We start from the raw sequence: 142670 nt of genomic DNA, 5'->3' as shown, positions 1-142670 counted from the left end.
CCAAATTATGTCCCCCAGCCTCCAATACCATCTTCCTTGTCCTCTGCTGGATTCTCTCCAATTTGTCCACATCCTTTCTGTAGTGGGGGGCCCAAAACTGGACACAGGACTGAAGATGTGGCTTCACCAGTGCTGAGTAGAAAGGAAGAATCACTTCGCTTTATCTGCTGACAACGCTCCTACCAATGCAGCCCGGGATGCCATTAGCCTTCTTGGCACCAAGGGCACACTCTTGGCTCCTAGCCAGCTTATTGTCCACTGTCACCCCCAGATCCTTTTCTGCAGAGCTGCTGCTTAGCCAGTTGGTCCCCGGCCTGTAGCGTTGCATGGGATTGCTCCCTCCTAAGTGCAGGAATTTGCATAACAGCATCAGTGTCTTTGAAAGAGCAAAACCTGTAAAGGAAAAAAAGATCTACTGGCTTCTCTAGGGGAGGCCCACACCCTGGCAGGAGATCTCTGAGCCCATCCCCACCACGTCTGCTCCCACAGACAGGCTCCAAGCCCAGAAACGTGGTGGTGAAGCCAGTCCTGTGGCTATGAGGGAAACAGCTGGAGCCCTCTAGGATATGGGGCTGGTGAAGGACACAGTGGAAGGCTCTCCATCACATGGCTTATGGACAGGGTATGTGGGATCGCCTGCTGGGGTTACTTCTCCTATGCAGAGGACATCCCACTTCAGCTCAGCACCTCTGGAAATCAGGCCAGTGATTTAGCAGCCTGCATAATTCATTCAAGAGAAAGTCTGAGGCAGCACCCAGCTCTCCCGACAAAAATCCAGGAGTTCACCAGGTTTCTCAGCCCTGGAGCATTTTCCTGGCTTGTGGAGGAACTCTCTACCACCATCAGAGGAGGACTTCCTCCCCCCCCAGGACTGTCACAGATCGTAGCCAGAGTGTAACAAGGGGTTAAAAGAAAAAGAAAAGAGGTCCTTGAAAGCACTGCAAATAAAAAGGCTAAGAATAGAAAATGAGGAAATTCCTGAAGCAAAGGCAAAATGTGATTGTCCCAAGACAGCCTGTGTGCTGGCTCCAGCCACGGGTGACTCAGGCACACAAAATGCTGTCCTCCACCTTATCAGAGTTATTCTAGCTGCAAAGAGATAGGAGCAACTGAAGGGCTGGGAAGGCAGACTCTGCAAAGGGCCCAGGTGCCGCTGTCTTGCGGGGAGTGTCCATGCAACCGGGCACATTTGGGTCGGGCTGGTTTGTCAGGATGATGTTTTTAGTAGCCCTGATGATTGTCAAGACTGAACGTCCAAGGGCACCCATACACAATGTTGCCTTTTGCAGGCTGGCTTTATTTCACTCTTGCAGTGTACCACGATTTTCGGTGCCGTTTTGTAACGTGGATCTCAACAACGCTCACTGTGTACAAGCGTCCCAAGAAACTCAACTCTGCTCTTTACTCAGCAGCAGCTTCTGCACTGGGACCAGGGGTGTCAGCTGCAACACGCTGCCTTGCCAGGGTAACTCAGCCTCGTGCTAGAAGGGACAGCCTGTAACCTGCAAAGGCTTCAAGGGACCTTGTCCTCTGCAGATGACTTTTAAGGACACGCATGATCAATGCAGCAATTTGATACTCCAAGTGCTTGACCCTCAACTGAGAGCTAACAAATTCATTGTACATAGGGCAACTTCCCTGCAGTCTCCCCAGCAGAAAGGCTTCGGGTTGGATGAGCATGGAGAAATGAATTCCCTTCCCTGCTTCCATCCCTGGAGGTTGAGGCCAAAAGCCATCATTAGATCATGTAGCTTGACTTCCCGCGTGTCAGAGGCTGTTACATTTCACCAGCCTGCCCTCGCATTGAGCCTAAGAGCATGTTAGCAGGGAGCCTTTCCATGCTACGCATTTGGTTGTGCTACTAAATCCAGCCCTCTGCCCCTGATGGGCCCCAGCCAGCCTGCCATGTTCCTTAATCAGACACAGCAGGGTCTGTTCAAGGGTGACAGCACTGAGCAGGGGCGGTGAGGAAGGGAAAGGCTCCTCTCACGAGCCGGGAAGCAGGGACACGCACAAAGTACAAGGGTGCAGCACAGAAGTTTTTGTTTGCCTTGATAAAGGGCCTGCAAGAGATGGTGATGGCAGGTTTCTGCAGCGAGCAACCTCTGACCTCCTGAGATTTCAAAATGCACTTTAGCGTCAGGGTGCGAGGGGCTCCGAGCCATATATCAGACAGTCGCCCCATCAGGGTTTTGTAGTCCCTTGCAATAAATACATAGCAGCACGGAAGGAAGCACCAGGAGACGCAGAAGGGTAGAGATGCAACGGGACAGGGGCTCCAAGACCACATCACTTAGCGGATACAACAAAACCACTTCCAGCTCCTCGCGTATTGCTTCACTTGCGAGCATAGGTTGCAGGATGGGGACATCTGGACATAATCAACCCTAAAGAGAGTGGAATGCTTCTAACGAGGAGTTTCCAAATGCCTTTATCCCCCCACCCCCTCGCTCTGCTCTCTAGACAGGCATGCACACACTGGCTTCCTCAACAGCCTTCTGGTTTCTCTGGTTACTTGCTCCATTTTAACATTGGTTTTAGTCGGGTGGCATTCGGGTGCAGAAATGGCCTGGATCTGTAGCTGGCATTGGACAAGACAGCCATTAAACAAGAGCATTTAGGTGAAGGCCACATGGCCAACTCTGAGAGGATCCAGCTGCATGATCAAATAAATGTGGGCTCCTAACCGGACCCCACGAGCCACAGCAAACGCATGGCTGGCACGTGAGTGTCTGGCCCTTACTGGGAGCAAAGCTGCCACTCCAGTACAAGAGCTATTACTCGGAGTAACTGGAGGGCATCTCCAGCTATTCATAGCACCATGGATTTACAACAACTGAACACATGGACTACAGCTGTTTAACTCTTCCGCATCCGTGCAGCTTTTCGGCCATTTCTCTCCTCCAAGAATAGATTCATTCATTTCACGTTGGTTCCCACTCACTTTCCCTTTCTGCCTCCTGCCCGTTGCTTGGGTTGTAAACACAGCAGGATAATATTTACGTCTGAACACCCATCCCCCAGCCTTCAGTAGCATTTTTTTTAATTGAGGACTTAGAGATGGGTAACCGTAGGTGCCCCGTGGCCTAACGGAATCCATTGGCTTGAGCTGAGCACTTCAGATATATCTACCCTGGTTCTCCAATAACCTTTAAAATAGCCACCGGGAATGGACGACCTTGGATTGGCCTCATCAGGTTATTTTGGGGTTTGGAAGGTGCACATGGGTACAGATAGATAGGGTATTCTTAGGAATGTCTCAGCGAGGCTAAGGCATTGCTACGGTGCATGCATACCTCTAGCCATCCTATACAGCTCCCATGGGGGGAGGCCAGAACCTATAAATAGGATGCACAGAAGCTGACCCGCTGAACCCCTTCGCCAGCCAGTGGGAAATGTTGATATCATTAACTATTCACTGAGCTAGAGAACAAGAGTGACTTCAGGACTTGGTGGGTAAGGCACTTACTGGGAAGGTTGGACACCCGGTTCCACTCGCTGCCCAATGAACATGCAAGTCTTTTATGCAAACTGAAACAGCTTCATTACAAGAGACTGAGGAAGCCCTGCCCCCACCTCCATGAAATAGCCCATAACCTGATGATTAGGGAACCTGCCTGGGAGGTGGATGCTGTGGGTTCGAGTCCTCCCAAGCAGAGGAAGGAACTGGACTTTGGTCTCCCTTGCCTCGGGTGAATGCTCTAGCCACTAGCTGGAAGCAGGCCGTCACCTCCTCTGTTTGGTGGGGGACCCCATCCAGAAAGTGGACCCAGAGCTATGCCTACTGGATTGGACCCTGCAGATGGGATGTCTTTGTCTGAACCCAGAAAAGACTCGGCTATGACCTAACTGCAAAATGGCTCTGCACCGTCCTTCTTGCCCACCAGAAGACATTATGCCACATCTATACCACTTCCCTGTCAAGCCCAGGAACCTCTAAACTGTACATACCACTCAACAGCTGTGCTTGGGGTATATAGAGGGGAAGGGGCTTATTTCCTGGACAGTGGTCCTAGATGTGACCAGGAGGCAGCATGAACGTGGCCTTAGGGACCAAGAAACTTTGCCGGCCGACCCGTTAACCTCCAGCTAGTTTAGGTCCCAAAAGAGTTAGCCAGCAGCTGGACTAGGGGAAGCGACAGGGAGCTGAGTTTCTTTGTGGTGTCTCAATTTTGAACTCAAGTGCCCCCTTGTCTCCCACATCTGTTTTGGCAGCAGAAGATATTAGGATAGGTCAAGAGACAAAATGGGCAGAGAAAAGGTGGTATTTTGCAGTCCCGGCTCATGAGTCGCACCCGCCGTCTCAGCAGCCCTCTGGACCCTGGAGCACACCAAGTCCCAAATCACTTGTTTGGTAATGGGCCAAGATGTAGCTGGGGCAGATCCAGTCCCAGGCCCCAGCTGGAGGGAATCAGGTGAGTCGACCCCAGGAAGATAGATAGGGTATTCTTAACTGCAGCGGCTATATAAGTTTGGAGCAGAGACTCTCTGGGCGACAGACTGCCGTGCCATAACTCTGCCCTGCCCTGAGCTCCTAAATCTGACTCCATGTGCTGAACCTCTGGCTTGGACCTTCCCGCCTGTCCCTGCTTGCTGCTGTCTTGGACCTCGTGGCCTGGATCAACTGCTTGCCTTGACCACAACCTTTTTTTGACCCTCAGCTATCCTGGACTAGGACTGACACCCAGCCTTGAACTTGGCTTCCATTGTGGTAAAACCCACCTTAGCGGGATCTACTTAGACTGCCTACATCCTGGGCAACTGAAACACATTCCTCCCTTACTTAGATAAGCTCCTACTGATTTTACTTCTTCCCTTCCTGGTAAGGACAGAGGACAAAGTACGTGACAACCTGGAGCTTTGGCCCTTGCTGATTCAAGGGATAGACATTCACCTTGCAACAGCTGGTATCTCAACTGGAAGGGAATGGAGCTTCCTGTCTGAGTCAACAGGAGGTGGGAGATACGGGCTCTGAGCTGTAACCCTGATAATCGGGGCTTACTCCGATCTCCAGAACGTCAGGGGAAAACCAAGTGAGGGTAAACCGTCTGGCTGTTGCTGTTGTCCTTCCCTCCTCATCGGGCCCTATCTGGTTAGGAAACCTACACAAAACCCTGCGATGTGTGGACTTGCTCTGCATGGCATTCATGGGTGTCATATTCATGGATCATGTTCTACCCTTGCTTGGTGTAAAATATCCTGACCCCTGTAATTCAGTAAGCTCATCGCCTACAGAGAATGTCTCTCCTTGCCAGTGCCCCAGCCTGCTCCTATGGCCCTCAGCATACATGCCGTGATCCCTCCCACCACCATGATACACCACCCCCTCCCTTCTTGCATCATGCCATCACTAGGAATCGGATCCAACTTTGGATGGCATTGCTAGAAGTTGAGTCAAGTTCCAGATGCGCTTGCTAAACTAAAACTTCTTGGACCTCATTACTCTGGGGCTGATGCCTGGTATCATGTAGAGCCAGCGTACAAATGAAGCTAGGCCAAGACCAGGGGAAAATAGGATCAGTGTGAAATTCTTTACCATACATCTGTGCTGGATCAGTCTGCGGTTACTTTATCACACATGCCCATGTATGCAGAAAAGCTGCTTTCTCCTGTCACTAACAGAAGCTGTAGAGCAGCTGTGAATAACATGAGATTCCCCCCACTTTCTCCATGTACTAACCACTAGGAGACAACCTCCCTCACTCACACCATGTCAGTCTAAGACAGGGGTGGGCAAAAAACGGCCCGGGGGCCAGATCCGGCCTGCCAGGCCATTCTATCCAACCTGTGTGGTCCCTAAAAAATTTAGAAAATTAATATTTATTTGCTCCTGGCTGCCTGTCAAAGATGACAGGAGCCAGGGGCAGTAGTACCCAGGGGAAGCCAGCAGCAGAACCCAGCAGCAAGGCCCGCCCTGCCAACCAGATGCCTGTGCCCTGCAGAGGCTTCTGGCCTGTGATCATGGGGCTGTTCCTGCTTCCCTGCACTGAAGAGAGAAATGCAGCCCTCAACAGCTTACCACAACTCAGTAAGCGGCCCTCCGCCCAAAATAACTGCCCGCTCCTGGTCTAAGACCATGTGGTGACTTTGGCTCTCAGGTATGGAGCTCTCCTCTCTTCCCTTCTTTCCTAGCCTTCCCTTCTGTCATGTCCATTGCTCTGCCAGGGGCATCATAGTACCATCCCAGAGGTTTGGTCTATTCATCTGGCTCCCACGGCTGTGCAGCCAAGTACAGGAGAACATGCCGATGGCATTGCTTGATCCACCCCACCCTGTGCAATGGAAGCTGTTATAACAATCTTCCTCGGAGCAGAGGTGAAAGTAGGAGTGTTTGGAGAGCAGATGTGAGGAGGTGGTGATTGTTCATAAATATAGGCATGTTCCTGTGCCAACCTTGTGCCCCCAGGAACTGGCACAAGAAACAAGGGAGAGTTCCCACTTTTGTATAGAAAATCATAGGGGTTAGGGTCACAAGCCAATAGGCCAAAGGAAGGGAAGAGGGAAAAGATAAGGAAACATCAACACAGTGGTAACACATACTCAGCACCTTAATTTCCGCCTCACACTCGCACCTCTGGAGGTGTCCCCAAACCAGCCTTTAGTCCCCAGAGCGCTCAAGTAGCAGCCTGCAGCTGCGCCCAGGTCTGAGTCCAGCTCCTCCAGTCCGGTCCTGGCTCACCGAACAGTGAGATCTCCAGCTCCACCGTGTGCTCCTCCGTGTGTGGCTGACCCAGTGCCACGTGCAGGCTGCTCTCTCTTCCCCTTACTCCAGCCTCAAGCTTCATCTTCCTTTTCTCCAGCCTCTGCAGGTTTCTGGGAGCCACAGTCCAAATTAAGAGTCAGCACAGGTCTGCGGACTGTCCTCTGATTCCTCCTGCTGTTACACACATTATATTCACATTGCACTTCTTTTGAGAGTCCATGGACTGGGACCAGTACAATGACCAGGGAAGGATTGGTGTACACGTTGCAGAGGAGACAGCAGCATATGTCTCAGCCAGGCACCATGGCTAAAGACTGGAAGAACCAAGGACCAGCACTGCCCAGGCCCACCTGATCCCGCCTAGTGATCCCTGCTCAGAAGATGAAAAAATCCTCAAAGGGCCTTTCCTCCCATTTTGCAGGGAGGAAAACGCCTTTGGCAACCACATCCACCCTGTAGACCCTGTGAGTCCCACAAAAGTCAGTGAGAGCTGGAGTTGTTCAGCACCTTGCAAGAATATGTCCTTTGCCTGCCAGGATCCCTGTGGCCATGAATCTGCTACCAATTACTGTCTGATTATGTTTCTTTTCCCTTGAGTCCTTGGCAAACTTTGCAGTTCTCAGAGAGCTTGTGCCACTGCTAACAGCACACAGCCGGTCACTGGGGAAGGAAAGAGCTGCTGTGCTTTCGTTACCCACCCATTTCCAATACCTGTTCCACTTGTTAAGCCTGACATGACACTCACTACAAGATCACCCTGAAATTACTTGGCCCTGTGTTCATGCTATGATGAATCGGTTCAGAGCGTTCCTGCGTTTAAGATGTGCCCAGCCCGGCATGTCTGTAGGCACACATACAAGCACACATACAACACCCAATTTAAGAAAAAAAAACAAAAAACCCAGCCCTTTTCCCCCTTCTCTTTAAAAAAAAAAGGGGGGTAGCAAAGGGTGTTACCCAGACGCAAGCCCTCCTCAATCAAAGGCCAGAGAATAGGGTTCGTTGCAATGCTCATCTCCTAAAAAAGCATTCATTGGATTATCAGGCCAAGCCCACTGATCCCCGAAAAAGGAGGTTTCTCCCTGGAGCCACTACCAGCTCCCAGATGTTTAATTAGTGAGCAAATTGGCCTCAGCACACCAGCTAGTCTCAGTCTCTCCAGGAGCAGGTGGGAAGAGAGGTTATCTTTCTATCAGCCAGGTCTCTGCGGGTAAACTCAACACCTTGAGGGAGCATGGATGTGACAAGTACAGGTGCACAGGCTTGCTCCGACCTGGGGCTAGGAGAGCCTCTCTGGTAGCTGTGCCAATGTAGTGCCATCCAAGACAAGGGGGATTTATGCTGGTTTGACTATTGCCACTCTCCAAAAGACACAAGCCAGGCAGACAAAAGTGCTTTTCCGTCAGCAAAGCCAAGTCCAAGGGACTTTACCAACACAGGGGTTAGCTCCGGGGTTGTAATACCTCTCCTGGTGAAATGTAGTTGTGTAGACCCAGTGCTGGTGTAGCACTACAAGGGCCCCCGAGAAGAAGGCAGGTCGGGGGTGACAAACCTGAGGGTTATTGCCAGACCCGGAGGGGAAACACAGCGGCTGTTGGCCGCTGGGAATTTCTGGACCTAGGACAGGATGCACAGACAGAAACGCTCTCAAGACCCCCACAGATAGTGTCCCCTGGGGCCCGGCCCCTCCACTAGCTATGTCTCGAGCGTGTCTGGACGGAGCTGCAGCCAGCCAACTCTCCTCCAAATCCTAATCTCAGCCAAGCACTGAGACAGCCCCAGCTGGGCCGGATGAAAGCCTCACAGGGCAGCATGTCATCAGCACAATAACAGGGCAGCTCAAATAGCCTCATTATCTCCTCCGGGCGGATGAGCCATCACCCAAATCCGCTCCCAGAGACCCATCAGCGAGGCAAGACCAGAGTCGCCCAAGCAGTATCAGTATCGCCTTTGCCAGCAAGGGAGGGCAGGGAAGCCAGCAAATGCCTCCCAGTAAGCAGCTGCTGCTGACAGCTCGGTGTCAGCACGGACGCACGAATCTCCTCACCGGGAGGTGAACAGCCATCACAGTCAAAGAGCTCCCACTTCCGAATCCAGGCCTCAAGGCAGCCTGAAACCAAAAGCAGGAAACCCAAGGATGCCCACGTTCCCCCTCCACACCCACCTTAATGACCCTAACAAGGAGAGATTGCACCCCGGGCAGTGCCAGCTGTCAGAGTCTGGGCTCCTTAAGCAGATCAATGACCCTCTGATTAGGGCAGTACTTTTGGCATAGTGCTTTTTTCGGAGGTATTGGGGCACTGGCCACAGCTGCAACTGGGGGGTTTTGACAGGGAGGTGCTGGTGCTTCTGCTGGTACTTGGAAAACTCAGAAGTTCCTGACTACAGGGTCTTCCTCTTCCACTCAGGGTCACACCAATTGCCACATTTGAAGCCAGGAAGGAAATTTTTTCCTTCATCCGATTGGCGCAAGCTATGGGGTGGGATTTTGCCTTCCTTTGTTGCATGGGGCATGGTCCTCTTCCTAAAATCTGAGCATCTATTAAGCAAATACTTCCCTGCTGTTGCAATGGCAGCTCCCTTCTCTCTCCCGCTTTTATAGCCCATTGTACTATATACCGTGACTTTAGCCAGGCTTTAGATACAGTCTCCCACAACACTCTCACAGGCAAGCTAAGGAAGTACAGGTTGGATGAACGGACTGTAAGGTGGAGAGAAAACAGGTTGGATCATGGAGTTCGGATGGTACCAGTCAATGGCTTGATGTCTAGTTGGCAGCTGCTGTCAAGTGGGTGCCCCAGGGGTCGGTCCTGGGGATGGTTTTGTTCACTACCTTCACTAAAGATCTGGAAGATGGGATGGATTGCACCTTCAGCAAGTTCATAGATTACACCAAGCTGGGGGGTATAGTAGATATGCTGCAGAGTAAGGTTATGATTCAAAGAGACCTCAACAAATTGGACAATTGGACCAAAAGGACTCTCAGGATGTTCAACAAGGACAAGTGCAAGGTCCCATCCTTCAGATGGAGCAATCCCACACACCGGGACAGGCTGGGGACTGACTGGCTGAGCAGCAGCTCTGCAGAAAAGGACCTGGGGGTGACACTGGACAATCAGTTGGATATGAGCCAGCAGTGTGCCTTTGTTGCCAAGAAGGCTAATGGCATCCTGGGCTGCATTGGCAGGAGGACTGCCAGCAGATCAAGGGCAGTGATTCTTCCCCTCTATGCAGCACTGGTGAGGCCACATCTGGAGTCCTGTGTCCAGATGTGCCCCCCCCCTCCCTCCCTGCAGAAAGGATGTGGACAAATTGGAGAGAGTCCAACAGAGGGCAAAGACAGTGGTTGGGGGGCTGGGGGACATGACTGGTGAGGAGAGGCTGAGGGAACTGGGCTTATTTAGTCTGGAGAAGAGAAGACTGAGGGGGCATTGAATAGCAGCCTAAAGGGTGTTTCCAAAGAGGATGAAGCTGGACTGGTCTCAGCGGGGGCAGATGACAGAACAAGGAGCAATGCGCTCAAGCTGCAGCAAGGGACGTTGAGGTTAGATATTAGGAGGAATTTTCTCATTAGGAAGGTAGTAAAACTCTGGAACAGGTTACCCAGAGAGGTAGTGGGATCTCCATCCTTGGAGGTTTTTAAGACCTGGCTAGGTAAAGTTTTGGCTGGGATGATCTAGTTGGGGCTGGTCCTGCTTTGACCAGGGGTTGAATTAGATATGACCTCCTGAGGTCCCTTCAACCCTCATTTTCTATGTTTCTACGATAGGGTGTTATTGATGCTTCTGGCCTTGTATCTTGCGGTGGCATGTGAGGGTTGGAAGTGGAGATTTGGGGCAACCTTGCAGAAACAATTATCTGCAGAAACAGGGGACTGTAGTCAATGGTTCATGAAGCCCCTTCTGCTCCTGTCCTCCCCCATGCCTATGAGTGCAATTTCACAGCAGGTCTGCTTGATTTTGGATACAGCACGTTGTTCTGACAGCTTAGCAACCAGACAAGAGCTCAGCTTTCTAATGAGCTGAATATCATCCTACTCCCTCCCACCCCTGGATCTGAAGACCTCTGAAACGTGGAGCACCTGAAGTCCAGATGAGAAGAAGGTAAGATGTTCAGATCTCGAGTCACCAAAGGGGTAAGGTCTTGCAACCTGACCGATGAGCATGAAGACTGCTCAGAGATACAGCCCACTGAGAAGGCATCCATCACTCCTTCCCTTCTAGCCGGACAGTCAACAGGGTCATTTTATCTCCCTTCTCATGTTTGCATGCTTGCCGTCTTGTAAAGTTTGGGTAAGGGTAAGATGACCAATGTGATATGCTTGCACAGGAGATGCTGGCTGTTTGCTTTGCATGATTTATGTCCTTAGCTGGTTTAGGATATGTTTGTCAAGGGCAGGTGAAGTTTTATAAAAGTTCAAGCCCCATTTTACTGCTCACACTGCAATCCAGAGCGAATACTGCCAGGGAGACAGAATTTCCAACACTAACATGAACCAACAAGCAACAGAAGCTTGTTACAGGTTAAATCAGAAGAAAAGAGCCATGTTTCCCCTCCTTGACATGCACTATAGGCACAGGAATGGTATTATACGGGGTTTAGAGGAGTTTTGCATAAAGACAACATTTTCTTGTGGCTTAACCCAGACCAGAGGTCAGGAAGGCTGGGTTCAGTTCTTGGCCTTATGATAGAGTGACCCTGGGTGAGACAACAACCAGCCTGTCCACAGCTCCCTCTGATTAACAAGGGGCTAAATACTTTTCTCTTCAGGGTGTGGTGGGGCATAATTGCCTACCATTTATTCAAGATTTTGGGGTGGTAGAGGAGACACAGCCCTGCTCTGCTTTGAACAAGGACCCAGGGTAAGGAACCCAGAGATCTATTTTGGATCTGCTGACATACAGAGACCGCAAGAGTAGGGACCAACAGCTCTTGCCAATGAATAGCTCATCAGTGGCCCATTTAAGATGAACGAGGTTGGTCTCAGCCCAGTTTCCAGCTGACTGGTTGTGCTTTCGTCACCAAAACCTTTCAGCCACAGCTAACATCTTAGCGGGAAAGGCTACCAGCTGAATCCACCGCAGGACACTACAAGACTTGCTGTTTTGAAGGTCTTGTCTGGGAGATCCTGCATTAGGAAGCTGTGGAGAAGTCAATGTATCTTCCTCAGAGAGGCAAAGTGCTCAGTTATTCCTACCAAGATTTGAACCTGGGGTCTGAAGGTTAGGCAGATGAAACCCAGTGCGGCAGATCCACCCTATCGCGCAAGCCTATTCACCCAATTTGAGTAGAAAATGGAGTTTCTCCTTTTTAAAGCTAACTGCAGCTAACACCAGGGTGTTATTTTTTTTTAACTGCAATTCGTTGCTGTGCGTTTCCAGCCGCGGTGATGTTTTGCAGATAAACACTGCTGGGGTGAGGGAGTTCCTGGGGGAGTCAAGAGGCGATGTGAATGTATACAGTGGAGGCAGATGGAGCACAGAATAATGAAGGAATTCATATTTCGGAAGCCCTGGAAGCTCATATTTCATCCTAAGCCTGCCTTGCAGCTCCATTTATCAAGTAAGATAAACACGAGAGGCACAGGGATTCACTGTTAAACCAGAGAGAGAATGTATCTCACCAGCAATTCCCAAACAGCGCAAGACTCCCAAGGATATCGCATAACATCCCTTTTACGTCACCCAAAGGGGGCTCCTTGTTTGCCTTCTCCATCTGGCCAAAGCTGGGATAGACAGGGCCCGGGCTACTCTACCCACCAAGATGCCTTCGCACTGCTGTAGGGCTTTCTGTTGGGGACTATCAACACACTTTACAAGTGGCAGCGAGTTAATCATCACAGCTGCCCAGAGAGCCAGACAAGAATTCATAAAAAGAAAGGGAGAATCCTGTTGGACCATGCCGTCTGTCACCTACCAAGCGAGTTAGCCTGATAGCCAGTTTAAGCTCTTCCTCTCAAGCTTCTTGCATTTGCCCTAGAAATCTTTCACACAAATTCCTTCCCCTCCTTGGAGAATCATCCTCATCTTGGAGTAGGAAGCCAAGGATCAGCTATTAGCCAAACACTGCAGCAGTCTCCAGACTCCAAAGCTTTCTTTCACCTTAGCAACAAGATGGACCAACCCCTCTCTAATCTCCTGATCCATGTCTTTGCATGCATGCGTGTACTTGTTGCACACACGCAGCTGTGGACAACCTGGAGATCTCCATAGACAAAGCCAAGAGTCTTTATATATCTTGCACTTATAGTTTACAGCTTTCTCCAAAGGACCCCAGATTTTTGCCAGTTCAACATCCCAGAGCCACAGGGCAGGAGTGCAGCACATCTTTAACATCACACAGCCACGCTTCCCAGCAGTTTGGGATAGGAAATAGGCTGTGTCCATCTAAAGACCCAACAGTATTACAGGGATGGTAAGCACAACACAATTTCCACCATGAGATCTGGGCAGGACACATTGGTCTAGAGTAATGGCTTTCCCAAAAAGTCCCTGCAGCTCTTTAATAACCATGCGGCCAGGGGCCTTGGTTTGACAGCTCATCCAAAATAGAATCCCTCGCTTTCCAGTCCAATGCCGACATGTTAGAGTCACCGCTGGCTCAGAGGGAGTGAGTCAGAAATGCCACCTCCTGCAGCACTCCACGCATCCAATGCAATTACCGAGCAGACGCCGCTGTTTAGTTTCTCATGTGCCTCATCTCTCATGGGACAGACTGCCCCAAGGGAAAGCAGGAATGCAGCAAAGTTAGCCCTGGCTGGCAGTAGCAGCATCGCCAGTGGCTGGCTAGCCTATCCTATTCCAGCTCCTCCATACCACCACCCAGTGTCTCGCCTGCCATGCCTCAATGGGATAAATATCCACACAGGAGGCATCCAGAGCCTCAGAGTGGCATTTATACAATGCAGCCTTGCTGCATTTGTACAATGCAGGCTTACACTAGTAGAATGGCAAGTCCCACCAAGCTTACCAAGCTCCAGCTCCAAATGGACTGGTCCTACATGGCTTTGATAGAGGCTTTCTGCCATAGCTGCACCCAGGTCTCAGGTCTGCTGAGATTATTCCTTTGAGCCACCTGGCTCCACCCTTTGTGCCTGTCTAAACCTCGACCCTCTTGGTCTATGTACTCTGGCTGCTACCTTCAGCCCTAGGCTCCCGTATTCTGGCCTTGGCTTCTTGGCAGCAGCTGCTCTGGGGAGCTTTAAGGGCCACGGTCCATGTTCTGGATCCCCCTGGCCCTTTGACCTCCGGGGGTTCAAACTCTCTTTCTCTCACACTGTCTGGACCCCCAGGCCAAAAAGGGGTTAAAACTTGCAGAGCACTTCAAGGCACCTGCCATGCCGCCTCCAAGCCTCCCTGCACAGGGCCCAGCCATTCCTTGTCCTCTGGTTGTTACTGTCCTAATTATGACGAAACAACACAGCCTCTCTGGATACTCATGAAAGAACCATATGAATTCAAATATTCAGCCTTCTGGGTTGATTCAACCCTCAGACAGAGCTGTTGTGGCCTCTTCCCTGGGCCCAGTGTATTGGCTTCTGGCTTGGTTTCCTTGGGTTGGATTGTGTACAGGGAGAAGTTGTTTCTTCTCCTGGCAAGGTGGGCAGAGCTGCCCTGTTGTTAGCACCAATGGTGCTACGTGGAGGGATTCCCTCTATCCCCAAACCGAGATAAAGGGAGCTCATTTTGTCAGGCAGGGCCCTGGAATAAAGCAAGAGCACACATTTCTTTTCAAATGAATCACCTTATTGGAAAGCTAAACATAAGTTTAACTGGCATTCAGATCAGGCAATGGAAATGCAACAACGTACTCACACCTGGGAAGAGGGGTGTAGGCCGGACCTCAGGAGCTTTGAGCTCTTGTTCAGTTGTTCCAACAGTTCAGCTACACAATTCCCCACTTCCCCCAGGTTTACATGCATATGTATTGTAGTCATACATATTGCAATCATTATATATATATATAGTGTGTGTGTGTATGTGTGTGTGTGTGTGTGGAAAGAGAGAGAGAGAGAGAGAGAGAGAGAGAGAGAACTGTAAACCTGGGAAAAGCGAGAAATCGTATATGTATATGTACATGTCCACAGTTATTAATGGCATGCATTGACCTGCAAGCCAACTGGGTACATGTTAAAGAAAGGGGCTGATCGTGAAGACCCGCTCCTTAGCTAAGTGAAGAATTTATGACAAATGCTTAACTGTTTAACTAGGATGGCCTCAGATGTTATCAGTTAGCTTTTGACTCTTAACCTGGAGTGCTATTCCTTGTTTAATTGCTTTGTTTGTGTGACTATAGTCAAGCACCTAAGTCAGTGCTTTCTTCTTTACATCATCAAAAACATGGAATCCAGCCTTGCAAGCCGGTGCCTACAAGGTTACCCAAAGTTTGTTCCAACCTTTATATAAAGGAAAAAGTATACTGCTGAAACGTCCTTAGTCTGACGAAGGGTTTTTGAACCCAAAAGCTTGCTTAAAAATTGTTTTCCAGCTATTTAAGTTGGTCTAATAAAAGATATCAGATTCACCCAAAGAACCTTGTGTGCCTGTATACAAGATGGAGTTATCTATGTTTAATGGGTTCCTTACGCTGTGTAGATAACGCTTCACTTCTACAGCATCGAAGGAAATGCAAAAATCTGGAACTCTTGGTTCAGAAATGATACCGTATTTCTATTAGACCAACTAGGAAATTGCCAAACAGTTATCATCCCCCGACGCTGAGGCACAGAGGAGGTTAATTTGCTCCAGAACAAGCCACTGGCTCAGCTAAGAACAGATCCCAGGACTTGTGACTCACTGGCCTGACCACTAAAGCCCTTGGCATTTAACCCCTCCACCTCCGCAGCAAGAAAGCTTGTCAGCTGGGGACTGCAGCCAGACATTCTTGGACTGTCTGGTCTCCGGAGTGGTGCATTTGGAGATCCACATGTGCTTACAGCCCAAATAAAAACAGGCCGAGGGAGCGTGGACAAGGATGGAAGCAATTTCCTGGGCAGGAATATTTTTGGGTTTAAAAACCTAATAAAAACAAGCTAGAGAGCCACAGGCATGGGATTGTGGCAGCCCAAAGCACGCAGTCCTGGGAACAGGAGAGGAAAGGGCTGGGCTGGCATATTCGGGCCAAGATTTCCAAACATGTAGCTAAAGTTAGTCTGCAAGGTCCAAAAATGAAACAGTCAAGCAAGTGGCCAGATCTGCTGAAATCAAGGGGATAGCAACAGGCTCCAAAACCCCACCGCCGGGCACAAGCCCCTTGCTCGCTGGCTGCATAACAGCCGAGCTAGACACCAGCCAGGGATTTGAGCAGCCACAGATAAATGGTGGAGGGAAAGGAACACAATGGAAAATAACTGACTCAAAAATGCCAAGGGGCAGGGCTGCCATTGCAAACACGCGCTATCACGTTTTTGATAATCAATAAGTCAAAAAGCGTTCCTGCAACATTTTGTTGCTTGTTTCTACATTTCTTTTTCTTTCAAAGCCCTTCTGTTATTTTGGTGTCATCACGTTAAGTAACAAAGTAAAGGCCTGTTTGTGCAGCCCGCATTGTCCTTGGAATGCTGCGTAAGCAAACACATTCATCCTGCCTCTGTGTTTGGTATGAATACACGGCCCCGCCGACAATAAACACTGGCACCATGGGGGAATTCTCCTGCCTGGAGCTATACCACCCTGTGCTGCAACCCAGCGAGAGCTCACAGGCGGAGCAGGGCCTGGCCAACTCGGTATGTGAGCGGCAGCTCCTCTGGGAGCAGGAAGACACTGCGGGAAAATGGATTGGGGTGCAATGGGGAACCCCTTTTCCCATTGTTAGCAGTGATCCAGTTGGCACTGGAAGGCTGCGGAGTTTATCAAGCTCCTAGGGACTCCTTAGGATAAAAGGCACTCCTTCAACTCTCCTATGAAATACAGACTTTCATTTCTACCCAAGAGAACTTTTACAATCAACTTTTACTATGATACTATGAACCTTTTCTCCAATGCCTGGAGAAGGGTGCTTGTGCCCGAAAGCTTGCAATTAAAGAAACTTTTTCCCAATTTTTTTGCAAAAGTCTAATTGGTCTAATAAAAGATATCACTTCTATCATGAGTCCTGACTACTTTCTAAATGAAACACCCAAACATTAAATGCAGCAGTAGCGAGTGTGGGTGTCTCTGGTTTTCCAAACTTTCCGTTTGCATTACCTTAGTCTTTCATTCCTGGGCTTTGGAGGCTGGGAGGCAGCTGTGGAGGTGTTAGAGGGGTCCCTTCCTCAGTGTGAACCAGGTTTTGGGGTTTTTAACTTCCATGGGTTATTTTTTTGCCCTACATGATTGCTCAGCATCCCCACACACCAAGCCATTATCCTCTTTCCCATCCCCGAATGCAAGACAATGACTGCCCCATCACAGCGTGTACTGGCTCCATGTTACCCCCTGGGTACCCTGGTGCCATTGCCTCTCCCCCATCTCTCTGGCTCTCTGGCACAGCCCAGTTGTCCTTCTTCAGCCTGCGGAGAGATGGATATTGAAATGGGCCCTGCAGGACGAGAAGCAGGGCAGAGGGGCGATACAGCACCGGGACTAAAATACAGTCACTGGGGATACTTCTGGAAGAAGAAGACAGGCACAGGGTGGGTAGTTGTGGGAAGCAGAGCAGAAGCCCTTTTTGCACCCCTTGGGGTTTTTTGTTTGTTTGTTTGCTTTTTTAAAGGAAATTTTTTCATGTTTCAAGTCAAATCACCCAAATCCATTCCAAATCCGCAAGTTATTCAAGAACCAAATGTGGCCCCTGCTACCAGCAAACATCCTCCACCTCCGCCTGGTGTTTCAGATGCTTCCCAATCCTTTGGCAGGCATCCTATGTGCAGGTCCACACCTGAAAGCTTGGGCTTGCCCCAAGATGGCCACAAGAGCAAGTTAGGAAGGAATCTCCCATTTCCATACAGTTGGCGGGCAGCCGAGATCCTCCCACTGGAAGCTGGAGCTGAAGACTAGGGAATCCTGTCTGCAAGCAGACAAGGGTGCAACCCTCCACTACACAGTGCAATTTTAATTGTATTACCTTGGACAGGGTATCTCCCTTGCCACCGTCATGGTCACGGTACTTCCTCTGCACCCCTTGCTGCACAGCTCTGAGCCCTGCCCTTCGGCCCCAGGCTCCCCTGCCCTGTTCTGAGCACCCCTAAGAGCAGCAGCCTTGAGAGGAAAGGTGAACTAAAATCAAAATTTGAACGTGGATTTTTGAGCTCTTAGGCCAGGTACAGACATTACGTTCTTACAGGTTGTGCCATGTCTTTGCTGGAATAAACTTGTTAATCGGGAGGAAGATGGTATATCCTGCCTTTCCAGATCTTCAACAGAAGTTCAGCACACAAAGCCAATCTATACCTGTTACACAACAGACGTTCAGCACACATAACATAGCAGGTCCTGCTGCCTTGCCTGCTACCTGCTTCGGGCAATGGGTTTGATCCCGCCTTTCTCCTCACCTGCCACGACTTGATGATAGAATTTGCGTTGGTGGGATCACCCAGCTGGCCTGGAGGGAATCTCCAACCAGCCTCTTCAGTGTCCCCAAAGTTTCAGCTGGTCCTGTCTTGTGCACCACAGGCGCCTACAGGGTATCCAGAAGCCATGTGAGTGACACATGTTCCCCTGTGCATCAGGGACCCAAAACCCGGATGCCCCAGGCAGACGGGCAGCGTGCACACGCAGGGTCCCTGATCAGAGCTTCCCTTGCCAGAGGCCGTGGGAACGTTCCCTCTGTTCCTTGCTGGCTTGACACATGCGGCTCTTCTGATGCCGCAGATGCCAGCAGCAGCCCAGGCAGATCCCGGGTCTAGCTTGGGTAAGGCAGAGAGAGCGAGCAGGGCTGATCTCTTCCCTGACTTCTCTCTCTCCACTACACACAGACTGGTATAAAAATGGCAGAACCTGGTCTAAGATTTGTCCCCATCCGACCAAAGAAGGAAAGTGTGTTCTGCTCGCTACTGATCGAAACTACGCCACTTACAGAAAACCACATAACTTAGATCAGTTCCACCTCAGGCTCTTTGAATGTCTTAAACTAGAAATATTGGTCTCAGGGGAAAAGCTAGAGAGAAAAAAGGGGGAAAAAAGGTCATGAAAAAGCACCCCCAAAAAAGAATATTTTCTGAAAGCCTGAACTCAGTGCATTTGGCATAGGGCAGGTTCAAGGACCACGGCATGACTTCGTGAGCCACCCAGCTATTACGGCAACAGACTGCTAGGACATCATCTAATTACTAAGAAACTATTAGTCTCACTTCACACGCACATTTCATTCTCTTTCATTACAACTATGGAGAGACTGGTTGAAATGATTAGCTTGTCCCTGAATAACTTCTTCAACATAACCATCTGTTGCTCAAAGGCTTAATGAATTCCCCCTACTAGCTAGAATTAATCCAACGGTCTGAGATCAATTTGGAGAGAGTTAGAGCAACAGTTTTACCATAGATGTCATCAAAAAGGTAGAAGAACAAAGTTGTTCAACGTTTTTGCTGGAGCTGCATAACTTTGGACACCCCATGTTCAAATCCCCTCAGATGTGGTCTGCCGTCTCTAATCAGTCTATCTGTGCTCAATATAATCAAGTCAGTATGGAGATATTCGGGCACTGTGAGCAGTCGTCTTATTTAAAACAGTAAGCAGCTCTCAACCTTCACTACAGCAGAGCTACCGACTACTGCTCTGGTATAATGCATTAGCGTGAGGTTTCCTCCTCTCTCTAAATGCAACATCATCCCACATGATCTCCCAAGCAAGAGGGACTTCTGGAAGCGAAGCCACTTGGCTTCCAGTCTGTGATACCTCTGTTCTCCAAAAACTTACTGCTCCATTTCTGTCACCAGGGCATCCTAAGAGTGAGATGCTGAGCACATTGAAAGGTCAGTGGCATTTCCTGGGATCTGCACTTGAGATGCCAAAGAAATGGGTTCGTGGGCGAATCTAGGCTACCGCGTTTGCTCTCCACCCCGTGCACGAACACTTTGCACGTAGAGCATTAAACATGATGTCATTCGTTACAGCCTGGTGCTACAATCGACTCCATTTACTATGTTGTGAATAACCATTTATTAATAAAAGTCAAACCCACGCTCTCGCTCCGATGAATAACAGATAATCACTGTGCACACAAGGGCAGCGTGTGCCCCGGAAAGGCACCGCCTTTATGCACTGTCACAGCTGGGCTTATCCTACAGCTACCACAGCAACTCACTTGAGCTAGAAAATGCCCCCAGTCTGCAGATGCTTCCAGGACTGGGAAAGCTTTGTGTACTGTAAAGGAAGAACAACTTTCGTTCAAGGATGTGCCAAGAACAAATGCTCCATGTGTGGTCAATGGCTAAACGTGCGCAGGTCTAATCAGGGGGAATGTCTCCAGGCTTCATCAATAGTCCTTTGGGATCGGCCTGTACGTGAAGTTCAGCCTAACTAGTGGTCCATGAGCACTTATTAGCGAAGAGGAGATATATAATCCACCCAAACCCATTTTAGCAGCTTTTGGCAGCAGGCCCCTCCATCCTCACATGTTAATAGTCTTTACAGTGGTTTATTCAGCATAAGGATTCCCAGTAAAACCTATCTAAGGCATGTCTGGGCAGGTCCTTCTCATTCAAGCTGAGGATTCCCAAAACAGTCCTAAGATTTCATTAAATAAAAACCATCCGGCCTCTTGGATCTCCCTCACGCATCCTGAGGTTAGGAGCCAATATCATTTCAAATATGCTAGAGAGGCTTTGGACTAAGTCTCATTGCTGCTGTGTAAGCACTGCCTGCTCTAATGGGGATTAACGCCACCCTCCTCTGTCACTAGAGAGGAAGGAGAGATTGCTATTTTATGTTACCGCAATACTGACAGGCCCCAAATTCAGTTGTCTGACGCTGCTCTGGCATTAAGTGACAACCCCTGCCCCAAAGAGCCTGCAAAGAGAGGAAAGGAAAGTGGCCTGCTTCAGATCACATGCAGTATTCAGAGCAGAGCCCACACTCCCCTCCCCACGCGCTTTATATGAAGCCATGCTGCTGCCTGACAAAGGGGCAGAGGATGTCCATGCCAAAAGGTCCTTTGTATTTATTTAGGTCCCTCCTCTCTGCAAAGCAGCATCAGCAGCCTCCCCAGGCAGAGGACTTGTTCTGAACCCAGTGGATCTTTTCCTCGTCCCGTGATCTAGCTCCGAGAGCTACTTTCATGCGCCTTTCAAAGGTCACTGGCTGCGCTGCTAAGCGTCACATGTGGACATGCTAACCCAGTTCTTGTGAGCCCATCCCCGAACACTATAGACAACAAATGTGGCAGGTGCGTTTGTTGGCATCTGTGCCATTTCTGCTGAGTCCCTGTTGTCAGCCAGCCACTGTAGCATCTGTAAAACAGGCAGATACACCAAGAAATGGTTCTATATACCTACGCTGGTAAGAGGTGTACGTTTTTACCACCATTAGTATGCCAGCAAAAGTCCTCAGTGGAATCATAGTAATTGCAGCATAAGGTGCTTTGCATGTATGTCGTTCAGTTTGCTTCACAAAACTGGAACAACCTAGACCGGTATTAGGAGTTTGATTCTGGTATGGCTGCCTCTTCCACTGGGGTCACTCCATCTTTCAAGTGTTGACAAGGCCATAAGTTGAGAACAAAATAAATGGTAAACCCTCCTAAGCTCCTATTAGCTGCAACACGTTGGCACCGTGGTATGATGTTGCTTTTATGGGGTGTTGCTGTTATAAGGCATGTCATTTGAATACACGGTATGAAAAATGTTCCCAAGAGGATGGAAGGGGGTTGCTGGTAAGGGGCTGTTGCTCTTAGCAAGTGTTGCTGCAAACAAGAGCCAACTGTAGAAGGCTGCATGGTACAAATGACTAGAGCAGCATATTATTTCACAGACTTGTGAAGACAGCTGTTAGGAAGAAACCAGCTTTTTATTCCCGTCTCTCCCCACTGCCCTCCTAAACAACCATAAACACCGAACAGTGCTCATGTGAGCCTTCACCTGTTAAAAAAAAGAGAGGAGAAGGTTACACTGACCTGCCACAGTGCTGAGCATGTTTGGTTTCCCTCTTAAAGAACCTGAATGTCTCGAATTTTGTAGGAGGCCCCGATATCACGGAGACAAGTCACAAGCAAATAGCATAATAAATCATTAATGTCGACAAAGCCTTTTAAGATTGCCGCGTACAGGCTGTAGATACGCCAAGTGTTAATATATTGCTATCGTGCACATGTTTTGACATGACAAGGTATATGCATCTACCCCATAAAGTTAAGTACCTGTTAATATTTGGTGCCATGCAAAAATATCAATTAAGCATTATAACAAATTGGCCATGTCCAAAGCACGTGCATTCCCTCAGAACGACTTGATAGCGTCCTTGAGCCAAGCAGGTGTGTGCTAATCCTCCTGTGGGGTAGAAAGACACTGGGAGGAAAAGTGACCAACTTGTAAGCTTTGGCCAAAGGAGGATAGGAGTTTCAGCTTATAAGGCTTCTGCTCGATCACATGTAGGCAACTTATGAGAAGGCTACCTCCGATAGCTTATGCTCTTATTGGAGGGACTGAAAGCCTATTTGTAAGCCGTCTGTAGAGACAGGAAGCATTTATGAAGCATATCAGCAATTTTTTAAGAGTTTCTCTTTTTATAAAATGTGTTCCCCCTTTTGTATTAATCCTGCCCTGGCTTTTCCTCCATCTACCATTTATACTTAGCCCATAACTTTCTGCATTCAATATACAGCTGGTACTTCTCATTTGCATGTCCCTTATCTTGTGACACTTGCTGTCATGGTAAGGACCAACATCCAGTGAAGATCAACCGGTTCACCATAAAACACTGCTTGGAAGTATAGAGGGGCAGATAGCTGCCCCTTTCCCATGGTATGCCAGGACCAAGCAGGAGCTTGTTGGAGTTTTGTCTGCCTCTGCTTTTTAGACCACCACGGCTACAACTCATATCCCTGAAACATGGAAGATATCATAATTAACCGTTTGGAAATGTAAGCTACATTGCTAAACAGGAAAGAAGCAAAATTCAACTCCCTGCCTGATATCTGGCACCTTCAGGGAAGAAGCCCGATGGAGCCTTGTCTCAACCTCATCTGCATAGTCACAGAGCAACTTTTTCACAAATGGACTTTGAAACCCAGGGGAACGCTACCATCTGTTACCTCCCCTGTGCAAAATGACGTTTCTTTTCTACCTGGGAGAACTTTTACAATCTCCCAGTGGGGGTGGTGCAGGCACCTACCCTGGAGATCTTCAAATGGAGACTGGACGCACACCTTGCTGGGTGATTTGACCCCAGCAGTCTTTCCTGCCTCTTGGGTAAGGGGCTGGACCCAATGATCTCACAAGGTCCCTTCCAGCCCTAAACTTCTGTGAATCTGTGAATTCTCCTCTGCCTGACGAGGGGTTTTTGGCCCCAAAAGCTTGCAAAGAAATATTTTTTTTTTGCTACTATTTAGTTGGTCTAATAAAAGATATGGCTTCTAGCCCAAGAGTTTCGCCTGCCTTGGCTTCACAAAGACATTTCAATCACCCTCAAGCCATGCAATAAAGAGCTCCAATATCTTCCAATATATATAACACGAGAAACTTCCACTGTTGCGCTTCCTGAAAAGCTTTGTAGAGCCGGTTAGGCAAAGAAAGAGCTCTGCAAAGCTGCTAGAAACAGCATGTCTTTCAGGTGCAGTTGGCCAATGAGAGCTTGTTGGGATGATGTAATGTTTGCTACCATGTTTTATTGGTGGATTGTGGCATCCCTATTTGCAAAGGATATGATAGGGGTGGGATCTGGGGCAGGGCAGAGAACTTTCTTTCCCATCACACATTTCAGCAAGCCTATTTGTTTAACAATTAGCTGAGGGTTTTTGCCCCTTTCAGTTATTTTTTCAAACAATGAGGAGGTGAGTTGTTTATTTGAAAAGCGAAAGCGAAGCTCAGGGACAGGTTTCCAAAACATCAGGTGTGCAATTATGTTCTGCATTTCTGGGTACAGTTGCTCTGATCATTTTCCCGAAGTCTAGCATCGCAGGCGTTTCTGCATCTTCCCCCTCCCTTCCCCCCATCGCTGTAATTTTTATGCAAACAGCTGACTTTCATGTGCAAATCAGGCAAGCAACTGCACACACACACATTTTTGCAAACACACCCTGACTCCTGACCTTTTAGAAAAGAAGATCTTGTGGTTTTGAACGAGAAGGTAAGTAGCTAATTTTAGCAAGGGAGACTGACCTGCTCATGGGCAAAGCCATGAAGTGTTTTAAGTACCATTGAGGAAAGATTTCAAGCACTTCTAGGAGCAAGTGGCATAAGGAAAGGCAGAGGGAAAAATGCCACGCTGTTATCATTAGCAGAGTCAATGTGTTTCGTTCGGCCAAATGATCCGTGGCTGCAAGGAAAGCAGATGAAATTGAGTTTAATATTTCCATGATTGGGTTAAAGAGGCTTGTTTAATTCACTGGCAAAAGAGTATCATAGCTGGAAGATAATGGGGCCCCATTCATTTGTAGCAGCAGAAGGCAGACTGCAAACTCCCGGTGTTAAATGTCCCCGGGGTGTGGGGATCTGATCGCTGGGGGATCCAGAGCCAGCTGGCATGGCCTAAATACTGGGGCAGGTGGGAAGCCAGGCAGAGCCAGGATACCCAGATGACCGGACTCAATACCTCTCCTTGTACCCTTGGCTCTGCCTGCTAGGGGTGAATTTCCCTTTATATTCAACTTCCCCCGTGGCCACTTATAAGAATCAGTTTGGCCCCCATCCTAGGTATCCATGGGGGAGGACCAAGCCCATGGTTTCTGGCATTGCTGTGGTGAAAGGATGCCTGAACTGCAGGTCTGAAGGAAGCCACAGCCTGAAATACAGGAACTGCAGAGCTAAGACGGCACCTGCCAACGTGACTAAGCTGCAGTCTCTCCTGGCACTCACCCATGCATAGCTGCTCTCATTCAAACACCTGACAAACGCGGTATCTGCATGAGGACATGACACCATGAAACGCCGTCTCCACCTCCGGGGAAGGTGTGTTTGGAGGACTGGGCTTGGCAAGGTGGGGTGGAGTGATTTATAAACTAGAGCTTGTTTGGGAGCACTCGCTTACTGACTCTGCTCGAGTTAAATCCCGGGGGGGTCTCCAAGGAAAACCAGACAGATCCGACAGCACACTGCATCCCCTTACATCAAAGCACTTTAACCTTTAGAGGCCAGGAGGCTTCCCTGGCTGACCAGAGAAATCCAGGGCAGCCTAAGGGCCAAAAGGGGAGCACATAAAAAGTGGAAACAGGGTGAGATCACTAAAGATGAATATACCTCCTCTGCTCGTGCTTGTAGGGAGGCAGTTAGGAGGGCCAAAGCTACCATGGAGCTGAGGATGGCAACCCAAGTAAAGGACAACAAGAAATTGTTTTTTAGATATATTGGGAGTAAAAGGAAGGCCCAGGGAGGAATAGGACCCCTGCTAAATGGGCAGAAGCAACTGGTGACAGATAGGGGGGACAAGGCTGAACTCCTCAACGAGTTCTTTGCCTCAGTGTCCCTAAGCGAGGGGCACGACAAGTCTCTCATTGGGGTTGTAGAGAGGCAGCAGCAAGGTGCCAGACTGCCATGCGTAGACCCTGAGATGGTGCAGAGTCACTTGGAAGAACTGGATGCCTTTAAGTTGGCAGGCCCGGAGGCACTGGCCGACGTCATTGCAGAGCCACTGGCGGGAATATTCGAACGCTCGTGGCGCACGGGCCAAGTCCCGGAGGACTGGAAAAGGGCTAACGTGGTCCCCATTTTCAAGAAGGGGAGGAAGGAGGACCCGGGGAGCTATAGGCCAGTCAGTCTCACCTCCATCCTTGGTAAAGTCTTTGAAAAAATTATCAAGGCTCACATTTGTGAGAGCCCGGCAGGGCAAATTATGCTGAGGGGAAACCAGCACGGGTTTGTGGCGGGCAGATCGTGCCTGACCAACCTAGTCTCTTTCTATGACCAGGTTACGAAACACCTGGACACAGGAGGAGGGGTGGATGTCGTATACTTAGACTTCAGGAAGGCCTTCGATACGGTATCCCACCCCATACTGGTGAACAAGTTAAGAGGCTGTGACTTGGATGACTGCACAGTCCGGTGGGTGGCCAATTGGCTGGAGGGTCACACCCAAAGAGTCGTGGTGGATGGGTCGGTCTCGACCTGGAAGGGTGTGGGCAGTGGGGTCCCGTAGGGCTCGGTCCTTGGACCGATACTCTTTAATGTCTTCATCAGCAACTTGGACGAGGGAGTCAAATGTGCTCTGTCCAAGTTTGCAGATGACACAAAGCTATGGGGAGAAGTGGACACGCCGGAGGGCAGGGAACAGCTGCAAGCAGACCTAGATAGGTTGGACAAGTGGGCAGAAAACAACAGGATGCAGTTCAACAAGGAGAAATGCAAAGTGCTGCACCTAGGGAGGAAAAATGTCCAGCACACCTACAGCCTAGGGAATGACCTGCTGGGTGGCACAGAGGTGGAAAGGGATCTTGGAGTCCTAGTGGACTCCAAGATGAACATGAGCCGGCAGTGTGACGAAGCCATCAGAAAAGCCAATGGCACTTTATCGTGCATCAGCAGATGCATGACGAATAGGTCCAAGGAGGTGATACTTCCCCTCTATCGGGCACTGGTCAGACCGCAGTTGGAGTACTGCGTGCAATTCTGGGCGCCGCACTTCAAGAGGGATGCGGATAACCTGGAGAGGGTCCAGAGAAGGGCCACTCGTATGGTCAAGGGCCTGCAGACCAAGCCCTACAAGGAGAGACTAGAGAACCTGGACCTTTTCAGCCTCCGCAAGAGAAGGTTGAGAGGCGACCTTGTGGCTGCCTATAAGTTCATCACGGGGGCACAGAAGGGAATTGGTGAGTATTTATTCACCAAGGCGCCCCCGGGGGTTACAAGAAATAACGGCCACAAGCTAGCAGAGAGCAGATTTAGACGGGACATTAGGAAGAACTTCTTCACAGTTCGAGTGGCCAAGGTCTGGAACGGGCTCCCAAGGGAGGTGGTGCTCTCCTCTACCCTGGGGGTCTTCAAGAGGAGGTTAGATGAGTATCTAGCTGAGGTTATCTAGACCCAGCACTCTTTCCTGCCTATGCAGGGGGTCGGACTCGATGATCTATTGAGGTCCCTTCCGACCCTAACATCTATGAATCTATGAACCTTCCTGAATTAAGCTTTACAATATGCATGGGAGAAAGCATTCTCCCCATTATACAGACCAGGAAACTGAGGCACAGACAAGCTAATTTGGACAGAGCACTCTGTCCAATTTCGTGTCATCCACGAATCTAAGGGGTAAAGTAAACACACTAGTGGGAAGGGATCGAATCCAGGCGGACCTGCACCAGGTTGGAAAAGTGGGCAGAAATGAATAGGATGCCGTTCTACAAAGACAAGTGCAAAGTGCTGCACCCGGGGAGAAGGAATCACCAACACACCTATAGGCTGGGGGAGCACTTTCTCAGCAGCAGAAAGGGATCTCAGAGTCATAGTTGACTCCAAGATGAACATGAGCCGTCGATGTGACAAAGTGATCAGTAAAGATAACTGTGCTTTATCATGCATTAGCAGGTGCATCACGAACAGGTCCAGGGAGGTGATACTTCCCCTCTATGCGGCACTGGTGAAGCCGCTGTTGGGAGTACTGAGTCCAGTTTTGGGCGCCGCACTTCAAGAGGGATGTGGATAACCTTGAGAGAGTTCAGAGGAGGGCCACTCGTATGGTTAGGGGCCTGCAAGTGAGGTCTGAGGAGGAGGTATCGAGGGCCCTGGATCTCTTCAGCCTCCGCAAGAGAAGGCTGAGAGGTGATCTTGTGACCATTTACAAATTCATCAGGGGGGCAGCAAGAAATAGGAGATGCTCTGTTCACCAGGACACCCCTTGGAGTAACTAGAAACAACAGCCACAAACTGATGGAGAGCGGATTCAGATTAGACAGCAGGAACAACTTCTTTACGGTGAGAACGGGCTCCAAGGGAGGTGGTGCTCTCCCCTACCTTGGGGGTCTTTAAGAGGAGGCTGGACACACACCTGGCTGGGGTCGTCTGACCCCAGCGCTCCTTCCTGCCCAGGGCAGGTGGTCGGACTCGATGATCTACTGAGGTCCCTTCTGACCCTAACATCCATGAAATTATAATTAAGTTGCTCGGTGCCACGCAGCCCGTGTGCGGCAGAGCTGGGAACTGAACCAAAATGCCTCTGCCTTAGTCAAACAAAAAGCTCCAATTTCATTCATTCTTTTCTTCTCTCACCCAGCATCCTGGGGTGCCCTGAGATCTTTTCAGGCATGCCCCCAAATGTTAGCACTGCTGGGTTGGCAAATACAATTCACAAAATAAACCCAGAGATTTCAAACAGGAATTCATAGTTTTAAAAGTATTCTGGTCTTTCTGAGTTGTCTGCAACAGAAGAATCGCTCGGTTACTTTTCGGTAGCCAAGCAATAAGTCAAAACCAAGAGCTAACATTTTCTGAGAGGTGCCTTGAATCTAAAAGGATTGAGAAACACTGGCTTGGCGTGTGTGATATTTTCCTATTGCTGCCGATAGCTGGAAGCCACTATCAGGAATTGCGTTTAAACTTGCCCAAGTTGATCTCCGTCTTTAACTGAAACCAAGGCAGCCCTAGTGAACATGTTTTCTTGCAGCACAAAAGCAAACCCAATGGCAAACTCCTTCACTGCTTTCCGAAGGCGTGTGCCTACCTTCCTTGCACAGGAGACATCTTACCTATTTCCAAGGGGCACTCAAGTGTCCTTAGCTTTCCCCTGTTGTTGATTAAAAAAACCCCAAGGAGCAGGAAAGGTTTGCCCAGAGATCTATGACTGAAGAGCTCCGAGATTAAAAAAGGAAAGGATGTCTGCTTGGGCTTCATGCTGCCCTGGAGGCTGCTGCCAAAAACTGCTCACCTGCTGCTGTTCCTCATGCCCCAGCCCAACATGGCATGAGGATGCTCCGAGCAGGCCACCCTTCTCAAGGCCTCTGGAGACAGAGAACTCAAGAGCGGCACAAGCAACCACGGAGCCTGTATAGATATACTCTGAGTCCTACCATCAATCTGGCTGGACAGGGAACTGTTAAACCCAACAGAGTTAACCATGTGTATGCTACTAGTGTTCGCCCTTCACTGCATTACCAGGATTTTGCAGGGAGTTTCAACTTCTCTTTCAAGCCTGCTAAAAAGTTGGTTTTAAACAGCGCCTCTGCTGCAGCCACGTTGTCCGCATATGCAGTTAAACCATGTTTAGGCATCCAGACCGTCCATGATGCACTAAGGGCAATGCATTCTGGGAAAGCAATGGCAGAAAAGCAGTAACCCTGGGCAGGTGAGAATCACTGCTGGGACATCCTGCTGCACAGATGGGGTTGTCAACTCTGTTTGAATCTGCTCCGGGAGGTTTCACCACACAACATAATGCCATTAATGACTTTACGTCAGGAAGGCAAATGCACATCACTGTTACATTTTAAAAACCCACTGGACATCTGTATAAATCAGATTCAACATTTCATATTTATTTTAATGAATGCCCTATCATTTATCTCCCGGGTGACTCTCAGCAGGCTCCTGAAAATTTATGTGTAATTCCTGGAGGCTCCAGGGCAATCCTGGAGGTTTGGCAATCCTATGCAGAGAATGCAAAAGGAGAGGAAGACTGGTCAAACTGGTAGGCAAGACTGGGAAGCCCAGATGCACTGGCAAAAAACAGAGTGCAGAACTGGCTGCAGGAAAAAGGCAAAATGCCACTTAGGCCTTTGGGAAAGCCTCTCCATCCAAGCAATGATTTGAGGGTGAGCAGAGCCATCAGAGAAGGACAGTAACTATTAGTGGCTAAAAGGGAGGCAGTTTCCTTCCTTCCCACCCTGGTATTTGCTGTCCCACACACCCATGCGTAGTGACATCATGCTGATGCACTGCTCCGAAAGTCTCCGTGCCGTTGACTTCTCCCTCTCCCTCTGGAAATCTGTTGTGATGCAATAAAACATCAGCTGCCTTCAGAAAACACGTTTAGTTACATCCCGTGATTTAATGAGGCTGTCAAAGCATAACAATTGCGTGAGGCTCGGGGCACGTTTCCCATTGTTCCCTTTGTTGTTGGTATGAGGTCTAGGGTTACTGCCCATACGTGCACCGATGGGTTTGTGCCACCCTTTTTTATCTCATATAGGGTAAAGAATGTGGCTTCAACTTGTACTAGGTAGGGACTTGCCTAGAATCTCAGTCACACCGCCCATGAAATGCTACCAAACTACCATGTTTCGGGGGCTGTTGGTTGTAGCCACGTTGATCTAAGGACACAGGCAGACCAGGTTCTTTGGGTAAATGTGATATCTTTCATTAGACCAACTCAATAGCTGGAAAAAATTGTTATCAGCAAGCTTTTGGGCACAAACACCCTTCCTGAGGCTCTCCTTATGCCAAAAGAAAGGTGTTTGTGCCCAAAAGCTTGCAAAAAACATTTTTTTCAGCTATTGAGTTGGTCTAATAAAAGATATCACATTTACCCAAAGAACCTGGTCTAACCAAGTTACCATACACCGAACATCTGCCTGGTTGGGCTATGTGAAACAGCCCCGTTTCATTTCGACTTCCGTTTTGTCGTTTCGAAGGGACAGTGTTTCGTTTGGTCGTTTCGAAGGGACAGTGTTTCGTTTGGTCGTTTCGAAGGGACAGTGTTTCGTTTGGTCGTTTCGAAGGGACAGTGTTTCGTTTCGTCGTTTCGAAGCACTGTTCTGTTTTGTTTCACTGAAACTGTTTCAACATTTCGCCCATAGGCTATAACGGGCAATCATGAAAATGCCTAAAACTTTGCCTGATTCAGATAAAAATTGCAGGGACAGTAGCCCCTTCCAAGGGCATGAAGCCTGCCAAGTTTCAAGGAGATAGGTGCAGGGGTTTCTGGGAAACTGCACCTCAAACATTTGGAAACTTTCGAAACGTTTCGAGTGCCCTCGTTTCGTTTCGAAGCCGTTTCGAAGTTTTTTGTTTCGTTTCGGTTTCATTGCTTTGAGCTCAAAACGTGTCGAAACAGCTTTGACACGACACACCCGGCGAAATTTTTCACAGCCCTACTGCCTGGTATGTTAAAATAAAAACAGAGCCATGCCTTCAAGAGAAGACCCCAATCTATCATGAGGAAAAGACGAGCATTTCATTCAACGTACCCGTGGAGGAAAGTCTTCAATGATACAAAGGTCAGATTTACCAGCAGGTAGGTAGCATCCCCGTGCAGACGCTAGAGACCAGGATAAGCGAGGCAGCACGCACAGCTCAGCAGCAGCAGTAACCTCCAAGCACGGCACAGCCGGCGTCCAGCCACCGGGGACACGCAACCTCTCGAGCTCTCCAGACTCGAGGCCCCATCGCACGACTCAAGCCGCCCGTGGAAAATGCCGGCTCTTCATTACTGCTCGTTCCTTGACAAGCCCAGCGCGATTCTTCTGTTGCAAAGAACTCAGGCCGGGCGGGATGCGGAACCGCTGGGTGTGTCGTGTGAGTTGTGTTTGCACGCCGAACCGAGCTGACGCTGCATGGCACCTTGCACACCCGAAAGGATCCCTGGGCTCCCACCGCACCCTGGTGAGCGCTGCTGCCCTCAGTGCGTGCCCTAGACACGCTCACACTCATGCTGCCACGCTCTCACGCTCACTCACATACACTAATGCTCATACACAGTCATGCTCTCACACTCACACACATTCACACACTCATTACTTGCTCACGCTTGCATGCACTCATGCTCACAGGCTCATACAGTCACGCTCACTCACATGCTCTCTCACACACTCAGTTATGCTCCCTCACAAGCTCACACACATTCATGCACACGTGCTGTCACATGCTTGCACACACATGCATTACACACACTGACCCTCTCACACATGCACTCTCACCCTCACATCACACACACTCAGGGTCTCCCATACACTCACATGCTCGCACACACACACACATGCTCATGCACACACACTGACACTCACTCTCACATTCACACATGCTCAGCGTGTCATGCACACTCATGCTGTCACACACACACTCAGGGTCTCACACACACTGACATGCTCATGCACACGCACTGACTCTCACATTCACATGCACTCAGGGTCTCACATCCACACTCATGCTTTCACACACACACACACACTCAGGGTCTCACATGCACACTCATGCTCACACACAGATACACACACTCAGGGTCTCACACGCTGACATGCTCACGCACACGCAGACGCACTGACTCTTACATTCACACGCGCTCACGGTCTCACATGCACACTCACGCTCTCACACTCAGGGTCTGGCACGCACGCTCATGCTCTCACACACTCACATGTTCTCATGCACACTGTCACCCTCACATGTTGCCTCACACGCTCTCTCACGCTCCCGTGCTGTCGTACACACCCCCAGCACCCCCCATTCACAAGCCGCCGAGCTCCCGGCGCACTGCGCCCCCCCCGCCCCACTCCGAGCGGCGCATGCGCGGTGCTGCCGGCGAAGCGGCCCGGCTGCCCGGAGAGGGGCGGGGCGGGGCGGGGCGGGGCGTTCCATCCGGGTCCCTGCGCGGTGTGTGTGTATGTGTGTGTGTGTGCGCGCGCGGGAGGCGGCGGCGCGGTTCTGTTTGGTGCGGATCGACTCGGCTCGGCTCGGCTCGGCTCGGCGCGGCGCGGGCTGGTGGACGGACAGACGCCGCGTCCCGGTGAGCGCGGGGCGCGCGGGGAGGAGGGCATCACCCCGCCCGTGCACCGCACCGCTGCGGCGGGGGGAGCTCCGCGGGCGAGCGGGCACTGCTCGGGGGCTCCCGCGGCATCCTCGGAGGTGTCAAGGACGCGGCCACACAAAGCCGGCGCGGGGGTGACGGAGCCGGGGCCGGGGCCGGGTTTGCTCCCCCGGTCCTGGTCCTTTGTGCGGGCTGCAGGGACCGACCGAGCTGTCACGAGTGGGCTCTGCACGAGTCGTGTGGGGTCGATTTGGGGACAACCCCCCCCCCCCCCCCCCCCCATCGAGACAGGCAGGAAAGGAGGTCTGGTTTGGTGGCGAGCGGGTGCGTCCCCCGCACCCTGGGGTGCGCCCCAATGCGAGCGGCGCGGCGCGGATGGGACCCGTATCAGCACTTTGTCGCCGTAGCGATACGAGCGTGAAGAGCCAGCCAGGCGGCAAGGGAGGCTGCTTGCACACTTCCAGGGAATTGCCCGAAACTGTGCTTTATTGGCTCGACCGGGCGATGAGTCGGGGGCGCCCGCCCTGCAGAGCGGGGAGCGGGGGCGCGTGAAGTGAGGCAGCTGTGCCGCGGGCGGGAGAGGCGTTTGACCACCAAGCGCCCGTCCCCCGGCTGGGGAGGGAGCCGTGCAGCCCGCGCTACGTGCCACGGTCCACGGGTGTGCAGACGAGTGATCTCACGGAAATGGCACTTGGGCGGCGAGGAGAGCGGCTCGCGCGGAGTTGAAAGGCAGGCGTGTGGTTTGTTGGGTTGGTTTCAGCTTTCACAACGTTTAGGCTTGCGGGTAAAGGCAGAGCCGCCAAAAGGGTCTGCGCTCCGCAACGAGCTTCGTTTTGGGGTTGCTGCTCGGCCGCAAGGGCAGGTTTTGCTCTTTCTTTCGTCTTTGCACCCAGCCACTTCCTTCCCCCCGAGAGACGCGAGTCTGCAGGATCTTGATTCGGTCGCAACGCCGTCCGCGCCTCGAGCGTCTAGGGTCGGCACGTGGGAAAGCGATCCCTTTGTTTGTTTGTAAGCCATGCAGAGTCCACGTGCGATCGGCCCCACGGTACTACTGCCTGCAGAGTCACTCTTCGGAGCATGAGTCATGCCTGAACACTTCACATCCTCATTTCTTTCTGCTCCTGCATGCACAAAGCCACGGAGCCGGTGTGAAACCTGTCCCTCGACACGGGTATCTGGCGTGCTCGCTTTGGCAATACCTGCTTGTTCTGTCCCGTCCGTAATATTATTCCATCAAAACAATGAGCTGAACGCCCACGTTGTCGCTGCTTGGTGTGGCAGATGGCACGCCTCCGAGTAATTTCAGCTCGGATCCCATTGACCTTACGAAGTTATATCAAGGATAAATTTGACTCGCTTTGTCCAGGCGAGCAAATGGCTTGAAAACCCGAGTAAAATGAAACTGGCCCCCCGTCTTTGTGCTGGCGGTATGGTAGGATTCCCATTTTTGTTTTGGATCCCAGCAGGGATTACTAGAAAACGAAACCACCAAAACCTTATTAGCACGTTTTTTATAGAAAGTGTAAATAAGACAGCGTCTAAACCAATCAAATAATAAAACAGCACCAGTGATTCAGATTATTTATTCAATTACTCTATTCATAAAGCATCTCTCCTGCTTACCTCATTTAGAGCGCTGCATGATCTGTAACTAAAATTAAATACAGATTTGGCCTGGAGCCCAGGAAACCTAACCAGTCTTTCCCTCAAGAGCCGCAGAGGGCACAAGAGCATTGTCCCCAAAGGAAAACGGGGGGACCAGGGCGGGGAAGAGAGGAGGCCGAGATGAGTTGAAAAATGTCTTGCCCCAGGTGCTAGAAACGCCCGACGAGGCAGTGGGTTCTCGCTAGTTAAGCTGCGGGATTGGCAGCCGGGGGACCCGAAATCTAGCCCGGCCCCTTCCAGACTGCTCCAGCGGTCTCGAATTGACCCAAGGGGAGAAACTTTCAGCAAGACATCGTTCCCAGCCCTTGCCGCTGCGTCCTGGAGTAGATGGACGAGTGTCCTGCCTATGCCGTGCTCCTAGGTACTTAAGCCTGGAAAGGATTTTCTGAGTCCTTAAGCTTAGTCCGCCGCTGTTGCTGGCAGTTTGTCCTTCTCCAGCTTCGCATGGGTGGAAATATTAGAGGCAAAAACTAGTTCGAAAGCTATTCCACGACCTCCCTTTTCTGGAGGTTTGGACGCTTCTCCTCCTTTCCAGGCAAAACTCATCCGTGCCCAGTTTACGCCTGTTTTGTGTTTGGGTCAACATTGTCCTCTAGCTTCAACACTTCTCTTCGCTCCCAGCTGTTCGTCCCCTGATGTATTCGCGTGTAGGCCGGTCAGAAGCGACTCGGTTGTCTGCCCTGCATGCGAACGGTTTGAAGTGGAGAAAGAGGGACTTACAGAGAAATGATTTTAGCCGTTATAGGATATGGTTGCACTTGGGGCTACCAGGCCAAGAAAGCAAGTCAGTAGTGGCCCGTAAGCTATGAACAGACATTGCATTTGTCCCTGGAGAAACTGGTGTCTTGCCAGGAAAAATGCAGTTCAGGGATCCTGTTCTGCTGTCCTGGAGCAAAGCTCAAAACTGAAGAGAATAAAAAGGGCTAATTGTTTCTCCTGGGGCATCACGAAGTGCATTTGAATGGTTGTCCTGGGTTGGGGTCCTCCAGGCATCCCACAGTGCACTTCTTCCACTCCAGTCCCAGCCTCTCTTGCACTTGACGCTGCTGCTCTAGCCCCGGTGGCGCAACTTGACTGTCTGGAGGTGACGGGGTCCAGGTGGTTTCGCCCACCTATTAATTGCCCAGCACAAGGACTTAACACCTGCCCGAAGTCAGCCGTGGAGCCTGCTTCCGTGCGAACAGCTGCAGACGCATCCAGGCATTGGGGAAATCCGGGCATCGGGGACGTCCTTTGACCTGTCCGCCCCCACGGAGCCAGGATCAGACATCCCCCCCTGCCATCCACCCAACTGCCTCCACGTCTGCACTTCTCCCAGCAGCAAAGTCTGGCCCTCAACTAACGGGAGAAAGTGAACTTCCACACACCTTCTGGACGTTCCTCGCAGATTTTATTCTGACCGGAGAAAAGGAACCTGAGATCCCTCCCGTTTGAGCTTTAAACTGTCTCTCATCCAAGCAAAACTATTTGCTCTTTGGAAAGGACGCTTACCCATAATACGGTAGCTTGTGCTGCACCATCATAAACCATAGGCTGTAATTTTGTGGGAAAGCTGGCGCCCCGTTCTTTTCCAGTTATCCTACGTGCCTGGGACCGAGCAGCTTTGCTTTGTGCTGTGAAGGCCCTCAGGGTCTGGCTGATTTGGGCCGGGGGAAATAACTTTAAAGCCCTCTAGGCTGTTGGCTGTTCCTTTTTATACCAACTGGCCTTGAGCTCTCACACCTTTACTGGTCTCTACTGGGAGTTGGGGGGGGACAATCCGCAAGAGATCAGCACAGTGGTGGTGCCTTGGCCTCTGTTCCCATAAAGTAACCCATCACGGGCTCATATATCTCAAACTTCTGGACAAGGGGAAAAGGATGCACTTAGCTTCTCTGTGTAGAAATGGGCTCTGCTTCCCCCACCGAGGGGAAGATGCGGGAGCAGACCCACCAAAGCATTGCCAAAAGAGGATTACGTAGGTCTCCGCATCGCACCATTGTTTGGTTTTAGGCTCAACAGTGTCCAGCAATGCGGTTCAGACGGGCATAGTATTTCCTAGGCCATGTTCTTTAATAAGCAATGCTAAAAGGCTAGATTAGAAAATAAGCGGTGGGCTGACCAGATATGCAGGGAAAGCTTTCTGTGCATATGGGAAGCATAGGTTGGGTTCCCCGCCATCGTCATTCTTCTCTTCATCCACGTCCATTAATAGGAAGGCCAGTAATCCCCGCTTATTTCTGCTGCCCTTAACCAGCCAGGAAGGACGCGCGCGCCAATCTGCAGGGCGCTTGTCCGAACCTGCACTGCTGTCGTAACAGCTGCAAGGGCTGGCCTGCTAGGGATGGGGCTAATGAAAATCACAGCAAGTAGCTGCTGGCTTTGGCCCAGGGCACAGGTTTTACCAGGCTCCTGATACAAAACAGTTCCACTTGATAACTTTGCAGTGGTCAAGATCAATGAAGCTATTTTAAACCTATGCTGCGGAATGGCAGCAGAGCTGCCTTTTAAAGAGAGCACAAAATCCTCTTCTGAAGAGGTCGGCCTCGTTTGTCGTCCCAGCTAGTCTATTCTGTAGCCAGGCCATAACCCAGGTTAACCCTGAGGATGATGGAAGGGAGAGGATGCCTCGCCTTTGAAACCATAATTGCTGCACATAGCCTTTCATCACAAAAAAAAAAATCCCAAAGCAGTTTTACAAGCGGTGGTGCTGTGGGAATTATTCACCAGTGGACGGCAGCAGCAGCTGGTTGAAGGGGAGCTGTAGGACAAAATAGCTGTGCTGTGTAGGGGGGGTTATACATGGATATCAATAAATCCAATAATTAGTTTTTGTTTTCTGTTAAAGCACATGGCTGGGGCGCGTGGTGTATCCGAGACCAGCCTTGTTGACTCGGGAGACTTCACGTTTGTCATCATTTTCCTTCTAGGTTCGGTAGCTGCACTCTCCCGGCGGGGCTGCAGATACCTTGGGCTTATGATTGGAGAGGTTGTCTTGGCTAGATTGAGGCCCTTATCTTTTGGCAGCCATGTAATTTGGCAGGAGTGTGAGCCAATGGCGTGTTCGGGGAACTGGGATGATGTGGCTTGCTTAGTTCATGAGCTGGGCTGTCACGAGCTGTGCAACCTGGACCCCCTCGGTTATTCCCAGTTTCATGGCTTATCTCCAGTGTTGGAGGTGACCAGTTCTGCAAAGCACGGGTTTGTTGCTGAAGTCAGACAGGAAGTGAAACTACTGATTAAGGTAGCAACTAATGGCCATTTATTTAAGGAAAAGAGTTGCTGAATCACAAATCCAGCAATTAACTGCAGAGCCATCTCCTTGTGACGCTGCTCAGCGGGATTACTCTGCCTCTGGGAAGTGGGAAAACGAAACCTCCTCTGCAAAGCATGAAGATATTCTGCTCCACACAATCAGCTGGGCCCAGCAATTACAAAAGCCTGGTGGTTTAATTGAATATTTATGATAAGGTAGTTCCCAGAGATCTCTTATCTAGATGGGCACTCCTCTGTACACACATGGACAGAGCCAAGTTCCTGGTCCAAAGGGCTGACTAGGATGTGATATGCATGGGGAGAGGATACAGTATTTGTATGCGTTGTCCTTACTGTTTTACGCCTGGTAATTGCAGCATGCCACCCATGCATGTTTGAGAAGTTTGCATGCGACGAGCTGAAACGGGAGGAGGGGCGATTCCCAGAAGGGATGGTGTGCTCCGGCAAGACGCGCGAGCAAGGAAGGTGATCTTAGCGGCTGCGTTGTCAGATGAGGCTCAGGTGCCCAAATGCGGCACGTGGCATAGTTCGCATGGGGGACGGCGAGGGTCTGGGCTGCAGCATCAGCCGTCGGGGTAAGCAGAATAGGTCACGGCTTTAAAAATGGTACGGAGGAAGGAATGGCAGGATTTGGCGGCACCCGAATGCGTGCGGCAGGGGTGGAGCAACTGAGGATGACCGGGTGTGGGGCTTGGGTCACGGTGCGGTAACAGCAGGGACAGAAAATGAGGTCTGAGCTAACCTGGAGTGGATGGGCTGAGATGAGAAATGGCTAGAGAGGGAGACTGCTTGGGAGGAGAGGCGTAGCGCTGAGAGTCGGCCGTCTCGAGCAGTAGGAGCAATGCAAGCCATCCAGAGAAGGGGAGGAGGAGGATCGGGGCAGAGCCCTCGAGGGCTGTCGCAGCGAGACTGGAGCTCCCGGAGGACTCGTCCTTTCTTCAGGATTGTCCAGTTGGGCAAAGACAAAGATGAAAGGAAGACCTAGGGAAGAGGGTCCTGAAGGGAAGGAAGGATAGCATTGGTAGGATTGTTATTTACAGCACCAGAAGCTGGAGGATGAAGGGCAAGTACCCCAGAGTCTGGGCAGAAAGCCATCATTTGAAGCCTTGCAGATGTGGCGTAGACAGGGTTTGAGAGACCCCCCAAAGGAGGGACTCCAGACAGTGTTGTGAATGGCACGTCCCATGACTCGCTGGGAAGGCAATGCTGCCAGACCTGAAGTAGGAGAGAATGGAGAATAAACCAGGGAACTGGTGGGTTTTTTAGTCTGCAGAAGAGAAGACCGAGGGGATTGAATAGCAGCCTTCACCTCCCTGCAGGGGGGCTGCAAAGAGGATGGAGCTGGGCTATCCTCAGTGGGGGCAGATGGCAGCACAAGGAGCAATGGGCTCAGGCTGCAGCAAGGCAAGTTGAGGTTGGATATTAGGAAAAACTTTCTTACAAGGAGGGTGGTGCAACTGGAACAAGTTACCCAGAGAGGTGGTGCAGTCTCCATCCTTGGAGGTGTTGAAGACCCAGCTAGACAAAGACTTGGCTGGGATGATGGAGTTGGGGCTGGTCCTGCTTGGAGCAGGGGGTTGGACTGGATGTGACCCCCTGAGACCCCTCCCAGCCCTCATTGGCTGGGATCCTGTGAGAGGTGGGTTGGAAGGGAGCCAATGTGGCCATGAGATTCCCCCCCCCCCCCCCGGAGATATTCAGTGACATGGAGACAGCTGGGGACCAGTTTTAGGGGTTCAGTCGTCCCAAATCCTACATTTGCAACCTGCTTTAAAAGCCCACTGTCTAGGTATAAAGTATTTCTAGGCCCAAATTCAGATTTCTGTGGCTTTGGGGTTTACCAGCCTAATGGAATAGGCTCTTTTATTTTTTTTCACCACTGATCTGTCACCTGCCTTCATTGAGGCCCCAGGGTTGTGCTAATAGCAAAGACCCTGAACAGACACACAGACACGTACTCTGCTTTCTTTTCTTGACTTTGGCTGAAACACCAAGGGTGGATGGTAAACTTCATTGCACAAACCCCGCTCCTTACGCGGGAGTCGCTCTTCAGATACAGGTTGTAACGTGAGAGCGTCTCTTAGGAAGAAGCGTGCTTTGATTCTGGGGGGAAGCCGGGCGATGAAAGGGAAACTGAAAGTATTGAGCTGGAAGAAGGGCAGTTTTCTAATTTTAGTAATCCTCCAACTGTTCATCCCACTCGGTCGCCGGACCAGTTTCACTCTCACTGGAAATCTTTTCCTGGAATCGCAGCACATGCCCAAATTCCCAGCTGAATTTGGAAAGGAGCTCCTGTGTTGCAAATATCTTCCCAGTATTAACGTGTCTTGTCACTTTGATCTCATTTCTGCTAAGTGAACCAGAAGGCAGTGCTGGAGGTGCACGGCATCGATTCTTCCCATCCACACAACTGTCATCACGGGAAGGAAGCAGTATTTATTTTGTTGAGCTAATCTTGCATCAGCTCAGGGGGAGGGATTGCAAACTTGAACAGCGTGCTCAACAGGGCAAGGTGTAAAACAATCTGCCTGATATGAAATCAGCCTGTTAAAAACCATTGTTGGCCACTCGCCCCTACTCTGCCGTGCCAAAACACGTAGCCCGTCGACCTTTAATTTTCAGAGCAAAAGCATCTTCGAGAACGATTTTTGTCAGGATTTAAAAAGGGTGCGTTGAAAAGGAGATGTGCAACGTTAAGTTACCGGGGGACTGTAATCTCCAACTCTTTTTGAATTAATCAAATAATTGAAGGCTGCTTGTTTCCGCGTTATCCTTTGCTCAAAAGGAAAAGGCCGTTATTTTTAACTTCATTGTTGTTATAGAAGATCTGCTACTTGGAGCTGCAGCCTTATCTGCCGTTATCTCGTGCAGTCTTATAATTTTGTATTTTCTGTGGGCCTCTGGGTTGATGCAGATTAAAAAATAATAATAACAATACCCTGCTGCTGCTTTAAAACCCCATCCCTCTCTTTGTCTGCTGGCCGTGACTGACAGAGCATATGTCCGTCGGTTTAAAGTCCTCTGCTTCGTTGGGGTGCTTGGAGCTGTATTAAATTACAGCAACGTAAAAACAGCCCTAGGACCCAGGCAGGGCTCGGCGGTAGCAGAGCTTTTTGTTCGACAACTGGTGCTACATTGTGCACGCTTGGTTTTTGTCTGCTAATTTCTTTACCGATGTCCATCCCTGTTCAGATAGCCGGTTAGCTGCAAGTCATGCTTTGATCTGCGTGGGATTTAAATCCAGAGAGGGGTCTACTGAATAGCGGATTTAATCCCCAGCATCTCAGGCATCTATGGGACTAGCGGGGAAGGCCGGGTATCCAGGGCGCATGGTCTTTCTGTTCTCGTGCGTCGGAGCTTATACATCTGAACTCCTGTAAATCGGTGGCTTTAAGATGAACAGGCTCCCAACAGATTATTGAAATGCTAAGCCCTTGCCGTTAGATAAGCGGTGAGAAGAAACGATTTGGTACAGAGTATGCCGAGTCGATACGCCCCGGCCCGTCTTACAATGGAGGCTTACATCGATGGCGACGTGGAAATGGGAAAGAGGAGGGGTGGAGGGGAACGGTTTTCCGTCTAATCGGGAAGTGTTGAAAATGCAGCGATGGGAGCTAAATGGCTAAGCGTAAAGATTTAAGAGAAAAGGAGACGTGCACCTGCCAGCTCTTATCGCAGTGCCCTTCGCGGGGTTGTTGTCGCAATTGGTGTTGCTTCACCAGCTATAAGCACGCGTGGTACACACCATTTTTCTCGTGGTCCAAAGCAAAAGCAGTTTAAAGTCCATGTTGCCAAATATTGCAGTGTTTAATGTTTGTCGAATGATGACAAGCCCAAGGGCTTATGTCGGGGGGCTTGCGTTTCAACACGTGCGTGTGCTTGCATCATCTTGGAGTCTGATGTTGCTTTTGGCTTACCAATTCGGTCACTTCAGTGCTTACGTGTTAGGGCTTGCTTTGCAAATGCAATACTGTGATGTTGCTAGAATGCAAAAAAAACCTGTTCTGTCTGCAGAATTTTTGCATGAAAGAAAGTAACTCCTTCTACTCGCTATACAAGTCACCTGGGATTTCCCCTTTCCTGCCTTCTTGTCTTGTCGTGCAAAGGTTCAAGGTTTACTTCCATGGGAGACCTTCACCAACAAGGCTACAGTGAGCTATTTATGCGACTGTAGTCCCACGGAGACAAACTTTTTAAATGTTACGGACTTGCACCGTATTTTCAGAAAAGCCGAAGAAGAAATCTCATTGCAGTAGCAAACTGGGAAGACTGTCGTTTGTAACACCTAAACTTGTTTCGGAAATGTTGTCTTCATAACAGGACATATAATGAGGTGCAAGGAGGATGCTGATTGATTCAAATTTGTTTTAAAATCAAGAAGAAAGTTTCCTATGGAAGCAAAAAAAGAATATAAGGCTTTATATTGACAAACCTCAACTTTTTGTGGAATAAAAGGTAAGCTTGAAAGCTGGCCTAGCAGTGCCCCTTTCAATAAAATAGTGGACTATTGGTTATCCATTGTGTTATGCCCCTTTATACTTGCTTTTTTTTTTTTTTCCTGAAAGTGAGTTTTTCATGAGACCAAATATACTCACAGTACTATTTTGCTAATGAGGTTGACCTCGTGAACCAATGTGACTGTTTAAAAATTAAAAGTATTGTCACACCTTGTATTCTCTTGTCTCGGAAAGCGAAGCTGGGGCCTAGTGACCCTTACTTCAGCATGCCTATGCATACACTGTCTTTTATTTTTACAAGTAATTAAGCCTTCATAATATAAGTTCTGGCTACAGACCTCCACCATTAAATCTTGGCTGTGAAATGGGGCAAGACCTCCAGAGGTTTTCTGGGGGGCGGTTGTACTGGTTGGGCTGTCTGATGACCTTAGTTATGAAAAGCGAAGTTGTACTGATTTGGGGTTTTTTTTTAATTTTCCAAATCTAGTTAGCAAAACAAAGTAAATGTGTGTCCTTAGAGGTCTAGTATCTAATGTTATTTTTCTCCTGTGACCAATGAGACTAAAACTGGGCACAGAGAACATGTCGGTACCGCATTTTCTGCTGCTAAATAGTTGCAGCATTCCCAACATCCGTGCTGCTTTATCCCTTATAGAAATTCAGCGCGGAGATGAACTTAGACATTTCAGCAACCAGCCACGCTGACTCAAGCAGCAAAAATCGTTTTAAATTTGTTGTTGTTGCCTTCTGGACGTGATGGGCCAGGGTAGTTTTCTGTCCCGTCTGGCACTTCAGATGGAAAGGAGGAGATGGTCTTTAATGGTTCGGCAAGTGAAGATCCCTGCGCCGTGGCTTACTGTGCGGTAGCAGCCGCTGCAGGAAGTGAATTGTTCTTTGCTTTACATCTGGTTCAAAACTTCTTAAATTTACTGGTGAGAGAATAATTCTAATCCCTTTCAATGAGATCAAGGGATTAGTGGCTCAAATGCTTATAAAATTGCGGGGATTAGCTGAGTCTCCTTTTTTTTTTTCTTTCTATACGACATAACATCATTTGTGTACGCGCGCAGCATAGCTTTCAGAAGGCATTTCTGCGCTGTATTACTGAGATTATTTTTCAAAAGTACCTACTCAACTCATTTACAGAGTTCTTCGCAAGGCTAAAATTTGGTTGGATGCCTGACTTGCTCTCATTTGATATTTCTATTTTTGCATTTTGTGCCTACCGGGGTCCTTTCGGCGGGCCCTGCACCCATTCGGCTGCCCGCAGGGGTTTGCACGGAGAGCGTTCGCTCGAAACCGGTTGACATTACATAACCCTCGTTTCTTTGTTTCTGGTGAGGCTTTAAGCGGTAGGAAAAGGATTTCAAAATCAGTGGCTTCACCTCCTGAGAGCGGCTCACGCTTTTTGCTTTAGCCAGGGAGAAACGACTGTCCTCGCTCCCCCGCGTCTGCTGAGAAAGGAAAAAAGCCGACATGAAGTACTGAATTCTACATACTGGTGGAGGGGGTTTTCCCCTTAAATTTATTGCAACTAAAACCATAGGGGAAACCCCAAAACCAAAATGCTGTACTTCAGAGTGAAGAAGAAATAGAAAGAAATTAAACTTCTTTAAAGGGAAGGATCTCGTTCTACCCAGTTTGAATGCCCCCTCTCTCGCTCAGACTGCCACTTGCAATCTGTTTTAAACCGATGGTTTTCAACCTATTTTTCCTAAAATTTGGACTGGACGGTTGGAGCCATTTGAGTTGTAAGGGCAGGTATTCGCGGACCTAATTCTCTTTCGCGGACCCCTTCGACATAGCCCGTGGACCCCCCTGGGGTCTGCAGACCACGGGTTGAAAACCACTGTTTTAAAATAACTTTCTCCCTCGCTTGCTTTCTTCCTGGGCTGCACAGTGTTTACTTGACCTGCACAGGCCAGGCAATCCTGATTGTCAAATATTGCGAGCTACAAGCCAGAAAATCCTGGCGGCCGCCCAGCACACTTTCATAGGCATGCTTTTAAATATATACAAAGAAAGGCTCATAATTTCCACTACACTAATGAGGCCATGGTAGTCTCATTGAAATGTGCCAGTAGCTGCCACGGTGGTATTTTAGCAGCCTTGTTCTGTGAATTCAAATGTGATCTAACATGGCAGCCCCCATGGAGCGGAGGAAGACTGGCTTCTCTTGCAGAATTTCAATCGTGTTCCTCTCCAGCGCTTGCAAAAATCCTCGTCCCGGCAGCACAATCGAGCGCAGCCTCGATACGGGTTTCATTCCCATATCTAAATCTGAGCTTGCATTTCCCTCCGTCATCAATGCCCTGCATTTCATAAAGACCCAGAGGCAGAACGGAAAGGGCGCAGAAGGAGGACAGTGATAAGGGGCAGGGATAGGACTGGGGAAGACCCAGCGAGGCAGACCGGGGGCTTTTGACAAGTTGCGAGGGTGGTTTGATAAATGGACCCACTTAAAGTATCTTTAGCCTGTAGTAAGAGCTTATATTACTACTCGAATGCATCATATGCTCTCTTGACCTTTAAAGAGATGCTGAGCGAAGCCCACATGCTCGTTGCTAAGCTGTGTTGCTAGTGCCTGCAATATCTTTTGCCGGGCAGTACGAGACTCTGATTACACGAAGATGCAAAGACATGGGATTAAACTGCTCTGCCGCCGCACCGCTCCTCGGCGTTGGTAGCTCAGCTGTCCTGGGAAAACGCTGTACCTTTGCAGCAAACATCAAATATTCGTCTGGGTTTATTGCTTTAAAGCGGGGTTTACGGGGCGAGTTCATACAGGTGTCGTAAAGGCAAGCGTTGCAGGGTGCAGGTGTAAGAGCCGGAGCCTTCCGAGTGAAGGTTCAACTTCAAGGAAACCTAAATAAGAAGGTGAAATAACTAGGCTAGCCGGGATCCGGGTGCGCGTCCTGGAAGGGAACTGCTCGTCTCCATCCCTGCCCCCTGCCGCACACGCATCCGTGGCAGGAATGAGGCAATTGCCTGTGACTTCCTATTTCCAGAGAAGAGCTGTTGAAACGAGGCCTAAATGTGGCCAGTGCTGTTTTATTTTTAAACAGCTTAATGCCAGACAGCTGGCCTGATAAACCTGAGTGTTTGTCCACAAAATGCTGCTTTCTCCAAACACAAGCAGCTGAGCTGCATTTCCAGAAAGGAAAATATTTTTTTTGTTTGTTTTAAATTTGCATCCGAGGCCAAATTAGCCAAAACTAATTCCACATCCAAGAGTCCAGAGCCATAAGTGGCCGTACTACCGGCAAACATCCACCCGCACCTGGGGCTTCAGATGTTTCCAAATCCTTTGGTGGGCAGCCTGCTTGCAGGCCCAAGCCCGGAGGCGTGGGGTTCGGGTGCCCCCGAGGTTTGCTTGCCCTTAGCCATGGAGCAAGCAAGGGAGGAGACTCCAGAAAGGAAAAGATGTAGTCCTGAAAAGAGACGACCTAAAAACTTGCCCTTTTTTTAGCCAATAAAAAAAAAAGGGAGGCAGCAGTTGCCCATGCATGCTGGGGGGGGGGGCACCAGATCGCTGATGGGGGTGGGGGGCGTCCCCGCAGCTGCCGATCGCCAAGCCAGCAGCAAACCTAGCGAAACTGGAAGTGCACTTCCGGTTTCACGGCTGGCGCTTCCAGGGGGTGCACGGCCAATCTCCGGGGGTGCACGTGCACCCGCGGGCACCTCATCCGTGTCGTCAATAGATGCGTGCATCGCCAGCAGCTGGTCCATGCCCTTCTGATACAACGTGAGGTGGGGAAGGGGTAGTTGTATCGGTGCATTGAAATCAGACTTGGAGTCAAAAAGTTGCCCCCTGCAAGAGGGCCGAAACAGAAATGCAGGCTTTGTCCTGTTTCAGATTTACCCGTTAAAATGATTTTTTGGGGGATTTTTTTTTAAGCTGTGCATCTTGTTACCATGGAGTGCAGATGGTAGGCTAGGAAAAATTTTAAGGGGAGAAAAATATGTTGTGTTATGGCTCTCCTTGTTCATGCAAACCAGACGACACCCCGGCAAGGCTCCTGGACTCCTCGGCATCGACTGACCGGTTTTCCAACGCTCACAAGGTAGTCACGATGTGGCGTCGTCTTCGATGTCACTCCTGCAGCTCCCACCTATTGTAAAATCCTGCGTCTTTACGCACTTGCTTTTCACAGGATGCCTTTTACCCTCCTCACTAATGCTTGCAAGTGTAGCTAGCAGCTAATGGGTTGGGACATGCAGAGGGTAGGAGAACCAGAGGATGCCTTCTAGCACGTGGCAATCGCACACGCCACGCTAGGACTCTTTCCCACTGAAATTTCATAGATTTCATAGACATTAGGGCTGGAAGGGACCTCGGAAGATCATCGAGTCCAGCCCCCCTCCCAAAGGGCAGGACGTCCTGGGAAATAGGGAAACCATCGGAAAATCCTCACTCCTGCTCTATGAAGAATAGCTGGTATGTGAAATGCTGGGGAAAGAAAAAAGATCTACTTCAGGTGTTTTGATGTCAGCCTTTTACATGGGCATCAGGAAGACTATCAGACTGCAGTGACGAGGCACGGGCACAGTGCCAGCCCGGCTAGGGAAGGGAATGTTTCTTTTAAGGCTCTTAAATAATGTTGACGTCTTTAAAAACTCAGCACTGACCTCCAAAATATGCCCTGGTCTTGCAGGAGCAGAACAGGCCAGAGGAACAGCCTGTTAAATAGGAGACTCGTGAACTGTCACGCTTGCCGTATGAGACGCTAGCTGGTCCCTCGTCTGCTTGGTGCTGCTTTTTGTTTTTTACAACAAAAAAATAATTTTTTGTGTGAACTCGATGCAGGCCAAAGATATACCACCTTGGCCGTTGATGGAGACCAACATGAATAGGAGCAAGGGCAGCTGCAATCCCGTCCTTCAACCCATGCTACTTCTCCTGATGCTCAGATCCACGCAATCCCCTCGGAGACTTTTTTTCCGTGCAAACCTTAGCAAGAACTCTGGGACTTTATTTAATTTAAATGTGAGCAATATTCCTTCCTTCCCGGATCCTAAACCAAACTTGATTAATCCTTTATTTCATGCGCTTGGCAGGCCTCGTGTCCCACCTCCTCGTCTGCTGTCCCACCACTGATATAAGATGCCTACTCTAAAATGTGCCGTGGGGCTTATTCATCTCTTGGGACATTTTACTTTTGATTATGCCCCACGACAGGAAGGCAAAATGTCTCTTTGTTAACATACAGGACGGCTCATTCGCCTTTTTCATTTTTTTTTTTTTTCTTTGCAGCTCTCTAGGTTTTTTTTGCCTGAGGGCTCGTGAATTGTCGAGGAAAGTCACGTATGAGATTTTTAGGGATTGAGAGTTTTGGGGACATGCGTGAATGCCTCCTCCACGCTTCAGCCCCTGCCGCAGTCAGTCATCATGGCTTGTCCGTAGACTGCCACGCAGCACATGCCTGCCTAGTTAACGATATTTGACCCCGTAGTCGGTGGTGGATGGGTTTCCTTTCTGCATTCCCGAGGGGAATCTGTTCGTCACATGGAGGGAAAGCTCAGCAGGTGATAAATTGGACCAGCAAACTGGAGCCTAGCCTGAACGAGGGAATAGTTTATTTTAATTGACTTGAGCAATAACCGTAGAAGGCTGTGGTTATCTTCACCGCGAGCTTCCAGGCTGGAACGACGTCAGCTATGAAATGTGCGTCTAGAAACGCTAATCTGCTCTGTCAATGGAGCCGCTTCGTTCCTGGTTTTCAGCGTCTCGGTCGGTGGGAGGGGACACGTGGACGCCATCGCGTAGCTGGCCTGGCGTATCCTGTGTGTGGGCATGGCCAGGGTGGTCTCTCCTTTCTGTGGAAATGGTAGCGGGGCATCCCTTGAGCGTGCGATCGGTTCGTGCCAGGAGAGGACTGGGGGGGTGTATTTCTGCATTCGATTCCTGACTCCCCTGCCGTGGGCATTTTGCTCGAGCTGTTGGCTGGAGGCTGTCAGAGCAGCAGGATCTTGAGCCTCCTCTCGTCCTACCAGCCGAATATGCGGCCTCGCTTCTTCCTCTGCTCTCGTGACACAGATAGTCGGGTCAAGCCTATATGATCCGCTGAAGTTTGTCTTCTAGCCACATGCAAACAGGCGGATGGGGGTACCAGAAGCAACAGCATCCCAGCCACCAGTACCATTCCTGTATTGAGACTCCTGGCAGCCCCGGGCGAACTTTTAGTATCAGGACGCCCTTCACCAGAGATGATGATAACTTTTTCCCTGTTGCCCGATGTTGATTATCATTTTCAGGCCCCCTTTTTAAAGTCCAGGCCCTGGCAGCTACCAAGATGCCCATGCCTGTGTCCGGCTCTGCTTCTGCATGGCACAGTCCTCCCACGTCGCTTGGGACGATGGTAAGAGTCACCTGTCACCTGCCCAGTGCAGTCGTAGAGCTTCGTGCCTGTATTATACCTGCAGCAAGAGACCTTCGACCACATGGCTCAAGTTGCGTTTTGCTTCTCGGTCCTTGCACAGGACAAATCGAGTGTGGTGGGAGGAGCGGGGTCTTGCACGGGCCACGTTGAGCACGTGTAAATTCCTAGAGATGACCCGATAGTTCCCCTCTGCCGGGGGGGGCCGAAGAAACGCTCGTCCTTTTACAAAAATAAGGAGAGCTTGGGCACAGCAAACAGCAATGCTGGTCAAAGCACGAGTTCGTGCCTGCCAGGGAGGAAGTCAAACCCCTTTAAAAATGCACAAAGCAAAAGGGGGAGTTATTGTTCTGGTGTCATCATGTTAATGCTGCCACGGGTCGCAGGTGGCCTGCTGGGAAAAACTCTCTGCACGCTTTCCTGCCCTGCTTCTTGAGAAACGAAAGTGAGCGCAGTGCCTACGTGCTGTTTTGGTCTCATAGGGAGCCGTCTGCCAGGAAGCAAACAAAAGGCCAATAGGAAAAAATTCCCCGAGCATTCATTTTGCTAGCTGGGAAGTGCGAGGTGAGTACAACTAAGGCAGGACAGGCTGTTTTTTTTTACGGGCAAGTTTGGAGCAAGCAGCTGAAAGGCTGCGTGCCGTGGGCTTTTGAGGTCCGATATGCCAGTCGGATCCCACACTCCCATCCAAATGTGTGTTTGCATGTCGCTGGCTGCTCTGCAAACTTCCCACAGTTCGGCCATGACCTACTTTTCTGGTTTGGAATTTGCATCAGGGCTAAACTGGCAAGGCGAGGACAAAACGACCTGATAAATCTTTTCCATTTCTCATTTCTGCTTTTGTGATATCATTCAAGTCCCAGCAGAGCCCAGTGCGGAGGAAAACTGTTTTATTCTGTGTCAAGCTTCATTTCCTTATGATTTTAGGCTGCATGGGAGCTATTGATTTCCCCCCACCCATAACGTGCTAAATCAGCCCTGAGCAAACTCTGGCCTGACTTCTCGACCAGCACTAAACAAAAAGTGCTTGATCTGAACTCAGCGATGGAAACTGGAGATGACCTATTTTCTGCATTTGTTTCCATGCCAGTGGTAGTACATTCATTCAGATTTAAAGGCGGACTTAACCAGTTCCTTCATCTTACATATTTCTCTTCTAAACTGAACAACAGGAGTTAAAAACTCCTGCTTTCCGTGCACAGAGGAAGTCCTAGCACCAGCTCGCATTTAAGCTTGCCTGCTGCAAGACCCTTCTTCAGTTGCTTATTATTTGCAAACATTCAAGATTTAGGCTGAAGTTTTTCTGTGCAGTGGTGATGCTAAAAACATAATCCCGATGCACAGAAGGGTACCTTCCTTCAGGCATTTTCTTACTTTTAATTTTGCGACTTTACATCAGTATGCTATTAAGCATCCGTTCTCTCACTGAACCTGAAGAGAGAGAGGAATTACAAAACCCTTGATTTCTATAGGTACTTGCAGCCTTGTGGAAAATAGTAATTTATAGGTTGCAAGTTTCTAATTTAGCAAGCAAACATTTTCTTTTAGCAAGTAGCAAGCTTGCATTTTGACACTAGAAATTAGCCGCCTATGGCATTTTTTTTTTTCCAGATTCATTTTCCACTCACTCATCTGATTTTTTTTTTTTTTGATTTTTTTTTTTTTTTTTAATAACATTTTCAAGTTTGACAAACTTGTTTGTCACTGAAGAAATGTGGCGCTGCTTTACATAAGTTTTGAATGTTTAGACCAGCTTCTGTGCAAAAACCTTTGTGTTTTGAAAAACGTGAAAGAAGTTGCCCAACCTCTTTATGGGACAGACGAATGATATGTGGTTACCTCTAGAGAAGGGGCAGGTAAAATACAGCTTGTGGGCTGACTATGCACCCCCCGGTGATTTTAATCTGGCCTGCTGGCAGGTGCCCATCAGTTGTATCCCGCCCGGCCCCTGGCTGCCCCTTCTGCGCTTGCATGAAACCCAGACCCCAGGCACTCCCACCGGGGCAGCGTGCTTTGCTCCCATCCTCGTGCCGGGGAGCTGGTGGGGAAGGGCCAGTGCGGGGGGAGAAGTTGCAGCTGAGCAGGCATGCAGATTCAGGGGCCCGCGCCCAGCAGGAGTGCAGAGGCCAGGTTGGGCCGGCTCCATTGTGCAGCACTCCCCACGGCTCGCATGCAGCTCCCAAGCCTTGCATGCCTCTGGGAAGAAGCCCCGCACAATGGAGCTGGCAGCCTTTGCCACTCTCTGCTGCCACGTGCAGCTCCTGGGACCCTGCTGGAGGTGGCAGGGAGCCCTGCATGATGGAGCCGGGCAGCTCCACTCCCTGCTTCCCAGCATTGTCCTAGGATCTGCACGTGGCAGCATGGAGCAGGGCCAGGCTGCCAGCTCCATTGCACAAGGCTTCCCTGATCCTGTCCCCGGGGTCCCACATCTCACCACCCCCACACCCTGCCCCATACCCCTCCACAAACCCCATACCCTCCCCGACACACCCCTCCACATACCCCCCACACACATTATACAAGAGTAAGACTTTTTATTTTGAGCTATTATGCAATCTCTACTATATATACTACACACACACGGGTAAATCAGAGCACAAATGTTTTTTGAAATAAAATTAAAATATGTCAAAATAGATATTTGATTTTTAACATATGATTCGATTCTTTTTTTTCCAGTTCTGAGATGGCAACCCCCCTCCCCCCCTTCCAAAAGGAGCACTTCTTGGAGGGAAGGGGAGGGACTTGTGGTGGCACAAATCAGATCTTAGGGGTGGGACTTCCAGTCCCAAGATGGTGACCAGCAGGTGGAGCACCTGTCAGGGGCAGGGCTACACTTGCGGCCCTCGACAGCTCACCAAAACAAATTAAGCGGCCCCCCAGCTGAAATAATTGCCCACCCCTGCTCTAGAGCGACCCTTGAATTTCTTAATGGCGCACCCGGGCCCTGCCTCTGTTCTAGGAATTGAAGAGTACTGCAAATAATTGAAAGTAGAGGAATCTAGTTAGGCCTGATATAACTAGCATATTTTGGAATTGGACCAAGGCACCGAAGGTGGTAACAGTTCATTGCCAGTACAATGTATTTTCCCTTTTCTTGCCCAAAAAAACCCAAACCTGTAGGGTCTTTCATAACCACAGGGGATTGTGATCAAGATGACTGTTTCATGGTTCATCTGAAAAAAGGAATATCTGTCAGCCTAGTAACCCCTAACCTCCAAAGCGACTGGAAGAGGCGAGCGCTACTTATTAAAGCAAGATTTCGGCGGTCTGTCGTGTCTTTGGTCTCTGCAGTTCTGTGCCCCGGGCCTGACCGCCTTAACGCAGGCAGCACACCTTGCTTGATGGAGTTACGCCGCTTCCTGCTGAGTCGGAGCTTGCTCCTTTGTCTTGTGTATCGAACTTCCAGCACGCGTTGCGGTGTGTCTTTGTCTTCGTGCAAGACCAGGAGCGGTTCGGTTGCACTCTTTAAAACCGAGCAGCACTCAATGCTTGTAATAAGATGATTAACATTGCAATTTGGGGGGCTGGTTTGGCTGCGTGGTGGCCTGCATTTCCTTGCATCTGCGAATTCGATGAAAGCAAGGGGGTTGCGTTTAGCTCGTGGTCTCTCAAAGAGTAAGAGAGCAGGAAGCTCGAAGTGGCTCCAGATAGACAAAGCTGACCCCGGCGTGTTGTCTTAGGTAATCTTTCACCAAGTAATGCTGTTGCTTTGCAGGAGTGCCCATGCGTGCCTGACTGGTTGTATATGGATGACATCCCTATTTGGCTTTCAATTTAATGGGTTTCAGGAAAAGTATTGTAAACACAGGAATTGCCACATCAGCAACTGGTTAAACAGTGTCCGTGTAATTGGCTACTAATATTCTCTGGAGCTCAAATGACGCAGCCTCTCCAGACGCCTAACACAATCCATCATCCCCACGGTCTTGCGTGGCTTCCTATGTGTTATCCCCATGGTGGCTGCACCAATTAATAATAACTTTCAGAGAGATATTTTATCAAACGGAGCCTCACAGTCACTTGGGAAGGAGCAAAACAGAGTTGTAGCACTGATGGATGGGAAGGCGCGGGTTCACAATGTTACTTTACAGCGTAACGGCTCGACCGGACACTGAGCAGATCCTGCAAAGTCCCAGACAGCTGATTAATCTCGATCTGGCATCAAATGCGTGCGTTGCTTTAGGCTGCGTTTCCAGAGCCCATTATAAAGTTACCAAATATGTCAATTAAAACAAGAGTAATGTGAGGTGTTGTTTTTTTTTCTCTCTGCTCCTCTTTTTTTTTTTTCTCCTCCCCCCTGTTTCTCAAGTTTTAAGTTCTTTGGAAATTGCTCCCAGCTGGAAGAGATCCTGTGAACTTTCCCCTGCTTTTTTAAAATGTCACACATGCAGCGTTTGCTTGGCCTTCAGTTCGGCATTTGCTGGCACCGAGCGTTTTCCCCCAAAGAGGCATGTAACCAATGCAGAGGAACTTTTTTATCGTCACTTTGCGATAAGGAGATCGCAGTTAATACGACAGCGTCCACTTCCGCCCTTCGCTTCACACGCACTCATCGTTTTCTCCAAAAAGTACCTCTTGGATTGAAACGCAGCCTGGCTGGCTTCGGTCCAGGGCTGACGGCTGAGGAAATGCCATTCAGCTAGTTGGAGGTTTGGGCTGGGGGGTTTTGGGGGTTGGTTTTTTTTTGGTGTGGAGGGCTTTCAGTTTAAAAGTCAACTTTTTTTTGCTCCTTTTCTGCTGTGTCTAATAAAAACCCTTTGGTAATTCAGTTCAGGCATAGATGCATTGCAAGGTTTATTTTTTAATGATCATTTGATTTGTATAAAATCAAACACTGTGTCATGGCCGATCAAAGAACGGTCCTCAAAATTGGTCTCGCTTTTTATATTTGAGTTAATAACTAATTTAGCTTAAAGTAGCCTAGAAGCCTGGAGGATCCGATCTGTTCACTTGAAACGTTAGTTTTATACAGGGTTGCTCGTTTGAAATCAGCCTCTTCGTTAAAAGCGGTGCCGCGTTGACTCTGGATCCGACTTTGCTGAGACGGAGAGGAGGCGGGTGGAGGTGCTGGCATCTGCGCCGCGCGGCTAGCCTGAAGTCAAGTCGAAGGCGAGGCAGACTCCGACCTTCGGCTAACCGTGGTGCGCGCACGCGTGTAAGCACAAGCTTTGAGCTGAAGCTCACTTCATCAGATGGATCAGCTTCAGATACTTGGGCTCGCGAAAGCTTGCGTTTACACACAGGCGTGCACACGCACACTTTCATTAGTTAGTCTATAAGGTGCAAATCTATCCTGCCGTCTACCGTCGTTCAGTCTACCAGTCCCTTCTAGCCTCGAAATCTCTGCCTCTGTGAATTCACTTCCGAGCATCCTCAGTGGGTTTCTGTTCACGTTCTGCCGACGCCGCCCCCGTGCCGTCAGGACACAAGAGCACGGTCCGCGGTGCGGCCTGACCGGGCGGCGCATTGCTGCAGAGGCGACGGGCAGGAGGGGATTGTGAAACGCCCACAGCAAATCCTCTCCGAGCTGCTCTGCCGTATCGCGGATGGAAGAAAATCCCTTGGTCTCTGGAGGGGAAGGGGCGGAGAGGCCCGAGGTGCATTCCACGGCACTCTCTGCAAATGCTACGGTTTGCTGGAAAATTCGGTTTCTTTTTCCATCGCCAACCCGGAGCGATCGCAGTATAAACAGATGTGCCGTTACCCTTTCGACCCAGCTGAACTGGAAACGGGCTTTAGCCACCACTTAGCAAAGGCGTAAACCTTCTTTCAGTCCACCCTGGCTGCTGAACCTAGATAGGATCCACAGTGCCTGTATGGGCGCGTGTGTGCCTGGTCTTTTTACTAAATAGCACCCAGATGAATAACGTCAAATTCAGATGTGAATGTCTAAATGTCAGGAAATGGAAACATCATGGTTCTCGTGCTGATGTTGCCTGGACAGGATTATTCACGTTGAGCCAGATTCACCCATCGTGCAACTCCCATGAGGTTATTGCCGTGGTCGTACAGGGTGGTGCACTGGACTGGGATCCAGGAGATTTCAGCTGTGTTTCTGGCGTGCTGAGTGATGCAGAGATCTCTCACTTGCTTTTTTTAATAGTCAAAGAAATAGCCCTGTGTCCTGGGACTGACCCCTGGCATGTCTGCCTTGGTCAACTGGGTAATAAAAGAGAAGACACGAAGCTAACTCTGAACACTCGGTTCTTTCTGTTTTACTGTGCTGATCCCCTAGTCTTAATTCAACCCAGCTGGGGGGGAAAGATATGTGAGCTGGACGTTTGTATGCAGGATTGCAGTTCCACATTCAAGACAGAAAGGAGAGCCGTGTCATGTAGGAGGCGTGTTGAAGCTGCTCGGGCTCCGTGCCAGTGCAAGGGTCCTTGTGTGCATCTGATGTGGGGTTGCGGGGCACAGGCTATAAATGGTTTCCTGGATTGTGTTTGTACGGCACTGTTGCAGCGGGACCCCTGCTCCTTATCAAGGCATCGGGGAACTGTTGCACTAGTATTAGTTGCTTATGAAAAGGAAATCAAACTTCTCAGTCCATAGGCACATTTCCCACTCCGTGAAGGCCAGTGCTAAAGAGTGTTGCCCCAAACGCGCCCGTGTACTTGCTCCATCTCTGCCCGCACGACGCGCTGGGAAAACTTCACATCCCTGCTGCACTCGTGAGTCGGCCGTGGGCTCAAAGCAACCCTGGCCACACCACGGATATGCATGCCCCAAGCGGCAGCCACCCAGCAGTGTTCGTTGCACAGAATGGGAGCCAGCGGGCACAGCGTATTGTCGTGGCAGCACCGTCCACGTCCCTGTGTCGCAATAGAGACTTGCCCTGAGAGTGCACCAGAAACCACCGTGGGACCTTTTCAGGCATTCATGGACGGGGGCCCGGTTTCACCGTGGTACTCCCGAGCGCTGTGCAAGGTGGTATGGTCGTGCCCCGTTTTGCCTTCGGCTGTCCTGTGATGCCCCTCCTTTATTCTGGGAGCACCCCCGCTTCTGTCCCTGTGCCTCTGTGCAGAGCGAAGGCAGCCTAAACTTTCCTTCGAGCAACCTCTTCGGGCTTTTCTTGGGGAGAGTCATACTTTTTTCCTCTTTGGTCTGTTCCTCTTAACGATGTTCTCCCTTGGTATCACAGGACTTTCTCGGGTTTCTTTTTCCCCCCTTCGGCCAGCCTGTTTCCTGTGTCCGTGGACTTGCACTCGCCCGTGCGTCCGAACACAGAACGATAATGTCCTTCACTTAGAGCATAACCACCGTTAAGGCGAGGCGGAAATTGGACTTTAAGAAGGGCTCAGTTAAATTCTATCCAAAATGGTCCTATTTATCACTGGCCATTTCTATGTTTAAACTAAATGAAATCATAGAAAATGAGGGTGGGAAGGGACCCCAGGAGGTCACATCCAGTCCAACCCCCTGGTCAAAGCAGGACCAGCCCCAACTATCATCCCAGCCAAGGCTGTGCCTACCTGGGCCTTCAAAACCTCCAAGGATGGAGACTGCACCACCTCTCTGGGTAGCCTCCTCCAGTGCTTTACGACCCTCCTGGTGAAAACATTTTTCCTAATACCTACCCTAAACTTCCCTTGCTTCCCTTACATACTCAAGGGTGGGATTTTGGAAGGCATTGCCAGCGGTGCCCTTCTCCCATAACTGCACTCATGCGTGCACATTCAGGCACGACGGGATAATTGGCTTTGCTGGTTTTCATTAAGTTCAGCGCTTGTCTCTCCGAGGGAGGATCTCTCTGGATTTTCCCCTGCTCTTCCCGAGCATAATTCCCGTCGTCATTACCCTCCCTAACGAGACGCCCACGGAGCCTCCTCCGTTCTGCTCTTGTTCCCGTCGTCTTTTCCTTCTTCAAAACCTCTTCTGGGCTCCGTGTCGCAGACCCTAACAGATCCATCGAGCATACTGACTACAAACTATACTCTGTTACCCCAGGGGCGCTTAGCCATGTCAGTCTGAAGTCGGGCGAAGCGGTACCTAAAGTAAGGCACGGGCTTTCGTAGGCAGCAACCTACTCCATCAGATGCTAGGAACAGACTGCCAGAAAGAAAGATTTTATGTAGCTTTGCACATAAAATCTTTTCGTCTCTTCTCCTGAATACGATAAATGCAAATCAGGCTGTGCTCCATCTAACCGGGAAGGGAAGCGGAAGGTGCAGTTGAGAAACGAGTCAAAAGGCTGTATGAATAGGGACAGCAGAAATGGCGCTTCTCTTCTGAAAGCGCTGATACGTTCCCGTTTTTTTGGCTGCCGCTTCGGCAAATCTGAACTAGATTAGAATACCGTTCAAAAGAAAGCTCGGCTGTTCAAAAGCAGGCCGTTCTTGTAAAAAGCTCTCCAAGTTTAATTGTTTCCTTAATCTCTTGGAGACTTTTTCAGTCCAACCCTGTTTTTTTTTTCCCCCTGCTGCTTTCATTTCTCTCGTTTGAGTTATGGGACAGAGGCGGGAGGAGCAGGGAGTTGTTTCACCCTGGTGTGGCGAGTTAAATTTGAATGGCTGAATGAAGTTCGGACCGTGAAAAGCATTTCTCTCCTTAGCCGTAGAAGAGGCGCATTGCCCTGCGAGCGGTAGCGCGATGTCACAATGTGTCCAGACACTGATGTGGAGGCAAGGCACTATGAGGATGGGCATTGCTCAGAAACAGGGAGCAGACATGGGAGACCGGGAAGACTTCAGTCCCGGGGCTGCCTTCGGTCCGTGGCCTTTTGCCTGACTGAGGCTGCTAACAGGGTTGACGGTTAGGGTTACGGCAGCAGAGGTTGAGGGCCGCGATGCTTGTGCTGGACCAAGACCAGCGTCCACAAGTTGTTCAATTGATTAAGTCCTTCCATGCAATATTTCCTATTTCTCTAGGAACTGGAGGATTTTCAGCATCTAATAGAGAGAACTTAGATCATCAAGCCCAGCTCCCTTAGAGACAGCCTGCAAAAACCGAGTAAGTCCAGCACCCTTTTTAATGCTTAACTGTTTACCCTTTTTTTTTTTTAAATTGAGTAATTCTGGTTAATTTGTTGCATTAGAAATGTAGGTCTCATCTAGACTGATAGACACTAGTGCAGTAGCTCTCAGCTTCGTTAAACTCAAGGCCCTGCCAGCATTTTCACTTGTTTTTTGACTATGCACAAATACTAGAGCAAAAATGCTAGGCCACATCTGGAGTCCTGTGTCCAGTTGTGGGCCCCCCACTGCGGAAAGGATGTGGGCACGTTGGAGAAGGCAACAAAAATGGTTGGGGGCTCGGGGACAGGACTGGTGAGGAGAGGCAGAGGGTCCTGAACTGATTTAGTCTGGAGAAGAGAAGACCGAGGGGGATTGAACAGCAGCCTTCACCTCCCTGCAGGGGGGCTGCAAAGAGGATGGAGCTGGGCTGGTCTCAGTGGGGGCAGATGACAGAAGGAGCAATGGGCTCAAGCTGCAGCAAGGGAAGTTGGGGTTTGATATTAGGAAAAACTTTCTCACTAGGAAGATGGTGAAGCACTGCAACAGGTTATCGAGAGAGGTTGCGGACTCTCCATCCTTGGAGGTTTTTTGAGGCCCAGCTCGACAAAGCCTTGGCTGGGATGATGTAGTTGGGGTTCATCCTGCTTTGAGCAGGGGGTTGGACCAGAAGACCCCCTTCCAACCCTTATTTGCAGAGACCTTAAAGACCACAATAGAGCAAAATGTTTTTGATCCTCTGGATTCCTAGTTGAAGTTTCTGAATTTATCTTGTGAATCCCAAGGTACGCCAATAGTGCAGAGTGCCCTTAAAAGGATCTCGCCACACCCTGGTTGAGAATCACTGCCTTACTGACTGGCGTGAAGTTGTGAGATAAAGTTGCACTCTCCTGAGCAAGGCAGGGATTTCTGTGGTGTCTTTCATTAGACCCTCTGTATAGTTAGGAGAGCAGTTGGACAAGTGCTCTTCCTCAGGTCTAAGAAAGAAGTAGACTAAGCTGAGCCAAATCGCCGAGAAATATTTCTGGCCTGTGTGTAATCTCTGAGAACAGAGTGAAAAATTATTCCTAATGCTTTCCCCACCCACCCCTCCAAATGTGACTTTACTATATATATTTTTTTTTAATTTCACTTGTTAGAAATTAGAAGAAGTCTGTGTTCATTCTTTTTTCACATTTCCTTACTGGGATGCAATGGGTGATGGAAGCAATATTTCTTTCTCAGTTGTATTGAAAGGTAAAGGTAGATGGGGAAGAAGTCGGCATGGGGAAGCTTTCAGGGTAGGTGCTTCAATGTGTGGTATATAACCCACCCCCCTGCTTATTTTAAGAGCAGAGGAGGAGACGCTACATTCCTCCAACCCCCTTCCTGAGCAAGGGGAGGAAATCTGAATTACCAGCGTTATTGCATTGACTTTCCGCAGCCAAAACTAGCAGTTATCATTAAGACCCTGCTTAACTTGATACAAGCGGGGAAACTTGGAAGAAAACTGAAACCCTCCCTGTCCGTAGCTGCGATAAGGCGTATGCACACGCTGCAGTGGCACGGCTCCAAGCAACATGTGTGGTACTTGGTTTTTTCCTGTCCTTGTATCACGGGACGGGGCACGTTTGAACTGGCACGCTGACCTCAGCCTGCAACTTCCTTTCTTTGGCCGGCGTCCCCACCTGCATGGACTCTCGTGGGGATCCAGATGCAGTACGGCTCCACCTTTACACCGTTTGGTCCCAATTAGGCTTCTTGTTAAGAGTCCCTGAATTATACTTCATCCTTTTTTCTGAGCAAAGCTACTATAGCAGACGCACATCCTTCACAGAGCTACACAGCAAGGCTATTCATTGTGCCTAGCTTAGGGACAAAAGCGTGTGTTTTACATTTCAGGTGGGAAGTTTGAGTTGGCTAATCTCCTATCGGCGTGGCAAGGCCTTGGAGAAGATTGTGCCGTAATTAAAGGCACCGGTGGGGTGCGTACGCATTTTTCGAGCCTGAAGTTATTGTGGCATTTCCACTTGGCTCGGAGGCTCTCCTGATTAGATAGCCTGGTTTCTGAGGACTTTCATCCTGCCTGGGAGGTGCCAGACATGACCGCGAGAACAGCTGGAAAACCCTGGCGTCCGTGCGAAGGGGGCCGTGCAACACTAATGCAACACGGAGGATGCTTTAAAGTAACCCAGGGAAGGGGGCAAAATGCAAGGTTGTTAATGAAGGCGAGCACACCCGGCTGGAAAGCGGCCTGCATCCCAAACGAGGCGGGCGGGCGCCGTGGAAGGGCTGTTGGATTCGAACGAAATTCCAAACCGATCTAAGAACCGCGGCCGGACCGGACCGGACCGGACCGACGACTGCCGGGGCGGAAACGAGTGGCGGTTGCCTTCGCGCTCGTGTTTTTCTTATGTGCCACGGACACTAAGCTTTATAGTAGGCTTGAGCCCCCACCTACTTCATCACTGCTACTTACAGAGACACGCGTGTGCTTTCAGACCCGGTCCCGTACCCCAAGAGCCGTCAGCATACGTGCCCCGTCGGGAACGGCGGCTCGGGGGCAAGGAGGAGTCGAGAGGCCGGTGAAATCGGCTGAGGCAGGTTTCCCACAGGTGGGTTTGGACGAGGAAAGGGCATGTGGGAAGGAAGAAGCTTTTCAAGGAGGGTGGAAATAGCTAGACACCGACCCCAAGAAGTCCCCGGGAGCCTTGAGACTGCTCTGCCAGTGTAACTACGGCGTGCTTTGTCCTGGGTTTTTCTTGCCCTCCAGCAAACGCCTCCATCTGCCTCTTTCAACACCAGTTCTCTCTTTGCCAGTTTTTGTAGCGTCGGTCGGGTCCACGCAAAGAGCCCGAGGAACTAGGGCAAAACGCTTCTGGTTCGGATACAGTTTGTAGCAGCAAAACCAGGCTTTTCCCATTCTAGCTGATTTCGGCACCGGTCCACCAAGAAGCGAGCTACACTTGTAAGAGCCCAGCTTTGGAGGGTTTACATCAGGGGCTTTTGCTGGCCGGGAAACCTTTCTCTTCCCACTCCTTGCCAATGGAGCGCCGTCCGCGGAGGTCTAGAGCAGACGCGGTCCTAGAATCGCCGACCCATTAAACTTTTCTCAATGACTTGTGCGCCTGTATGTAACACTTGGGTTTGCAGTATCAACGGTGTATGCAGGCCACGGTATTCAGGAATGAGCCCGGACCAAGAAAGCTCCTTTTAAAAACTCCCAGCCCCTCTGACATCAGCTTTTGCATTTGTAAGATCGTGATCATATCTAGTTGCTTTGTGTTGTGAAGCTTAATCGAGCCTTGCGGGGTGAGCTCACGCCCTCCTGGTTCGGGCAGGTGATTTTGTTGGAGAGCAAATCGGGTTCCTTCGCTTTCTGAGCTCTTTTAGCGCCCGGCCTTATACGTGCAAGCCGGGGCCGTACCGTGCATTTTCCCCTCCCGATTTCAGACCTCTCCGAACATTGCCCTCAGTAGTGTAACACTGCGAGCGGCAGAGTTTTTCTGGAAGCGTGAAGATGTTCATCCAGGTGTTACTTGTGATTGCATTATAGCCATAATCTTTAGATCGATTGCTTTCTATTCATTACAAGACTGCCTGGTACTGCTGCTGTCCCACGTGATGGATCACGAAGCCGCGATCGTGGGGAAGATCGCACGGTAAATCTGTTATTCCAAGCAGCTGTTCGAATGCTTGAATACGGTCCTCACTGGTGGAGGAGGGAATTTTTGATTTTGGTCACATGTTTGAATCTCAGTAAAATGACAAGCTTTTTGATGCCACTGCCTCCCACCCTCCTCCCCCTCTTCTCCAATTCTCCTTCCTCTTCGTCTCGCCCATTTAGAGAGGCATGTAGGCGACCTCACCGAGTGACCGGGGAGAGGGTTTAGAGGGGGCGTTCGTGTCGGAGCCGTCTTGAAACCAGGCGGCCTGGTGCAGACCCACGTGAACGCTCTCGTGCCCAAGTTGATCGCACTTGTAATATTGTTCTCATCTTGTCCATGGAAATCTCCTCCCCAGAGCAGGCTTGCTGTAACTGCAGCCTCGGAAACCACGCCTATAACGAAAGGAAAATGCTGTAATCAAGTAGGAACACTCCCGCCGCCCGAGCCAAGGCCAGGATCAGCCTGGGAGTTTATTTGAATGAATGGTTCTGGACAGTCATCAAGTCTTTGCAAGCTTGACGTGTTCAGAGGGGAATTTCCACTCGGAGGGGAGTTGGTCTCCAACTTCTGGAAAGGGAAAAAAACTCTTCCCAGTGCAAGCTCTTCTCGCCGTTTCTCAGTTCGTTCAGGCTCCAGGTACAGAGAGTGCCTGGCTGCAACGGCACGGTGTGAACGTGCGGCTCTGGCATTTCAAGCGCCCTCTGCAAAGGGAGAGCGTGCATCTGTCTACTACCCAGCGCTCCTTCCCTGTTTGCTCTTCCAGGTTGTCCTCTGGGTTGGTAAGCCAAAACGGTAGCTCGTGGGAGGGGGACCCCGGTAGGGGGACCAGATTGTCATACCCTGCCCTTCCTTATCTAGCAAAAAGGCAGAGGGCAATAGGATATTGCTGGGTCTGGGGGGGGATGCATATGGGGATGGGACCTTTTTACTTTCAGTTCACCCCTTCAAAAACTGGACCAGGAGAGACCGAGAATTCACACCGTCAAGGTCGAGTCTCAAATCCTCGTTTTCGGTTTTGTCTCTTTGCAGCCCATCCATGAGCTCAGATTTCCAGCACTACAGTTTCAGGATGCCGAACATCGGGTTCCAGAACCTGCCTCTCAATATATACATCGTGGTTTTCGGCACCGCCATCTTCGTCTTCATCCTCAGCTTACTCTTCTGTTGCTACTTGATCAGGTAAATGAACCGCCGTAACCCCTTACCTGAAATCATCCCGACTCTGTCCAGTCCCTACCCCGTGATGTGCTAAGTGCCTTGTGGGCATCGCTCGGGGGAGGAGGTCACCAAATACCTCAGCAAGGAGAGTTTTGTATTTCCCAGGTCCGAGCCTTTTAAATAGCGTTCAAAGAAAATCCAACTGCACATTTTCGAGAGAAAAAAGGACGTTTTGAAAGATGCAGCAAGTTTGGCTAGACTTAACAAGCATCTATTTGCTATTTGCTTGAACTGTGTTACAAATATAATGTGATATGTGCTATAATATAACAATTTCATTTATTACAAACACTACTAAAGCATCGTTTGAATTCTGCTGCCTGACTTCACAGCACTTCTTTTCGGTGAAGAATAGCCTCCTTGGGTCTTTACCATTTGAAATTATTTTAATACTCCCTTTAGGTAGCATAATTTGCTCAGTGACTTGAGTATTAGATGCATACAGTCATATTAACCAGGTTAAATCATTCCAGAAAATGTAGATTAAGAATATTTTATTTGGCACTCTGGACAGATTTTATTTAACTGTTCAGGAAAGCAAATACATTGCACTGCTTTTAAAGAAGATTGAAAAGAAGCAAAAAATGTGATTTCTTATGTGATCTACTTTAAGAAAAAAAAACCCTTGAAGTGAATGTGTTTTTGCTCGCTGCTTAACGTTTCAATGCATCTCTCTTTAATGAATAACTCCTGTACTGTGTGCTTAAGAAATGTTTGATACCTGCCTCATTTGCTCTTGTACACAAATTGCTCATTCAACAGCACAGTTTAGAGATTAATGATGCAGACTTGACTTGTTAATCTGAACAGCGATGAACACAGTCCATAAAGGTTACTCTTATGTTTGTAAGCTTGATTATTAATAGTGAGGCAGAACTGTTTCTCCCAGATAAAAACACAAAACTTTGCAGGAAATAAATACATGGGAAAGAAAAGGTTGTTCGGAGACTTTGACCTGCGACTTTCTGCGTGATTCACGGCTGTGTCTGCCTCTCCGCAGTGGTCAGGAACAAAGAATTTCATTATGCGAGTTTCAATTTATTGGCAAGAATTGTACTTCGCCCCATGCATTGCTTAGTTATCTTCCTAACCTCCTGCTGAAGACCTCCAGATACACAACTGTTCTGCATAAAAGCCTTTCCTACGTTACCCCTTTCTAACATCTCTTACATTTTTGAAATACAGTTAACAGAGATTTGGGACCATTCTGTTATGTTTTCCCTCTCCCTCGCCGCAAGACATCCATGCATTCTCCCTGCCTCCGTTTCTAAAGCACAGACAGTCTCTGTGTCTCTTGCCCAGGGTCACGCAGCAAGGAGCACTCTTCATTTCCTCTCGACCTTGTGTTTTAAATAGCAGTCTCGGTGGCATGGGCAAGATCAACAGCATTCAACGCCCAGCATAGGAAAGCCTGCTGGTTGTGCTGTTCCAGCAAGCATGAAACGCTCTTCGTTCCAGTGAGCGCTGGAGCTCTGTCGACACTGTTCGCACCAGCTGGAGAGCAGCAAAAAGGGGTTGCTGTACTGAAGTTAACACTTCCATAGTGTGCGATGCACTCTTAGTTTGTAACGCTAGAGTACAAGCGCTCCAAGCATCTACTGAGCTCTGTCACCCCTGCCTTAAGCAAAGCAAAGCCTTAGCAAATTTGCAGGTGACCAGAAGATTGGCAGACGTGGTAAATGATGGTGAGGACCAGGCAGTCCTACAAAGTAGTCTAGTAAACTACTGCATTCTGATGTAACCAATGCAAGAGACAAAAATGGAAGCCACCGCTGCAGGAGCAGGGCAGGAGTCTTGATCCTGGAAAACAGTGAGACTGATCAGTTGTAGGGGTCGCAGCGGACAAGCTGTACGTAAGCTCCCAAGACTATCCTGGGCCATAAAGGGCCTATAAGATCTTTGAAGGTTTTAGCAGGGGAGCAGGAGCAGGGACGTGATTCTTACCTCTGTGCGGGGCCTTGGTAAGACCAGTAATGGGATCCTGCATCCAGTTCTGGCGTCCACATTTTAAGAAAGATGGGGAACATTTGGAAGGGAGGCGGAAAAGAGCTGCAGAAACGGCTAGAAGTCTGAGAGAGCTGCATTATAGTGAACAGCCTTAACCTTGAATGATCTTAGCTGATTAAAATAGATCGCGAGGTGGCTAAATTATAGATGAAGCACCGTCACAAGGAGAAAACACTGGGTATGAATGCATTCTTAGTCCAGCAGAAGAAATAACAAGGACCACGGACTAGAAGCTGAAGCCAGGTGCCTTCAACTTTAAAATCACCAGTGAGGGTACTTTTACCGCTGGAATAAATTCTGAAGAAATGGAGGAGTCTCTAGAGGTCTTTTGATATCCTACAATTAAGATCGAATGATTTTCTGGAAGCAAAGACAAAGACATCAGGCGCAGGACAGGAGTCACTGGGAGAAATAGCTGGAGATCCTGCATATTACAGGCCATTGTAAGGGATCTGCTGGCCTGAGACCCGCTGGATGTGGCCCTGATAGACTGGGGTCTGACTCGCACCAGAACAGACAGAGGCGCAGCCATTTACATGCTAGGCTTCAATGGCAGTTAAGTCCAATTAGCCTTGATTGTTCTGAGACAAAGTATTAATTCAAATATTGCACCGGTACTTAATGCAGGACATTGATCTTGGTGGTCTGTAAGGTCCAGATTTGGGGTGGCACAAAACGCCCCGATGCGAATCAAACCAGTTGTCTCCTTTTACCCGGAGTCTCTAAGAAGCCTCTCCTCTTTCCGAAACTACGGCTCCATCTGTTGTTCGCAAAATGGATGCAAGCCTGAGAAACCTTCTCTTGTTGGAGCAGTGTATTTTAACTCAGGTTTTGTATGTGATGCGATTCTGCAGCCACGCAGATGGCCACCTGACTGGCCTGGGCTGCACGATGGTCCTCCCAGATCTCAGCTCGAGTCTAAACTAGAAACTCAATCTCCAGTCTGCATGCACGTAAAGATCGCCTGCAAAATGACCCGAGCGCGGCGGCGTCTCGAGAACAGAGCATTTGCAAGCAGCTCCTGAGAGAGATGTGCGCTGTCCCTTCATCCCAACAGCACTCGAACTCAGATGTAATTCCTTAGACTGGGAATAGCTAACACAACGGCATTTAGCAACACGTCAAGTTAATGTGCTTGTTATCCATCACCGTCAAATGCTGTCGCAGTAGGATGCAGCGCAGTGGGGCAGCGAGGGGCTGTAAAGGTTTGCAGGGATGGGGAATAAGGAATTCCTGCTCCATAAATGTCTCCTTCCTCCTCTGCAGCTGCCTCAGAAATATTAGCCACGTTTGCCCGTGCTCAAAAGATGCATCTCTCCCACCAAGCCAGAAGCCTGTACTGCCTCCTCCTACACCATCTTCAGGTCCATGTATGACCTTACCCAGCTGCCGTCATCTCCTGTTTTCCCCAACCCGTTCTGGGCTGAAGTGTATTACAAAATGACACCTGGGTGCAATATAAAATAACTGAATTGTTAAATCCACGCTTGCAGCCAATGCAACGTCGACTGGCCCAGATTGGGGCAGAGCCAGTCTTGAGCAGCGAGTGCGGGGAAAGCTCGCGTGGGCAGAACCGCACCGTGCTCGGGGTCCCCCGCCTGCACGAGGTCTTGCTTGTCCAGCACGATCCCTTGGGCCAGAACAGGACTTTCTTCAGAGGCTGATGCAAAGTGTCCCATTATCTAACTCTCCGCTGTCTTTGGGGCCCCGCACAGCTGCAAATACTTTGCGACTAACAATTGGAGCTCGTGACGCACATTTGCTTGGCTCTCGTTTCTCATATTCCGGTCCTTACTGGAGCATCGTGCTGCTTCTGAGCATTGCTGGTTTTGGAGGCAGTAAAGCATTATCTTGTGTAACTCGCTGGACTAATATGTTCAAGTGAAGCTGTTGGAGAGAGAAAGGAGTAAAAACTAAAATATGTCGGAGGTGGCACTGGCTGTTCCTACATCTGGATTGGGGGTTACTGGGTTACAAATGGGGCTGCCTGGGGATACTGCTATAAGTAGCCTGCATTTTCCAAGAGTTTCATTAGTTCAGTTATTTCTCACTCCTAACACGCCCCAGTTTGCTCCACAGGAGCCAAAAGGCTTGCACTCAGACAGGTCCAAAAACAAAGTATAGCGAGTTAGGCATTGAATTTCTCTAGAAGACAAAAGGGGAGGGGGAGGATTGCAGAAAGGGCTGCAATTAAATGTGATGCTCTTTCACTTTTAAAAGGCATCAAAATCCAGAGCACTAAATTCCACCCTCAGAGCTGAGGCTGCCTATTTTATCCAGCCATTCTGGGGGGAGCTAATTTTCAACCTTGGGGGAAAAAAAAAAAGAAATTAAATTTTGCAGCCACCGCTATTGATGTCTTATCTCTGCTTTAACTTTCAAGGAAAATGTAATTAAAGTAATATTTTACTTCATTCAATGCCATAAAATGCAACTCAGAAGCATACTAAAATTCACAGCATTAGATTCCCTTAAATATTTCAAAGGGGCACTTGTGGTTATTTAAAATAAATGTTTCAGCCTTCCTCCATAATTAGACTTTCCTCCTGTTGGTAGTAGGCTCATTACTGTGGCTGTCACCTTTTGCTGAAATGTGTCATAAAATGGTAATGGTAACGTGGGGCACCTCTGCCCTAAAAACAGCTGTTCAAAGCACTGTTTATTCCCTGCAAATTTGAAACATGCTCAGATTTAACAAGTCATTCATTGTCAGTTTTGGAAAGCTAAAGATGCAGTATCTCTCTGCTTTGTATTGTACAGACAGGCTACCATATTTCTTTGCATACAACACGCCACAGAATTTAACACACACCTAGATTTTGAAAGGCAATGCAGGAAAAAGAAGATTTGTCTAAAGTCGTGGCTGCTTAGAATGGGCAGAGCCTAGTTTTCAGCGGACTCGCCCTCCCTTTTCTGCATAGCCAAAGCTGAAAGAGGAGGGGAGAGACCAGGAGCAGCTAGCAGACAGCAAAAATGCTCGAAGAAAGTGGAACATCAAAACCAGTATAAGGGGTGTAGGTTGCAGGACCGTGTTGATCTGAGGACACAGGCAGACGAGGGTAAATTGGGTAAATCCGATATTTCTTATTAGACCAACTCAAATAGTTGGAAAAATTCTTCTTAGCAAGCTTTCGGCCACAAACACCCTTCGTCAGGCTAAGGAGGCGTCTAGGGTGTTTGTGCCCAAAAGCTTGCTAAGAAAAGCCAGCATAAAGAAGAGGTGATAATGTAACACCCATGGAGGGACGAACAATGCACTGTTAAATCACTTGACTCCCTCAGCTGTCTGAATAGTAATGCAACAGCTGCTACTCTCCTAGTCAGAAAGCCGGCTTCCCTGCTTAAGCTCTCCCCAGTTGTAGCGGTGTAACGGCAGGAGGGGAAGATGCACATTGTATGCAAGAAACTATGGTATTTCACTTACGACCGGAAAAATGTCTTCACCCCTGTAACACTTGGGCAGTGACCTTGGCTTCCTTCTTGCACAATGACTGTTCTTTGGTCCTGCACCGCCGAGCCAGGCATTTCTGGATGCGAGAATCGTGCAGTCAGCCCCCGGGACCTTTTTATGCATGTTTATCTTTGCTTCTTCTTGATTGCAGAACAGTTTCTCACCCAACCCCACGGAGCAGAGTTAGGAATCAAGAAGGCGTCGCGTTTGGTTTGTGGAGAGCTGCCTTTTTAATTAAAGACCACACACTTTGAGTAGCTCTGCGCAGTTGATTAGGCCAGTCCTTTAATTAATTCTGTTTAGACTATCCCGTGCCTCAAGTGCAGCATGGTAGTTGTGTAGGCTGTGGCATAGGCAGCCTACCACTGAACCTGCAAGACCAAGACAGGTGAGTACAAGATTTGCTGGGAAGAAGCAGCCATGGGGCTCTCAGTTCAGGAACCGGTGCAACAAGGAAACGAGCAAATAACTGTAATCAATAGAGGCTAAAAGCAACCTGGGCTGGGGAGTCATTTTTAATAAAGAAGTGTTGCAGGAGGACATTTGGCCGCCCTGCTATTGCGGGCGGTAAATAGTAGAGCCATTGAGAACGTCAAGTCAGAGATACTGCATCTTTAACCGCTACCCTTTTGCAAAATGTGAGACTTTGATGAGGTTTTTTCTTCTAGACTGTGCTGCCTGTTTTACAGATTTCTATCTATGAACTCGGCGAGGTTATGTGTACTAATAACGGAGGTAATTCTACAAAACGTTCTTTCCTCTGAATGTTGTTACTTTTAGTCGCTTGCTCACCTCGTTACCGAAATGCTTCTAATGGTAGCTGCAACTCGAGAGAGTAACATTTCCCCAGAGAGATGCAGTATTCCCTTTTAAAAGAGAGAAGCTGTTGTGGAAGGGGCACAAAGTGGGTGCAGTCAAGCTGCCAGGAGGGATTGATTCGTTTTGTGCTCCCAGTCTCGCCAGGCTGAAACTGGACGGACATCTCTATCCAGCTATGTGCGATCTCTTCTCTAATGATACCATCTGTCAGCGCTCGCGTCTGCATCCCAGGCTCCTGGCCCAAGACGAATGCCCTTCTCCCATGCTTGTAAGGGCTCTGGTGTGGAGGGGAGGATGGCATTGTGCCTTGGTCTTGGGTTTGGTTGTAATTTTGCCCTTCCCCGTTTGCTCCAGCACATGCCTCGTTGCAGTAGCCCTAAAGACTTTCCTCCCCCTCCCCTGGCAGACGATCCTGCCGTACCTGTGATAGCTCGACGCCTGAGTGAGTGCTTGGTGTCTGCTCTGTGCCTTGGGACCTCTGAGCCAGCCCAAGTAAAGGGGCCTCTGCCGCTTCATCATTTTCCCCAAAGCATTTGGAAAGCAGCCGTGTGGTTTTTCCCTCGTGCTCACAAAGAGCTCGCACTTGGAGTTGGCCTCCAGGGGAGAACCCGGGTCTGTGTCCCAGTAGGAAAGCCAAGGTTTCCCTGGAGAACTTGTTTCCTTTCGGGTCTCCCTACAGACGACCAGTCTTACCCTGGTTTTCAGTGTCTGTGTGACCTACACCCGTCTGTGTTGCACCTGCCATCACAGGGAAATAGCTTACTTCCCATGCATGTGGGTGGCGTTGGCTTTACAGGTCCCGCCTATTGCAGTTTGACTTTCTTCTGGGGCATGCCCCGAGTGAGAGTGCTCACAGATGGTATCATTGGAGAACAGCGCTGTCCTGTCATTCGTAACTCTGATCGAGAGCCAAGCTCCTCATTGTTGGAGCCAAGTACAGTTTTGCCCCCTTGACTCTTTTGCTTCCTTGGGATCTTTTGCTTGGAAGTGATGGGAAAGTCCTGGGGAGAGTAAGTCAGGCTCAGGGGTCGGTGGATGGCAGGCCTGGTTCATGCTGGGCCAGGCTAATGTTGTACGTGAGGACCAAAAAACCCACCTCTGCCCGTTCTGTCCTCAGACTAGCAGGGAGCTGAGAAACGGGATGGAGCATCCCATTGCCATCTTCCCAAAGCAGAATGACAGGGCAGCGACCGTCCCACCTTCAAATTGTTAGGGAGCCTGAAATGGATGATTTGGCTCAGAAGAAGCAGCTGTGTCCATCTGGCCTGTATGTGCACGCGTCCTAGTCGCGTGCTAAAAGCCGTGGGCCAGTTTCTTAACCTTCATAACCTTCCTCTTTGGATTTATGCACAAATTACTAACCGTCATAACTTACACGAGAGGCTGTTTCTGGCTGTGAAAGAACAAGCGGTGTCACCTGAAAGTTGATATCTGTAAAATGCCGTCCACCTTCGAGTGACCCACGTAAGTGCTACCGCTTACTGTGAAGGTGAGCAAAGTGGGCTGGCGATAACCCTTCACTTACAAATAGAATTGCAGTCCAGCCTGCGACGGCTGCTGGCACCTGGCCCTGTCTTCAAGGTCCATGTTCTTAATGGAAATCGTGACATGAGACCAACTGGACCCACCCTTCTGTACTCCTAAAGGGAATAAGACATTGTGCCTGCCCTTCCCCAACTCAGGCTATTGTACACAAAGGCTGCTATTAAGAGTTAGAATCACAGACTCGCAAACAAGGAGGGCTGGAAGGGACCTCAGGAGGTCACATCTAGTCCAACCCCCTGCTCCAAGCAGGACCAGCCCCAACTCCATCATCCCAGCCAAGGCTTTGTCTAGCTGGGTCTTCAAAACCTCCAAGGATGGAGAGTCCACCACCTCTCTGGGTAACTTGTTCCAGTGTTTCACCACCCTCCTAGTGAGTGGTTTTCCTAATATCCAACCTCAACTTTCCTTGCTGCAACTTGAGCCCATTGCTCCTTGTGCTGCCATCTGCCCCCACTGAGGACAGCTCAGCTCCATCCTCTTTGCAGCCCCCCTGCAGGGAGGTGAAGGCTGCTATTCAATCCCCCTCGCTCTTCTCTTCTGCAGACTCAATCAGCCCATTTCCCTCAGCCTCTCCTCACCAGTCATGTGCCCCAGCACCTGAAAACCATTTTCATTGCCCTCCACTGGACTGTCTCCAACTTGTCCACATCCTTTCTGTAGTGGGGGCCCCACAACTGGACACAGGACTCCAGATGTGGCCTCCCCAGTGCTGAATAGAGGGGAAGAGTCACTGCCCTCGACCTGCTGGCAATGCTCCTACCAATGCAGTCCAGGATGCCGTTAGCCTTCTTGGCACCAAGGGCACACAGCTGGCTCATATTCAGCTTCTTGTCCACTGTCCCCCCAGGTCCTTTTCTGCAGAGCTGCTGCCCAGGCAGTCACCCCCAGCCTGTCCCGGTGCAGGGGATTGCTCCCTCCTAAGCGCAGGACTTTGCACTTGTCCTTGTTGAACCTCATGAGGTTTTGTTTGGCCCAATCCTCCAATTTGTCTAAGTCACTCTGAATCCTAGCCCTACCCTCCAGCTTATGTACTATACCCCCCAGCTTGGTGTCATGCAAACTTGCTGAGGGTGCACTGCATCCCATCTTCCAGGTCACTGATGAACATATTGAACAAAACCAGCCCCAGGACCAACCCCTGGGGCACTCCACCTGATGCCAGCTGCCAACTAGACATCGAACCATTGATTACTACCGTCTGAGCCTGATGCTCCAGCCAGTTTTTTGTCCCCCTTACAGGGCATTCATCCAGCCCATACTTGCTTAGCTTGCCTGCAAAAACATTGTGGGAGACGGTATCAAAAGCCTTGCTAAAATCAAGGTCCCCCACATCCACAGATTTCCCTGCATCCACAGAGCCAGTCATCTCATCACAGTAGGCAATCAGGTTGTTGCCCTTGGCGAATCCCTGCTGACTGTTCCTGATCACCTTCTTTTTTTGCAAGATCAGCTGATGGTCTGTGAAATGAGCTAATGTTAAAGGCATACGATGTACATTCATTGCAATTTTTGCCAAGCATACTGATGCAATGAACTTTTTTTATTATGATTATTGATCCTAAGTGACGGCCGGGGCCTTTGTTTCGTTCCAGATGCCACAAATGTGGCTTCCATTTGTGGCACTCTTTAACTTCTCTTTCTATTCACAAATTCCCTTCTCCCTACCATCCCCAGCTAGCATTTCTTGCTGCACAGGCATTTTTTCATGTTGATTCATCCATTCAGTCTCCACCTCTTGACTCAGTCCCAGAAAATGATGTATGCAGAAAGCAAAAATGTACTCTCCTAGCACTTTTTGAAAACTTGAGCAGTGTTTAAATATTCCCTCCTCTTGAGCATGCTGGGTGCCTATACATGACTTAGCATCCTGACCCTTATCTCATCTAACACTGACCTTATACCAGATCTGAATGTGTTCCCATGGGGGAAGGCCCGGTTCAGTGCAGCAGAGATGAGACTCATGCTGATAACTCGGAGCTCGTTAGAGTCCGACTCCACGGATTAAACATAAGCAACAAAAAACCAGATCATTTGTCTAGCAACCGCAATCACTTCATCTTCTGACGAATTAAGTAAATGTAAATGAAACTTCAGTTTCCTGTCATTTTTGGCAGCTGACTTATTTTTTTTTATTATTATTATTATATTCAGTTGCCTCTAATTGTACATCAAAGCTACAAAATCCCACACTGTTTCCCTTCCAGAGCATGTTTACTTTTCTCTTTAAAAGGGATACTTATCATTTGTTTTTCGGGGAGGAATTTTTTTTTTTTTTTTTTTTTTTAAATAGACAAACCACTTGCTTTGAGCACTTCTTGATGTTTGATGTCAGAAAACTACCTTGCCAGTATTAGATATCAAAAATGCAGCACGCAGTTGGCTTGAGGACAGGTTTTAATTTACTGGTGCAGTGCAGTGGCCCAAAGGCAGAGGGAGGGGGTTTCCTTTTTATTCGGTTTCCTCCCCGAATTTGTTACATTCGGGACAGAGGTGCCTTTCTTCCCCGTGTTCTCCTGGCTGAGAGCCTGGGGTTAATTATCAGGTTGGATATTGGAAAGCCCCTTCTAACCAGAGCAGATTACCTAGGGAAGATGTAAAATTGTGCATTGCTGAAAGTGTTTAAGGGCAGGTCAAATGAAGACTTGGCTGGGCTGGTTTATGATCCGGCCTTGAGCCGAGGGTTGGACTAGCTGATCTCCTGCGGGCCCATCCAGCCCTGTTTGCTGCGGTTCTGTGATTTCCCATCACCATTAAAAAGAAAAAAGATGCAATGCCCCCCCCTATCCGGTATGAATCCTAGCAGCAGATGTGATAGGACAACATGCCTGTTCATTAGTTGCTAATTCTCTCCATTTATTCAGGTCAAGGGTTTGCTGAGCATCTGTTTAACAGCTCAGATCATGCCTGCACAGCAAACTGGACTATTCAGAAAAGGTAGATTATAGAAGGTCACCTTCAGTGGGTTGGCATGTGCATCTCCAGTTATAATTTATATTAAATAGTATCTAAACTAATTCACTGGGACGTGGATACTGCATCGCTGTGTGCCTGTTCTGCATTTTCCAATCGACAACAATCTGTTATTTGAAAAACCAAGGGGACAGGCAAGTTTTTGTTGTCTCATCTAGGTATCATGCTAATCCTGGTCGTCTTTGGTCCATCTTACTCATACTCATTCTTTTCTCTCTTGATTTCTAGGCTCAGACATCAGGCACACAAAGAGCTTTATGCCTACAAACAGGTGAGATAAGTAGTCATCTGCTGGGTGTTTCCCCTGGGTTTGCAGATCAGTCTGAACAGAAACCATTCATTTGTTGTAGCGATCATCACTTTAGGTGACGATCCAGAGTTTGCCATGTCTTACTACTTTCAATGTAAGCCTGTATGACCTGTGCTTAACTTTACTCATGTGAGTGCTTTCATTGAAGTCGGTGAGTCCCAGGTACATGGGTGTTGCAGAATTGAGATCTCATTTTTATGCCCATATGTGTTGTCAGTCGTTTCACAATGACCTTGGATATTTTTTTTTTTTTTTTTGATCGTTATACCATGTATAGCAAATGCTTTGTCGTCATGACAGTAAAGGATGAAGATGGCTCAGCAGACAAAATAGTCATGCTTTATAGGAAGCTAATTTAAAAAAAAAACCTGTATTGAAGAGGAGCCACCCAATGTCTAAACGTTTGATTGAACCCAAGAGGTAGCCCAGGTCAAACAGCATAGTGCCGAATTACAGAAAACAAAACCCAAGAAAGTCTTAAACAAGATTTTCTGCCCCCTTTGCTTACTGAGAGTTAAGTTACCGCATAACTTTCTCGAGCGGTATTTAATGTGTTCATTAAAATCTTGTATTTGCCCCGATGATTACCTCTCTCAAGAGCAGGAATTGCCTGTTGATGGACTAACTGTCTGTGACGGGAGGTCGCACTGGGGGAACGGGAAGCCTGGGCATATTTTCTTGCTCGAGTTTGAGCCTGGGCCAGTCGCCGTCAGACGGGACTTGGCTTCAGTGGCAGGAGATGTCCCAGCAACGTGGCCTGTGGTTCTCACCATCTTCACGACGAGGAGGAACAGTGCCTCCCCTACAGCAGCCAGAAAAAGGGCTGACCTACCAGATCTAAGTTATGTTCCCATAAATTGTATCTGGCTGGATTAGGTTACGCTAAGCCTTGGGGCGTTAAAGTAGTGAACTGAATTTAGAAGAGCGGATTTCTCTGTAGGGAACGGTTCCAAGTATTCTTGGCAGATCAAACCGCTTCTTTTACCATTCCCCATGTACACGCATTGCTGCCTGCTTTCAAATAACTACTGATGATAGCTTGGGTGCAGGATAATTTTAAATGCTCTGCTTCCTTCACTGTGTTTTGTAATTTAATATCTCAATTTATAAGCCTAACGAGCATTCCAGCCATGTAATAGCTGGTTAATAATGTTACAATTCACAGCTCTTCCTTCGATTGCAATCCTTTTTCCTGCAAGACAGTCAGAAGCGTGGAGGTAAAGTTGTCTCCTAAAACAGGACAATTGGGAAGAGAAGGAAATGGGCATCTATTTGAATTCATAAAGCAACCATCTGGATCTTTTTATCATCCTCGCATTACCAGTTATAATCAACCCAGTAGCTGCCTTCCCGTCTTGCTTAGCCACGTAAGCGAGAACAGGACGCAGTTTGCATTAGATGTGCCTAGTTTATTTAGGCAGGCTAGTTTCAGGACTTTGGTTTTTACTTCCAAAGCTATTGGCTATAATTCACCTGAAAAGGATAGTGTTGAACACAAATGCAACTTATTTAGGCAGTTTTGGCCTAGTTTAAAAAAAAAAAAAAGTCAAAAGCATCAGGTTCTGGGGAAAGCATGGTTGAAATTTTTAGTTGCTTCCATAAACCATTTCTAACCTGGGGGGGGTGGGAATCAGTGCTATAATACTTATTTCTGAATCAATGGAGCTTTATTGGGTTTAACTGCAAGCACGGAGTCCTACATGGAAGTGCATTACAGTGCTCAGGGACATGCATCGGCACACCTTTAAGAACATTTACTTCTGCTGCTAATAACGCCAAAGACTGTTGCTAATAATGCACAAGACCTGTTCCCTGGATTTTTCAGGGTCCTGTTTTGGCCCTGCCTGTTCTTTCAGCTTGCAAAATGGAAGTGGGCTGGGGTGCTTTTCCTTTGGCACTCATTGACCTGCTGTGGCTTCCACTGGTGCCGTCTCCTACAGACTCCCACAGAAGACGTTTGTTAATATTTGTCCTCCTCATTACTTGTAAAAATGCATCCACGCTCTTCCGTATTAAACCAGTGATATGTTAAAATGTCCCGCTTGGCCCGGTGGCTGGAGCAATGCACGTAGCTGAACAGAGGAGATTTTCCCTGACAACTGTGAAGCCACTTTGAATTACTGCAGTTAAAAAGTAAATGCAAAGGGAAATGTTTGCCTTCCCTCTGCTTTAAAGATTGCTATGAAGGACCTAGTTGCTCTAATGAAGTGCAATGACCAGAAACGGGGAAAGGGTCCTGTCCTAATTCCTGTTCTCTGTCTTGCAGGTTATTCTAAAGGAAAAAGTAAAAGAGCTTAACCTGCACGAGGTAAGTGGATATTATCGGGCGGCGGTTACTCCTACACCGCAAAGTCTTTCCCTACAGCTCAGCCCTTTGCTGTGTTGTCCTGTAGGCCTCCTGCCCTTCGGTTTTCTAGCTACTCAAGAGACTGCATGGGAGGGAGATGCAGAGAGTAAATTAGGAGCAGCCCGGACCTGCAGATCAGAGGAATAAAATGAAAGCTAAAGTTGGCTAGAGAACGCCCCGGAGCATAACTAGGTCAGGAGAGAAGCACACGGTGGGTTGTTTTGGGTCACGTTCCTTCAAGCAAGCAGCTGAATTCAAGTGCTCCTTTCTGCCTTCTTATCAGAGCGGTATTTGGGAAACCGAGTGGTGTTTCTCAGTGCCCGGGCAGAACGGGGTGCCCAAACCTAACCCCTTGAAGTTGAAAAAAATGAGCCTTGAGTATCATATTGGAGGTGGGAGAGCGCGGCGTTGGCTCGAGTCTCAGCCTGGGCTCGGGGCTGTGTTTGAGCTCGATGCTGTGATACCCTAGGATGGTGGGAGAGCTGACTTTGGTGCTGAGCGGCTCCTTGGCTGGTGCTGGAATGACCAAACCTGGGCAAGATGTGAAATAGAAACCAGAGAGGAGGAGGAGGACAGCAGGAGCAGTAGCAATTAAACCATCGGTGGCACGTGGGGGAGCACGGGAGCCTTGTATACGAGAAACGCCTGCCCCATTGAGCCAGGGCTGCTGGGTTAAAGCTCAGGGACTGGCGAGACGAACACCGTGGGCTGCTGCGGGGGGTTGAACTGTCGGCCTGCGATGGAAAGAAAGCTGAATTGCACAGGATTTCTAGGAACAGGGGAGTTGTTTATAGACTCCCAGCCGCCCTGCCCATGTTGCCAGACCGTCGTTACTGAGTAACCCGGTTTTCACTGTTACTGTGTTAAAATCTTACCAAGAGAGGAAGAGTGCAGCCCAATGAGGCCAAGCTCAGTTCCTGTCCCCACCTGAACCACGACACGCATCCATTAGGGTTCAGGATGGCCAAAGTGCATCTCCCAGCCGCTCGGGGCTTCGGCCAGAATATTTATGTGTAGCTGCCTGCGCAGCAGCTGTCTTGAAAGGCCTCCCCGCAGCTTCCCCGCTTCCGCCAGCGCCTGTTGTTGCCACATGCTAATAGGAGCGGAGGCAGCAAAGGAGCCTGGAGCAAAGCAGAAACCATGGAGGATTGGGAACCAGCAACGGGCAGGAGGCAGCGTCGCGGGCCTGACACAGCACAGCATGACGCCAGGGTGCAATAGAGGAGGAGGGATGAGAGCAGGCGTGGGACGCTCGTAGCACAATGTGTATTTTGTGCAAACAAGAGCCCCGCACACCCAGGCCGGTCATGACATACGCAGATGTCATTGCTGTAGCACTTCCCCAGAAGTGTAGACACTGTAACGGTTTGTTAATGAGCCCTCTGGATAGATGCTGTAATTGCTTGTTAAGGAAACCTCTGGAAGCCAGGCTCAGAAATGTTTCTGAGCCAAGTTTTTTATTCTCTGCCACGATGGCTCTGATTTCTGATCGTCCTGGATTCCCAGAAAGGCTGGGATTTGGGCAGCAGGTGGGGTCCAGCTGGGGGGGAATACATGTTTGGAGGCAGAAAATGTGCCATGCAAGATGATTGAAAACTGTGGATAAAAGAGAAAGTCAAATGTAAGCCCTTCTAAGTTTTAAACAGCGTCCATGTAAAGGTGACTTCTGACTCAGTCCCGCTCTCAAGCTCCCTGGCACATTTGTGGTGCCTACTGTAGTTGAGCAGCATGAACTCCAGAGATTTCATTTGAGAATAAAGAAATCCATCGAATCATCCCACTGCCCCCCAAGGTGGCAGAGATTCCCCTCCCCAAACCAATAAAGCAGCTTGGCTTTTCTGAGCCTACAGATCGGAGAAGGGGACAGAGGCATCCGGTCGTGGCAGCTGTACTTTGCAGTGCATCGGTTAAGACCGAAACATCATTATTAGCTGCTCGTTGCCGATCACGGTAGCGAAAAGCACCGGGGACTTGAGGGAGTCTCCTCTCCCATCCGTCAGTGCTCGGAGCCTTCCTCCGATGCATGGATGTACTAATATCAACCTGCTGGATCAAAGTGTAACCACACACCAGAACCTGCAAGAGCTCCGGTTTAAACCTTGCACCAGGGAACATGCCAGCAAGTGCCTTGGACACCGTCTGTATCTGTGATGGGCGGAGGCTGGCCACACTTCTCTTTAACGCTGCCCTGGAGGAAGGGCAGGGGGGTGTCATTTTGGGGACAGAAGGAACTGGAATATCACGAGCAGAATGGGGGCAGACGTTTCAGCCTCCCCCACTGCAGTGGGATGCTGGGTCTCGGGAAAAGAAACAGCATTAGCAAAAATCCCCCTTTCCCACCTGCTTCCCAAGGTTTAGACATCTCTGCGGTTGTAAAACTTTGCAGACAAAATCCCCCGGGCGCAGGGATTAGTACTGAAGCCTGGTTCGGATCTGTCCTATTTCTGCTTTAAAAGGTGTGAGTTTTAGGCGGGGGAGGATTTAAAGCTAGAAAACCTGTTTAGCAGATTGAAGAAGGCAGGTGCGGGAAGGTAGAGATCCCATGAGTTAACTCATCTACCAAGCGTTGGCTTGGGTTGTCTGGGAACAACAAAGATTGAAGGTTGTCGGGTCTCTGAATCCAGAGGGCTTCGTAACGGGGAGGCAGCTCTAGGTGTGCCCAGTGGTGCCATCAGGACTGTCACGGTGACTTGCGGAGATCCTAGATTTATCTTGCAGGATGTTGGAGGTAAAAAAAATACATAGAGTTGCACAGGATTGCAGAAGCGAAGCTGGAGCGCTCGGCAGCGTGACGCTTGCAGCTGCCGCTGTGGGGAGTCTGAGGAAATAACTGGTTATGCAGTTGGACTAGGGAGCCTTTAACTAGGGAAGCTATTTTTATATGCATCTAATAAGCCCATCTGCTTAGAGATGCTGCAGGGGGAAGGCATGCCCACGGGGCCATGGGTGAGGCTGGCCAGACCGTCTCAAAGCGATTCCCATCGCAGACACCATTTTAAAGCAACCTGCAGTCATAAGAACATGTCGGATTCTTCCTGCATCCCGTCTGCTGCTCTGGAAGTGGGGACCCAGCCACTTTGAAGTCGTTCGCGGGGCAGGCTGTGAATCGTCCCTGGAAGATCTGGGATCCCCCTCGAGACTGCACCTGGAATAACCACGCTCCGCTCTGCTGGCAGCTCTTGTCTGTGGTCCTCCGAGCCCATGTGTCACGTTCACTTCCAGGCATCTCATTACAAAGAAGGCACGAATAAGCCGCAGACGGTTCCAAAAAGAACAGCAGAAATGATTAAGAGGCCCCAGGGACTTGGCAACGGAGGGCAGATTGATACAGCTAACGTGCGTGTTTCTTGTCCTTTCCTGTAATTCAGAAGGAACCGACAGGATTTTGCTCAAACTTCCTAAGCGTTCGCCTCTTGGGCAGAGACCAATCGTGGAAAATTTTAGCCTTCGAGGCAGAGCAGTGTGTCTGCAAGCAGGTGCTTGTAACTCTTGCCGGGCTCCCGGCTGGGAGCGAACGGTACAGTCGCAAGCTGAGTGTCACGAGGAGGTTTCCTTTACAACCCTGCGATTTTTGCACGTCTGCCCTGCTTCAGCAGGACGCTGACCCAATGCAGAAGGTGTGCATGCAATACTGGGAAGTAAAGTCTGGATGAACAAATGGGGCGCAATCCCGACAGCAGAGAGGGAGGATGGGGGGGATGGAGGGCTTAGGGAGGAACCTATTGAAACCCGTTAGCATTTGGGCAAACTGCAGGACTGCTCTATAAGGAAAACTTGAGAGCAAGATGGATGGCTGGCTGTGCACACAATCGATCCTCTTCCCTTGGAAGAGATGGGGAGCAGTCGAGCACTGTCTCGGGTTACTGTAGCACTTGCCTTGGATGCGAGCTACCTAGGGGACAGCTTGTGCCTGTGCTCAGCTTTCTGGCAGCTGGGCCGTTGCTTCCAGCTGCTGGAGATGATTACTCTTTAATGTGCTGCCTGCGTTTCGGGAGCCTGCAGGCGTGCACAACAGCAGTGCAGAGGTGGGAAGGACTCGCTCTGACGGAGAGCTGTAGGCCGAAAAGAGAGAGTCGGAAGCATCCGAAACAGGCCAGGAGGAAGCCGCGGGTCAGGCTGAGGAGTCTGCCGCGTGCTGCAGATACCAACCACCGACCAGCCCCAACTCACTTCAGCCCGCTCTCGCTTGACCTGTATTTCAAGACTTTTGACATGCTGTTTGTCGACCTTCACATTAACTTTGGGGCGTGGCGAAGCTGCAGCTGATCTTGCAGGCAGCATTTTTGTAGTGCTTGACACACAGTGCATTGGTTTCCCAGCCTTTCTCTGGGGAAACTGAGGCAGGCAGAGTAAGTGACTTGTCCTACGTGACACATGGGGGACAGTTTAGGGGAGTTCTTGGCTCCAAGGCCTGGGCTTTTACAGCCAGATCCTGTGGCCTTGACAGTTTATGGTTCATCTTGTACATGCTTCTGCATTGTCCTAGGAGGAAAGGATGAATTCAGAACGGTTTCCCCCACCCTAGGCCACCCATTGTGTTGGCTGAACTGAACGAAGCCTGACTCACTCTCCTACTGCGATTGGGAAGGACCTGTGTCTAAACCAAGTTCAGTGCGCTCCTAGCCATGCCCTTCTCATAGCTGGTCTTTCCTAGGTTGCAATGCTGTATAAACTTGAGCTAAAAACACCAGCCACCTTAACCGGATTCTTAAGCTGAGCAAACCGAGACCGGTTTTATCCCGTGTGGAGCCAACGCGGTCTGGTGCAGGAGGAGTCGGGGCCAGGACTCCTCTTAGAGCTACATCTCGGGTGTCTGACTTCAGCTGTCAGGCCAGTCGTCTTCTGGAGCCCGGCTCTGAAAGGGGACAGTGCAGGGTACAGCTTAAAAGAAATTGGACTGGGCTTTTCCATGATGGAAAGGAGTCAGTGTTGTAGCACAGGGGCTAGAGAGCTGAAAGCACCAGTTTTCCCTGCCTCCCCAGGCGGTGACCTCAAGGAAATGAAACTGGAGAAGGTCCAACTCTAGGTCTTCCCGGCAGGATACGGCACGTTCTCAGGTATGCAGAGCCCGTGGGGATGCACCGCAACAATCCCTTTGGCGCTCTGAATTAGCAAAGTGAAACAGCTGCCTCCTGTGAGGAATGATGCACGCTAATACAAGATGGTAATGCACAGCCATACCTGACATACGGGCCGGCACTGAACACAGTAGAGATAAAGAGCACAGTTTTTCATGGTAGAAATGCAAGAGCTTATTTAAAAGACTTCAGAGAACGGCTTGTTACCCAATACCAGCAGCTCCAGGTCAGTGAAACAGTGATACTGGTCAAATAAGCACAGATGTATTGTAATAACCGTATTTCCTCGCCTCTAAGATGACCCTGGATTTAAGATGACCTCCCCCAATAATTAGAAACTATATCTGAGAGATTTATACATTTGTTATAATTTGTTGTGTATAGGATCTAATTATTGGAGGGGTGTCTTTTCATTCATTCCCCCCAACCCCCCCACGCTGCAGGGTGGCTGGGGAGATCAAGCAGCTTGCCCCCTGCTTATGCCTGCCACCTCTAACCTGGGGCACTGAGCCCGGTCCCAGCCCAGCCCCTATAGCAGCTGTGCAGGCTGCGTGGCACTGCTACTGGGCCGTGCTCACCGCGCCAGGCTGCAGCGTGGATGGAGCTTGCTGGGGTAGAGCAAGGGTAAGGTGGGGTGGGGGGAAGAGGGGCAGGTGGGGGAGCAGAGGCTGATGGGGGGTGGAGATGGCTGGGTGCAGAGGTGGTGCCCCTCATCCCACACCCTCATACCAGACTCAGAGGGGCTTGTCTTAGAAAACCTCGTCTTAGAATCAAGTAAATTTGGTAACGGCCCTATTGAGAAACCAGGGTACAATGCAGCAATCGCCCCGGCACGTTCAAAACAGGGCACGACATCTCCTGTGTTCCTGGACCGCGTCGTACTGTACCGTCTTCCTTGGTTATGCGTACTTGTGCAACAGCCAGGACCCTCCAGTCCCAGAGCAGGACCCCACTGCATCGTGTGACGTGTGCATGGACCAAAGCAAAGTCCCTGCCACCAAGATTGTCCCGTCTAGGTAGCAGGAGGATGCAGGGGACCAACGGGACAATGATGAGGCGGTTGTGGTCAGCGTACCAGACAGTTGTGTCGGCACACCAGCAGTCAGCAAGCTGTTGGGGCACCAGGGACCAGTTTTGCACACTGCCGGGGAAGGAGGAATCCTGCAGCGTTTTCTCACGTGTGTAATATTTTTGAGCTGTTCCCTTTGGACGGCCAGTTGGAGCGTTAACAATCTCCCGAGTGTGTTTGCTTCTCTGGCACCACCGCCATGGCTCTCTGCATATCCCAAGTGTTTTTCAGAGGGAGTAGGCTTCATTCTGCTTACCGATTAGCTCTTTTGAAAAATCCCAGTGGTCAGCAATGGAGAGTTGGCTGACGGATGGAGGAGCATATTGCCAGAGACGTGGCAGCTGAGCCAGGCGTCTCGGAGCAGGGTTGGTGCCAGTTGTTGGTGGGGAGGAGTTTTTCACGTTAAGAAAACCTGGAGGCAGGGATGTTTGCAAACCCATGTTGCCTCTTGTTCATTGTTAGTAATGAGATGTAATAAGCTGACTCGGTCATTAGCCACCTGTGCTTGGATGATTAGAGCCCAGTCATTTGTATTAAACCCAGGTCGCGTTAAACTCTCCGATTTGGATTAACGTTTCAGATTAATATATCGAGGCACTTGGTTACTTACCACTTAAACTCTCGCAACCTCGAAGCTTGTGACCGGCCCAGATTCTCACTGATCTGTGCGTGGTTACTCAGCACAAACTGCTGGACCTGAAAAGGGCACGGGATGGGTTTGTACAGCGCAGAGCACTTGCTGTTTTCTTACTGCTCTCTCCCTGCCCTTGCCTAGGTAAGGAAAAGCAGCAAAAGCCAGCTCTGCTCTCTGCACCAAGTGACATCAGGGTTGAGGGTGTCAAGGTGGCAGCATTACGGTATCTTTGTCTTGTGCGAGCATTTTCCCAGCATCTTTCCATTAGGGTCGCAAGCAAAGTGGAAGCCATTCCCATAGAAGTGCGTTCTGCACAAAAGCACTGCCAGAGCCGAGATGGTGACCCGTCTGTGTCTAGGAAGAAAGGGTCTGAATCAGAATAGTGTCAAGCCATCCCCTGCGGGTAAAGGGCAGCTCACCAGAGCTGTCTCCTAGTGCCCGTTTCCTTGGGCTTCGCCATGCCCCCACGCAGCAGCCACGCAAAACGTTTTCCAGCAACTAACTGCATTATTTCTCCGACTCTGCTCCTCTTTCAGATTTGCGCCGTTTGCCTGGAGGAATTCAAGCCCAAAGACGAGCTGGGAATCTGTCCGTGTAAACATGCCTTCCACAGAAAGTAAGTGCTGAGCTACCGATCAGTGTAGAAGATCAAAGTGTATTTACAAAAGCCTTGCAAGTCTCTTGGAAACCCTGGAAGCACTAAGCAATTGACAGCTTCTGAATTACAAAGGCTTATATTGTATACACTTGTCTGTCCCGGGTTTGAAAGGATTAGCAGAACTCTACTCCTCTTTAGTCAGTCTGATTTATGGCATTAAGTTGAGCGGCAATTGCTAAATCACGCCGTAACGAGGGGGTGAGGAGGGCTGCCTTGTGACGCTGCCCTGCACCGAATGCCATCATCGGTGCCCCTGCATTTGGAGGTTTAGGGTCTAGATTGGCTTTGGCAGCTCCGTGCGTACGTGCAGCTCTGTGCCGTTAGCCATGCAAAGGCTGTAGTGGGCTGGACAGACCAGTCCCTGGGACTGGCTGCGGTGTCGAGATGCATGGCCAGAGGAGGGTTGTTAATGCCGGACTCCAGCAAGCGAGCCTTCCAGGGGAGCTGGAACGGAAGCAGGGCGCTTGGCAGGCGTGAATGCGAGGCTTTTCAAACCATATGGGGAGCATGAAGTGCGGAAACAAAGGGAGCTTTCAAGAGCAGCCTGGGTACGAGGGAGGAGGCAGAGGTGAGAGCAGAGGTGCGCGGAGCTGTGCGAATGACCCGTGGAGGGAGCCCGGCCGCAGGGGAGGTGGGACCAGAATGGCTGCAAAAACGAGCCCGCTTGGCAGTAACCTTTTGGGCAGGCCAGAGTGGGGAGTGGACGGTCCAGGGGGGCCACAGCGGAGGCGGCCTCAGTGTAAGCAGATGGAGAGACCAAATGGTGGGGGTGGGGGCACCAGCCACTTGCATGGAAGTCTGTATTCAGTGTCAAGGCAACTTATCTTGCAGGGGAGAGGGCAGGGTTGGTTGGCCGGCCGCCAAGCCCTATTTCAGTCACCTTCACCTCTCCCCGGGCTGGAGCCAGGCCAGCAAGCTCTCAAAAGCCACTGGACTGCAACGCCCCAGTAGTGGTGACCACAGGTTCCTCCCACACGAGCGTGCTGCATCGCACCACCATCGGTGCGTGTCGGTGTCAACAAGCACATTCCCCAGCCCCGCTGGCAGCCCTGCCGAGCGGCTCCGTGTACTGACTTGGCTCCCAAAGCGCCTGCCCCCTATGTTCCCTCCTCTCCAGCAGCAGGAGCGCGCTCCCTGCCCAGGCAGAGACAGTCTTCATTGCAACTCAAATGTGGGTGTAATGGAGTCGAGACCTTCCTGCCTCCACCTGGACTATTCTCCATGCCGAGGTGTTCAGCATACAGCTTTGCAGGGACAGTAGTTTTAGCTTCAGACTCCTGTTTCGCTGGGCCTGTTCTTCACGAGAGAGCAGTGCCGCAGAAGCGGGAGAGTCCCCGGAGAGGTTCCTAGTGGCATTGTCATCGTCCTTCATCACACAAAGGTGGCTTGAGGGACAGTTCCTTTGTAGCACGTAACATTTTCTGCATCCACCAGTTTTGCTAACAATAGCGGGAAGGGAAAGGTATTTAAAAGTTCTTTGGCGAGAGCTTTTACAACCCATTCCAGTAATGAGATTGCGTAACTTTTTTTAAAAAATGATTTTCCTACCATAAAAACGCCTGTTTGTATGAAACTGCCTGAAAAGCAATGCAAAGCCAGGCTTTCGGATGAACTAAAAAAATGCGCCCCATCAGCCAAAAATGGAGAAAGCGTGATCCGATGGGTGAAGAGGAGAGGGGAAGTCGGGGGTCCGGTCCCAGCTCTGTGTGACCTTGCAGGTCACCTCTGCATTTCTTTCGCTTTCAGGGGCGGCATTAAGGGGATCTGATGCTCTGGAAGGGCTGGGGCATCCTCAAAGGAAAGGTGCATTGAAGCACACGGCCAAGTATGGTATAAATGACCTCCACCCTCTTTCCTTCTTCCTCCCCAGGTGCCTCATCAAGTGGTTGGAGGTGCGAAAAGTGTGCCCGCTTTGCAACATGCCCGTGCTCCAGCTGGCGCAGCTCCACAGTAAGCAGGACCACGGGCCGCCCCAGGGCCCCCTGCCCGGGGCAGAGAACATTGTATAGCTTTCCCCAAGAAACAGACTTGCCCATCACGACCGATACTGCCAGGGTAACAACAACGGACCTATGCAGAGAATCGCGGATCTCGGGATCCGTAGCTTACCGCCTCGGTGCCTCTGCTAGGATTCCCTTCGTCTCATGAGGGCCTCCCGACACGCACTTCGGGGGGTGGGGCCAGATGCTGGGACTCGAACAACCAAAGCACTACACCACCGGCGCAAAAAGACGCCAGAAGGCAGCGGCAGGCCGGTGTGGGTGGGTTTCTGAGAGCACTTTATGACCATCCCCGTCGCCTGGATGACCCGCCTAGGCCGGGTCCCTGTTTCCAGCGAGCTGAATCCACAGCGGACGGAGCAGAAGGGATCGCGTTACAAATGCAACGGGAGAACTCAAGGGGCAGAGTCCCTGGCGGCACGGGTCCGGGAGCCTCGAATGGCAGATTCAATACAGACCACGCACGCCTTCTCGTCTCGCATGGGGAAAAGTAAATGCACACGCTTCACGAGCCCCTTGGAAACGCACCTCTCCGCAGCCAAACCCAACCGGCGGTTTCCTCGTGCTGAACTGCCAGCGGCTGGCCAAGCGAGCAATGCCAAGGCAAAGGTTTTACATCGTTCCTGTAATGAGATTTTCCCTGAGTCATGGACTTAAGCAGGACCTCTGACATTGTCCTATAAGCCTGGGGCGGGGGAAACGGTGCCATCTGCCAGGAGCCTCGGAGGGGGTTTAACTGCACCACCCCGGGCTAACGAAGTCTGAGAGGAGGCTTTGCAAGCTTTGGGTTGGATATGTCGCATCAAAGAACTGAGTGCGAGGTGCAGGCATGGCTGGGTTTGAGGTGTTGGCCAGCTAAAGATCTGGAGCCTTGGGTATTGGAGATCAACGCGTACGTGCCCGTGGATTGGATCTGCTCTTGAACTGCCCCTGGGGGTGGGGAGTCCCTCATCCCTCCTCCCAAGCGGTGGCATGGTGGGTAGTAGGGGTTGTGTTCCATTGTGCAAATTGCTAGGAAGCCAGCTTGGGGTACAAGCACTTACTGCTCCCTACATAGCACCTGCATGCATGTCCTTGTCCCCTGCAGTACAAAGCCCAAACATGCCTGAGTCCCTGCACTTGTATGAACGCTCCTGCCCTTTGCGTCCGAGCGGGCTGAGCTGGTTGCCGTTACAGCGTTGCCTTCTCTGGTCTCTGTGCTCAGCCGGCTAAACCTGAGCAGCTGAGACTGGGGGGTGAGCATGCCCAGCTCCGGTCAGTTCGGCAGAGCTCCTGCCTCCTGCCCTCGGGCTGATTCTGCCCTTCGCTGTCCCGTGTCCGCCGAAGCGCGGAGCAGTGCCGTCATGCCGGGGTGCAGCGCGCTGGGTGTTTAGCTGGAGCGTGTTTGAGCAGGGTGGGGTTACGGTTCCCAGACCCATTTTCAGCACGGCTCAGTCTGTAGGCTAGCGCGATTCCTCGCTGCGCCTGTCGGGAGCAGCCAAGACGCAGACGGACCAGAGGGACAGTTCTTCTTATAGGGATGTAGCCAGCCACTACGTTACACGTGCATTTGACTTGTCCCCTTGTCTGTATTGGGACAGCTCTTTCTCCTCCTTTCTCACCCTTATGCGCTGGCATCCTGCTGTCCCGTGGCTGTATCAGGGTGTCACCGCTGTTCCCATTCAGGACCAGCGTTCTGGCCCTGTAACAGTGCTTTTAGGCTCCATGACTCCCCCCCCCACCCCAATCTGTTGCTTTTTGCGACCGCACTGAACTACCCAGAGCCTTTCAGGTGTGTGCACATTGCCTCGGCCTTTCTAATCTGGTACCGTGGTGATGTGTCAGAGCAGAAGAGGCATCGCGACGCTTGTCCTGGGGCTCCTGCTGAGGCTATGTCCTCGAGAGCAGCAGGGCAGGCCGGGGCTACGGCTTCCTTTCCGCCGTTGGCAGCTTTGCAGTACAACTGTGCCGGGAAAGAGCTTGCCTGGAGTCTGAGCCAGGCACGGTCGGCGAAGACCCCGGCCCACACCCCATTGCACTCACTGATCTGCCTCAAGCTCTTATCTTCCCATCTAGCATGCACGGTCCCAACGTGCCTATGAAATAAGGGACGTCTGTAGAGACCTGAATAGCAAACCTCCGGGATGCTGTACCCAGTCCTACTGCCAGCGGGAAGTTTTCACCATCGATTTTTATTTTTGTTTCAGTGGGATCCGGTTCAGACCATCTTTGCCGGGCAGTGCAGACAGGCCCGATGATCCCTCCAGTCTGCTTTTGATTTGTTTTCCCGCTGCTGCTTTCCTTTCTATTGAGTCCTTCACAAAAATCCACCTCCCCCGGCGCGAGACAATTGGGTATCTGCAAAACGTGACTCCCAGCAAACCCGCAGTGTGATAGGGAGGTTTGTGTTTGAACAATTAATCACGTAAATATTGACCCAGGCTGAGTCAGCCAGCCTCCCTGGACACCTGACCGAGGCTGGGTTTCGGTTTGATTTCCAGTACAGCTGCCTTTTGTGTTCCTGTTTCGTTCACGAAGAAAGCATGTGATCCCCTTACTGTTGCATGTTAGGGACGGCACCAAAGGGGCAGCGATGTTCCCCTGACGACTGGAAAAAGCCTCCAAACTCCTCTGAACGTTTCAGGCCGTTAGCACCGCAGGCTCTTCCTCGTCATAGTGGAAGTGGCTTGTAGACCGGGCCCTGATGGCACCTAGGGGGAGTGTGACCAAGGGCTGCTCAAGAGTTGATGCATCTCCATGTCTGTGCTGAATTGGGAAGCGACCATGAATTGTGTAGAGCTTCCTGGTCCATCAAAGGTCCATCCCGGCGCCCCGAGGAGAGGACTTGCAGCTGAAGGTGTGTGCCAGCAGTTTGCTGGGTCAGCGCTCAGCGTCCCTTTAGTGGCTTCGTTGGTCGGTAATAGCGGGGATTCAGCTCCACGTCGGGATGGGAATCTGCTTTGGCTCTGCAGTGTGAAAGTCAAGGCCACCTGTTGCCTCTTTGGAGTGGCCTCTGACGTGGTTACTCCTCTCCCTTTGCATCAAATCTCCGTGTCCCCAGCCTCTCTGTCTGAGCAAGAAGACTAGATTGAACGGTCCCGGTAGGCACCTGTGCTCTCACCCCCTTCCTAAAACAAAAGCCCCAGTCATACGATGGCATGCCGGTTTTCAGGAGCACCGTCTGCTCTGAGCACGTGGCATTTCATCTCCAGGGTGAAACATTAATTTTTTCCCTAAATCCCCTGGAATGAAAATTTAGGAATAAGCTCTTCCAGTTCTGCGTGCGACATCAAGTTACAAGTAAACGTCAGGCAATCCGATATGGCAGCCAAATCCTGCGGTATGTCTAAAGCCCATACTTTCATACCCTCCCGCAGGGTTGGACGGAGCTGGTGTCACTTGAAATGTCCCTTGGATCAAGCAGTGGGATTTGTGGCACGTGCGTGCGCTGTTCGTTGGTTTAACGAGCACGTATGCTCCGACTGCTGCTTTATCCACTTGACTTCACCAAAATATTCACCTCCCACTCCTGTCTCCACCATCTGCTTTCTCGGAGGAGCGAGGGGTCTTTTTGCTTTCTTTCGAAGGGCTGTTGCAGAAACAGAGACGTCATCCTTCCCCTTTGTAATCCGTGGATAGCCATCGAGACTTCACTCAGGTTGGACTTGCTGAGTTTTATTAAGGTAGTTTGACAGTCCCGCTCTGCAGCCTCTCTAACTGGCACAACGCACCGTGTCGTTCTGGTATCCGCAGAGCAATCGACTACCTCGAGCGGACCGTTTCATCTCTTCAGCAGCGGTGGTGCCGAGCGTGCGGCTGTTTTACACCTCCCTCCGGGAACGTGCGGGCACGCTGCATCCTCTCCAGTTGGCAAAACCGATTATTTTTCGGAGCATTCAGCAGTATCCGTGCCTGGCTTTGGTCCAGTCCACGTGAACGGGTGGCCTGAGTGTGTCAATGATTGGATCCAGCAGGAGTGGATCTCAGTACATTTGAGACATCATCTTGAGATGCTGAACCGGGAACGTGGCTGGGATCAAGCTAAAATTTCCAGGAAACTCGTTGCTTTCGGTGAATATTTGTCCTTGGGTCCTTTTTAAAAGTGCTTCCTTGAAGAACCAGGTTCCCCTTCCACTTAATGGACTCGGTGGATGACTCTGATCTCTCAGGGTCAGACCCTTAAACTACGAACAGGTGCTTCATTTGTCCTGGAAGAAATCATTTTATCCCAGGACAAAGCGCAGTCTGTGTTCATTGTCCCAGGACAAACCCTGAAAGGGTTGGCAGGATAAGGAATGCTAATAGTTTGTCCCAAGGTATCACAAAATGCAGCCAGACGGTTATCCCAGGATTGCATCGTTAAACCAGGACAGAAAATCAGCAGTGCATTCAGCTGCCTACGAAACCTTGATCGGAAGGGCAATGCGTGCACACTCCAATCCCAGGACGTTCCTGTTCCAGGACAAATGCAGGCACAAGTTATCCCAGGACAAATGCAACATCTGTTCCTACGCCCATCCACCCAGGGGATGAAAGCAAAATCCCTTCTCACACATCCAACCTTGATTTAGGTTTCTCACTTAGATCTTAAGTAAGACGAGAGAAAGCCGTCTCTGCTCATGGGTATTCCTTACTAACTTGATATCCTCTCCCAAGTGCGTGGTCGGTGCAAATTTCTGTTCCCACTAGTAGCATGGACAGGTGCTGTCAGAGCAGCCGCACTGTGCATGTCACAAAGGGATGGCGACACTGTGTGCTATAGAAGCCAAACCTCCCGGTAGCAAAGACCATGCCGGTGCCATTATATTTGAAGTGATACGCTCTCTTATGTGCCTATGTCTTGTGTGTCCTTCAGTTGTAACTATTGCCTTGCTCTGTTGGAGAAAGTGAAGCAACTTTCAGCCAACCTGTAAAATAGGAAACACTCTCTCGAGAGGCCTGTGCATTAAGTGGCTGCCCTCAATCACGCTGCATGGACCCACTGGCCCAACGCGTTCGTGGTGGTGGTGGATTGTGAAGCTTGGTTAGAGTCCCTTCCCCTCAGCCAGGGCAGAGCTGCAGCACCGGGCTCTGCATCCCTTTCCTGGCTGGATACGTCTCCACAAACCTCCTTACGGGGTTAGCGCTGGCTCCTGTCACCTCCTCTGGCTTCTGGGTGAGCTCAGCATCCTGCTGCCTGCCCTGCTGATGGACGACCCATCTGGTCTCTCTCTCCGCAGTGGACATTGGGATTCGCTCCATGAAAGCCAATGGGTTTGCACCCTTTTGACATCAGACTCCAGCTCAGCATGTCTGGGAATCACTCGTAAAATATAAAAGACAGAGAGAGATGACTTGGGTACAAATGAAAGGGACAGGCTATTTCCTGAATTTTGCTCTATTTTTGCCAGTATTTACAAGTCTCGTTGCCTATTTCCAAGGGTGTTAGAAAAGGGCCACAGAGTATTCTTACATTGTTCAGGCTTTTCTAACGGCAGAGTAGACTGTTCTTCCCAATCCTTTTAGAAGCGGGGGGTAAAATTTCTGATAACAAATTGGTCTGTGTAATTCGATAGCAACAATTGTGACCGGTCCGTAGGCTAGAGGTAGTTCATGTGCTTAGGGCCTCAAGGCTTTGGGGGGGGGGGGGGGGGGTGTATATATATATATATATATATATATTTCCCCCCCTCCTTCCATGTAAATATAGTGTGAATCCTAAGAAGGTTTATGGAGCTTGGACGCCTCATAGACATGTTTGTACACTAAGAATTCTGCAGCAGAATATTTTTTAAAACATTCGCTGTTTTTTTTGTAAGCTATATTTTTGTATATTTAATTGCTATTTTAAAATTCTAATGCATCTTTTTTGCTAATCACACTATTCTTAAGGGGAAAAAAAACCGTTTGCATGTGATTGGACTTGAACTGTAAATAAATGCAGATTTTGGAAATAGCGTTGTGTTGGGACGTCGTGTGCTCCCGTCTCTCATCGGAGCCCCAGAAACCTCAGGGGATATGGATGGAGTGCCTTGTGGATAAAATGCTGAGCAGTCATGGCCTTGTGGACCTTGATGGGCTGCTGCAGCGTAGCCCAGCCGTTCGTTACTTCCCCTCGGTGGATCTCCAGGCAAGCAAGCACCAGCGTCACAGTCTTTTAGACGTGGTACGAGTGAGCGACTCATCCGGGGTCATCCAAAAGAGGCAGAGGCAGGGTGGACCCAGCTCCCCGCCCTGTGTCCTGTTCACTGTACTGCCATACACCCAGCTAGGGTTATTTGCTTACTGAGACCCTGACTCCTCATTCAACTTCTTGCACTGCAAGCAGAGTGAAAGCCTAGAGCAGTGGTTTTCCACCTTCTTTCATTTGCGGACCCCTAAAATATTTTGAATGGAGGCACGGGCCCTTTGAATTGTACGTGTGGGTATTCACATAGTTTTGATTGATCATCGTCTCAAGGGTCAATGAAAGATGACTTAGTCTGCAGACCCCCAGGGGTCTGCAGACCACAGGTTGAAAACCACTGCCTTAGAGCCTTGTGGCAGGCTTAGTGTTTGTAGCAGCCACGATGGTCCAGGGTGATCCGGACTGCCAGAGGTATCAAACACCCCCTGTTATCTCGGACTCGGTTCAGAGCTTTTGTGGTGCTTTTGGAAATCAAGCTATACCTGCCATCTTGCCCAAGCTTGCGCTATGTCCCGGCGCGTCAAAGATGACTTCTTATGTTGCTTTCATTCTGGGTCGGGGCCCAGCAGGGCTTCCCCCTGCCACCTTCCCCCCTCCCTGTCCATCCAGCATATAGGCAAAACAATGCTCCTAGCTACATGCAGAGTATTTTTACTGTACAACAGGAGTGCCGTGAGCTCAAATTATTCTGCTTCCATTGAAGTAGCTGCTGCCAACCTGGGGGAGCTTCCTGCAAGAGGATGCAAGGCGGTGCCTGCGCTAAATGCAACATCCTCATGGACTCAGTCAGAGCAAATTGGCCAGAGCAAAGAGTTGTCTGGACTCTGCTGGGAATCAGTCATTCAAGGGCTTATTGTGTGTTCTGCACATCTTCTGCTCCCGTCCAAGCTCCAAGGAGAGGCTTTGTGGTTAGACCAGATTTCCAAGCAGGCAGAGATCAAGGTCTTCCCAGATGAGTCGTTACCATCCACGACTGCAGCTGCTCTATTGTCAATGGCGTTTCCCTTGTGGGTTTCTAATGCCAAAGAGGGGAAGAGCAATTGTGAGCATTGAAACCTTGCTCTTTCCGTAACAGAAACAACATCTCCCTGTTATCGCACGTAGCATTTCCCAGTGCTCCATGATCTCCATTCGAGGACCCTCCTCTAGGCCACTTGCAGTCCATTTAACTGCGGAGGACAGGGCAGGTTGCTTGTGGCACTGGGAGTGCTGACCTGCAGCTGTCCCCTCTGGTAGTTGTGAACCTGGGTCATGCATCCTCTGGCCCCGGAGCTGCTCGTGTCCTGCAGGGTCTCGAGCAGACTGAGGCTCCCTCCCCATCCTGCTTATATGTAGGATGGTGCCTTTTGAGTGGCAACGCTGGGGCAGAGAACCTGGCCTTGTCGAAGGATGTCCATGGGGAGAGGTGAAAAGAGATGTAGGTCCTGCCCTTGGCGATGGGCAGCTCCGTCCCTCCCGCACCTCTGGGGCTGAGAGAGCGCTTTCTGGGAAGTGCCAAAAGCCGTCAGTAGGTCTCAAGGGGACCTGTGTCTTCCATGGGAAATGTCAGCGGCTGCAACAGGCGGCACTCCCACGCCACCCTGCACAGCTCCCGTCCAGCTGGAGCCCTGTGCCAGGGCGTGAGCACAGGGCCACCAACGTGAAAGCCCCTCCACAAGGAACCTCTGCCAACCTCGTGGCCCAGCTGCTTGCAGAAATCAGCTCCGCTTTCCCCCTCCAGACTGGCCCTGCTCCCCACTGTCCACAGCAGAGGTCTGTTACTTAATTGCTCCTCTAATTTACGGCTGTGGCTTCAAGGGGTGCCTGGAGTAACCTGACGCCTGCTCCAGCAGCCTGGTATTTTCCCCTTGCAAGACTTGCTCCAAGAGGGTCGCAGCTGCCAGGGACTTTCCCATGGCACTTCTGGATGGCACTGAGGTCTGGAGCAGCCTCTTGTGCCTGGGGCAGTGCCAGCGAGAGAGCCGTGGCAAAGGGCGGGTGTGGGGCTGGGTTCTCTGATCTGTGCTGTAGCAGGTGGAGGAGAGCTCACGCAGGGCTGCAGAAGCACAGGGCCTGGCAAGAGGGCCTAACACTTTGAACCCGCTGGGATCCCCAGGGTGGCCCATGGGTGGGGTGGAGCAGATGGGCCCATTAAGCAGTATGTTATTCTGAATAAATGGCCCTCTGCTTCAGGAGAGGTGGCTGGTCACTGGCTCACCCCGTTGTTGCTCCTGAGCTTAAGTCAGGACTGCGAATGGGATCCCAGGGAACAGCAGCCCAAGGCCCAAGGAGGATGATGGATGGATGGATACAGGCTGGACAACAGTGTGTGCCCCAGAGGAGGCCACGAGGGGCAGCGCACTGGGTAAGCAAGGCGATGGGGGTCTGCCAACATGTTGCCCCAGGACTCTGCTCCATCATCTTCAACACCCTCAGGCCCAGCAGGCCCCCCCAGCCCTTAATGCCTCACCAGTCCAGCCATCCCTGTGCCTCCTCCAAGGGAGGAGATGAAGCCTCAGGGAGGTGGGAGGGCAGCAGGAGGGATCTGGCCATCCCCAGCATCTCTGCCTGGTTCCTTTTGCCCCCAGAGACATCCCTGCTCCTGGGGAACAGGGTGCTCCCCATTCCCTGCACTGCAGCTGCTCTCTGGAGAGGGGACCCCCATCACCAGGGCTGCTGGGCTGGGAAAGTCCTGAGGGTGGGGGTCACCCAGCCAGCCAAGGGGCCGACAAGGGGTGGAGAGAAGAGCAGGCTGCCATTCCCTGCGGTATAAAGGCAGCTACTCTGTCCCTGCCCCTTCATCTGCTCCCCAGAGTCTGAGCCCCAGAGGCCAAACCCCAGCAGGTGCGGGAAGCAGATGGCAGGGCAATGAGGCAGCTGGCAGGTCAGCTGCATCCCCGGGGACAGCCCTACTGGGAGGCACTGGGCTGGGTCTGGGCACCTGCTCGCTCTGCAGAGAGCTGTGCCCAGGCTTTGGCTGGCTGCAACTCTGCCAGGCATGAGCTGGGCCTAAGTCTGGAGCCAGGCTTAGGGAAAGCCTTGATCTCGGTGAGAAAGTTCAGCCCTTTCTCTGCTGCACTGAGGCCTCCTCCTTGCTGCTTTGGTAGATAGTGGGGTGCGGGAATGTGTCCTATACAGGGGCTGCTCAGAGCTGGAACAAGGGCTGAGCCAGCTCCCAGCATCCGTGCAGAAGTCAGAGAGGGGTATGGATACAGGACAGTGGGCTACACACTCCTCGCTGCCTCAGGCCCCAGAGGAGGCTGAGAAGCAAATTACAAGGTCATTACAAGGGCTGCTCTGCATATCCAGGACCCTGAGCAGGGGGAAGCTATAAAACCTCCAGACCCACGTTCCAGCAAGCTGGGAGCAGAGCTCTGCACAGAGCCATCTGGGAGCTGCTGAGCAGACAGCGGAGGGAGCTTTCTCCCTGCCGCCCTCCTCTCCCCGGGTGAAAACGGGCATGTGTAGCACCTCCAAGGCCCAATCACAGACCTGTGCGCCGGGCACTGTACCTGCAGAGAGCAAAAAGACAGTGCTAGTACCAGATTGCTTACAGGCGAAGACGGGAGTCCAAAGGGAGCGGTGACGGAGCTGTACAAAGGGCAGCTTGGGGGAAGCACACCCGGCAGCCTGCAAAGACCAACATCCTTGGAGTTAAGATACTAAGCGAGTGGGGAAGGAGCGCATAAGGCCTGAAGAGCAAAGATTAGGTTAATGCCCTGCTCTTCTCTGCATGGCGCGCTGGTGTGCATCCCCAGAGGGGTGCATGCAGAGCCTGGCACTGGCATTGTGCCCAGAGCCCTCCCAGTCCCCCCAGCTGGAAACAGGCTTTAATCAGTCAAGAAGTGGGGGCCAGAGGCAGGTAGACATGACCCTACCACATCACACCAAGCCTAGTGGCCCATGTGCTCTTGACCCATCCAGAGCAGGCCCTGGCAAAACACCGCAGGGAACGGTGTCAGCTTTCAAATGGGCCGGCAGCCCAGCAACAGCATTGCAGGGAGGAAGGGAGGCGGGGGGGTGTGCAGGCAATGCTTCCCACGCCAGGAGACAGGTGTTGCAGCCGCTCCTCGGGAACCTAATCTCGCTTGATTATCAGGTAACAAGGCCTCGTTCTTCAACGCCCAGCACCGCCGCGTGATCTTCCCAGGTTCGCGCATTCAGAAATGAGCAATCGTCGCCTGTCAGCGCTGCACTTCCTGCCATAAATGCCCAGATGGCAGGTACGTCTCAGGGCCACCCAGGCCTTCCTGGAAACACGGTGATTTTATGGCCGTCAGGCTGGTCACACCTGCTGTGAGGCCAAAGAGCACCTTGCTGGCCTGTGTAATGACACCTTTGTACAGGTGAGGGCTGTCTCGGCAGGGGTGTCCCAATCCCTCCCCTCCCAGCAGCTGCCACCCCCATGCCAGCCTCCCGCTGCATTGCAGGCCAGCCAGGCCTTGGAGGAGCTCCCCTAACGGGGCTCAGCACCTGGCAGGATCTGTCCCTGCCCCCATGCCCCATTCACACCTGCCCCTGTGTTGCCCCCACCCCCCTGTGTTTGCAGCAGGCTCCCATTGAAGGGACCTCCTTATCAAAACCCTGTCTTATGCCACTGCTACCCGCTCCATCCCAGCAGCACAAATCCAAAACCACTGTCCTCAAGGCCCTGCTCAGCTCCTGCCTCACCCTGGGGTGCGCAGCGTGGGAAGTGCCTCATTACCCAGGGCCCCGGTGTCCTACCTCCAGGCACAGCCCACCTCTGTCCTGACAGGGCCTGAGCCCTGCCAAGACCCCTGCACTATTTATTCCCTCCCATAAGGGGCTGGCTCGCTAGGCGTACTCAGACCAAGCCTCCCCTGCGGGGTGAGAAGCTGCCGGGTCATGACCCAACCCTGTTCCTTGCCCATAGCTGTGCATTGGCCAAGGTACAGGGAGCTGGGACATGAAGGGGGACTTTGGTCCTGGCAAAATAGACACCCCGTAGGCAGAGCTGTCAGTCGCCCATGGTAGGAGCCTGTCCCCAGCGCTAGGGCGGAGGCAGACTGGTGAGCATCAGCCTTGATCTCTACCCAGGTAGCAAAGACAGCTCAGCCCCGCTTACCGGGCTGTAGGTGAAAGCAGTGGAGGCTGCCACCCCCCACCCATCACAGAGCCCCAGGACCTCGACGGTCAGCATCGGGCGGGGAGCCCCAGGAGAACCAGCTGAGCCTCTGCCCTGCACCGAAGCCCAGGGTGACGCCAGTGCTGACCAAGCCAGGCAGAGACGGTCCCATGGGGAACCAGTCAGACAACAGCCACGGCAAGGAGGGCAAGCCCCTTCCCTTCCACCAGCTGCTGGCTGCAATGGGGACGGGTGTGAGCTTGCAGCCAGGGGCACTGATAAGGCCCGGTGCCACTCCCCGCACTGAGCTCTGTCCACAGAAGCTGGAGCTGGGTCAGGGCCTTGCAAAGACGGGAGCTCTTTGCAAAATGTGGGCTCAGGTCGGGCTTCTGGGGAAAGAGGGGTTTGGGGCAAAGTCACCTGAGATGCCAGCCAGGCTCACATCCCTCCCTGTACCCAAAGGAGCCTCTGGCTCGGCTCTGCCTGCACAAGCAGGGTGCAACCCCTGGGAAAGGCACCGCTGCCCCTTATGAGCCACCACCTGGTACTGGCACGGTGTCCCATTGCCCTCTGGTGGCTGCGAGGCCACAGCACATTGGCAGCTTTGGGCACACGCAGGGAGGTACCAGCGGAGCAGCAGCAACAAGGGGCTGGCTCCTGGGATGTGGCTCCGGCATTTTAACTTGCCAAGCAAATCTGCCGAGACGTCGAACTTCCCACCCCAAACCTGCTCTCAGCCCCAGGCTCAGCAGCACAGATCATAGCAAAACCCTGGCTCAAGCCTTTCAGCTGCCCCAGCCTATTCTTTGCTCATTTGATTTCACCCTGGGGTCTCAGGGCTCTCTCTCCAAGCTCAGCTTGGCCCAGGACCCTCTGCAGGTTCGTCCTGGATCTGGTGTGCTCTGCTTCCGTGCCAAAAACATGATGGCATTGCCCGACAACCCCAAGCAACACCCAGAGCACTGCATGGGCTGGCAGGAAAAAGGAAGTGTCATCAGTGAGTCCGATTGCCAAATGTCCGTGCGAGTTAGGATGAGCAGTATCAGGGCATAGCTAGATTAACCACTGCAGCATCCAGAAGATGCGGCTTCAAGCTGTTACGGTGCAACTGTTCCACCGGCCTGATTTGGCAGGGATACAAGCACAGTGATTCAGCTGCCTTGTATTGCTTCCAGAGTAACAGCCGATACAGATGCGCGTGGAACAGCACTCTTCCCTTTTAAAGTGCCCATTTTGTCCATAGTGTTTTTTTCGTATATACAACATGCCTCTTTCCCCCTAAAATCAGCCCCCCCAGAATTGGGATGCATGTCTTAAGTGGGGAAGCTCTTTCCTGCACTGGGAGAGATGCACATAGATAGCACTGAGCATGGCATGAAGCTGCTGAGATGGCTAAAGAGGTGGAGTATTGTGCTATCCCTCTCCCAGCCGTAGTTATGGACTGAGCATTGAAATTTGCACCTGAAGCAGGAAGGGAGCTGCTGATAGCATCTTGATGAGGCTTTTAATCTAGGAACAATACTTTACAGGAACTTATAGAAAGAACTAATTACAGTAAAGAGCTAACAGTCCTGCAAGGGTCTAGGGCCTCACCTTGTGTGACAAAGTCCTGGGAATACTGTGTCTGGGAGGTGTGGCGTCCTGAGAGCCAGCAGACGTTTAATGCCACACCGGGAAGTTCCTGCTGCCTTGCCCTCTGTCCCCTATACAAAAGCATTTGTATCACACCTAGCACAATGTGCCTCTAGGTATTGTTACAAAAGGACCACAGACACCTCAGTTCTGGCTTCCACGAGTCCTGGGCACTTGTACAGCACTCACGGCCTCCCCAGCAATCAGGCTTCCTATGCAATAGCCCGTCAGAACTTCTCTTTATATCTACAAGGTTTGTCCACAGAATAGTTTGCTTCTCCCAAAGCAACACACCACAAAGCAATTGGTTAGAGCATGCTGCTAATAACACCGAGGTTGCAGGATCAAGCCCTAGTTGGACTAGATGGTCTCTTGAGGTCCCTTCCAGCCTTACTTCTCTATGAGAAAGCGCTTCACCAAAAGCACACTGGGCCCTTCCAACATCTCCAGTCCTCATTGCAAAAGGCCCCTCGTTTGTGTTTATACAGAGTGCATTTTAAAAGGTCAAAGTCAGCACGAAACGTGTTTGCAGCTCTCAGACAAGTGTTTGGTTTTCAGAATTGGGCATGGTTCAGTTCCATCACGAGGAATTACAGGGTGTTTTTGTGTGGGGTGTGCACACCATCATGCCCCACACCTGGAAGCACCGTCCATGAGAATTTAAGAACTGCCACTTACTGGGTCAGACCGTAGGACCCTCTTGCCCAGTCTCCTGTGTCACACGGGGCAGTGAGCGGATGCTGAAAGGCAGTGAACTGAGTCAACCCAGGGTTTTTTCTGCTGTTCCTCTCTCCCTTGCAGCCTCCAGCATTTAAAGTCTAGGAAGTTGTGATTCAGAGGCCGTGCCCCTAAATCCCATGCTCAATAGCTACCGATGCCCCTTTCCTCCGATCATTTGTCCAATCCCTTTTTGCATATGAATAAACCGTCAGCTTCCATCACATCTGCTGCTAAACAGTCCCACACTTCAATGACACGCTGGGTGGAAAAGAACTGCCTTTTGTGACACTACCTATCCGTTTCATTTTGTGACCCCTAGTTCTTGTATGGTGTGACAGAGTAAATAATAATAATTAAAAATCCCTATCGACTCTCTTTGCTATTTAATATTTTGTAAGCTCTTATTATGTGCACCCTCAAGCATCTCTTTTCTAAACTGAATTGGCCCAGACTAGCCTCTGGCTGAGAGGAGTGGGCCTGGCTCTAGGGGCCCAGGCAGTCTTCAGTCTCTCTGCTGGGATGGTGAACAAAGCTTGCATTTGCTGGTCATGTTTTATGATGCCAGTGCTTGCCCATAATAAAGAATCATGCAGAGGCCACCAAACAGCTGTCCACCTGCTCTTGCTCAGTCTCTACTGAGCTGCAATGGATTCATAATCATCAGGGGGGAAAAAAAAAAAATCAATAATTCATTACTAGGCGTCTACTTAAATCGCGGTTTCACGGATTTCGTGGAAAACGCAACATATGGGATTGTCCGTGCTAATGAGGAACTATGGGTTGGTCTGCAAAATCAATTTTAAAAGAATAAACCATGTATTAGTCATATAACACACCGCTTTAGAAGGCCCCCATGCTTGCCGCAATGCAAAAACAGTGCAACTATATCACTACAGTCATAGATCACGTGATTGAGAGTTACCGGCTCCTTGTAGTGATGTAGACAAAGTGAAGGCACCAGTCAGCAAGGCAGAGTGAAACGTTTCAGAGCTGTCTTCAGTGTGGGAGTTTGAAGTCTGAAGATGACTGAAAATAAACCAGAAAAAGTTAAATACATTCCAGCTCAGGATCATGTAATAGTTCCTTATAGGAATGGTACATTCAGGCAGTGATAAATTGCTTTGTTCGTCTTGCAACGTGACTGGATGCATCAAAAAGAAACAGCGCTGAACACCATCGAGAGTCCAAATCGCATAAAAAGCAAAAGGCTTCTGCAGAAGCTGAAGGTCAGAACAAAAAACAAATGACAATGTCCTCGACGTTTAAAAGAACTGCTGAAAGCTGTTTAACAAGAGAAGCTACATTCGAGCTAATGGAGACATTCACTGCTGCCAACATACCTTTGGACAAAAAATTGATAACCTGAAACTAAGGGAGTACTTCGGCAAGCACGTACCAACTGCTGGCAGTTTCCCACATGCAAACAAAGTTTGCCAGGATTATTTATCAGTAGTTGCTTTGCATGTTCAGTCGACAAAATCTGCATTGGCAGAATATGATTCCATTTCAATTGTAGCAAAAGCAACAGATGCACGGGATAGCTATGCATTCCACGTTTTATTTGTACCTCAGAGCTGGAAAGACTGGGATCTGCCTGTTTTTCAAAGAGAGCTGGTTCAACGCAAGTCTGTAAACTTTTCAGCTGTTGCACAAGCTCTAGTGAAGGCTGTTGGAAACTATGGATCAGAATTTAACGAGATCTCAGCATTTCTCTCTGGTAGCTTTGCACGTATAAGTTGCATTATTTTCTCTAATGTGCAGCCTTTAGATGATCTAATAGCAGCCTTCAACTCCCTGCAGGGGGGCTGCAAAGAGCATGTAGCTGGGCTGTCCTCAGTGGGGGCAGATGGCAGGAAAAGGAGCAATGGGCTCAAGTTGCAGCAAGGGAAGTTGAGGGTGGATATTAAGAGAAATTTTCTCATGAGGCAGGTGGTGAAGCACTGGAATGGGTTACCCAGAGAGGTTGTGGAGTCTCCATCCTTGAAGATTTTTAAGACCCGGCTAAACAAAGCCTTGGCTGGGATGATCTAGTTGGGACTGGTCCTGCTTTGAGCAGGGGTTGGACTAGATGTGGCCTCCTGAGGTCCCTTCAACCCTCATTTTCTATGATCTTATGACGTGCTCCAGGGAATGATACCACACAGATGTGTTCACTGCAGGTAACATGAATTTTCTTTAGTACGTGACATCTGGCACACACGTCTTCCTGATACGGATAGTCTGGTTTCCTCTTTTAAAAAAGCATTCAAACATTGTCCAGGCTGTAAGCTTTGATACAGGGACTCCATCACCAATCAAAGAGGGGATCTAAATGCGACTGTGGGATTTCCACCAGAACTAGTGCTTACAAGGCAGAATTGGTGGTGTAATGCAGTTTGTTACCATGTAAAGAATATTAAGCGCTATCAGCCATTTGTGCGCTATGAATTTAAAATCACACTCAGCACACAGAGTATGAAATTACGCAATCTCTTAAAAACAGGGCAATATTCATAGTTTCATAGTTGTAGGGTCGGAAGGGACCTGAGCAGATTCATAGATTCATAGATGCTAGGGTCGAAAGGGACCTCAATAAATCATCGAGTCCGACCCCCTGCATAGGCAGGAAAGAGTGCTGGGTCTAGATGACCCCAGCTAGATACTCGTCTAACCTCCTCTTGAAGACCCCCAGGGTAGGGGAGAGCACCACCTCCCTCGGGAGCCTGTTCCAGACCTTGGCCACTTGAACCGTGAAGAAGTTCTTCCTAATGTCCAGTCTAAATCTGCTCTCTGCTAGCTTGTGGCCATTATTTCTTGTAACCCCCGGGGGTGCCTTGGTGAATAAATCCTCACCAATTCCCTTCTGTGCCCCCGTGATGAACTTATAGGCAGCCACAAGGTCGCCTCTCAACCTTCTCTTGCGGAGGCTGAAGAGGTCCAGGTGCCCCAGTCTCTCCTCATAGGGCTTGGCCTGCAGGCCCTTGACTATATGAATGGCCCTTCTCTGGACCCTCTCCAGGTTATTCACATCCCTCTTGAAGTGCGGCGCCCAAAACTGCCCACAGTACTTCAACTGCGGTCTGACCAGCGCCCGATAGAGGGGAAGTATCACCTCCTTGGGTCTGTTCATCATGCATCTGCTGATGCACGATAAAGTGCCATTAGCTTTTCTGATGGCTTCGTCACACTGCCGGCTCATGTTCATCTTGGAGTCCACTAGGACTCCAAGATCCCTTTCCACTTCCGTGCTACCCAGCAGGTCATTCCCTAGGCTGTAGGTGTGCTGGACATTTTTCCTCCCTAGGTGCAGCACTTTGCATTTCTCCTTGTTGAACTGCATCCTGTTGTTTTCTGCCCACTTGTCCAACCTATCCAGGTCTGCCTGCAGCTGTTCCCTGCCCTCCGGCGTATCCACTTCTCCCCACAGTTTTGTGTCATCTGCAAACTTGGACAGAGTACATTTCACTCCCTCGTCCAAGTCGCTGATGAAGACATTAAAGAGTATCGGTCCAAGGACCGAGCCCTGCGGGACCCCACTGCCCACATCCTTCCAGGTGGATACCATCCCATCCACCACGACTCTCTGGGTGCGACCCTCCAGCCAATTCGCCACCCACCAGACTGTGCAGTCATCCAAGTCACAGCCTTTTAACTTGTTCACCAGTATGGGGTGAGATACCGTATCGAAGGCCTTCCTGAAGTCTAAGTATACGACATCCACCTCTACTCCTGCGTCCAGGCGTTTTGTAACCTGGTTGTAAAAAGAGACTAGATTAGTCAGGCATGATCTGCCCGCCACGAACCCGTGCTGGTTTCCCCTCAGCATAATTTGTCGTGCCGGGCTCTCGCAAATGTGAGCCTTGATAATTTTTTCAAAGACTTTGCCAAGGATGGAGGTGAGACTGACTGGCCTGTAGTTGCCTGGGTCCTCCTTCCTCCCCTTCTTGAAAATGGGGACCACATTGGCCCTTTCCAGATCATCAAGTCTGACCCCCTGCCATGGCAGGAAAGAGTACTGGGGTCAAATGACTCCGGGTAAGGTGTTCATCCAGCCTCCTTTAAAGACCCACAGGGTCAGAGCCAGCACGACTTCACTTGGAAGTTGGTTCCAGATCCTAGCCACCCTGACAGTGAAGTAGCGCCTCCTGATGTCTAGTCTGAATCTACCCTCTGCCAGCTTGTGACCGTTATTTCTTGTCACTCCTGGGAGTGCTTGGGGGAACAGGGACTCCCCCAATACCTGCTGGTCCCCTTGACTAGTTTGTAAACAGCCACTAGATCCCCTTCAGCCTTCTCTTGTGGAGGCTGAACAGGTTAAGGTCCCGTAGCCTCTCCTCATAGGGCCCACCCTGCTGCCCCCTGATCATGCGAGTGGCCTCCTCTGGACCCTCTTCATGCTGTCCACATCCCTCCTGAAGTGCAGCGCCCAGAACTGGACGCAGCACTCCACCTGCGGCCTGACCAGTGACGCATAGAGGGGGAGGATCACCTCCTTGGACCTGCTCGAGATGCATCTCTGGGTGCACAAGGTACGGTTGGCCTTCCTGACCGCGTCCCCACGCTGTCGGCCCATCTTCATTTTGGCATCAATAATGACTCCAAGATCCTTTTCTGCCTGTGCATGGATGAGAAGGGAGTTCCCCAGCATGTAGGTGTGCTGCTGGGTCTTCCTCCCCAGGTGCAGCACCTTGCAATTGTCAGTGTTGAAACCCATCCTATTCTCATCTGCCCACCCCTGTAACCTGTCCAGGTCTGATTGTAGCATATTCCTCCCTTCTAGCATGTCCACTTCCCCCCACATCTTAGTGTCGTCTGCGAATTTGAACAGGGTGCTTTTTATCCCCTTGTCCAAGTCGCTGATGAAGATGTTGAACAGTGCAGGCCTGAGGACCGAGCCCTGGGGAACCCCACTGCCCACATTCCTCCAGGTCGAATAAGACCCGTCCACCACCACTCTCTAGGTGCACCCTCCAGCCAGTTAATGACTGTGTAGGTGTCAATTAGTCCCCTCATTTTTTAATGAGGATGGGGTGAGAGACAGTGTCGAAGGCCTTCCTGAAGTCCAGAAAGACTACGTCCCCTGCTACCCCTGCGTCTAAGGATGTCGTGACCTGGTCGTAGAAGGCCACCAGGCTGGTCTGACAGGACCTGCCTCTAATGAACCCATGCTGGTTACCCCTCAGCATAATCTCCCCTACTGGTCCCTCGTGGACATGCGCCAGGATAATTCTCTCAAACAGCTTACCCAGGATCGAGGTAAGACTGGCCTGTAGTTCCCTGGGTCCTCCTTCCTCCCTTTTTTGAAAATGGGGACCCATGTTGGCCCTTTTCCAGTCCTCCGGCACATCGCCAGAACACCACAAGTGCTCATAAAGCCATGCCAGGGGTCCCGCGATGACCTCTGCCAATTCCCTCAGCACCCTGGGTTGGAGATCTTCAGGACCAGCTGATTTAAATACGTCCAGTCCCTCCAGAAGTTCCCTGACTAGATCCTCACTGACCCTGGGCCTGGGTGCGCCTCCCCTGGGGTCTACGGGGGTCCCGGTGCAGGGGTTGAAGACCAACTTAAGTTTGTGAATGGAAATGCAATCCAGTTTGTGGAGCTTCTAATGTGGTTTGAAAGCCAGCCATTTTCATTCACAAAGTGCACAAGAAACTGATGGATTTGGTAAGCCAAGTCAAAATATGGCATCACAACAATGTTCAGACTGTCAAACTGAAAACCAGCACAGACAAGACATGTTACAGGAAATAGCTGTAAAGTTAAATCAGGACTGAAATTTTGAGGAGTCACTCCCACCTCAATTTAAAAAACTGGCTGCCTACTTTTTTTGTGTGTGTGTTCACATTTTTGACCCAGATCAGGTGCCTTTTCTGAGTTTCAACCCTCAGCTAATTAAATCAATCGCTGGGTGGCAGGAAGAGTATGACGATGAACTTACATGAACTTTGTCAGAGCACCAGATGCCTTTAAATGTAACTGAGTTTTGGGAGTCTGTTTCTGATCCGTTTCCACATCCCTACAACTTGGCAAAATGCTGTCGAACAATCACTGCCTTTCAATTCCAACCAATTCTGTGGATGCAGAATGCGGAGTCTCAGCTTCTGGACAGGTCTTCACACCAAGGAGGCAGAGGATGTCTGCTGCAACTGCCGGTGGATGCTGCGTGCTAGCGTTTAACAATTAAAATTAATAATTTTTATTAAAGTTAACATAAATTAGTATATTGGTAGCAATATTTAGATTTATAATATGATAAATTATATGATAGAATTTAGTTTCCCTACAAGTTGCTATTAAATTATACAGTACATGCCTCTTTGCCAATCAGCACCGAGCACTGGGGCCAAAGCACATCTAGGAAATAGTCACAGAACATGCTCTTTATGTCGTGAACCTGTGAAAATTGTTTAGTCTCACCGTGGTTTAAGCAGATCCCGACTCAATACCTGTGTCTGTTACCCAAATTACAGGTAATCTTGTGGGCAAGATGTTAAAACAGGCAAAAACAGGTCTACAGCCCAACCTATTTGTCTGCACTTTAAAACATAAAACCAAATACTTATCCCAAAGTCTCTCTGGCTACCCATGACAGCACGACAGATTCTCACCTATAGCAGATAGGGAGACTCGAGAGAGGGAGGAGGGGGGCACAAAGATTGGCAGCACATCTTCTCGAATTTGCTGAGTTCTCCAAATTTCCCTCTAGCCTATGCCCAATATTTATAGCTGGCTGGTTCTAATATTTTAATAAATTCTCGATTGGGTTTATTTATATGATTTGTTTCACTGAAACTTTTGGAACTAGACTCAACCAGATCACTTATGGACTTGAATGGTGTCAATTGGTTGGGATTTATACCCTTGGGAAAGAAGAAGGGTTTTCTTATCTCCTTTCCTTCCTGACTGCAGAGCACTGTTCCTGTTTTTTTCTTTACCTTAGATGATGATCTTCTCTGACGAGGCTTTTTGTTTTTACAAACTGTCTAAACATTTTAACAAAATACATCTATTATAGCGAAACAGCATCCAGCACATTTGGCTACATCAATCACTACTACTACTAATTTAAGATAAAGCTATGATCCAGTGTATTTGGACTATTAATATATGGCAATGTCTCCTTTCAGGCCTTGCGCTTTAATTGTAGCTCATTACTGGCTTAGTTAGACATGTGGATAGCTTCCTTTACTTTGCTGACCAAGCTAGTTGTCACATCTGCAAAGTTTCATGCTATGGTCAATCAAGAAATAGGCTTTGGGGCCACACTTCCGCAGCTTGGCCTAGCCCTTTGACAATGGGCCAGGCTGGCAACATGCCCCGGTCCCAAACGGGCACAGCTTGGAGCCGCTCTGCAGAGACACTGTCACAGGGAGCCGACAGGTCAGAGTCATGCCCCAGAGAAGCTCTTCCCCACCAGCAGTCTATTGAAGACCCCAGTGGGAAGACTATTGCCCAAGCAGGGCCAGAGCGTTCAGGGGAGTCCCTATGGCTCCCTCATTGCAAGCGACATTAAGCAAGAGAGAAGGTCGATGCCTGGGAAGCGGGCTGGCGTCCTTCTCCATCTGGTGACCAGCATTACAGGCCTGTGCCACAGGGTCCCAGCAACACATGCTGACCCTGGGCTGAGAGGAGACCCACTCTCTCAGTCCCTGATCCTTCTATAAGACACCATGGGCAGAACCTGAGCCACCTCCCTAAATGCATGTTGTCAGACCAGCCCAATGGCTCCCAGCACAGCCAGGTTGCTCCTGGACAGGAACAGCATGTGCAAAATCACTTTGACAGCACGCACGCTCACAAAAACTACCAGAGCATGGTTACCAGCTCTCTTCAAGACTGCTTGGCCCAGGTCAGGATTTTAGGGAGACAGCTTACATAGCAATATTAGTTCAGGCTGGATAGCCTCCAGAGAAAGGGCCCTTTTCAAATTCACGGAAACCAAATCCTGTGTCTTCTCTTAGCACCGAAAGGCTGATTCTGCAACCCCCTGTGGTGCTATTATAGCTGACAGCATCTGCAAAGCAATTACTTTCAAAGAAGCTACATCACAATGGATAAAGTGTGCTTGAGAGGAACAAAATGAGTATTTAAGCACAAAAGCTCTTCTTGACCTACTTTTATTCATTACACATGGAAAATCTCTTCCATCAGAACCTCTGCTTCCCACTTGCTGCGATTCAGGAAGGTCCAGAAGGGTTGGTCCAGAAACCTGAAATGATTCCAGTAAGCCTGGAAATGAGGAGACAGCTCAGGGGCAAAAGATCCATCCGAACTATCTGCTTGTACTGATTCTGGCTGGTTTTTCAAACAAATGGCAAGAACTAAAATAGAGCTGTATCCCAAATGGAGATGCGCTGAGTACATGTACATGTTGCCCTATGGTGACTTCCTTCTGGAAGTACTAAAACACGGTGCCATAACCACCCATACTGTGCCATACGTGCAGTGCACGGTTATGTGCCGTAGCGGCACTCTGTAACAGGGGAGTGCACTGCTACAGCAAAGTAGCTGCTGGTCATGCGTGCACACCCATGCACACTATGCTGCTGCAGCACAATGCAACGTCGACATAGCGTCATGTGTAGACGCGCCCACTGTGATGTTACCAACAGCCTAGGTACTGCTTTACCTAGAGCGAATAGCATATCCTTTGTGTGTTCTCACAGTTTATTCAGTAACACTGCTCACAGGAGGAAACACCAGGCTTTGCGAGATTCATCCAAGTCTCCAACGTGATGGAACAGATTTGGCTTTGACTCCCGAACCCAGATCATACAAAACTGAAAATGCTGAATATTCATAAGGGAGGGGATGGAAGAAAGAGAGGGTTTTTGCCAAGCTACACAATTTTGCAAATATGAATAGCCACCCCCACCATCTATAAGGCCTTTTAAAATAGCTAATCTTCTGAGCAATCAGTTCCTATGGAAATGTATTGTACTGTTGGATTTTGGCATAAAGAACATTAATTCAGTCCCTACTTCTGCAAAACAGGGGGTTAGGCTTTTCATCTTTCAAAAAACCACCAGAGAACTCGATTGCATTACTCTTGCAAAAATGCCATAGAAAAATACCAAGCATTTAAAGCAGATGCTGGAAAGGATCTCACAGCTGGAAAGGAACAGAGCTTGAAGTAGAAAAATAATTTAAGTTGGGGTTTCTTCCCCTGTGGAAGCTATCAAATTCGTAGGCAAAAATAAGTCCCTATAGCTAGCTCCCTGAAGAAACATATTATGGGCTTTATTTCAAGGCTCATGCTATGATGCTATACAATGCCACACCCTTCTATGGAGTCAGGAGAAGCCACTAGGTAGCTGGGAACAAGTAAAATAGAGTTGGTAAAGAGCTGCCTGGAGGATGTTAATGATATTCAAGAGGAAAAAACAAGGCGTCCTGACGTCTGTGGTTTTAGAGTACGCAGCATATCAAGGGAAGGGGAGGGAGAGGGTGCTACACCTTATAACTTCACCAGCTGGAAGTCTAACTTACCCCTGCAATTCCCACTGGAGATTATTTTTCTTTCCCCAACATAGAGATGCTTTAAGAAGCTCCACTACTTTAAGGGGACCTGAAACCATTTCAATCATCTAGCATCTTATTCTAGCACTCACACAGGGTTTAAGATTTCACTAAGCGATTCCTGTATTGAGATCAGAGCTCCTGGCCGAGCTAAAGCTGCTCTTTCATAAAGCTTTCTAACCTAAACAGCCTCCAGGGCACTGCCAGGCTGTCAGTTTGCAGAGTCCGTTAACCACGGAAGTACAAATTAGCCAATCCAGCTGAATTCTGCTCAACCCCATCTGCATTCAGCAGAACATACCAGTAAGTGCTCAAGTGCTTTGCTGAATTGGGACCACGACACTTGAGCATTACCAGAAAACCTAAAGCCTCAGAAAGCCAGAAGCAGAACCAGAGCAGCTTCTGCTCCGCCTCAGCTATCAGTGCTGGTCCAGGACGGCAGAGACAACAAGGAATGTTTTTTTTCTAGAGACAACAAAAAGGGCTATTAACTAGTGTTGGCATGCAAGGGTTGTTTAATCTTTCAGGAGCATTTTTTGGAAAGTAAAAAAACCCTCACGTGTCAAGACAGAACTAGCTTGCGCACTTCTGCTACAAAATAGCCTGTCTACCACCAGTCTCTTCTTTCGGATGTTACCCAGGCTGCTGCTCATGGAAACATCATTAAAAATACTCTGGCCTTAGGGATTTTACCATTTGGAACGGATACAGATAAATACCCCGCAAAGGGGAAGTAAATATTGGATCCTTTTCATCCAGTGACTCTGAGATACAGAGATATTTTACTAAAAGCCTAAACATGAGTGTGTTTCCTGACCAGTACCTAAAGACAGTCGTAACCTCCAAAGGAGGAATGAAGTTGGAGGTCAAGAGGACTTCAGCAAGGCCAGACGTACCCATATAAGCTTAGCACTCTTCAGAGTGGTGGCTGCTCGTTTGTCCTTTGGCCAGGAGGGGACGCAAGGCTTTTGAAATAAGCAACAGCAGAACAAATATATAAAAATAGTTGTAATATTTTATCCAAAAGGAAAAATTAAAAAGTTTTACAAAAGAATACGTATAATACACAGGTGAAATAGCTGTTAAACAAAGACATCTTGCCCCGCAACTCTAGGTTCTACTGAACACACAGAAAAGAAAGACGTGTGTGTGTGGGGGGGGGAATGGGGAAATTCAAGGACAAACAGCTTGCTTGCTTTGCTTCAGTTCCAGTCACAGAGCCTGGCAGGTGTTCAAGTGCACCACAACGGTTTTAGGCCGGGCTGCAGTTTACAGAAGGACATGAGTGTTTCTTTTTCCCTTCATAGATGTGAAAAGTGCCTCTCCTAGCACGTAGAGCCCATCATCCCTCCTCTCACAACCCTGCTCCAAGAAAAGGAGCAGCTGTTGAAATAAGCCTCTTGCCTGTCAACATTAGATGCTCCAATCCTTCAGGAAGCCGGACCAGATCCTTTGTACCTGCTGCTGAACACCAAAGGTAAAATTCAGCCCTGCAGTGAGGTCCACTGAGAAACCTTGATAACACTGACTATCACATAAAGCAATATATAGAGCACTTGCAACAGCTGAGGGCATTGCTTCCAACCTATTTTAAGGATGTAAATGGTACCAAGTTGGTCCTTCACACACAAAGGAATTTCAACCCAGCATAACACCAACAACATGTTCCACTTGGTTTCCACAAGCTGAAACAGGGCCGGGACTCTTGGTTTTCAATCCAAAGGTACAGCCCCTTTCTGAACCAGACTGGGCATCAATAATTACTAAGCGTTATGTAAAACATGGCACAAAAAAAGCAGCCTGCAAGTCGAAGCTGGCTGTGGCTGGAACTGGGTACATTGAGGAAACCTGACATCCAGTTCCAAAACCCTACTTGGTATTCTCTTGATCTGGATTCACTTTGGTGCAGCTATGAAAAACTGAGTATAAATACAAGAACCTAGGCATGAACTGCTGTCCTTTGAAAAATGTCTCTCTCAATTCAAATTTGAATGCAAATCAACGCATGATCTGAGTCTGAAATGTTACCAAGAAAAAGGTAATGGAATTTTCCTATGTAGTCAGAGATTCTCCACTTCTCCAAGTTCTTCTCTTTTGTAGCAAAAGGTGAAGAGAACTCTCCAAGCTGTGGACAACAAGTAGTTCGGCGTCTTGAGCCTTCCTAAACAGCAACTCAACTAGTTGAGAGCATACCAGTTCTCTCACCCAATGTCTGGGTCACCCCTCTTGCCTAACAATTAGACGTACAGGCCTGGAATTTCAATCTAGTTCTAAAAATGCCCAGTATAGTTCTACCATGATGCTGGTGACACCAAGTGCCCCAGAGATCAAGGTGGCCAACAGCACTGGTGTGAGGGCAATGAGACAAGGAGCGAAGATGTGAAGACACTGACCCTCCTCAACCAGGAGTCCCTTGCCAGGCCAGGCTCACCAGTCCCAAAAGCACAGTGTCCCTTACGAATACTGAGCTCCTGAAGTGCAGCAGGATTTGCAGGGGCACACGGCAGGTGGTAGCTCTGCAGACTGCCATCTCCCCCATTAGCTCTGCTACTGCACCTCAGCCTTGCACTGTTTCAACGCAGTGTTGCTACCAAATTGAGATGGCTATTTTCTCTGCTGCAATTAAAAATATCCGCTAGTGCTTACACTAAGATCAAAGAGCTTTTCCCCTTGTAACCTACTGGAAATAAAGCAGCCCTATGCAGAGGCTAGTCCATGAATCTCCTAAGTGACCTATGTCCTAAATACGACAAGTTATTTAAAGCAGAGGGGTAGGTCGCCAGCTGCTGTAAACTGAAGCCGATGGAACTCAGACAATTCATGCAAGCAAGAATCCAGTCCTGGGCTCAAAAGAAATAGTGTTCACTCTGCTCACAGCAGGAAAGACTTTCTTTGCATTCCTGAGCTGTACGGCAGAGAAACCACACATTACCATGTGGCAGAAAGCAGGGGCAGCACGGGTTAATTTTATCCACCAGCTAAGATGCAGTAGCTATTTCAGGAAGCAAATCTTGCACATTCACTGCTTGCACTGAAGCCACACTGAAGAAGTTGGCATCATCCCCACACACAGGAGCATTTACACACTCCTGTACACTGTGTTCAGCTTAGCAGTCCAAGACAACAAATCCAAGGCTGTCAAGGATGCAGGAAAACAATTATTCCAGACAAAATTGCAGGCTTATCATCAAAACGGTCGCTTCAAAAAAAACTTTAAAAAAAACAAAAACCAAAAAAAGCTACCTCCTGCCAGCGTTCTAAATATTCTCTCAAACATGTTCCAGTTTAACACCCTGAAAAATCAATGCCCTCTGAGGATCCAAATTGTGGCAATTAAGTCTAAGGATTTGCAAGAAACTAGACACAAAGAAAACAGAGAGGGTGCAATGCTCATGCGGAAAGTTTTCCTCCCAAGCCTGGATTCTGTTCAACTGGCTACAAAGAAAAAGAATCTTTGCAGGGGGGAGGGAGGGAGAGAGAGAGAAAGGTTTCACTCACCAGCTTTTTAAAGAAATGCTCATTTTTAAACATTTCTAAATTTGTTTCAGCAGCTTCTAAGCAACTTCTGCTGCACTTCAACAATGCATTAAAATGGTTTGACCCTTGAGTCTGAAGGAAATTCTGATCTGCCTAAAACGCTTTCACAGGATACAAATGGCAGCCTGTCTACAGTAAGCCATTCATTTCACCTCGTTTCTTTAACAGCGTAGATACGTGCATATGCAAGGGACTCTACTCAGAAATAAAGCAATACTGATAATGCAGTGGTGTTTTATAGGTCATTAGAGTGTGTTCAGAAGAGAAAAAGAATCCAGTTCTCATATTTCAGGTCTGTGATTGTTTTTTTTTCCAGGTGTAGTTACTTCACTATTCAATATTACCATGAAAATTTAGCAAGCCCTTTGAACTCATCTATACACACAGTATATCTGAAACACAGGAAGCTAACAATGCAGACATTAAGCACTTAGAGTAGCCTTGAGAACACAATAGTGCAAGTTCCTCCCACAGCCACCTTGCTTACAGTAGCACAACATATATGACAAGTAAGGCAGAGCGTGCTACTCAGAGTAAAAGAAACGAAGAATGTCTTTTGGGAACCTGTGGGACAGCCAACACATTCGGTCCACACACTTGCATATGTATTTCTTATGAACAAGTCTATGATAAATTTTTTCAGGATTGTCCTCCACTGTTTCACAAAAGATATGTGCGTCCTTTCCATCCCACACTGATTGGGTCACGGACGATTCTCTCAACAGTCACTGAACAAGATGCTTTAAAAAACGAACTAAACATGGGTGCTCCAACGGTGTAGTAGGCCCTGCAGTATGGGTCCAACATAGCATTCGAAGTATATCAGGCTGTATCCAACAGCTCCAGAAGAGCACCAACTGCTCCAAAATAACCCTATTGAGCACAGAGAGAAGAGCATCTAATTAGAGACTGAACCCGAGACACAAACATCAGAATGAGACTATGCAAAACAGTAATGGAAGGACGCAGAAGGAAGCTGCTCCCAAGTAGAGTAAGTAGATGGTATTACAACTTCTGGTGATAACATTTATCCCAGAAAACAGAAGTACAAAAGGTGTTGTTTGGAATGTAGATTAAAAGTCTTTGGAAAGAGCCATTTCCACAGTGTAAACTTTGTATACGCGGTTTGCATTTTAACTACTAAAACAATAAGCCTGAACAGTGTGCCAGGCTTGGAAGTTCTGCAATAATTGTGACTATGGTAACAAAACCTGCAGAACTGGCTACACAATTTATATCGCTATTGACCAAAGGATCAGCTTTGGTACTTTCAAATCACTGTAGGTGTCTGAACTGTGAAAGAATAAAATAGATTAAACGGTAAATTCACCTCGTGTTCCAAGAAGAGGGCTTTCAACTGTCCCTTGGACCAATAATCCAACGCGTAAGCTAGAAGTCTCATTGAGATTGTATTGATCCGCAAGAAATTGCCAACAAAAACCACCCGATTAATGTTCTGCAAATATAAAAGCAAAAAAAAAAAAAAAAAGCGTCAGAACCTTTAAAGCAAACTCCATTTCAGCTTCAAAACACAAAACAAGAAAAAACCTATGTTATATTGCATTTTATTGGAAGACTACAGCCAGCTTTTCAAGTATGTCTTCTGGCTGAGATCAATGAAAGCGAGTGGAAAACAAAGCAAGGCTGCCAGCATTTGCTGAACGGACTGAAATATGGACAACCTCACAGCTCTCTAAATACCCCTGCTGTTGGTAGTTACTGCTCTGCTTTTACCAAGCTGGAGAGCATGAGCAAGAAAGGATGGTAATTTGAGTGGGGAGGGGTTAAAAAGAAACAGACTTGCGATGTGTTTGCAGATTCGGTATTTAGAACCTCGTATAGGAATGTTCAAATCAAATCCAACAGAGCAGAACTGAAACCAAGGGGGACTGAAACACCAAGCAAATAAGGAGGCCAGCAGCAGTGTAACATTACTGAAAGGAACTACAGCAGGATGGGGCCAGAAGAGGCACAGTACCTCACTCAGGCCAGTTACTGGAAGAGGAGAGCCAGCAACTGGGCTGAAGGAAGAAGCAAAACAGACAGATTTCTGGGCAGGGTCAGGTAGGATCTCATTAAGGCTAAGAACAAACATAATTCTTAAAAGCTCTAGAAGAGGAATGGCTGCTGCCCCTCAGGAACTAGGTAATTTACACCGCATTATCCTCTCCGGATACAAAGTAGCTAACATCACCCTAATTCTAATACTGATCGGGGTTAAAGTTGCACAGTCTCCTCGTAGGGCTGAAGAGGTAGGAGTTGCATCACAATAGTTATCTGTATTATCTGATGCAGGTGCAATTATACCATCTACATACCAGCGTGACCAATCTAAAGGGGTTTGATAAGCCTTGTGTAAAAGGATACCCCAGAAAACCCAGCACAGCTTCTTTTCTTGTGTTCCTGTCACGTCACTTTACATCTCACCCCAGACCTAAATCACAGCCATCACTGAGGTGAAGCCCAAAAGGAGCTTCTTGTTGAATCAGGTCAGGCAGGCCTCAAATAGGCTGAACAAACCGTGCCCCTTTTCTCCCACAAGCTTCTGACCCTTGCCCCCGCCCACTGGGATGTGTGCTTCCTCCATCTTCACCACCAGCCTGAAGATCAAAAGAGCAGTAGCCAGAACAATCCAATGTGTATGGTCACCTCACAAAGTGACATGGATCCAGGCACCAAAGAAGCCTGGTGCCATCTTAGATTTAAACCTGGATTTCCACACAAGCTCCTTGTTACAGTCCTGAAAAAAAGCCATTTCCCTTACTTGGCCTCAGGAGTGTGGCAGTTTATTGGCCTCCCAGTCAGGACAGAGTTTTAAAAGTTCCCTCTTCTGAACAGGAAGGAAACGATCCTTCGGGCACAAAGCAAGACGATCCCCGAGCGAGGCAAAAGAGGGAAAGGGGCAAGGAGGCTTCCATGGCTGACCAGAGAAATTCAGGGCAGCCTAAGGGCCAAAAGGGGAGCACATAAAAAGTGGAAACAGGGTGAGATCACTAAAGATGAATATACCTCCTCTGCTCGTGCTTGTAGGGAGGCAGTTAGACGGGCCAAAGCTACCATGGAGCTGAGGATGGCAACCCAAGTAAAGGACAACAAGAAATTGTTTTTTAGATATATAGGGAGTAAAAGGAAGGCCCAGGGAGGAATAGGACCCCTGCTAAATGGGCAGAAACAATTGGTGACGGACAGGGGGGACAAGGCTGAACTCCTCAATGAGTTCTTTGCCTCCGTGTTCCTAAGTGAGGGGCACGACAAGTCTCTCACTGGGGTTGTAGAGAGGCAGCAGCAAGGCGCCAGACTGCCATGCGTAGACCCTGAGATGGTGCAGAGTCACTTGGAAGAACTGGATGCCTTTAAGTTGGCAGGCCCGGATGGGCTCCATCCGAGGGTGCTGAAGGCACTGGCCGACATCATTGCAGAGCCACTGGCGGGAATATTCGAACGCTCGTGGCGCACGGGCCAAGTCCCAGAGGACTGGAAAAGGGCTAACGTGGTCCCCATTTTCAAAAAGGGGAGGAAGGAGGACCCGGGCAACTATAGGCTAGTCAGTCTCACCTCCATCCTTGGTAAAGTCTTTGAAAAAATTATCAAGGCTCACATTTGTGAGAGCCCGGCAGGGCAAATTATGCTGAGGGGAAACCAGCACGGGTTTGTGGCAGGCAGATCGTGCCTGACCAATCTAGTCTCTTTCTATGACCAGGTTACGAAACGCCTGGACACAGGAGGAGGGGTGGATGTCGTATACTTAGACTTCAGGAAGGCCTTCAATACGGTATCCCACCCCATACTGGTGAACAAGTTAAGAGGCTGTGATGTGGATGACTGCACAGTCCGGTGGGTGGCGAATTGGCTAGAGGGTCGCACCCAGAGAGTCGTGGTACATGGGTCGGTCTCGACCTGGAAGGGTGTGGGCAGTGGGGTCCCGCAGGGCTCGGTCCTTGGACCGATACTCTTTAATGTCTTCATCAGCGACTTGGACGAGGGAGTCAAATGTACTCTGTCCAAGTTTCCAGATGACACAAAGCTATGGGGAGAAGTGGACACGCCAGAGGGCAGGGAACAGCTGCAGGCAGACCTGGATAGGTTGGACAAGTGGGCAGAAAACAACAGGATGCAGTTCAACAAGGAGAAATGCAAAGTGCTGCACCTAGGGAGGAAAAATGTCCAGCACACCTACAGCCTAGGGAATGACGTGCTGGGTGGCACAGAGGTGGAAAGGGATCTTGGAGTCCTAGTGGACTCCAAGATGAACATGAGCCGGCAGTGTGACAAAGCCATCAGAAAAGCCAATGGCACTTTATCGTGCATCAGCAGATGCATGACGAATAGGTCCAGGGAGGTGATACTTCCCCTCTATAGGGCGTTGGTCAGACCGCAGTTGGAGTACTGTGGGCAGTTCTGGGCACCACACTTCAAGAAGGATGTGGATAACCTGGAGAGGGTACAGAGAAGGGCAACTCGTATGGTCAAGGGCCTGCAGACCAAGCCCTACGAGGAGAGACTAGAGAAACTGGACCTTTTCAGCCTCCGCAAGAGAAGGTTGAGAGGCGACCTTGTGGCTGCCTATAAGTTCAGCACGGGGGCACAGAAGGGAATTGGTGAGGATTTATTCACCAAGGCACCCCCGGGGGTTACAAGAAACAATGGCCACAAGCTAGCAGAGAGCAGATTTAGACTGGACATTAGGAAGAACTTCTTCACAGTTTGAGTGGCCAAGGTCTGGAACGGGCTCCCAAGGGAGGTGGTGCTCTCCCCTACCCTGGGGGTCTTCAAGAGGAGGTTAGACGAGTATCTAGCTGGGGTCATCTAGACCCAGCACTCTTTCCTGCTTATGCAGGGGGTTGGACTTGATGATCTATTGAGGTCCCTTCCGGCCCTAACATCTATGAATCTATGAACAGGGGCTCGTGGCTAAGTACCATCTCTGCAGCCTCAGAGCTGCTATTCCACGCACCCTTTCCACACAGCTCTCCTCAGCACTCCCCTTTTGTCTGACCTTGTCAGCATCATGTCTAAGTTACACTATATATTCCTGAGTGGAACAGAGGGAGGAATAAATGGCAGACACTGGACAGAACTGGTGTTGATAGTGTCTTGTGTATTTATAGCACCAGACAAGTGCATAATAGTAACCGTTCAGTGATAAGCACACTTCACTGTGATGGATCCTTTCCTGTACAGGCAGGCCCCGAATGAAGTGAAGAACAGGTCTCTGTTCTTTCATAGCCCTGTACAATGCTGCTTGACATAAATGCAACAAGGCAGCACTGTAAAGAAGCTGAAAGCACAGAGCTCAGAGATACACCACTGAGGCCCATAAATACTTTTGCAGCAAAACATTACAAGTAACCAGAAGAAGCAACACAGGAAAGGTCCTCTTCTTAGTTCTCTTTTCACTGATGTACTTGTTTAGATGCCCAGCACCGATAACCAACAAGCATGGGGCTGAGCAGGGACCGAATTGTGCTCAGTATCTTCCTGCAGCTTCCAGAACTCCGGTGTACTACACAACTCCTGTTTTCCTCCAGTGCCTCAAACTATGGCTGAAAAGCTATTTAACTTCAAATTAGGAAGGGAAATTGACTGGAGGAAACACACACACACACACACACACACACACACACACACACACAGCCCCCCCCCCCCCCCCCTTGGGAAGGCTATTACAATTTTATAGTGCTTTGAACTGACAAGGTACTGTTTTTCATCCAATTGTATGGGGCAGGCTGGGAAGGGAATCTCAGGTTACAGTTTAAACTGAAATGTCCAAACAAGTAAGAAAATGCTTCTGCCGAGCAGAAAACAAGCTCGGTGGAACGGTAGCACACGTGAATGGCCATCTTCAGGCAGAAAGAGGTCACGTCACATGCATGCTCTTTTCCTCATACCTCATTAAGGGCACACATCCGTGCTATGGAGCCAATGTTGTTGGTGATCGTTATTAACGTTGCTCTGGCCAAGTCTTCTTTACTGACAGACTCTCTCTTCTCCTTGCTCACCATGTTTCCAAAGCTGTAGAGAGAATCTGAGTTAAGTGACCATTTATAAAGACCCATAAAGCACATGAAGCAATATCCATTCCAGATAAGTCATAATGCTACTAACGGAAGCATGTAAATTTTTAACAGGGCACTTAGGCTACTTGGAACTTATTATTACATTTTATTAATAATCTGTCAGATAAATAGAAATGCTAACTATAAGTCATGCCCCCCCCCCCTTCACTCGTACTCTTATTTTTCGTTCAGACACACTAGAACATCCTGAAAAAGCCACAATAAATCTTTACCTAGATGCCACTGCCCACCCTGGCAGCCCAAACCGCTCATAATCCCCTCCATAGATGTCCCGCACAAGTTTGTCCACTTTTGTGCTGTCGCCACGGGATGCCATTTCAAGAGCCTCTTCAAAGGTGGAGCAGCCTGTGAGAAGACAGCAGAGGCCAAAAAAGGTTCCCCCTCCAAGACTGGAATACAGAACAGAAAAGCAACATTTGCTATGTTGTATTTCAAAAAAGAGAAATGGAAAAAAATACAAGGGACTTGCCTTAGTGAAATAAAGTCCCATTGCTGAACACCTCCAAAGTCATATTAAGAATGAGCTAGGCTGCCCAGCCACATATCTCCTCTTTCTACTGCAAACCCTGGAAGAGGAACTCAATGAAGTCCTCATTTTTATCTTTAAATCTGCTTCTGCAACTCCTAAGCAAGCATGTCTTAGCCTCCTGTTTTCATAAGGCAATAAGTTAACTGAAAAGGGGCTTGTCTTGTCTTACAATATTCACCGTACAGCGAGTACTGAAGAGCCAGTCAGTTGCATGCATTTTTAACAAATCAACCCAGCAATGAGCTCTGTTCATACACAACAGTCTGCCCACACAGCATTCCTGGAAGACTGGGGCCCAACTGTTCAAAACCTCCTGAATTCATTGTACATGCTGTACATACATGCCATTAAGGATACATGCTAGAACTGACAGGTACAGGATGTACTCGTCTGATTTTTATTTTGCAACAATGCTCTTTCCAAAATTCAATCCAAGTTTTCCCCGGCTTTGCTGTGCAGTGACTGGCCATTATGTTATGCTTTTAAGACCCGACTGACAGAGCAGCCCAGGTAAGCCAGTGTTCTTCCACTGCTCCCCCGAACACTTCTGTGAGTAACAAGGAATAATGGCCATAAGTTGATGGAGAGCAGATTCAGGCTAGATACCAGGAAGCATTACTTCACTGTCTGGGTGACTAGGATCTGGAACCAACTTCCAAGGGAAGTGGTGCTCGCTCCTAACCTGGGAGTCTTTAAAAGGAGGCTAGATAGACACCTTGCCGGGGTCGTTTGACCCCAGCATCCTTTCCTGCCTATGGCAGGGGGTCGGACTTGATGATCTGCTCAGGTCACTTCCGAGCCTACCAACTATGAAACTATGCTCCATCTGCAGAAATAACCTATCCATAATGAAGTCAAAATTCAAATCCTGGAAGCAGAAATGGAACAGATCACATTAAAATGTGCTATTTTTAATGCTTAGAAGATTCCCCTAATAATGGCTCCTCTGTTTAAGAGTTTAGATTTTTGAAGTAGAAGGATAAATGGTCAAGAATTGGCCTCCCTATACAGACTGATGATGTTAAAAGGTTAGACAGACATGATCCCAAAAAGGATCTCTGTTCACTAGAAGTAGTAGGAAAGGGAAGAAATGAAACGTTACAGCAAAACCCTTCAGTTATACAAGAGTTACCACTTCCAAAGCCATTTTTCCTGGAAAATGAGATGTAAACTTTACCCATGTTCATCATTTCCAAGATCCAAGACTACAGTCAAAGCAAATCTACCACTCTCTAGGGCCTACCTGGTCCCAGTTACTCGCTTGTAGTTGTCTTTGGAATAAACAGCCAAGATGCTGACCCCTGAGCCAATGTTCACCAACAGGAGAGGATATGGATTCTCCAAGTTAAACGGGAGCTTCTCACATTTTTCAGAATCAGTTGGATTTTCAAAATAGTAGCATTCCGAGTGTCCATTAAATCCAACAGAATCAATGTACAATACTCCCTTAATAAGGCAGTCAAGTTCATCTAGCTTGCAAAGCTGAAGATCACCCATCTGTTAAAAGAAAAAGGTTATTAAAAAGCCAGGCAGAGATCTGAAGCATTTATATTCACCACTGGTCAAATTCAGCCTGATGGCAGAGAAAAGAGTTCCACTCTCCCACGTACATTGGTATAATGCAGAGTGAAATGCTCATTGTGATATTTAAGTGCAGTTCTAAGGAACCCCACTCCTGAAAGGTACAAGCACCCTCACAGTCCGTGGGACAAGACAAAATAGATGACCTGATCCAAAGAAAGCTGAAGCCAAGCGACTGGCTCCAATGGATATTGCATCAGGTCCACAGCATCCCATGACAACAAAAAGGTGAAGGGAAAGGGGGCAGGAAGGGGCTGGTGGGGGAGGAGATGACAGCTCCCACACAACAGATAGCAGGGAAACTGCACGGTATTCTTATCGTGGACCCTGCATGGGACCCTCCATGTTTGTTTGGTCAATCTGTTAAGCACTGGTTTAAAAATATATTGATATACAATCCCAGATGAGTTTCACCTACACAAACATCTATTTGATTTACAATCAGGCTCATTCTAATGAGTAAACCTGAGAAGCAAAAGCTGCTTTCAGTTCACTGCCCCTAAATTTAAAAGAATCTGAATCAACTCAGTGCTGTATAAATGATAAATGAACCTTAATCAGTGGGACAAGTACAGAACAAACACTGAGCTCATAAATGGAGAGCTCATGGGGGAAACAATTAAAGGAGTGTAGGGAAACTGAAGCCTAGTGATTACAAGCAAGTCCTATGAAAAGCATATTTTAGGCAGATTAAATAAAATAATGATTTTACAATTATAGCAAATATGCCTATTGCTTTGCAAACAGGGTTCTCTCCAAATTATTTTTAACTTGACACAGGAAATGACTTTTTAAGGGCTAAGATTAACAGGAGTTAAAGAATGAAACAGTCAGTTGTTATTTCATGATCTTTAAAAGTTAAGCGCGACTCTCACTACCATATCCTAAGCATATATAAGCCAAAAATGCATACTGTGCGAAAGTCCTGCTCAAATTTGTATGCTCCACCTCCCGTGGCGCATAAGGTAGTGTGGAGGCTTGAGAAGTGTTTCTCGCTGCCCATTTGAATAAAAGCAGGCATATCATGAGTAGGAAAGCGTATAAAGTGCAGATTGCCTTTACGTCCACACAGCGTAAGGTCCTTTAGTTCAAGGTGCACATCCCGAATGCCTGTCGATCCATAGGCAACGTTTGAGGTCAGGTATTTTCGAATGCTTTTAAGATTTTCTACTTCTTCCTCCTCCTCTTCAGCAGTGATGTCTTTTGGTTCAAAGTAAACAAGCTTGACCAAGGTCCCTCCAATATCCAAGCCAAACCAAGGAAAAACTAAAAGGAGAGGGAGAGAAGAAAAAATATAGTATTTAGTACCATTAATCAGCAAAACTTGCTAAGTTAAAATGAAAAAGCAAGACAATTTTTACTGAATTTCATTACAAGTCATGCAGTTTCCAAGGTACTCTCAGACATATTTAAGCTATTTCTAAAACAGAAATAGGCAAACAAAATGTATTGTTTGTCTGATTTCTATTAAGTAGAAGAATTTTAGCATTACTGTACAAGGAAATAATAGATATAGAGGAATTTACCAATGTTTTCCAGCAATCACCCTAAACACACCAAGAAAGCTGTGATATACAGCCAACCCCTCAGATACCACTGAATTTGCACTGAGGAGAACACCCGGGATCGCCACCTCATTAGTCTTAAAAAGGCTTTCACCCAACAAGGACACTCCTCCAGAGAGACAGATCACACATTTGAAAGCACCACCCAGATACCACATGAACTGCTACAGTACAGAAGAAAACCCCCACGAATTGCACACTGCTGGTTATGACATATCACCCCTCCCTCGAAGCCATACAGAAAATCCTCAAACAATTGCAACCCGTACTAGGAAGAGACCCTATTCTTAAAGAGATCTTCCCAGAACCACCCATCCTAGCCTTCAAACAAGCACCAAACCTCATCACCAGAAGCAAACTTCCTAAGGCCCAAAACACACTGAACGGATCCAGACCATGCCGTAACAAGAAATGCAAAACCTGCCAACACATCTCCACCACCCCCACAATTACCACACCCCACAACAGAGCCATCAGCATTCCTGCATCTTACAGCTGCACCTCCAAAAATGTCATACATCTCATCCAATGCACCAAATGTCCTGATGGAAAATATGTAGGAGACACCAAATAATTGCACACCAGAATGAACGCACACCGGACATCTATCAAAGACAGGAATACCCAATTACTGGTGGGGGCCAATTTCTCACAAGAAAACCACTCTCTCACCAATCTCAGTTCTAATCTTCAAAGGGAACTTACAAAACACTTTTCACAGACAAGCCTACGAACTTCACTTCCTCAACCTCCTGGATACAAAAAAAAACCATGGACTAAATATAGACTTTGGATTTATGACACATTATAACCAGCCTAACATCTCACTCCCCAGGTAACTCTCCACTATTTAACTGCTACATTCATCCCTCTTCTCTCCCCGCACCAGCCTGTCTCTCACCCACTGACTCCTCAATTTACACCTTCACTGACTGCCTGTCTCACATGCAGACCAGCCCAGCCTCTAGCTTCTTTACTAGTCATTCCACCCAGGAAGAGCGCACACTAGCTGCAGAGACCTCCTCAGCCTGACAAAGCATTTTTAAACCCAAAAGTCTGCTAAAAATTTTTTTTTCCATCTACTTAAGTTGGTCTAATAAAAGATATTAGATTCACCCAAAGAACCTTGTCAACCTTATTATTAAGCATGCAGTATCCTGACAGTCTATGGCTCTAACAGAAAGCACCATTAAAATCCATGACGAAGAGGCTCTACAATATCCGAGCGCAGATTTGACACTTGTAATTTTAATCCCTAACTGATTCTCTTTTGATGTGCTGATTAAGAACTAGGGTAGTGAAAAGGATAATACCAACACTTGTATGGCATGTTGCATCAAAGCAATATATACACATTAACTAATTGCATGACAACAATGAGGCAGACAACTATTCTAACATGCCCCCAGGGAGGAAGGGGGAAAAACCCCAGAAGTGTCTAATTGGGTTCTGGAGAGGTTTATTAATATAAAGGGCAAAAAACATGCATTAGTGTCAAGTCTAACAACTACTGTGAGTATAAAAAAAAAAAAAAAAAAAAAGGAGATGTTTGAAAACTACCAAGAGAAAATTCTGATCAGGAAAATCTGCAATTACTGCTAAGTACTGGAATAGATTAATAAAATGGTTTACAAACTAGCGGAAAAACTAAAGCTAAGAGGCCAGTGGGGATCACAGACTCAAGAAAAGAGGAGATGTAGCCACACACTGAGACTTCTGTGCAGCTGCATTAAAAATGATCAAGTTAACTGCAAACATGCTCCAAAATCAGTACCTGCCCGTTCCAGAAGGAATTGGCTCAAGTAGCTTTGGGACTTGTACGTGCAAGTCTCTGCCAGCTTGAAATGCACCAGGGAAGCTTCCCCCGCTCATCCACCATGGCTGCTCTCGGTCCCATCCTCCCTGACATGGCACAAATAAGCAGCAGAGGGTTCTGAACCATTTGGAGTAAAACCAGAAAAATGCCCCGTTAAGGGTCACAAAAGGTAAGGACAAATGTGACAGGCAAGCAACACTCTCCGGGCTCCATTTCGGCAGTGGGGGAAGAGACAGATGAGGCCGGGATCAAGGGATTTTCCTCATAACCGGTAATGACAACAGAAAAGGGAACCTCATCTAACGGCAGGGTAGCCAAGACAGTTCTCAGAGGCAGAAGAGCCCAGAAGCATGTTCTACTTTGTGTGTATATACCTTATAGTCTTGATGCTCTACTCAGGAAGCACTAGAGGCAGTTCAAGAAAAGGGTACATCCAGCTGCAGAAAAGGCAGAGCCAAGCATATGTTTTGGCACTACGATCTTGTTCCTTCCTCCGTGGATTAATTTGGTTTCAATACAAGGGGAAGGCAAAAGAGACCTTTCATTTAGCCAGCGCTGCAGAACCAAAGGACTGCAAGAGCCAGAAGGAACATGGCGCACAAAGCTAATGTTCACAGCCACACACAAGAACCCACGCTCCAGTGTTTTAATATGCTTCCTTAAAAAAAAAAAAAAAAAAAAGCATCTATTTCTGATGCATTTATTTCAAACAAAAGCAGACCGATGCAAGAAACACTTCCTGCCGAACAAAAGAAGAATACATAACGTCTGAGAGAGAAAAGAAGCTGATTATCTAAGGACTCCTCAAAGGGATCGCAGCCACGTCTTAAAACAGGTTCTGGAAATCCCATCTACCTGTCAAGCTGCAGAAGGAACCAAATTACATTTGATCCCAGAAATCAGAAAACATCTCACATCATCTGTTGTTATAGGGATTCTGCTCCAACACTGTTCATGAGTCCTCTAAAACTCAGCCAACATTTTTTGCAAAGACTGTGTTGATTTTCATGGGCAGTGTCCATGTAGGAGAAAGCTCAGCATATGCATCTCATTTCAACAGGCCCTTGTGGTCACCCATATTTTGTGCTGCTTCACAAAAGAATGACATGGTTGAAAAAATGACTGTGTCAAGAAAGGAACGTCAGCTACCTTTTCCTCATCACAACTGCATGTAATATAAAAAGAACAATATCCTTGGGGATACCAGAGCAGTGAGAACATTGCTCCAGCAAGTGAAGTCTGAGACCACAGAGTAGAAGTATGAAGGGAAAAGACACAGAGAGCTGAGACTTTAAAACGCATGCTTATTACTTTATAGAAGCCTCGTGGACAATAATTGCTAGAAGCCTTCTACACCAACTGTTCTGGTCAGCGTCTTCTTCATCCATGTACGTGACAGTTTAAATGAAGGCAAGGGGTCGGTCTGGTTAAAGGACTGAGCTTTCCCTGTCAGTCCTGCGGATACCTCTACATGAGCACTTGCAGGGATCAGTAATCCCCAAATGAGGCTTGCAAGGGCCTGGCAATTTTAAAGAGCGTTCCTGCTGGGCCATCTGTGCGACAGCGCCGAGATGCTATTTCCAGATTTCAGAGGCAAGGAAGAAAACACAACACTCCCACTTTACCATGGGGACACAGACACTTCTGCTTGTGCCTGGAAGGCTTTTTCCTCCACGACCCAGCAGCAGCGAAGAATAAAACCCAGTAGGTATTTGCCCATTTCCCTAATCTGCTCCTGGGGTTATTTCTTGGTAATCAAACTGTATACAAGAGCCTTGGTACTGGCTTAATGCACAGGAAATGAAACAGAAGAGGGACAAAATGGAGAGCCTGTAGATTTAGGCCAAAATCTCTCAGGCCCTGCAGACAGCTTTTATTGTACTTAAATGCTACAATATTTGGCCCATCTCTACCAAATCCCTGCGAAGTAGGTAAACACTAATGATGGGACGAGGCAAAGTGCTTTGCCCAAGGTTTCACAAGTGGTCTGTAATGGAGAAGGAACGTAGATCGAAGTCCCCAGATAAACTCCTAACAACTGGGCCAACTTCTACCTGGCTCGCTAGCATACTGTGCAGACAGGCCCAAACAAGGAGAGGTCGTGCATACAACCTAGTTCCCATAAATAAAATCCTGAATTGAGAGCAAAACAAGTCTTCCTCAATTGCTCTACATGAAGCGCCAGAGGGCACGTCCAGGAGCACGTGGATGTTTGGTTCCCTGGCGACCTTGCACCACAACTTCTTGTCCCTGGGGAACGCCTGTGCCACACACGCTTTGGCACGCAGCAAACTGCCCTGGGTGGGGTAGGGGAGGCTGAGGCCAGCACTGAGCTGGTCCCAGCAGCCTTACCTGGGTCCTGGGGGCCTCCGGGGCTGCAGCCGTGGCAATTCTGCCACGTGGAGCCTGGCTGGCAGCAGAGCGCTGCTCCGGGAGAGCTGGCTCCGCTTTTTAGCAGCGTGCACTGGCAGAGCACGCGTTGCTCTGGTTTTGGGGGGTTTTTGCGGGGTTTTTTTTGTTTTGTTTTTTGTTTTTTTACTCCTGGATGTCTAGGGGTCAAAAAACCCAGGTTAAAAAAACCTGGCACAGTGCATGCTCAGGCAGCATGCTTTTGTAGCACGGACAACACCGAACTGTGCGGTATGCAGTGTTGCAATCGTGTTTGGAGCACCGCATACTGCACGACCACACTCGTCTGGACATGCTCAGAGAGAGCTTCCATACAAGGCTGAACTTAAGGAACCCAAAGATCACTGATATAAAGGAGTAGAAAGTCACTGTTGCTTGAGTTAAAAACAACATTGCTTCTTTCACCTTACTTCCCAACTGTATACCTGACCCAGGGTCCCCCAAATTTTTGTGGTTTTCCAATCACATTTTCCCATTTCTTTAAAAAAAAAATAATCTCCCCCTCTTCCTGTGTGAAAAATACAGTAAGTCCAATGGTCCTCAAACTGTGGCACCCATACTGGGAGAGACGCGTGCGCTAACTGGTTAGACCAACACTCCATTAAAACTGCATAGACTGAAGTCAGAAAGAGAGCATCTGGCATTCTCGAGCTGTAAATGCAACGTGCTGGGTCTTGAAACCTAAGAATCGCCAGCCCAGTCCATCCATTTAGGGGACATTCATAAGCCTCGTGTTACAAAGGGTTAACATCTTTCTGTGGAAACTTCTCTTGCTTGCACCACTCTACTCAGAGTACTCAATTTTCTTTTGTCCTATAAAAAAAATACTTCCGATTCCAAGTTTTAATTTTGTCTGTAGTTCTATGAAAGAACAGCAAATTAATACAGGGAAAAATCTGAATTTGTGGCACGCTAAGTTAACCACGGATAACCAGTTAAAGCGTTTAATATACATGCAGCTCCTGTTTAGAGGCTCTGCTCAGTAAGGACACAGGACAGAGGTGGTTAGACTCAAAACTAAGCCTACAGCAAAAATGCTAAGGCAGTGGTTTTCAACCAGGGTGCCAAGACATCTGCTGCCACTGAATTTTCATTTCCACCTAGGAGGGCTTTTACAATCTCTGCTCTGTCCTATGCCTGATATATGGCGAGTGTGCCCAAAAGCTTGTAAAGAAATAAAAGAATTTGTTTGCAAATATCTTGTTGGTCTAATAAAAGATATCACCTCTTCCATGAGTTTTGATTCCTCAGAATTGCCCTACGCATTTCAAAAATGCACACAAGCTCAATTCAACATAATGCAGGAAGAGAGGGTCACAGATATGATAGGGGAAAAGGTACAGGGACGACCGTGCGATCACTCGGGAAGCCAAGCACATTTATGGCTCGCATCTTCACTTGGCTTGATGAATACAATGAACTCAGTCACCAGCCGCAATTAAAAGCTTCTTAAAAATACCTTTCACTATTTACTCCTCATGAAAAGTGCCCATCCTTGCACCATCTGTTGGCACAAGCAGAAGAAATTTTTTCTTCCCTTCTCTCGGTGCAGATGCTTTTAAGGAGTAAGAGAGCAACTTTACTTTCATCTATTTAACCGTAGTAAAAAAAAAATATTAAGATTAATTGAAGTAATATTACAGGCGAAAGGACTACAGCAGAAAGGCATCATGTTTACCAGCTACACTGTTTAAGAATCCTTACCAACACCACTTTAGCTATGAAAAAAAAAAAATCACATCCCAAAAAACACTGCTCTTCATGTTGACCAAGCTACAGATCTGCACAAGCAACAATCTTAAGGCCTGCGCAATGCCATGAGTAGACAAGAAAAGCTATTCCGGAATACCTCCTTGTGGGGACAAGCCCAGGGTAACCACAAAAACCATTCTTGCCCTCCTCCCTTCCCTACTCTCATTTTAGATGCGACTTGAAGATTGAGGACTGACTGCAAGCTCTTTGGGGCAAAGAAAACTAATGCCTCTGTGCCTTCTAAAAGGCACTGAACAGTTCTGGACATTGTATAGATTAAGAAAATAATGAATTCTTATTAATTCAACTAGATGCAAATTCCACAAGCTCCAGAAGTGGCAGATGAAAGAGGCGATACAATTACAGATCTCCATGGTGGATTTTCTGCACCCACTACACAGCTCAAATTGTATTTCAGACTGATCTTCAAGCTACAAACCAATTATAATAAGGGCTAAAAGGAAGCTAAAGCCTTCAGTACACAGGAAGCTTCCCAATGATTTAGCTGTGTGTGTGACAGCATTTCTATGCTTACTCTAAAATATTCATTACACTTCATTTGAATAATCCTGTGCCACTACTGAAATTTTACAGCTGGGGGGAATAGGGAGAAATCATCAACATATAATAAAAAGTGACACTAAGCCCACCCATCTTTGCCTCTCTGAAAACAGACCTCCATTAGTAATTCATATTGCAAAACAATTTCAAAACATAAAAGCCATTTAAATTAGGAATTAAAATTTAGTACAGCAATATAACTGCCAAAACATAATATTATTTTTATCTCCATTTATTTACTTTACTTCCTGTCCTCAATATGTTTAGCATATTTTACAATTTTGGCTGGATTTTCATCTAACACGTAGTGCCTGAAAGGTATAGACTCCCCCTTCATAAAAGTATGATAGCAGGGCCAGAAATAACTTAAGACACTCATCTCCTCTTGGTATTTTTGCCAGGTATTCTCAAGACAGTCTTTCCAATACCTGAATGATAAATTTTCAACCAGTTCCTTCAGACATTATAAATATCCCACAATACAAATATATACCTTATACAACTTAATTCCTGTGGGCTCCATGTTTTTCCTCAAACAAAGTACTCTGTGTGATACACCAGTGACAAACAGCTATGCCATCTCCAGCCCGGGGAGTTAATAACCCATACAGAAAAGAAAGATTCATTTTGAAATCCAAAGAGAGGAGATGCTTCATATTTTTCTTCCCAAGCAAGTATCTTTTCGAGCATTACATTTTGTTCGGTTTGCAGAAAAAGCAGATCTCCAGGGAGGTCTGGAAAGGAGACGTAGCACGCTGGAATTAGGAGGGTCCGAGGTACGGCAGGGAAGCCAAGACTCGTAAAGGGAATGAAAGATGGTGCGGCTGGCAATGCTGGACCTCCTAAAGGAGCGAGCAGAATGCACGAAATCTAAAATACTATTTTGGGCAGAAGTGCACAGGGCCTTGAAGACTGTATAATTTAGAAAATTTCCAATCATGTAGCACATCATATGCCACTCTTGATGCCTCAAGGCATCCAAAATACTTCTGCTCCACAACACCCACCAGCTTAAGAGGCCACACTCCCCGTTAAAAGTCCTGATGCTAGTACACTTATATTTAAAAAAAAAAAAAAAAAAAAGCTATCCAGACATAGGAACTATAATCCAATATTGCTCTCAGAGCACAGTCATGAGTTCACCCAATATCTACAAAGATGGATGGATGCTTTACTTGGTAGCCTACTACCGTTATCAGAAACAAGATTCACACAGAAAACATCCTATAATGTAATGGGACCAGGCTACCATCAGCCACGTGTCCTGCATTTACAGGAAATTACTGTCTATTCACAGCTATGGCATTTGGCTAGTATCTTCTATAGCCCTGTCTAGTAGAAGTGATACTGAGAGCTCAGATGAAAAGAGGATGTTTACTGTGTCAGCTTGAGAACCTATGAACAAAATCCATGCACCAGAGAGAAGGCTCTTTTAAGCGTCCCAGAGTCCTGCAAATGCACCGTATTAACTCATAATCAGAAAGAGAAATCCCTGGGAGTCATCTCTGGGCCTTAATTATTTTCACAAAATCAGAGAAATCAGAAAGGAAGAGGCCTCCAGAGGTGATCTAGTCTATCCTAACAATACAATTGATATTTGCCTCAATATATGCTGCATAAGCTGTCCAAACTCATTCCGAAAATTCCAGCAACTTTTTGGCTTGGATTTGATCGTGGAAAGCTGAAGTCCTACATGCATGACAACAGGCCTATGTTGCGTGTGGGGAAATTTGGAAAGTAGAGTTTTTTTCTGCTGGGAGCAGAGATAAAGCAGAGATGCGGATTGTAGGACCTCTTCTACCGCACTATTCCAAATGTTCCAGGCTGCTTGGCGATAGGTAGCAGCTGGCGATCTTCTGTAGATGCCCAGTACAGCAGGTCTTCTCCATTCTTGTTCGGTTTTTCATACCCCAACATGGTACAGTGGCTCCTAAAGTCTCCGATATGCAGCAATGGGGGTTTAGGTGTTGGCAACACATTTTTCATCCAGCGTGCACATAGGGGCTTATACACATTTACCACCTATATTTCACCAATCTTGATAAAGATACCATTGTCACTGGTCAACACTGTCACACCATCCTGTATGTCTTTACGGATGTACAATGCAAGGCCATACTTAGGACAGTATCATGAAGCGAGTAGCATATAACCAGAGATCTTAGCACATGGTCCAGGAGCCACTACATGGGTTTCCTGTAGTGTCAAGACATCAATGTGGTTTGTTTTCAACAGTCTACACCTTACTTTGCTCTTTGCAGTAGATTGTCCCTTGATGTTGAGTTGCATGTAATTAATGATTTATTTGGCCTTGAAAAGAGCCATTTATATTGCTGTTACTTTTGTGGTCGTCAGTTTGAAGACTGAAGTTCAGCTGCCAGAGTGATGATATTAGTTGTGCTTTTGCACTTAGCAAGGAAGACCACGAGCAGGTTGTCATCTTCTTCCCCTCTATCCTAATGATCCCAAGTAAGTCCCTGTCTAACCTATTTCTAAAACTGTATGATCAATCCTGTCATGCAACTACAAGGCATATTGCTTAAAGACACCAAAAACAACCTAAACTGCCACAGGTCCATCATGGTAAGGTTGTTAAAATGCATTTGAGAGATCCAAAGGAAGAATGGCATACGTTGTGTCATTCCCTCTCAGCTACAAAGGAAGGCAAAAACCAATCTGACCATGGAGTAAAATTCCTTCCTGACCCCACTTATGTTGATCAGTCTGACCCTGAGTGGAGGGGCAAGACCTTCTAGTCAGGGACCTTCGAATTTTAGCCCCAGAAACACTGGCCCACCCCTGTCAAAATCCTCAGCCTTGTCTGCAGCCAACACCCAATGCTTCTTAGGCAGGTGCAAATCACCCCTCCTTCCCCCCTCCTCCCCAACCAACACCTACAGCAACAGGAAAGGGGAAAAATCCTTCTTAGCTCCATGTGACAAGCAACAGGACCAGGAAGCTTGGGAAAAAATGCCCTCCATACTGCTCTGCAACCTGAGGACAGCAGGCAGTACTCCATGCATCACATCCTTTAACTGGACAGCCAGAGCTCCCTTTTCTGTATCCCCTCCATAAACCTATCCCCGCTGCTTCTATCTTCTTTCAAAACTAAGCCGGTTGAAGAGCTCTGCTTCATCATCTTGGTGCTGAGCATGGTCCTCTCCAGTATGCACCTGCTCTGGGCTGCAGAGCTCTGTCAGTGATCCATGGCGGGGAAGCTTAGGCTTCCAACTCTTGCTCCAGGTATAGCTGCATTTTCACATACAAATCCACCACTAAATTCTTCTCAGCGTGGAACTATTTAAGACTTTGAGAGCACCTCCAAAGCTGTTGGAGAACTCACTGAAATGGTGCTTCACGGAGTCTCCAAGAACACTATAGCTCACTGCACTGAGACCAACACCTGGGCAACGCTGGTGGCTTATACAAATTGCTAGGAAGGGAAAAAGCACACGAGCCAGGCCCACAGCCAGCAGAATCCTTCCCTTCCTGGAGAAACAGGGCTCATCTGCCACTGAAACGTATATGCAGAGAAGGAGCAGCCTCAAGGTCAAAAGGCTCGTTTGCCACATGCCAACCCCAACAAGCGGGAGTTACATTAGGACATCGTTGTTCATCAGCCCATTAAGTCTAAACTAAAGAGAGCCACTAATGTAACTTTAAACAAGAAGGTATCAGGATTATGCTCTGAACAATGGCATTGGTGAACTCAGACAGTTTGTGTGAAACAGGATACTTTACCTTTGTTCGTACAAACAGCGAGATGGTTTGGAAACATAAGTCTACGCAGCCCATCTGTTATTCTAACCACGCTACATTTGCCCTTCACACTACTGTTCCCTATGTTTGTAAAGGTAGAAATCTGCGAACAGTAGAGGCATTTACTTTACCAAAGTCTCCCATCAGCCTGTTCCTTACAGACTGAATTTTGTTGCACGGAAATTGCGTCAGGGCTTTCAACAGCACAGATATTCATCTAAATCAATTTATTTTCAATGAAAATCTCCAAATCTTCTGTACACAGAGCATATGAGAACCTTAGATCTCAATCTAAATCCACTCCAAATGCCTGTCAGATCTCCCTCATTTTTTTTTTTTTTTTTATGGGTAACTGCAATAAGTAACTACCTTTAAAATACCCAGGATCCAATCCTTCACTCTCAAAACAGTGGATTAACATTACTGAATAACCGCCGCATATTTCTTTTCTTTTTTCCACTGTGCCTGTTGTATGAGACCCTCTGTAAAGTTGTGACTCTTCAGTCTAGTTTTTAAGGCCCTCAAAGGCCTTCTTGATTCGCTAAAGGCGGTTGCACCAGATTGCTTTGTCTCCTTCCTCAGAAACAATCAGGAGAGAATTCAAGCTTTCAGGGCATTTACACATATACAGGGAGCCCGCTCCGACGCATAGAAATCCAGCACATTGGAGCAGGCTCAATTAATCGAGTCTGCTCAAGCACATAAATTGAATCACGCTGGCAGCTTCTCGCATCAGGTGCATCAGTGGTGCAGTGCGTGTCAGTGCTGAGAAAATAGCAGAGATGCACCCTGAACTAAAACTTGTTCCACGTGCTTTAGCTCAGAGTATGCCACCACCATTTTCTCAGCACTGACACACACTGCACCACTGATACACTTACTCCCAACACAGCGCCGGGCACTTTTAATTAGCATGGCTCGCTAATTAAAAGCGTCCAGTGCTGCATCAGGAACACGTGTAAAAATGCCCCAAGTCCTCAGTTTCATAACCCTATTGCCAATTCACAATAGGGGGTGGGGGGGAAAGGGGAAAGACATACTTCTACCTATTTAAAAAAAAAAAATAGCATGTCTTTCATGCTTTGCTCTAAGTCCAAGCATACGTTGAATGAGTGGTTGTAAGTCTACTGGCATTAGTCCAAAGAGTGAAGTCAGGTATTTTAATCTTCCTTTATGATCTTAAAAAAAATAGTCCAGAGAACTCCAAGCTGTTTTTTCTATGGATCGAGCATTCAACAAGATCATTCCTACAACCACCAGTGAGTGAAGCACTCCCCAAAGCCTCATCTGGAAGGAACTGAGAAATGAACACCCCTCCCCCCCTCCAGCCAATGCAGCCTTTGAGCTCTTTCAGTTCCTCCAGCCCACCCCCCACCCCAAAAAAATCAGACTGAACAAAGAAGCCTTTTCCATTTTGTTTCTCCTAAAGAGATTTTAAGGAATGTCTTGTCTTTAATGTCTCTTCCCTACCTAGGAATTTGCCTCTGAATCTTGTCATTTCCCAGGAGTGATATATCCAAACAAGAGGATTTTCGTGTATGTTAAAGCAAAGTAGCTTCCTTACCTGAAATTGTATCAGGGCTCCATTACAGGCTTTCCTTTCCTATAGACTAACATGCTGCTCTCATAATACTGTCACCCTACGAATCCTTCATAAACATTTTTGGTTTTGCTTGATCGTGCAGTTTCAGCTTTGCAAGTCATTTCCTAACAAAAGGGCTTGCTGCAGCAGTGCAGCAGAATCTGAACTTGAAGAAAGAAGAAGATGGGGGAGTCTAAAATAATTACAATGTGTTTAATTAGCAGGCCTGAGTCGTACTGGAGAGAAATTAGCACCATAGGTAGCATACAGATGAGTGCTTCCCTTCTTTGATGAAAGATAAAGACATTTTGCCCCCCTGGGTCAACAGATGTTAAGTGGCAGGGCAAGGGACTCAAGCGAGTTCCTCCTTTTCAGCAGGCCTTCGAAACTATCAGACACATAAAACTTATGGAAGACACAGTCCTTGGGCAAGTCCCAGGGCAGGGAACTGGCTAAAATTCTCCAGGAACTGGCATAGTCAGGGTCTATGTCCAGGTAGGTAAATTTTTTCAAGGCTTGCAGATTTAAAAAAAGGCTAAGTGTTATGAGGGAGGGACTCACTGCTCAGCTTGTCGCCCACTGCACAAATACCAGCAAGCCGTGCTGAAGCTCCTGTCCCTATTACACACCTCCCAGGCAGAACTGTTGCCTTCGAACAAAAGAACAACTTCAGTCCATTTACGTGAACGGTCACTGGGTTTCACTTGAGCGAAGCCGAGCCAAGCTGCTGGGGTCACAGCCACCTGCACGGCAGCTCTGAGCCGCCGCCAAAATGAAGGTTGCCATCCATTTTGCAGCTTGCTTGTTGCACAGGCCATTTCCAATGCAGCCTTATCAATGCACGAAACTCCTCCCCACCGGCCCCTCATCCTGGAGCCTCCCTCCAGCTCTCTTTCCTTCCCCTCCCCGCCATCTGATAAGCAACACTCCCCAAACTGTCCCTGTAGCTGGTTTCTTTCCACTGCCCCCCACAGCTGCTCCCGCTCAGGCGGGCTCCGGCTCTGCTGCGGACCTGTGCCTTGCTGACTCCCCAGAACAGGCGTAGATACGATGTACGTAACAGCACAGGCTGTATCCCGCCTCTGTCCCCTCCCCCATCAGGCACCTACTTGATTTGGCCCCTACCACCCAACCTTGCCTGAGCTGCACCCCCTCCCCTGACCCGTGCCCACACTCCCTCCTGCAGGTCCACCGCCCCGCCCGCAGACGGGGACCTCCGCTGGCAGCTCCACAGAGCCATCGCCACGGCATGTATCTGGCACGGCATGTATCTGGCGCGCTTCACGGATGCCCCCGACTCCTGCCCCTTTTATGGGCAGAAGGAGACCCTGGCGCCTGCCCACGTGGAGCGCGCCAGGCTGCAGCCCCTGCCCCTCCTCCTCCTCCTCTGCAGGCTGCACTATTCCCCGCACCTTTTTTTAATGCACTCCCCGTCCACGGCCCCACCAAGTCCCCGGGCTGCGAGGCCTCCTTGATCCACTCCTGTCCCTGAGCAGAGGATCACCGGGCAGCAAGTGCCGGCTGCTGGGACTCGTCCGAGGGCCCGGGGCGCTGTGCAGCCAGCGTCCCCGCGCCGCACGCTTGCTGTGGACCTTGGACCCGCGCTCCTGTCCCTGCTTCTTCCTTCTCCATCCCGCTAATTTTGTCGTCCCCTTTTCCTGCAGCCTCCCCACCTGAGGGAGGCCAATAAGCAGGGATCCTGGTTTTCTCTGGTTGAAAAAAAAATCCCCAATTTTCAGGTAAAAAAAAATAACCCCAAATCTACACATTTCTGCGATTTGAATGAAACACCACTAATATATATATTGTGTTTTATTTTAATCAAAGAAAAAAACGTGAATTTGGGGTTATGTTTTTGTTAACTGAAAATTGGGGATTTTTTTTAAAATCAGAGAAAACGAGGATCCCAGCCCAGATGTGACTTGGGCCCAGCTTCTTTTAAAGGGGGACTAATAGTGCCCCTCCCCCTCCCTCTTAGCCCCGCCCCCTTGCCTTCAGCCCCGCCCCCAGGCCTCCCACCCTCTCAAGCCCCGCCCCCACCCTAAAGCCCTCCTTCGCCCCTCCCCTTCCTCCTCACACACCTCACCCACCTCTACTAAGCCCCACCCCCACATCGATGCCCATCACTTTGGCTCCACCTCCTCCTTCAAGCCCCGCCCCTGCATCAGTGCCCTTCTCTTTAGCCCCGCCCCCACCAATGTCCCTCTCCTTGGCCCCGCCCCTCCCCGTGAAGCCCCGCCCCGCCCCCTCCGCGTCACTCACGCGGGCGGCTCTTGCGGAGCGAGTCGAGGCGCGGGCGGGTGATAGACCCGCCGCGCTCCCGGGGGTGCCCCGCGTCCGCCCCCGCCGCGCCGCTGCTCCGCCGCCGCCGCGGCGCCATGGGCTCCCGCCGCCGCCTCTCGTCCGGGGCCACGGCCGCCGCCTCGGCGCTGCCGCTGCCGCCCCCGCTGTGGCGCGGCTCCATGCGCGGCGCGGCCCTGCCCCATCGGCCGCCCCCTCACAGCGCCAGCCGCAACCACGGCCCGCACTGCGCCTGCGCGCGCTCCGCCCCGCCTCTCCCCGTCGCCCGCACCAATCGCCACCCTCAGAGCACAGAGCGACACGGCCCTCGGCCAATGAGGGCACAGGGGGCGGGACCACGCCGGCCCTCCCCACCGTCTCGAAGACGGACAAATGTAGCTCACCAATCCCAGGCGCGGGTTCTGGAGTGGGCGGGGAAAAGGGGGGCTGGGACCGGCCGCTGTGTGCGCGCTCGGCCTATCACCGCCGTCAGAATAAAGAGTGACAGGGCTGCCCTCCAATTAGACTGCGAGGAGACGGGGGGGCGGGACAGAAGCATGACGGGCAGCTGGCGTTACCATGACAACCCAGAAATGGGCCAAAGGCAAGGCCGCAGCGGGCCTCATCCCCAGGGGAGCCCCCTCTTGGGGGGGGCGCTGATTTGCATATGCAAATAGGAGCCTAAAAGGGCTCCTCGCCCCCTAGGCAGGCCAGAGCACGGCTAGGGCGAGGTCGGGCAAGGTCCGGCTCCTGTCACCCCGGGCCAAGGGTGCAAGTGGTGCAGGGGCGGGGCTGCGACGCCCCCGACTCCCTCACAGATCCACGCCAATGGCCTCCCCGGGCCTCACACCCCTCCCGTCCACCCCGTTCCTGCTAAACACTTCACCCCACATGTGTGAGGAGCGCTGCCTCCTGCTCCGAGCGCGTCACCCCACCGAGTCCTCGTCCCGCTGCCCGCTCGCTGCTCCTGCTCGCCCCCCGGGCTCCGGTTTCGCTGCCCCGCGGACCCGTGCGAACGCATCACCTCGGCTGCGCCACGCGACCTCGGGCGGACACGGGCGCAGCCTCCAGGGGCGCGGGATGCCCCGTCCGGACGCTCGGGACGGCCGGGATCCCAGCAAGATAAACATCCAAACGCTGATCGTTATTTAGCGAATGCAAATCTGCGAAGCCAAGCAATGGACTCCTTATGCTAAGCAAGAAAGAAAACTGAACGGTTTCCATCGTCCATGTCTCCGCCGTGTCCTGGGCGTAACGTGGCGTGACAAAACTGGACGATCGTGGGCTCAGCGGTTGGGTGGGTGGGAAGCTGGCTGCAGGGCAGGACCCAGAGAGGTCTCGTAACCGGATCTGTGTCGTCCTGGTCCAGAGGTGTCCCCCGCGGTCCGTGCTTGGACGGTGCTTTTCAACATCTTAATGACTTGCACGTGGGAGTGAAAAGCTCGCTGGCCAAGTTCGCCGACGACGCCAAGTTATTGTAGCGGTGTGGTCACGCCAGAAGATCGGTTGCAGATGCAGGCGGACCTGCACAGGCTCGAGAGTTGGGCGGACCGTAACCAGATGAAGTTTAACACTTCCCCGTGTAAGGTGCTCCAACCCTCAACTTACGTACAGGCCCGGTGGTGACCACTTGACCTGCACCGTGGTCAAAAGGGACCCAGGGGTAATGACCATCGCATGAACATGAGTCGTCAGTGCGAGGCCGTGGTCAGCAAGGGAGACAACACGCTGGCATGCATCAACCGACGCATCTCATGTAAAACTAAGGAAGTGTGACTCCCATCATACTCTGCACTGGTGAGACCGCAGCGGAGCACTGCCTCCAGTTCTGGGTGCTGCACTTCAATAAGGACGTGGAAAAACTTGAGAGGGTACAGAGAAGAGCCACCCGTATGATCAGGGATTGCAAGACAAGCCTTACGAGGAAAGGCTCAGGGACCTGGGCCTCTTTAGCCTAAAGAAGAGCAGGCTGAGAGGGGGCTTGATAGCGGCTTACCGCTGTATCAGGAATGCATCAGGAGCTCGGTGAACGACTGTTCACTAGGGCACCCCCAGGGAAGACCAGGACCAATGGATACAAACTCCTAGAAGGCCGCTTCAGGCTTAATACCAGGAAAAACTTCACAGTCGGGGTGTCCAGACCGTGGAATAAACTCCCTGCAGATGTGATGCAGTCACCTACCCTGGAGGTTTTCAAGAGGAGACTGGACAGTCACCTCGCTGGGGTCACCTAACCCCAGTTGTCTTCCTGCCTAGTGTATGGGGGCTGGACCCCATGATCTGCGAGGTCCCTTCCAGCCCCTAACATCTATGTATCTATTTAAAAAATATTTTTGTCCTGATTTGTGTGTTTGCGTCGTGCATAGAGACGTGATTGCATAATAGCTCAAAATGAAGTCTTCCCCTTGTATATTATGGCGGGGGGTTGAAGTGGGGGGGTATGGCTAGGTGGCTATGGGGTTTGTGGGGGGCTGTGGGTATATATGTGCATCTTGCATGTTCCCATGAATGCGTGTGTGGTGGGATGTGCATGTGGGACCCCCCCTACAAACAGCCCCCTCCATTGCACACAGCCCCTGTCGCCAGCAGCAGCATCAGGCGGCAGGTCCTCAAAGCACTCGCAGCCCACGGCAGGTGGACCCCCGGCAGCGCGCGGTTCCAGCAAGTCCCAGGACGGCATGTGGCCGGGCCACCAGCTCCATCACATGGGGCTCGCATGCCTGAGCCCTGCACCGCTGGGGGGAGCCCCGCGCGATGAAGCCAGCAGTGCAGGTCATGGGGCTCTGCCGGGGTGGCAGGGAGAGGGGCAGAGCCGGCCTGGCTTGACAGTGTGGAGCTCCCTGCCGTTCCCCATGACCTGCATGTAGCAGCGAACAGAGCCAGGCTGCCGGCTCCATTGCGCGGGGCTCCCCACCCAGCCCGCAGAGGCACGTGGCTCGGGCAGAGAACCTGGGAACTGCATGCGACCCCGTGCAATGGAGCTAGGCAGACCCCATACCCCCGCCAGCCCGGGCTCTGAACTCCTGCCACCCTGTCCTGGGGCCCCACAAGCCCTGGCCCCAGCCAAGGGGCACTAGTGTGAGCCCCACGCTCCCACCCAGCCGCCACTTCACTTCCACCCACCACCGCCACCTCTTCCCTTGCCCCTGCCCGCCGCTGCTGCTGCCCTTCCCCTGATGCTTCCCTACTTTCCCCCCCACCCTTCCACCTCTGCCTGCCCACCACTGCCACCACTTCCCTCTTGCCCGCCTGCTGCTTCCCTACCTGCAGGGCCAGGATCAAGGCCAGCCTGCGGGCAAGGGTGGGAGCACAGTGTGCACTGCCTCTGCAGGAGTGAGCAGGGCTCAGCCCCACACGAGCACACCGGGGCAGCCCAGGGCCAGGCTGGATACAGTGAATTGGTAGGCACCTGCCCGTGGGCTGAATGAAATTGCCTGGTGGGCTGGATCCAGCCCGTGGGCCATGTTTTGCCCATGCCTGCTTTACACCAACACCACTGTCTCAGCCACACGTTCAGTTCCAGGATCCAATGGTCCCTCCACGGACTCTTGCCTTCCACAGGAAGGATCGATGAGATCCCCACTGCTTCACCATTTGAAAACCGCTTTTCAAAATCCTAGATCTGCCTATGCACGAGGGCCGATTTTACCCTTGTGTTTTGGAATTGCATTGCCCAAGCCGACCAGAGCCAGGGGCTGCTCCCTTCCACGCTCAGGCCCTGTGAAGCTGATACCTCCACCACTGTGTGTGGGTGAGCACCGCTGAGATCACGATTCCACCCGGCTAGCAGATGAACATCCACCCGGGCTTTTCACCTCGGATCGTTTGCCTCCAGCAGGCATTGCCTCCCTCCAGACATCCCTCGCTGAGGAGTGGATGGAGAAGGGGCTCAGCCTCATCCAGAAGCCAACTGAGCCAGGTGGAGCGCTTTCTCCTTTCCTTCAGCACTGGGGTCGCCGATTCAGTGCATGCTGTGTTCCCTGGCTAATACCTATAGCTTCCCAAACATCGCGCAAAGCCGGAAACAGGAATATTTCTAACCATGTTAGAGATGGGGAAAGACCTATGGAGAGTCTGACTTTTTCCAGAGGTGTGTGGGCACTCTCCGTTACAGGAGTACGGTACAGGATCATGTAAAATTCGGGCTGGAAGGGACCTCCCAAGGTCATCTAGTCCAGCGCCCTTCTCAAGGCAGGATCAACTGTGAGTAAACCGTCCCAGTCAAGTGTCTGTCCAACCTGCTCTTGAAATATCCCAAGGAGGGAGATGGGACAGCTTCTCTAGCTATAAAAGAGCGATGTTTGCATGTTTACTGGCAATAAGCAGCGCTGTTCCCAAGTTAAAAGGTTCATCAAAGTTGTTGCTATACAATAGCTTGCTGCTGCTGTTGAGAGCTTCCAGGGTTCAGCTTTTGACTCACAGCTCGTTCACTGACAAGAGCCATGGTGCACCAATCCTCTGAAAATCAGACCCCTGGCAGGGATGGCAAATCCACCACTGAGCTGTGCCAAACGACTGGCACGAGCACCTTGTCTGCATTGGTGTCAGAAGGAGGCCTAGCACGCGAGAGTCCTGGAGCCTGGTACTCTTCCAAGCACCATCTCCCTCCTCCTCCGCCTTTCCAGGGTTGCAGCAAAATAAGTGCTTAACTTGAGCCATTGTGTCCTGTGAGTCTTGAATCGCTTTTGATTTAAAAGGCAACGAACAGGAAACCCATTTCTGTTCTTTAGCAACATTATCCCCATCAATAGATAAGTTTTATACTGACAGAATTGAAGTATTCTTACCAGAACATGAACCTCAATGTTATGTTTCTCTGCCAAAGACAGGGCTGCTTTTTTTCTGAAGCCAGGAAATCATAAAATCATAGAATTGGAAAAGTTGGGCTGGAAGGGACCTCCAGAGGTCATCCGGTCCAGCATTTCTCAACCCACGGGTCGCGAGAATATGTGAAAGGGTCATGAACAAATTTTAAACACGGATCAAGACACTTTGAAAATGGATTCTCCTTTAAAAGTGAAAAAGTGGGAAACCATGGCTTTTCCCTTGCAGACTGGCAGAGTTGCAGCCTGCTTGGGACCCCCCTGCCCCACGCACTGTGGAGCTGGGGCTTAGGGGCACGGGGAAGCGGGTCAGGAGTGAGATGCACTGGGTCCGGACTGGCCATCAGTGTTTACAAATGGGTGCTCGTGCAAAAAAGTTTGAGAACCACTGATCTAGTCCGCCCCCTGCCTGAGGCAGGATCATCCCTATCCAAGCCATCCCATACTAATCCATTGTCCAACCTCTTAGCAAAACTACAGCCACCTCTGACACAACACAAGACAACACCCAAACCTGCCAGAGGTGAAGCAGATGGGCAACATCCTGCTGCTGCAAAGGTTGTTAAAATGCATTTGAGGAATTCAAGATAAAATTAGAGGAAAAGCTAACAGAGATGGAAATATCTATGTTTTGATTTAAAAAATAAATAAAACAGGCAACAAAGCAGTTCTCCCCCACTCGCAGAAGTCACGTTTGGAAAGTTTCTCAAACAAAGTTATCATGCGTACTGTGACCGCACCACTGGGAAATGTTTGGACTGTGAGATTCAGGCTTGTTCAACACCAAACAGATAGGGAGGGGGTGAAAAGTCTGCACAGCGCTGTGAAGTAGCACAGCCCCATGAAATCCAGTTGCCCAGAAGAGCAACTTCCAGAGCTGAAGATCAGCCAGGAAAGGGAGAATGGGAGGAAGGAGGGTGACAAGTCCCTTCTGTGTTTCCTGGTGTGAAAAATAGCTGAAAGCAAGAGAGAATGGGAGAAAAAGACTACTCCAGTGGGTGCATCTTGCTAGCCGCTCTACTAGCCTAGACTTGATGGGAAACTGTTTCTGCCCCGATTGCCACGTGGCATAAGAGGAAATCCTGAAACCATGGTTTGCCCCTGCAAGCTCGTCCGTGGAAGAGAGCAGAGGAACAGGGGTGGGCTGAGCACGTGTGGCCCAACAAGACAGCAAGGTAGAGCCAGCGGGCCAGGATCTGCATTCCCCCCCTCCACACGGACTCAGAAAGGCAAGTGTTTAGAGAAGAGGCTGGCAATGGGTGGGGGAAATGGTGCTGAGGCCGCATCTGTGGTGTGAACATGAGAAGGAGAGAAGTGCCTTCACTGCTGAGGCCTCATCTACAGCATGAATACATGGAGCACAGAAGCACATCATTGCATGTCTTGCTCCCTATGCATCCCCAGAGCATCAGGCTTCCCTGGGGGATTTAAAGCTGTAACAGTTGTCACTGCTTGTGGGAGCAGACTGTTGAAGGACCTCTGTCCTGGGACCAGCTTAAGAAGGTCTTACATGCCAGCTGCCCACCTGAATTGGATGCATAGCATTAGCATGAAGAGCGCTGGTATCAGAAGGTCCCAAGCTTGATGCATCTCATAAAGTACAAGGAAGAATCCAGCTGCATGAAGACACTTGCCTGTCTTCCCTCTTTTGCAAAGACTGGCCAATGCCCTCCAGAAAGCTGAGATACTGCTGGAAGAGGGGAAGAACAAATACCCACCAAATAAAGCAGCCCAATTCTGGTGCACAAAAAGCACTAGCTTAGGCCTCGCGTCACATCAGACACCAGGTGGCAGGGAAGGAGAATGCATTCTTGGGACCAGATGGAGAGGTGTTAACCTCACGGATAAGTGTAGTGATTTCTCTTCCCCCCCAAACCATGCTGATGAGCGGCAAAACAGGGATGAGATGATCCAGCCAGCAGCCTCCATACTCAGTGAAGAGGTGAACAGAGCCCTTCCCTCTTTCATACAACACGACCCAACCGAAACATGGGTCACGTGAGCTCAAGGCCAGGCTGTTTTGTGCAATGCATTTCATGCAGACCACGTGACACTGGTTCTGTCACCCCTGCACGGTCTGGCAGATCCAGCCACAATCAGCCTCTTGCAATGCTTGGTGCAAACACTTGTCATGGGTTTTCCCAGGGGAGCACTTACTCAGGTCCCCTGGCCTACCCCTGACCTTGTGTGGTCTGTCCGAGTGTCCCCACCACCAGCACAGGCACGGCTGCTAGAGGGGCTGAGCCCTGGCTCGTCATCTCTGAGGCCCTGGCATAGGATAAAGCGCTTAGGCCTCCATGCACAAGACACACCTGGGATTAGTCAGGAAACAGAGGAGAAAGGAGAAGGGCAATGAGGGCCTAGGCCTTCAGAGACACTCAGGACCCAGAAACACTTAGTGCCTACCTGGGAGTCCAGACAGCCTGGGGAGAGCC

The 142670-nt window shown here is 49.5% G+C and overlaps 2 protein-coding genes across 5 annotated transcripts; one reads left to right on the top strand and one right to left on the bottom strand.

Annotated features, from left to right (window-relative positions):
* Nucleotides 1–32294: 32294 nt before the first annotated feature.
* Nucleotides 32295–90812, top strand: RNF24 (ring finger protein 24). 3 transcript variants are annotated; one of them, XM_006269810.4, is made up of 7 exons: nt 32295–32418; nt 57064–57145; nt 61824–61973; nt 73033–73075; nt 75381–75422; nt 82779–82858; nt 84771–90812. In XM_006269810.4, exons 3-7 carry the CDS (start codon nt 61831–61833, stop codon nt 84907–84909), a joined length of 447 nt encoding a protein of 148 aa, XP_006269872.1. In that variant the 5' UTR covers nt 32295–32418; nt 57064–57145; nt 61824–61830; the 3' UTR covers nt 84910–90812. The 3 variants fall into 3 exon arrangements, with proteins under 3 accessions (XP_006269872.1, XP_019351189.1, XP_014452613.1); XM_019495644.2 differs by lacking the exon at nt 57064–57145; XM_014597127.3 differs by lacking the exons at nt 32295–32418; nt 57064–57145 and adding an exon at nt 61365–61573.
* An 18149-nt stretch (nt 90813–108961) lies between these two features.
* On the bottom strand, nt 108962–135628 carry PANK2 (pantothenate kinase 2). 2 transcript variants are annotated; one of them, XM_059721433.1, is made up of 7 exons: nt 135395–135628; nt 120602–120954; nt 119351–119604; nt 117791–117967; nt 117390–117513; nt 112832–112957; nt 108962–112374 (listed from the first exon to the last, which is right to left on the bottom strand). In XM_059721433.1, the coding sequence occupies exons 1-7, from the start codon at nt 135594–135596 to the stop codon at nt 112324–112326; spliced, it is 1287 nt and encodes a 428-aa protein (XP_059577416.1). In that variant the 5' UTR covers nt 135597–135628; the 3' UTR covers nt 108962–112323. The 2 variants fall into 2 exon arrangements, with proteins under 2 accessions (XP_059577416.1, XP_019351209.1); XM_019495664.2 differs by lacking the exon at nt 135395–135628 and having other exon boundaries at nt 120745–120835.
* Nucleotides 135629–142670: the final 7042 nt, after the last annotated feature.

This window comes from Alligator mississippiensis, chromosome 2 (genome assembly GCF_030867095.1).
Source record: "Alligator mississippiensis isolate rAllMis1 chromosome 2, rAllMis1, whole genome shotgun sequence".
Taxonomy (NCBI): domain Eukaryota; kingdom Metazoa; phylum Chordata; order Crocodylia; family Alligatoridae; genus Alligator; species Alligator mississippiensis.
Note: the sequence above shows the minus strand (reverse complement) of the source record. Positions and strands in the feature narration are given on the sequence as shown.

What these genes read in the sequence shown, in the direction of transcription:
- RNF24 (XM_019495644.2), top strand. Translation starts at nt 61,831, where the DNA reads ATGAGCTCAGATTTCCAGCACTACAGTTTCAGGATGCCGAACATCGGG. An exon ending in TTCTGTTGCTACTTGATCAG is followed by an intron (nt 61,974 to 73,032) that starts GTAAATGAACCG and finishes CTTGATTTCTAG; the next exon opens with GCTCAGACATCAGGCACACA. An exon ending in AGCTTTATGCCTACAAACAG is followed by an intron (nt 73,076 to 75,380) that starts GTGAGATAAGTA and finishes TCTGTCTTGCAG; the next exon opens with GTTATTCTAAAGGAAAAAGT.
- PANK2 (XM_059721433.1), bottom strand. Translation starts at nt 135,596, where the DNA reads ATGGAGCCGCGCCACAGCGGGGGCGGCAGCGGCAGCGCCGAGGCGGCG. An exon ending in GCTCCGCAAGAGCCGCCCGC is followed by an intron (nt 120,955 to 135,394) that starts GTGAGTGACGCG and finishes CTCTCCTTTTAG; the next exon opens with TTTTTCCTTGGTTTGGCTTG. An exon ending in GGATGTGTGCCCTTAATGAG is followed by an intron (nt 112,958 to 117,389) that starts GTATGAGGAAAA and finishes TTATATTTGCAG; the next exon opens with AACATTAATCGGGTGGTTTT.